At 46.0% G+C, this 122,952-nt stretch overlaps 1 long non-coding RNA gene across 1 annotated transcript; it reads left to right on the plus strand.

Annotated features, from left to right (window-relative positions):
• Positions 1-13,438: 13,438 nt before the first annotated feature.
• Positions 13,439-103,498, plus strand: LOC142284273 (uncharacterized). The gene is made up of 4 exons (XR_012745800.1): positions 13,439-13,517; positions 77,077-77,202; positions 77,277-77,375; positions 103,433-103,498. It is a non-coding gene; the product is annotated as an uncharacterized LOC142284273 (long non-coding RNA).
• Positions 103,499-122,952: the final 19,454 nt, after the last annotated feature.

Genomic DNA, 122,952 nt, shown 5'->3' on the forward strand with positions numbered 1-122,952 from the left:
TGACGCGATCACGTGACTCCCGATAGTTGTCATGGTAGCACAGGGTCATGTGATGACTCCTGTACTACACATGAATTGGTTTCACTTTCGCTGTGCCCGGGGCACAGCAAAAGAGAAAGACAGCGTATCTGCTGTTTACAGCCTTCCAGCTGTGATCAGCAGATACTGCAGAGCGATCGGAATGCTGATCGCAATAGCCCCCTAGGGGGACTAGTAAAATTAAAAAAAAAAGTAAAAAAATAAGTTTTAAAAAATTAAAAAAAAACAAAAAAACCTAAAAGTTCAAATCACCCCCCATTCGCCCCATTGAAAATTAAAGGGTTAAAAAAATAAAAAATATACACACATTTGGTATCGCCGCGTTCAGAAACGCCCGATCTATCAAAATATAAAATCAATTAATCTGATCAGTAAACGGCGTAGCGGCAAAAAAATTCCAAACGCCAAAACGACGTTTTTTTGTCGCCACAACTTTTGCGCAAAATGCAATAAGAGGCGATCAAAACGTAGCATCTGCGCAAAAATGGTACCGTTAAAAACGTCAGCTCGAGACGCAAAAAATAAGCCGTCATTGAGCCTAAGATCCCGAAAAATGAGAACGCTACGGGTCACGGAATATGGCGTAAAACGTGCGCCACTTTTTTCGGACAAACTTCCGATTTTTTTTTAACCCCTTATATAAAAGTAAACCTATACATGTTTGGTGTCTACGAACTCGCACTGACCTGAGGCATCACACCCACACATCAGTTTTACCATATAGTGAACACAGTGAATAAAATATCTCAAAAACCATAGTGCTATCGCACTTTTTTTGCAATTTTTCTGCATTTGGAATTTTTTTGCCATTTTCTAGTACACAATATGGTAAAACTGATGGTTTCATTTAAAAGTACAGCTCGTTCCGCAAACAATGAGCCCTCACATGACCATATTGACTGAAAAATAAAAAAGTTACGTCTCTCAGAAAAAGAATGGCGAAAAAAAAAAACGGAAAGCGAAAAATCGGCCGGTCGTGAAAGGGTTAAATATTATAAAACCACTATAATTTCATGAAATATAACTATTTTCTTTATTAATTCATAAAATCTATGTATTGGTTTTTTTTCTCTTTTTTCATTCTGTTTGACTATTTTATCTTTATTTAGCAGTGTCTTGTTGTTCATTCGCATCTGTCAAAACGCAAGGGAAAAAGCATGGAAATAGCACTGAAAACGCATCTAAAACGCGGTAAATACGCATGCGTTTTTAGCGCTACATTCATGAAAAAGGCAACTTTGGCTAAATCAATTAATTCCAAAACGTGCGTTTAGAATTGCAACTAGGACGACACAAAGTGCGGTCTTAAGGCTGCTTTAGGCCTGAAACACACATCCGTGAAAACCACGTCCGTGTAAAACGGGCCGTTTTTCGGGTCCGTTTTCCGTTTTTTAGGTCCGTTTTTATGGTATGTGTGGCCTGCGTGTGTATCCCATATGCTAGCCGTACGTGCGTGTGGAATGTCTGTGTGTGCGTGAGTGAAATAACTGACGTGTGTGTTGTCCGTGTGAAATGTACGTGTGTGATGCAAAATGTCGTTACTACATGTCGGAAGACAGAGTAGCGGGATGAGAATGAACTCGGGTGAACTTCACCCGACTTCATTGTCATGCCGCGGCTCTGTCTGTGTGCCGTGTACTGATTAGCGGTCACCTGTGAAGGATTCACCGGTGACCGCTAATCCCCGAGTGACTGAAGTGTCCCCCCCTCTCTCATACTCACCGATCCCCGATCACCGGCGCTGCACGGCGTTCACACTGCTCCGGCGGCATTTTCTAATTTGAAAAAGCCGGCCGCTCATTAAACAATCTCGTATTCCCTGCTTTCCCCGCCCACCGGCGCCTATGATTGGTTGCAGTGAGACACGCCCCCACGCTGAGTGACAGGTGTCTCACTGCACCCAATCACAGCAGCTGGTGGGCGTGTCTATACTGTGCAGTAAAATAAATAAATAAATAATTTAAAAAAACGGCGTGCGGTCCCCCCCCATTTTAATACCAGCCAGATAAAGCCATACGGCTGAAGGCTGGTATTCTCAGGATGGGGAGCTCCACGTTATGGGGAGCCCCCCAGCCTAACAATATCAGTCAGCAGCCGCCCAGAATTGCCGCATACATTATATGTGACAGTTCTGGGACTGTACCCGGCTCTTCCCGATTTGCCCTGGTGCGTTGGCAAATCGGGGTAATAAGGAGTTATTGGCAGCCCATAGCTACCAATAAGTCCTAGATTAATCATGTCAGGCGTCTCCTTGAGATACCTTCCATGATTAATCTGTAAGTGACAGTTAAAAAACACACACACCCGAAAAAAATCATCTACCTGTCACTTACAGATTAATCATGGAAGGTATCTCGAGGAGACGCCTGACATGATTAATCTAGGACTTATTGGTAGCTATGGGCTGCCAATAACTCCTTATTACCCCGATTTGCCAACGCACCAGGGCAAATCGGGGAGAGCCGAGTACAGCCCCAGAACTGTCGCATATAATGTATGCGGCAATTCTGGGCGGCTGCTGACTGATATTGTTAGGCTGGGGGGCTCCCCATAACGTGGAGCTCCCCATCCTGAGAATACCAGCCTTCAGCCGTATGGCTTTATCTGGCTGGTATTAAAATGGGGGGGGACCGCACGCCGGTTTTTTAAATTATTTATTTATTTATTTTACTGCACAGTATAGACACGCCCACTGGCTGCTGTGATTGGGTGCAGTGACACAGCTGTCACTCAGCGTGGTGGGCGTGTGTGACTGCAACCAATCACAGGCGCCGGTGGGCAGGTAAAGCAGGGAATACAAAATTGATTAATGGGCGGCCGGCTTTTTCAAAATAGTAAAAGCCGCCGAAGTTTTTATATCAGCCGTGCAGCGCCGCGCCGGAGATCGGGGAACGGTAAGTATGAGAGAGGGGGGGTACTGACCGACAGACAGCGAGAGGGACAGATAAGACATAGAGACCGACCGACGGACTGAGGGAGAGAACGAAACAGAAAAAGAAAAAAGACCGACACAAAACGTACAGGGAGCAAACAGAGATGCGTCCGTATCACTCGGACGTGCGCACAGACCCATTGACTTTCACTGGGTCCGTGCTGCGTGTTGTGTGCAGAAAACGGACATGCTTCCGTGCAAAACGCACACAGGTACGGATCACGGACACGGACAAACGGACATGCATGAAAAACGCACGTGGAGCTTTTATCATACAATAACATTGGTGCACGTTTGGCCGTGTCTCCAGTATACACGGAAACGGACCAAACACGCACGTGTTTCACGGATGTGTGTTTCAGGCCTTACACGGTACGACCGATTGTGCAATTTCACAGTCGATCGTACCCGCCCCCGTCCTTTTTGCGTCACGGGCAAATCGCTGCCCGTGGCGCACAAAGTCAGTAACCCCCCGTCACACGTACTTACCTCTCGTGCGACCACGCTGTGTGCGGCGAACGTCCACTTCCTGGAGTGGGATGGACGTTCGGCGTCACAGCGACGTCACACGGCCACCGGCAAATGGAAGCGGAGGGGCGGAGATGAGCGGGATGTGAACATCCCGCCCACCTCCTTCCTTCACATAGCCGGCGGCGGCCGCGTGACGCAGGTGAGCTGCTGTTCATCGTTCCCGGGGTGTCACACGGAGCAGCGTGTGTTACCCCGGAAACGATGAACAACTAAATTAAACGATATTATGGAACCTAGCGAGCAGTACACGACTCACGATTTGTGAGCGATACTGCATCGCTAGGAGGTGTCACACAGGCTGGCATCGCCAGCGATGCCGGATGTGTGTCACAAAAAACGTGACCCCGACGATCTATCGCACGATAGATTGTCTGGTGTAAAGCAGCCTTTAGCCTTAAGGCTCTGTCACACACACAGATAAATCTGTGGCATATCTGTGGCAGATCTGTGGCAGATCTGTGGCAGATCTGTGGCAGATCTGTGGCAGATCTGTGGCAGATCTGTGGCAGATCTGTGGCAGATCTGTGGCAGATCTGTGGCAGATCTGTGGCTGCAGTGAAATTGTGGACAATCAGTGCCAGGTTTGTGGCTGTGTACAAATGGAACAATATGTCCATGATTTCACTGCAACCACAGATCTGCCAAAGATTTATCTCTGTGCGTGACGGGGCCTTTAGAATGAATTCGGCAGCAATCTGTTGGCAAAAAAATTGTGCAAACACAACTTTTTTGTCCATTTTGAAAAAATTGGCTTTTGCAGGATGTTTTTTTTTAAACATTAGATCTAGTCCTGAGTGTGTGTATCTGACACGATTCAGAACTGTTTGGGATCATAATCTACAGTAAATCACCTCTCATGGCAGAGAAGATGAAATTCAGAAATATCTGCAGTACAATATAGCATCACATAGGTTCTAAAATCTTCAAATATTTTCAGAAACTGAGCTAGTAGACATTCAGATCAGAAGTATGGACGTGATCTTCATAGTCAGATCTGCCACAAGTGACTATTCCTGTATTTGGCCATGTTCACACCTTGCTGCATTTTCTCTGCATGTGTTTCACTGGTGTCTGCCAAAAAAGACATCTGTTTTTAGTTCATTTAGGGCAGAAACGTCTGTGACCCCAATTGTACCAGACAGGTCTCAGTTTTTTTCTGTGGAAAGAGTGGTCATGGACATGTGAAGAGCACCAAAAGAAATATTTGAGGGAGGCCTAGGAATCTAAAAATATAAATACAGTGGAACCTTGTATTAGGAGTAACTTGGTTTGAGAGCGTTTTGCAAGACAAAGAAAGATTTTTACAAATTTGTAACTTGGTTTAAGAGCAATTATTTGCAATAAGAGCAAATATTCCCGTGCACACTTCCAGTACTGTCCTTTCACCATGCCCTGACCCGCTCTGGAGGTATCTTCCTGTACATATGTACTGTATACTGTATATGTGACGCCCTGGACTAGCCAGGTAGTCACATACATACCAACACACACACCCCCACCCTAGGCAGTTACAACAGTCAATCAAAAACCCTTGTTGCCTCCCTCCAGGGTCTGATGTCCACACCAGGTGGGGCGGAGCCAGGCGGGTAGCCCCACCCACCGAGGAGTTCACAGGCCTGGAGGCGGGAAAAGTGTCAGATCAGTTTTGGAGGTGAAAGTGAGAGGAGTAAACACTTGAGGTGTCTGGGTAGGAGCCCAGGCACTGACAGCAAGGTTGGCAGACGGTGGTGGCCGTCTGCAGGAGTTGGTGGAACTCCGCAGAGCCGTAAGGACCGGGGTCGGGCGTCGGCCCGCCGGTACCGGACCGGGGAACGGAGTGAAGCTAAGCACAGAGGAAGGACCATCGGACCCCGACCAGGCTTGGAGCCGCGTCAATAGTCAAATCCGAATGTGACAGGAACCCCAGGGGTTTCCTAACAACCAAGTCCCGATTGAAGGCAACCGTCCACCCAGAGAGGATATACAGCCACCGCCACAGGCTAGAGATCCAAGGGCCAGCGCCTGCGGGCAAAAAGGGCTCCTACGGCACCTATACGCTGGGGAGCGGACTACCGGTGGGCAACCACAGGAGTGAGAACATTTCTAAAAGGTGCAGGGAAAGACAGCCACCATCAGCCGTCCGGGAGAGCACAACAACAACAACACTGCAGCCGGCTGCGGGACCCGTCCATCTGGCTGTTTTGGTTTACCAACGACTCTGTCAGTGATTGTCTGAGTGAGTACACAAGTGCCGTCCGGCACCGCGCCGCGCAGTCCCTGCACCCCAACCATCCGGCCTTCCCATTACACCACCGGGCCCCGGGATCACCAACCCATACCCACGGAGGGGACAACATCCTAGCTGCACCCTTCCATCTCTCCCGGGATCCCCGTTACCAGCAGCGGTGGTGCCATCATCACCACGTCCCGTGGGTGGCGTCACGAACAAGCTCCCTAACCAAACCATCCCTTTTCACTCACGGGCGAGGAGCGCTGCTCGAATCCCCATGTCCGGTCCACCACTCGAGCCACCGAGCAGCAGCAGCAGAAGCTCCAGACCCAAGCGTGGTGAGCGCGGCCCCTCCGTCCACGACAACTTGGTGTCTGCGAATAGGATAGAACCAATCTACCTACCGGTAGAAGTGCGCCTTGCAGTCTCCGCCGGCGGAGTCCGGCCGAAAAATTTGAAGCGCCGCCATCTTTGGTGCGAAGATTTCCCACTCGAGCGTCTTCCCCAAGCAGGAAAGGCGCGAAAAGTGAAGCCCCGCCCCCAAAGCGGAAGTGCTAGAAAGAACCAAGGGGGGGCGGGTGAAAGCCTGCTTAATGTAGCCGAGGGCATAAAAAGCGGGGACGCCAGGACTCTGCAACTTACCCGGTTCCTGGAAGCAGCTTGCAACATGTCTGCACCACCTGAGAGGCCAGAGTCTCCGGAGCCTGCCCCCGGGATGGCGGCGTGGCTGAAAACCCAAGTGATGCTGCTGTGCTGTCGTAACCGGGCCCAGGTACAGGACCTGCTGGATCACTGGACCGTTGAGATGGAGGAGCTGGCTGCGGTCGTGCGGGCGCATGAAATAGAGGCCATGCTGGAAGAGCTGGTGAGTGACCCACGCCCTTGTGTCCCTGAGGGACCGGCCGCTGCGGCTGAAGGACTTGGTCTACCTCTGGCCCCAGCAGAGCCTGCTCCATCGCCCGTGCTGGCCGCCCGTACGGCTCCGCTCAGGCCGCCGTCCCCGATGGAGGTGGCGGAGTCTGTGCTGCCCCGCCAGGGCCTGGAGGCCCGAGAGGACGCCAGCCAACCAATAGCTGGAGCGGTTGACTTAGAAGAACCGATGGCGGACCTCCGTACACCAACCGATGACGGATCACTTGCCACTGAAGAACCACAAGTCTGGGCTCAGCTAGAAACCGTTGCTGTCCTGCCGGGTCCCGCCATTAGCCCCCTGGAGTCAGATGACAGCGGCTCGGGGGCTGACATGGAGCCTGTCTCAGAGGAGGAGGGAATCTTCGGCTTCTATGACATGGAGGCCACTTACATCCCTCGGAGCGGAAATAATGGATGCCGGGCAGCCCTTTCCCGTCGCGCCTGCCGTACGCTGGACGGGCTGGAACCCGTGGTTCTTCACCTGGAGCCGGGTGAGGAGTACGAAAGTGAGCAATAGTGGCAGTGGTCCTCCGTTGCAACAAAGTTGTCCCCGTTGGGACCCTCAGCACAATGAATGAATACAAATCAACAGAGTTTTCACCTTATTATCTACTGTGATTACCCCGGCCGTTGCCGACAAGTTGTCACCGGAGGGACCCTATGTGTTTTACCGTCCGCATGAGGAACTGCTCATGGACATGGCCGAGAACTGGCAGGCCACCCACGAACTTGTGGGTTTGTAAATAGTTTGTTGGGCCGTTTTCTGTCCGTGCCACCTCCGGAGAGGCAGATTGGAGGAAGGGCCCGCAGCGGAGCAGGCTGGGGCCCGGCCACCACCAGGACCGTTGGCCATCCTCTGGGGGTCAGGGGTCCCCCTGGACGTGGGGTCCCCTGAAGTGACAGCCGGGTGCGAGACACCGTACCCGTTCCTGCTCGGGTAACCTGGACCTGGACTGGGGTAAAGGGGTGCTGCCCTTTTCTTAGGTGCAGCATCAAGGATCAGGTTATTTGGGTGGGAGAGCGGATGACCACGAACCCGTCCGTTTTAATAAAAATGTTTGAAACGTTAAAGTACCGTACCTCCCGTAAGGGAAGATTTCTAAAGATGCACATGTTGAATGTTTAAATGTTATTTATCTTTTGCAGTTTGAAAAATAAAACCGGTGATGGACGGGCAGCCCGCGGACGGTCTGCATTTTACCAAGGGGGAGTGTGACGCCCTAGACTAGCCAGGTAGTCACATACATACCAACATACACACCCCCACCCTAGGCAGTTACAGCAGTCAATCAAAAACCCTTGTTGCCTCCCTCCAGGGTCTGATGTCCACACCAGGTGGGGCAGAGCCAGGCGGTTGGCCCCACCCACTGAGGAGTTCACAGGCCTGGAGGCGGGAAAAGTGTCAGATCAGTTTTGGAGGTGAAAGTGAGAGGAGTAAACACTTGAGGTGTCTGGGTAGGAGCCCAGGCACTGACAGCAAGGTTGGCAGACGGTGGTGGCCGTCTGCAGGAGTTGGTGGAACTCCGCAGAGCCGTAAGGACCGGTGTCGGGCGTCGGCCCGCCGGTACCGGACCGCGGAACGGAGTGAAGCTAAGCACACAGGCAGGGACATCGGACCCCGACCAGGCTTGGAGCCGCCGTCAATAGTCAAATCCGAATGTGACAGGAACCCCAGGGGTTTCCTAACAACCAAGTCCCGGTTGAAGGCAACCGTCCACCCAGAGAGGATATACAGCCACCGCCACAGTCTAGAGATCCAAGGGCCAGCGCCTGCGGGCAAAAAGGGCTCCTACGGCACCTATACGCCGGGGAGCGGACTACCGGTGGGCAACCACAGGAGTCAGAACATTTCTAAAAGGTGCAGGGAAAGACAGCCACCATCAGCCGTCCGGGAGAGCACAACAACAACAACACTGCAGCCGGCTGCGGGACCCGTCCATCCGGCCATTTTGGTTTACCAACGACTCTGTTAGTGATTGTCTGAGTGAGTACACCAGTGCTGTCCGGCACCGTGCCGCGCAGTCCCTGCACCCCAGCCATCCGGCCTCCCCGTTACACCACCGGGCCCCAGGATCACCAACCCCCTACCCACGGAGGGGACAACATCCTAGCTGCACCCTACCATCTCTCCCGGGATCCCCGTTACCAGCAGCGGTGGTGCCATCATCACCACGTCCCGTGGGTGGCGCCACGAACAATCTCCCTAACCAAACCATCCCTTTTCACTCACGGGCGAGGAGCGCTGGTTGAGTCCCCGGGTCCGGTCCACCGCTCGAGCCACCGAGCAGCAGCAGCAGAAGTTCCGTACCCGAACGTGGTGAGTGCGGCCCCTCCGCCCGCGACATATACCATTGTACAGTATATAGTATATAGCATGTCTATCAATTTGCATTTGTGGATACAGTATTATACTTTATTTCTGCTGACCAGTATAGCACATTGCTTGTACTGTACCTCCCACACACCAACAATTCTATTGTAAGCTAACGCACAGTTTAATTTGTTTTTATGTTTTTTTACTGCACTGTACAGTATTTTGTATTAGTGTACTGTAATAATTGTATATGAATACAGTACATTATTTTGTATTAGACCATGTGCCCACGGGACAATGTACCTGCGGATTTTGCCGCGGAAAAGCTGCAGATTTATCTGGATTTTCTAGATAAATCCGCAGGTTTTAGCAAGTACAGACACTCCCCATGTTATCCTATGGGACATGGGGAGTGCTGCGTCCATGCTGCGGTATGTGCGGCTGCAGAATATGCTGTGGATGTCCCTCAGCCGCATGTAACTGCATGTCAATTATTCCTGTGGAATTACCTGTGGAAATCCCGGCCCTACACTATGGAGATAGAGGCCGGGACTTCCGCAGGTAAGTCACATGAATGTCGGCAGCTTTTCCGAAGCTATTTCGCTGGAATCCCGCAGCTATGTATAGCTGCGGATTCCAGGGAGCTGCTGCGGGAAACCTGCAGATATATCCGCAGGTGCGAGCTCCCGTGGGCACAAAGCCTTACTGTAATAAGTTTGTATTAATACAGCAAATATTTTGGGTTGTGGAACGAATTGTCTGCGTTTCAATTATTTCTTATGGAAAAATTTGCTTTGATATAAGAGTAACTTGGTTTAAGAGCACAGTCCTGGAATGAATTCTGCTCGTAATCCAAGGTTCCACTGTACATTTATATTTAAAATCTCAACCAAAAATCCATTTAAAAAGCAAAATAAAGAAATAGAGCAGCAATTTCAGTATCATATTTTGCTGTGGAAATCATGGAGTAAAACTGCAGCAATTCTGCATAAGGGAACTGGATAGAGGTAATATTTTAGAATGACTTGGGCACAGTAGGGTAGAATGTTGCATAGGTTTTGACAATACACTAAAGGGGGCTTTGCACGCTACGACATCGCTAATGTGAACTCGTTGGGGTCACGGAATTGGTGACGCACATCCGGCCGCATTAGCGATGTCGTTGCGTGTGACACCGATGAGCGATTTTGCATCGTTGCAAAAACGTGCAAAATCGCTCATCAGTGACATGGGGGTCCATTCTCAAATATCGTTACTGCAGCAGTAACAAGGTTATTCCTCGTTCCTGCGGCAGCACACATCGCTCCGTGTGACACCGCAGGAACGAGGAACCTCTCCTTACCTGCCTCCCCGCCACAATGAGGAAGGAAGGAGGTGGGCGGGATGTTACATCCCGCTCATCTCCGCCCCTCCACTTCTATTGGGCGGCCGCTCAGTGACGTCGCTGTGACGCCGCACGGACCGCCCCCTTAGAAAGGAGGCGGTTCGCCGGTCACAGCGACGTCGCCGAGCAGGTAAGTAGTGTGACGGGTCTGGGCGATGTTTTGCGGCACGGGCAGCGATTTGCCCGTGTCGCACAACGGATGGGGGCGGGTACCCACACTAGCGATATCGGGACCGATATCGCAGTGTGTAAAGCCCGCTTAACTCAAAGGCCGGAGTCACACTTGCGCGTATCTCGTGCAAGTCTCGCATCGCATCACCCAGCTCGGCCTGATGCTCTCTGGACAGGAGCATCTCAGCTGCATAGAAATACATGCAGGTGATCCGCTCCTGTCAGGAGAGTGCGGCCGTGCCAGGTGATGCAATGTGAGACTCGCACGAGATACGCGCAAGTGTGACTCCGGCCAAAGGGTTATTTTCAAGTCTATCTGCTGAATTGGGGATAACTTCCGTATTGCTGAGGATTTAACCTCTGGGACCACCACCCATCCAGAACCAGCCTCTTGTGACTGGGGCAGTGGTCGTCACAACTGCCAAAGAAAGTGTGCAGAATTCGGCAGATCTTTTGCACTCCCATTAGAATGAACAGAGCCCTAGTGCTCAAGATGGGTGTAGGTCCCAGTGGATGGCCCCTGGCGACTGGGAAGTTATCCCCTATCTCATGGATAGCAGATATTCCCAAAATTAAAGTTTTCCCACAAACAAAAATAATTTTAACCCCTTAACGACCGCGGGCCGTAAAATTACGTCCTAAATGACATAATCTTACTGCCCGCGGTCCTCCGGCGGCAGCATGCCGCGATCGGCACACATCTCAGCTGATTTTCACAGCTGAGATGTGTGCCTGCTAGGCACGAGCAGAATCGTTATCTGCTCGTGCCGATTAACCCCTTATAATGGCGCTGTCAATACATGACAGCGCCATTATAAGCGCAATCGCGGTAAAGTTTTACTTACCGCCGAAACCGGAAGTCACGTGACGCGATCACGTGACTCCCGATAGTTGTCATGGTAGTACAGGGTCATGTGATGACTCCTGTACTACACATGAATTGGTTTCACTTTCGCTGTGCCCGGGGCACAGCAAAAGAGAAAGACAGCGTATCTGCTGTTTACAGCCTTCCAGCTGTGATCAGCAGATACTGCAGAGCGATCGGAATGCTGATCGCAATAGCCCCCTAGGGGGACTAGTAAAATAAAAAAAAAAAGTAAAAAAATAAGTTTTAAAAAATTAAAAAAAAACAAAAAAACCTAAAAGTTCAAATCACCCCCCATTCGCCCCATTGAAAATTAAAGGGTTAAAAAAATAAAAAATATACACACATTTGGTATCGCCGCGTTCAGAAACGCCCGATCTATCAAAATATAAAATCAATTAATCTGATCAGTAAACGGCGTAGCGGCAAAAAAATTCCAAACGCCAAAATGACGTTTTTTTGTCGCCACAACTTTTGCGCAAAATGCAATAAGAGGCGATCAAAACGTAGCATCTGCGCAAAAATGGTACCGTTAAAAACGTCAGCTCGAGACGCAAAAAATAAGCCGTCATTGAGCCTAAGATCCCGAAAAATGAGAACGCTACGGGTCACGGAATATGGCGTAAAACGTGCGCCACTTTTTTCGGACAAACTTCCGATTTTTTTTTAACCCCTTATATAAAAGTAAACCTATACATGTTTGGTGTCTACGAACTCGCACTGACCTGAGGCATCACACCCACACATCAGTTTTACCATATAGTGAACACAGTGAATAAAATATCTCAAAAACTATAGTGCTATCGCACTTTTTTTGCAATTTTTCAGCATTTGGAATTTTTTTGCCATTTTCTAGTACACAATATGGTAAAACTGATGGTTTCATTTAAAAGTACAGCTCGTTCCGCAAAAAATGAGCCCTCACATGACCATATTGACTGAAAAATAAAAAAGTTACGTCTCTCAGAAAAAGAATGGCGAAAAAAAAAAACGGAAAGCGAAAAATCGGCCGGTCGTGAAAGGGTTAATCAATCGATCTTGGAATAATAATAATTTATAGAATTGGATATGTATAAAGAAATGTTCCTGTGCTGAGATAATCTTATATATGTGTCCCTGCTATGTGCTGTGTAATGGCCGTGTCTGACAGTACAGGGACAGAGTCTGATCATACCACATCTCCTGGGCCGGGAGGACACAAAAGAGAATATAAAAAGGCATTACAGCATGGCTCTAACGGACAATGACAGAGAAGGGCCCCTGTGCAAAGTCACTATATGGGCCTTTTGGAGTCCAAGAGCTCATCCAGATGCACAATTACACCTACTTTAGAGGTAGAAATGGGCCTCCCTAACCTCTTGGGCCCCTAGTGCTCAGGTTGCACCAATGATGTGGCCGCCCCTGCATCATGGGATCACAAATAATTATTTTTTTGAGGTAAAACCTTTTTTTTTAAAAAAAAAAAAAAAAAAGGCAGGGAAATGTTTTACCTCACAAAAAAGATCAGCTATGATCCTGTGCTGTAATGTCTTTATACTCTTTTACTTCCTCCCCTCCCCAGGCATTGTGGTATGATCAGACCATGTCCCTGTACGGTCAGACACGGCCAGCACACAGTAAATCGCAGGGACACATATATAAGATTATCTCTGCACAGGAATATTTTTTTAAACATCTAATTGTGGAAATTATTATTATTCCAAGATCTTGAGATTTCAATTAACTTTAAAATTAACTTTAAGGGAAAACTCCTATAAGAATACCTCTTTAACTGCAACCAATCACAGCGTAGCTTTCATTTTTGAAGCGCACAAAGAATAATGAAAGCTAAGCTTTGATTGGTTACTAAGGGAAACAAAGATAGCTTCCACTCAAAACCTGCAGTTGCACTGATGGAGATATATATATATATCTATAATATAATATACAATAGCGCCGTTGTTCCTCTCCGTGGTTGTATGTCAGTGGCTCTGCAGTGTGTCAGCCCCGAGCCTGGCCGCCAGGAGCTCCCTGCCCTCTACAGCTATGGAGGCTCCTGACACTACACACGTGTATGAGCCGGCGACGTCACTTCCGGTGTAGTGATTCTGGCCAGAGCCCGGCCCTGCACTGTGTAGTGGGGAATTATCCCGTCCAGGGCGGCACGGCGGAGGACTCCCGGTAAGTTACTGACAGCCGCACCCACCATCACTGCGGCCATCACCGCTGTGCAGCCGGCACCTCCTGCATCTGCAGCCGGCACCTCCTGCATCTGCAGCCGGCAGGGACCGGAGCAGCCCCACTGCATAGATTATAGACAGCCGTGATGTATGGGATGTATTCCAGTGTCACATCTGTGCTGCTGCAGCCACATCACCGCTGCTCTGCTGGATGGGGCAAGGTCATGATTAATAGCATCTGCAGAGATGGAGAACAGATCAGCCCCGTGCACCTGTCCCAGCTCCGCATCCGCAGTGCATGGTGCCATTCATCACTGACAGCGCATCTACACAGCCCTGCTCCAGAGCCCTGCTCCCATCACATCTACACAGCCCTGCTCCAGAGCCCTGCTCCCATCACATCTATACACAGCCCTGCTCCAGAGCCCTGCTCCCATCACATCTATACACAGCCCTGCTCCAGAGCCCTGCTCCCATCACATCTATACACAGCCCTGCTCCAGAGTCCTGCTCCCATCACATCTATACACAGCCCTGCTCCAGAGCCCTGCTCCCATCACATCTATACACAGCCTTGCTCCAGAGCCCTGCTCCCATCACATCTACACAGCCCTGCTCCAGAGCCCTGCTCCCATCACATCTATACACAGCCTTGCTCCAGAGCCCTGCTCCCATCACATCTACACAGCCCTGCTCCAGAGCCCTGCTCCCATCACATCTATACACAGCCCTGCTCCAGAGCCCTGCTCCCATCACATCTATACACAGCCCTGCTCCAGAGCCCTGCTCCCATCACATCTATACACAGCCCTGCTCCAGAGCCCTGCTCCCATCACATCTACACAGCCCTGCTCCAGAGCCCTGCTCCCATCACATCTACACAGCCCTGCTCCAGAGCCCTGCTCCCATCACATCTACACAGCCCTGCTCCAGAGCCCTGCTCCCATCACATCTACACAGCCCTGCTCCAGAGCCCTGCTCCCATCACATCTATACACAGCCCTGCTCCCATCACATCTACACAGCCCTGCTCCAGAGCCCTGCTCCCATCACATCTATACACAGCCCTGCTCCAGAGCCCTGCTCCCATCACATCTATACACAGCCCTGCTCCAGAGCCCTGCTCCCATCACATCTATACACAGCCCTGCTCCCATCACATCTATACACAGCCCTGCTCCAGAGCTCTGCTCCCATCACATCTATACACAGCCCTGCTCCAGAGCCCTGCTCCCATCACATCTACACAGCCCTGCTCCAGAGCCCTGCTCCCATCACATCTATACACAGCCCTGCTCCAGAGCCCTGCTCCCATCACATCTATACACAGCCCTGCTCCAGAGCCCTGCTCCCATCACATCTATACACAGCCCTGCTCCCATCACATCTATACACAGCCCTGCTCCAGAGCTCTGCTCCCATCACATCTATACACAGCCCTGCTCCAGAGCCCTGCTCCCATCACATCTATACACAGCCCTGCTCCAGAGCCCTGCTCCCATCACATCTATACACAGCCCTGCTCCAGAGCCCTGCTCCCATATATGTCCTGATAAAGGCAAAGATTGCACTTATACTGTTCCCCAGTGTTACAATAGGCACATTGTGTCCTAAAAAACACACACTTAATGATCACCGACCATCCTATAAACAGTGTTGAAAAGTGTGTGAACAATTCAGCATGTTTTCATGGTTTTGGTAGCATGCATGCAATGATTCATTACTGATGGTGACATACACTGGAGATCAAAATTAGAGAACACACAATTTCCTAAATGTTAAGGTCATTGTGTAGTCCTATGTGATTATGTCCTAACATAAATAAACCAGCAATATTTTAAGCTTATTTAATAAATTGAATATATTCTAAACCACATAATAAAAATGTAAATGAGATACATGAAAAAGAACATGGATCTAAATTAGAGAACACTTTCCGATACCTGCCAGTTATTGGTGTTAATCTTGCACCTGGTGCTAATTTCCTTTAATTATCTGACAAACCATATTTAACTGGCTGCCTAAGGCCATGCGCCCACAGCAAAAGTGTCCTGCAGGTATATCCGCAGGAGCTCCCAGAAAACCGCAGCACAACTTTTTGGTGCGGAGGTCCTGCGGATATGTTGCGGGCATTCTGCATTGAGGATACAGTACCATGGCTTGTGCACTGTATCCTCAATGCAGAACAAGTGCTGGAGTGATCGGTGAGTTCATACTTACCTGTATCGCACAGCAACTTGGTTTGCGGCCGACCTCCTGGATGAGCTCCGGATATCAGATGACCGCAGCTCGGGCGGTCACATGACCGCAGCTCTTGCAGCCCGCTCCTGGCTCCGTCCCACTCTTCTACACCGAAGAAGAGTCTTCGGTGTCTTCAATCAAGGCAGGTAAGTATAGAGATCGCGCGGAACAATCCGCAGGAATAATTGACATGCAGTTATGTGCGGCTGTGGGAAATCCGCAGCATTTTCCACAGCTGCAAATACCGCAGCATTGATAGAGCACTCCTCAAATCCTATAGGATAACATGGGGAGTGTCTGTACTTACATAAACCTGCGGATATGTCTTGAAAATGCCTAAAATCTACAGGTTTTCCGCGGCAAAATCCGCAGGTATTTTCTCCCGTGGGCACATAGCCAAAGGCTACATGCGCATGCTGCAGTTTTTTCAGCACACAAACTGCAACCAAAACTGCATCTTGTCATAGAGAGCCTGGAAATGTTAAAAAAAAAAACAAACGTTTGTAAGTTAGGTGCGTTTTTGTTAATGTGTGTTTTAAAGGAGAAACAAAATAGGATATGATAATTGATAGCAAGAATAGATGGATAGAAAAGAATAGAACAAACATATAGAATAGATAATATGAAAGAACGGAATAGAAAGAAATACCAGAATAGCTAAATAAAGCGATAGCTAGCTCGGCCAGCTGTGTTTTTTTTTTGTTTTGTTTTTTTACAAAAAAAAAGTGGGGTCCCCTCATTTTCATATGTAGCACAGGAACAGCAGCAGTTGTGGTCTGCAACTCTCAGCCTTCTGCTGTACCTTGGATGGTTATCAAAAAAGAGGGGATCCCACTTTTTTTTTAAATTTGGTTTGGGGGCTGATATTAGGGTGGAAAGGACCATGGTTATTTGGCCCCTTCCAGCCTAACAATAGCAGCCCACAGCCGCCCCAGAAGTGACGTATCCATAAGATGCTGCAATTCTGGCATTGGATCCAGCTCTTCTCGATTGCCCTGGTGCGGTGGTAAGTCAGGGTAATAAGGAGTTAATAGCTGCCACTAAGTCCTAGATTAGTGATGGCAGTCGTCTGAAACCCTGCCCCCATCACTAATTGGTAAGTGAAAGTAGATAAACACAAACACCCTAAAAATCCTTTATTTGGAATAAAATACAAAAAGTACCCTCTTTCACCACTTTATTAACCCCCCCCAAACACCCATGCGGGTCCCACGTTATCCACAAGAGGTCCCGCGGCAATTCAGCTCTTCTACAGCCCTGTCCTGTCACAGCGAGCACCATAGAACATGACTGCCAGCTGTGAGTGCAGACAGAGCCCCGTGATCAGAATGAACTCGGGTGAACCCACTTACATCACAGTTGTGGGACCCGCAATACTGAGTGTGTCGCGGCAGTTACGTCACGGGTTCACGGCTGCGTGGTTCAGGCCGTGACTGAAGTGAGCCACGTGATTAGCGGTGATGTCACTCAGGTGAGTCCTCCACCTGTGGCTCACTTCAGTTGCGACCTAATTTGTGATCACAGGTGGTGGACTCCAGCTGTGACCGCAAATCACCTGAGTGACTGCACCGCTGATCGCGCTGCTCACTTCAGTCACTCAGGTGATTTGCTGTCACAGGTGGAGACCTCCAGCTGTGGCTGCAGCTAACCTGAGTGATGTCACTGCAGATAGCGTGACTCACTTTCATTGCTGCTTGGAGCTCACAGCAGGCAGTCTTGTTCTATGATGCTCGCTGTGAACTTCAGATGTAGCAGAGCTAGAAACATCATGGGACCTCGTGTAGATTACGTCGAACCTGGAGGTGTGCTTGGGGTGTTAATAAAGTGGTGAAAGAGTGCTTTTTTTTTTTTTTTGTCTTTTATTTCAAATAAAGGATTATTTGGGTATTTGTGTTTACTTTCACTTACAGATTAGTAATGGGGGGGGTGGCGTCTCAGGTGCCTGCCATGACTAATCTAAGACTTAATAGCAGCTATGGGCTACCATTACCTCCTTATTACCCAGATTACCACCGCACCAGAGTAATCGGGAAGAGTCGGTAAAGTCCGGGACTGTTACATCAAATGGATGCGGCGATTCCAGGCGGCTGCTGGCTGATATTTTTAGGTTCCCAATAACGTGGGTCTCTTCAGCCTGACAATACCAGCCCTCAGCTGTAAGGCTTTATCTTGGATGGGTATCAAAATAGGGGGAACCGCACGCCGTTAATTTTTTTTTAATTATTGTACTGTACGATATAGACCCGCCCACCGGCGGCTGTGATTGGTTGCAGTCTGACAGCTGTCACTCAGCATGGGGCCGCATCTGACTGCAACCAATCACAGATGGTGGGGAGGAGTGAATATGTATGAGTCTAAAGAGCGGGTGCAGTGAATATGTAATGAGGCTAATGAGCGGGTCGGAATGAAGAATGAGAGGCTGCGGGAGCAGTGTGACAGCCGCGCACGTTGATGATCTGTGAGTATGAAGCGCTTAGAGAGAGACACAGACACTGACATGCCAAAATCATTCCAGCATTTACTTTGTCATTCTGGAACTAAATTGGTGAGTTGCGTTTTTGTTGACAAAACGTATGCAAAACGCAAACAATTTGTAACCATGAGTTTTGTCATGCGTCTTTCATCCCCTCATTGATTTCGCTGGGTGACAAATGTTGACAAAAACTCAAGAAAGAATGAACATGCTGCTTCTTTTTTGTCACAAGCTTTTGTCAAACTGCTGACAAACTGCAACGTGTGCACAGCAAATCTGACTTCTCAGACTTTGATGGGAAGTCAAAAGTGGGAAAGTTCAGACAACAAAACTGCGCCAGAAAACGCAACAAAAATGTGAGAAAAAACAGTGTGCGCATATAGCCTAACTTTCCAGTTTGCACTGACTTTGCAAAATTGGTGTGCCATTCCAAAGTGCCTGAAACACTCCGGAGCAGGTTGTCCAGATGAAGGCCAAAGGTGTGACCCTATCAAGAGAAGTTGGTCATTCCAAGTCTGAGATTTTGAGAATATTGCATCTTTACAGCATCACAAATTGTTTAAGTCCCCCAAGAAGGTTGGTCACCCTCAAAAGAAGACAGGAAAGAATAATGCGGAGAATCTCCATGGGTGATCGTTTCAACACTGCAGCTGGAATTGCTTGCCCCATTCAGCACTGAACAGTGTAAGGATTTGTCTCATCACACAGTGTCACGACGTTAAAGAGCATTTGGGCTGAAAGCTAGACTCATTTTTTGCTGAGGAGCATGTTGTGTGGACAGAGAAGAAGTGGTCCACAGTTCATTGTAGTGATGAAAGCAAGTTTAATTTATTTGGGTCTGATGGGAAACATTATAGTGGTCGACAAACTGGCGAAAGACTGAACCCAGTGTGTATCAGATCCTTCTTCAACAACACGTGGTTCCTTACTTGCGTTCATCACTCAATCAGCCAGCAATTTTCATGCAGGACAATGGCACCTGTCACACAGGAAAATGGGGAAAGCAGTTCCTTGAAATAGAAGATATTAAAACAATGAAATGCCCAGCCCAGAGTCCTGATCTAAATCCAATTAAAAATCCTTGGTGACAAAGTTATGGCCAAGAAATCCACAACAGTAAGTCTAGTTTCACACTTGCGTTGAACGGTATCCGTTGCATTGCGCTGTGTGATGGATGCAACGGATGTGTTACATATAGTGGCACAACGGATGCAATGGATCGTACAAAACAACGGAATCAGTTTTTGTTTTTTTTTTTATACACAGGTTCACTGGCGGCAGACTATTGTGAACGATCAGCTGATCGCTCCCAGCAGCCGGTCGCCGGGTGATCAGCTGATCGCTCAGCCGCCGGGAATGTGTGCGGGGGCGGAGTGCGGAGTGGGTGGAGCCAAGCGGGACCATCGCGCTGAGGACAGGTGTGTGTGTGTGTGTGTGTGTGTGTGTGTGTGTGTAATATATATATATATATATATATATATATATATATATATATATATATATATATATATATATATATATATATATATATATATATATATATATATATATATATATATATATATAAAATATAATATAATGTGTGAGTGGAGTGCGGGAGGAGGCGGAGCCGAGCGGGGAAGTGTTGGGCTCCCTGCACACGTGGCCAGGGTAAATATCAGGTAAAGCACTTTGCTTGGTTACCCAATATTTTCCTTGGTTACGGGTGCAGGGAGCCAGAGAGAGCATGCGCAGTGAAATCCTAAGGATTCCGTTGCTCAAAAAAACGTTACATGCTGCGTTCCTCTCGCTGGGCGGAAGCAACGCAGCGTCGCCCAGCGGAAGCAACGCAGGTCCTTTTGGCACAATTCGTTATCCATACAAGTCTATGGGAAACAGCGGAATCAGTTAACGGATTCCGTTGTTTTCCAAAAGGGCGGATTGTGACTGAAGGAAAACAACGCAAGTGTGAAAGTACCCTAAGACTATGTGCCCACGGGCGCTCGTACCTGCGGATGTATCCGTAGGTACGAGCTCATGTTTCCCGCAGCTGCCCGCTGGCGTCTGCAGCTATTTTTAGCTGCTAGATTACAGCGGAATAGCTTTGGGAAACATGCGGACATTCATGCGGCTTACCTGCGGACGTCCCGGCCTCCATCTCCATAGCGGAGGGCTGGGACATCCGCAGGTAATTCCGCATGAATGATTGACATGCAATTATACATGCGGATGCCTACATCCGCAGCATGTTCAGCAGCCGCGCTTTCCGCAGCGTGGACACAGCACTCCCCATGTCCCATAGGATAACATGGGGAGTGACTGTACTTGCTAAAACCTGCGGATTTATCTGGAAAATCCAGAAAAATCCGCAGGTTTTCCGCGGCAAAATCCGCAGAAACAAGCTCCCGTGGGCACATAGCCTAAAAGAACTGTGGAAGAGACTGGAAGAAGAGTGGATCAAAATCACATCAGAGCAGTGTGAGAGACTGGTGATGTGCTGTGGCCGCAGATGTGCTGAAGTTTTTCACAGCAATGGCCTATATACTTCCTACTGATTGGTGACTGTTACCTTCAGAAAATGTACTTATAATCTTTCTCTGTGCTACAGTCATTGCTGTTCTCTAATTATGATCATCACGTTTTGAGAAAAATAAAGGTTTTATGTTGATAAACTTTGGATGTTTTGTAAAACTCTCTGTTCTAGTGGCATGGTGTACCCCTTACAAAAAAAAAAAAAATTCAAATGTTGCTCAATGTAGATAACATTATTTCTGAAAAAAACAAGTGATCATACATGGTTCTCTAATTTTGATCTCCAGTGTACAGTAAGTATTTCTGGCTGTTGTATATCGGGTATATTCTGATCAGTATTTACTGCAGTGTCCATTGTCGAGAAAAGTCACAGAAAGCTTTTTTCTATCGTTTCTTATACTTGTGATATTGCTGTTTAGTACTGGGCTGTCATAGGTTGATATGCTTCTTCTTGGACAAACTCTGACCCGTTGGATCTCGTCTTATGGGATCAGAAATGATTTTATGAAAGGGATCCTGGCAGTACAATATAGAAGTAGTGGGAAAGGTGTTATAGGCGTTTGTCCACTAGTAAAATCGATTTCTTTTATTTTTATAGATTGAGTGTTGGAAATCTAGTATATAAGCCATATGCAAATCAGGCCAGAAGTGCTCTGGGGGTGTGGCAATGCACTAGATCTTCTTCTCTAGAGGCGCCACTGCTGCTGCCACACCAGCGTCCTGACACCGCCGCCCCCAGTGCGCACCTTCTTCCTGATTTGCTTATTGATACAACACTGAGGGCCTGATTCATCATTTGAGCTCATTTTAATCACATTGTGGCGCACACGGTTAATGAAATTTGCCCTAAATAAGAAATGCTCTTCATATTTTTTTTTTTTTTATATATATATGTTCCTGTTCAGGGACTTTTTAGTGCACAAATACGCACATTTTGCAAAATGGGGTACTAAAATACAGATTGTGCATAAAATCACTCCGAGAAGCGACTGGAGTAAATTTGTGCCAAATTTTAAAAAGTCACAATTAAGCAATCAATTGAAAACCCCTGGAAATCCTAAACCCTGCCCATAATGATGAACAGAAAATAAAAAACATTAAAAAAAAAAAAGTGAAAACCACCTCCAAAAATTAGAGAAACAAAAAGAAAATGTGGCTACGATATTCCAGATGGTATATGATAATTTTGAATGCAACTGCCTGATGCATTGTTGTAAACTACTCCTGGTGGTTTGTAACCCTCTAAAGGGGATTGGTAGTGTGTTGATCTGGGGTTTAGATTCTCTGAAAATTAAATTCCGCCATAGTCAACTGCTGTCACCCTGGTGGATCCAGAGCAGGTCGCTCCATAGTGTCTGCCAGCAATGGAAGTGATGACATCACAGGACCGATGCAGCCTTTGATTGGCTGCAGTGTTAAGCTATGTGCCCACGGGACAATGTACCCACGGATTTTGCCGCAAAAAACCTGTGTATTTATCTTGATTTTCTAGATAAATCCGCAGGTTTTAGCAAGTACAGACACTCCCTATGTTATCCTATGGGACATAGGGAGTGCTGTGTCCATGCTGAGGAATATGCTGCGAATGTCCCGCAGCTACACATAACTGCATGTCCGTTATTCCTGCGGAAATATCTGCGGTTGTCCCGCCTCTCCACTATGGAGATAGAGGCCAGGACTTCTGCAGGCAAGTCGCACGAATGTCCGCAGGTTTACCGCAGATATTTCGCTGGAATCCCGCAGCAATGGATAGCTGTGGATTTCAGGGAGCTGCTGCAGGAAACCTGCGGCCGTACCTGCGGATATATCCTCGGGTACATTGTCCCATGGGCACATAGCCTAAGGTGACTTCATCATGACTTCATGGATGGACCATATATGACCAGCTTTTCTCCCCCCATTCACATTTTGTGTCTCCCCTATTTCCTCATAGACTGTAAGCTTACGAGCAGGGCCCTCACTCCTCTTGGTATTTTAATTTTGTTATTTTGTATTGTCTCATTGTCTGTACATGTCCCCTCTGAATTGTAAAGCGCTGCGGAATATGTTGGCGCTATAGAAATAAAACTTATTATTATTATCAGTGTGTAATTGGATGTTTATTCGCCAGCCGGAGTATCGGTGATCTCTCCGGCTGGCGAACCATCCTTAGCAGATTAAAAAATAGAAAAAGTGCAGAAGTTGTGGACGAGGTGCCGGATGAGTCCATCTCAATTAGTAATGTTTAGACCTCAAATGCATCAGAAAAAGTTACTTTTACTGAAGCAATTGAGTATGATGATTACAGCTCTCCACAGTTGGGCTACTTTCACACATCCGGTTTGAGCACTGCGGCTCAATCCGGCTGTGAAACCTCTGCAACGGATGCGGCGAAAACACCGCATCCTTTGCATAAGTTTTTATATGCGGCCCGTCCGTTTTTTTCCGGTTGCGGCACGCTACTGACCATGCGCAGTGGAAAAAACCGTATGCGGCGACCGGATGCGTTTTTTCCGCATCGCGCCGCATCCGGCGTCCATAGGCATGCATTGAAAAATGCGCCGCAGCAGCCGGATGCGGGTTTTTTTGCCGGAGCAAAAAACGTTGCAGGGAACGTTCTATCCGGCTGCCGCATCGGCTAAATCTGCCGCATGCGGCAAAAACTGGACCGAACGCAAGCCCCTGCGGCACAATACGGCACTAACGTAAGTCTATGCAAAAAAAAAAACGCAACCGGCGTAAAAAAAAACGGTTGCGGTTTTTCTGCAGAACGCCGTATTGTGCCGCAGAGCAAAAATCCGGATGTGTGAAAGTAGCCTTATTCAGTACAGAGTCTACAGCCTCTCATGGTGTGATGAACCCGGCTATTTTCTGGCAATGTGTAGACTTTCTTACTCCCTCCGGTTATAGCCTTCAGCTTGATTTCGAGCCATGGCGACTTGATGGATGGATCTTGTGCAGCCTAGATAAGTCCACCAGGGTCTTCTCTGCCGTTATCTTGATAGCCATCACATTGCTGGTTTTCCTCTTCTGTGTTCCTTCTATTCTGCCAAACATGATGTCCTTCTCCAGTGATTGCTCTCTTCGTATGTGAACCAAAGACCGCAAAGCTTGGTGATCCTTGCACTGAATATGTCTAGCTTGATTTGTTACAAAAATGATTTGTTCTTCTTGCCATCCATAGTATTGATAACATCCTTATTCAGCACCAAATTTTGAATGCGGTGATTCTTCTTCTGTCTTGTTTCTTTGTCTGTTTCACATCCATATGTTACTACAGAAAAGACCAGACTATGTACGAGCCGTGTCTTCATCACCAGTCAAATGATCCTCGATTTGAAGACCTTGTTCTGTGACTTCATTGTTGATTTGCCCATGGCTATTCGCCTATTGACTTCTGGTGTCGTTGCATTGATCCGAGTAGCTTGCAGTCCTTTACAACTTCCATTTCGTTGCCATCCACCTCAAATGTGTCCCAGTTGTACCCAGCAGTAGTTAGTATCTTTGTATTGAGTAGAGACCCATGTTAAAGCTTTCCATCTTGACACTCCATAATAATCCTTCATTTCATCTACGCTTGTTGCTATCAACATTGTATCATCTGCGTATTTAAGATTGTTGATGATTCATCGAGAAATTTTGATTCCTTCTTTTTCGGCAAGTCCTTCCTGAAAACAATAGCTTCTCAATATACATTGAAGAGAAATGGTGACCGGACGCAGCCTTGTCTGATCCTCGCGCCCTACTCTGATCCTCGCGCCCTACTCTGATCCTCGCGCCCTACTCTGATCCTCGCGCCCTACTCTGATCCTCGCGCCCTACTCTGATCCTCGCGCCCTACTCTGATCCTCGCGCCCTACTCTGATCCTCGCGCCCTACTCTGATCCTCGCGCCCTACTCTGATCCTCGCGCCCTACTCTGATCCTCGCCGTCTCACCATGCTCTGTTTAGGTTGTTGCTTCTTGGTTGATGTAAAGGCTCCTGATGAGGCTGATCAGATGGTTCAGCACACCCATATCCTTCATGGTATTCGAAAGTTTCTGTAGTCAATGAAGCAAAAATGGAGCTCCTTATTATATTCTTTGGCCTTTTCCATTATCCATCTCATGTTAGGCTAAGTTCACATTTCCGCTAAAATGTATCAGTCACAATCCGCTGCTCTTGTAAACAACGGAATCCGTTTAGCGGATTCCGCTGCTCCCATAGACTTGTATGAGCAGCGGATTGTGACTGATGATGCTGCGTTGCACCCTCCGCCCGACTGATCAGTCGTGGAACGACTGACCGCCGGGCGGGAGGAACGCAGCATGTAACGTTTTTTGAGCAGCGAGATCCGTCTGATTTCGCTGCGCATGCTCTCTGGCTCCCTGCACACGTCACCAGCTTTGGTTGGTTACCCGATATTTACCCTGGTTACGGTGCAAGGAGCCAGCACTAAGCGGTGTAGGCCCGTAACCAAGGTAAATATCGGGTAACCAAGGTAAACATCGGGTGCTTTGCTGTTACCCGATATTTAGGCTGGTTACGTGTGCAGGGAGCCGACACTTCCCCGCTCGGCCCCGCCCCCTCCCGCACTCCGCACATGTATGTACACACAGACACACACACACACACACACACACACACACACACACCTGTCCCCAGCCATGCAGACAAGCACTGCCACTGACACCCTCGTCTGGCCCCGCCCCCCCGCTCTGCTCCGCCCCCTCCCACATTCAGCATGTGTGTATACACACACACACACACTCACCTGTCCTGCGGCACTGACGTCCTCAGTACCACGGCCCCGCTCGGCCCCCCCCCCAGAACTCCGCCCCCGCACACAACGGAATCCGACAAAGAATTCTGTTCTTTGTCATCCGTTGTACAGCGTTGAACAGCGCATCAGTCACATGCGTCAAGCGACGCATGTGACTGATACAAAACAACGGAAATGTGAACTTAGCCTTAGCAATTACATGTCTTGTTCCTCTGCCCTTTCTGAATCCTGCTTGTTCCTTTGACAGCTCTTTGTCAAAGTAAAGCTATGTTCAGATGTCCAGTAATAATCTGCTAGAACTGATCCAGCAGCAATATGTTGGCAAAAAAAGTTCTGCAAACACAACTTTTTTTGTCCATTTTGAAAATATTGATTTATGTAAGATACGTTTTTAATTTTTTTCATGTGAGTTTATGGAAAACAGATCCATTAACTATTTAGCCATCTGTTTTCTTACATTTGTAAAGGAATCGTTTTTTGCTTTATAGATCAGTTGCAAATGGAAGATAGTAATCAATAAACAGATCCATTTTCTATAGAGTCTAATGTTAAAGGGAACCTGTCAGGTCCAATAAGCCCCCAGAACAACGAGCAGTTCTGGGTGTATATTGCTAATCCCTGCCTAACTGTCCCTGTATACACTAGCATAGATAAAGAGATCTTTTTAGAGTCTTCTAAAGATCTTTTACCGTATGCTATTGAGCTGGGGACTAGTCCCCTGAGCGTTGCTTCCCCTGGCTAGTTGGCCCCATTAGCCTGTTAGTATGTCCCTGTGGGTGTGCTAACATTCTAATGAATGTGCAGCATCAGAGAATGATCGCACTCACCTCTCCGCTGCCATCGACGCCCGATGCTGGATTTCGGCTCGGTGCGCCTGACCCCAGAGTTTTGGACATCACGTGTTATCTTTAAAAAAAAAAAAAAAAAAAAAAAAGCCTTCAGAAATCAATTTTTTAAAAACGGGCAAAAAAGTTGTGCTGCTGTATCCTTTCAGTGATTACTGGACTGGGTATAAACGCAATAGTCCGATAGTTTCCACAGTCTGTAGCATCCCCCTTCTTCAGAATAGGAATAAACACCGATCTTGGTCCATTTACCAGTTACCCATACAGTGGAACCTTGATTAATGAGAACAGTCCGTTCTGGGACTGTGCTTGTTAACCAAGTTACTCGTTCAGCAAAGCAAGATTAACCATAGGAAATCATTGCAATGCAGACAATTCGTTCCACAACTTGTTAAATGTCCCATCCTGGTCCCCTATTGTGCCATTCCACACATGCACAAACACGAATGCACAAACACGCACATATTACGCTCACCTTACCTTCCGTTCCATCGCCGGTCTGCTGGGACTTGCTGTTCACCAGTATGGGCTGTGTATCGGCTTACCATAATGACAAGGGAGGAACCTCCGCTGCCAGAGCGCTGACGTCAAAGGCAGGAGCCGCTTGCCTCTGATTCGCCAGCGCGCTGCCTTTGAGTAACGTCTGACAGGGGAACTTCCTGCTTCGTCGCTATGGTTGCTGATGCACAACCTGGAGTGGAGCGGCGAACTACAGGACCCAGGAGGCCGGCGATGGAACTGAAGGTACACATATTAGGCTCACCTTACCTTTCGTTCCATCGCCGGCCTCCTGGGTCTTGTAGTTCGCCGCGAGGACGTTGCAATGAGCCGGCGGACTACAAGAACCATGAGGCCGGCGGTGGAACGGAAGGTAAGGTGAGCATAATTCTGTATGTGTGTATTTGTGCGTACATGTGTGTGTTTGTGTGGACTGCAAGTGCGGGTCAGAGCGCGGTGGATGTACGGAACCGGAAGTGTGTGCGGTGAGGATTTTGCTCGTGCAGCAAAGCTTTCTCGTAAAGCGGGTTACAAATTTACAGCAAGCTTTGCTTGTTAAGCGAAATTCTCGTTAAGTGGGTTACTCGTTAAGCGAGGTTCCACTGTATATATTTTGACACAGACTTGTGATGACATCAGCTGCTGCTTTGGAAGACTTTTTATTAGTTCTATCGGAATATTGTCACATCCAGGTGCTTTGTTTTTTTCACAGAAGCTTTATCACATCAATGGCTAGTCTTTTGAGATGTTCGGTTCACTATCATTTCCATTCTCCGTTTCTTCTTGTATCGGTTCGTTCTTGTACAGGCGTTCCGTGTATTCTTTCCATCTTTCCTTGATCTGTTCTCTCTCTCTTAGTTTGCTCCCATTGGCATCCTTCATATAATTCCCACTTTTGGTTGAAACTTTTTTCGTATCTCTTTGATCTTTTGGTATGCCCTTCAAATGTTCATAGAGTTCTTTATCTTCTCAAATGGCTCTCTTTAGTCTTTTACTGTACTAAAATATCTCTCAGCCTGGACCATGGCATCCACAGCACCTCAGGCTTACAGGAAAAGTATCTCAGCTCTCTTCCTACCACTGGTAACTTAGGCTGCGTGCCCACGATCAGTGTTTGCAGCGTTTTTGATGCAGCATGCTTCAGCACAGTACAAGCACAGTGTATGGGATTTCTAGAGATCCTGTGCCCATGGTGCTTGTATTTTCCGCAGCAAACACAGACCTGCGGCGCGGATTTCCAGACCGCTTTAAACCCTGATCGTGGGTACAAGCAGCTGAGGTCTCCTGCGGAGGAGACTTGCGGACCCGCAGGTCAGGACCCCCCCGCCGCATCCAGGACGCAGTGAGTCCTGATCGTGGGCACATACCCTTATCATCTTATGAAGACATCCCTATTCTGAATCCCTAATTTGCACCATCTGTTAATTGGGCCCTTCTTGGACCGTGCAGGACACTGTGCTCATTTGGCGGCACAAATTTTGCTGGAGTTACGACAGTGACCATAGCGAAGGCACTACCTGGCCTCCTTTATCTCCAACACCACTCAGTCCCAGGGGAGCAGGGACAAGGACCAGTGTCTGATTGTATTGGGCCTGTCTATGGAAAACTAAATATATAAAGGAGGACAGCCCAGGAGGTGGCCAAATGTACTGCGTATAAGGAATTAAAGATTGTGATGGCTTATGCCCTATGTTATTTACGTGTGTTGCTTCTGTTCACATTCTGCAGTGTGCCTGCTTGTTAATATTCTAGGTCTTGTTTGTTGATGACCCCAGCGTATATGTGCACCTGCATATGACATTTATACTGACCGGTGTGCCGCTCCTCACACAGCACCGCTGCGGCCTGTAATTGGCTGCAGTGGTCAGTTGATTAGAAGAGCATTCTCAGAGACTGCCTCTGTGAGCCCTGCAAGGGGAGTATGTCCCCATTTATTATTTTTAATCAATCCATTGATTAAAACACTTTTTTTGTGTTTGACAACCCCTTTAAGACAGTCTTTTAAAGTGTAACCTTTGTTTTAATTTTTCCTTCAGAAATCAATTGAACACATGAAAATAAGCAACTTTGTAAATTATCAAATAAATCTGCTTCTTTCTCTGCAAGAATTCATTAGTCATTATTAAAATTCTCAATTCTGAGGTAAAATCTGTATTCAGTGAAGACTTTCCCATTACTGAGATAGGAGATGTCAGCTGGTGATATTCTATGATGACAAGAAGAGCGGGTTGAACTGTTTCTAGCTCCTCCCTTTGCCTCTAGCTTCTGCCTCTGCCTCCTGCCTCTGCCTCCTGCCTCTGCCTCCTGCCTCTAGCTCCTGCCTCTAGCTCCTGCCTCTGCCTCCTGCCTCTAGCTCCTGCCTCCTGCCTCTGCCTCCTGCCTCTAGCTCCTGCCTCTGCCTCTAGCTTCTGCCTCTGCCTCCTGCCTCTAGCTCCTGCCTCTGCCTCCTGCCTCTAGCTCCTGCCTCTAGCTCCTGCCTCTGCCTCTAGCTTCTGCCTCTGCCTCCTGCCTCTAGCTCCTGCCTCTAGCTCCTGCCTCTGCCTCTAGCTTCTGCCTCTGCCTCCTGCCTCTAGCTCCTGCCTCTAGCTCCTCCCTTTGCCTCTAGCTTCTGCCTCTGCCTCCTGCCTCTAGCTCCTGCCTCTAGCTCCTGCCTCTGCCTCTAGCTTCTGCCTCTGCCTCCTGCCTCTAGCTCCTGCCTCTAGCTCCTGCCTCTGCCTCTAGCTTCTGCCTCTGCCTCCTGCCTCTGCCTCTAGCTCCTGCCTCTAGCCTCTGCCTCTAGCTCCTGCCTCTGCCTCTAGCTCCTGCCTCCTGCCTCTAGCCTCTGCCTCTAGCTCCTGCCTCCTGCCTCTAGCTCCTGCCTCCTGCCTCTCGCTCCTGCCTCGGCCTCTCGCTCCTGCCCCTGCCTCGGCCTCTCGCTCCTGCCCCTGCCTCGGCCTCTCGCTCCTGCCCCCGCCTCGGCCTCTAGCTCCTGCCTCCTGCCTCTCGCTCCTGCCTCGGCCTCTCGCTCCTGCCCCTGCCTCGGCCTCTCGCTCCTGCCCCTGCCTCGGCCTCTCGCTCCTGCCCCCGCCTCGGCCTCTCGCTCCTGCCCCTGCCTCGGCCTCTCGCTCCTGCCCCTGCCTCGGCCTCTCGCTCCTGCCTCGGCCATCTCTTATCTCAGTAATGGGAAAGTCTTCAATGAACACAGATTTTACCTCAGAATTGAGAGTTTTGATAATGACTGATCAATTCTGGTGGAGAAAGAAGAATATTTTTCTGATAAGATATATTAGAGTTGCTTATTTTCATCTGTGTTAGTGATTTATGAAATAAAAATGAAAACGACGGTTACTCTTTAAGTTGTATGAAAAAAACCCTTTTTTTGCCAAAAAAATAGAGCCAAAAACTAATTAACAGGAATTAAACAAAAGCCTATTTGTAGAGCAGAGAATGAAATGTGTGGCCTTGTGCACGTGGCTGCTGTCTCAGTGCCGGCTCTTGCCGCAGTCCAGGGGATGAATAAACATGACATACTCCTCTGTACTTATGAAAATCAGATTATGACGGGAAGGGTCCGGCGCTCTCCTGGCACCTTTCATTCAATAATCAGCTGTCAGGGCTGATAGATCTATAGCCGGGCGAGCGGCCGAGGTGGATGTGACGTCTGAGCTGAGCAGCCTACACTGTACAATGCTGGAGATGATCGCCGGGCACATTTCATCTCTGCTTCCTTTTATTTCAGCCTCTTTGATGTATTCTTTCTTATTGTAATATGGTAAAAATGAAACCCTACTACAAGGACAATACTGATACACAATTTAAAGGGGGTTTCCCCACGAACAAAGTTGAATTTAATCAATAATCTTAGAATAATAATTACCACAGTTGGGAGTGTTTTAAAAAAATAAATAAAAGTTCCTGTGCTGAGATAATGCTATATATGTTCCCCTGCTATATACTGTGTAATGGTTGTGTCTGACCATACAGGGACATGGTCTGATCATACCACAACACTTGGGCAGGGATAGGAAGCAAGAAAGTATACTTTAGAGCGTTGGATCGGAAATCATTATTTCTTTGATGTAAAACATTTTTTAGAAACAGGCAGGGAAATGTTTTACCTCACAAAAAGAATCCGATCTGATCCTATGCGGTAATGTCTTTATACACTTTTGTGTCCTCCCCAGCTCAGGAGATATGAAATGATCAGACCATGTCCCTGTACGGTCAGACACGGCCATTACACAGCACATAGCAGGGACACCTATATAAAATTATCTCTGCACAGGAACATTTTTTTTAAACACATCCAATTATATAATTTATTATAATTCCAAGATCTGTTGATTAAAATGAACTTTGTTCATGGGAAAACCCCTTAAAGAGGACGTGTCACTTGCCATAAATGTTTTTTAATCTTGTGGAATTACTGCTGTTCTCCAGAATTTGACCTTTCTTTCCTTTTGTTCCTGCACCTCTCCTTTCCGGAGATATAACCCCTCTTCTTTTTTTGTATGTAAATCTACTCTTGTTATACAAGCGGGCACGTTCACAACCATTCCAGTGGTGTCTTTTAACACTAGAAGTCCCAGAGAGGGGTCATTTAACATTTCTACCTTTGGAACCCAGAGACGGGTCGAATGACCTGAAGGATTTTAGCTAAAATCCTATAATCACTGTCTTTTGTTCTGTAATTAAGGCCATTACTGTCGCAGCACAGGAGGCTGTTGTTTTCCATTGAGTTTAGCCATTTAGTTTCTAGTTAGGTCATTTGAGCCTCTTTCGTTACTTCAGGGGGGAGCTTGAAATTTCTGGGACTTCTAGTGTTAAGGGGATCCCGCCCCCTTGGCTATCAAGACTATATTTAATTACAAGAAAGAGGTGGTCATATCTTAAAAACAGAGAGGTACAGGAACCAAAAAAAACTACAATAAATTCATAAGAACAGCGGCATTTACACAGATTTAAAGAATTAACAGATTAATTGCTAGGTCCTTGTTACATCTCTAGGAATTCTTTATCTGGGGTTATTTGATTCATTATATGCCTTGCAATTTTCTAAGGGTACTTTCACACTTGCGTTATTTTCCTTCCGTTACAATCCGCCCTTTTGGGAAACAGCGGAATCCGTTAACGGATTCCGCTGTTTCCCATAGACTTGTATGGGTGACGGATTGTACCAAAAGGAGCTGCGTTGCTTCCGCTGGGCGACGCTCCGTTGCTTCCGCCCAGCGGGAGGAACGCAGCATGTAACGTTATTTTGAGCAGCGGAATCCTCTGGATTTCACTGCGCATGCTCTTTTTTTTTTTTTTTAAATCAAACTTTATTTTGGCTTGCGCTGGCCGAACGTTCAGCTGAGCGCCCGGCCGTCGGCAAGCGACAGCGCTCAGCTGAATGACCGGCCACCAGCATGCCCGGCCGCCGGCAAGTCACAGCGCTCAGCTGAGCGCCCGCCCGCCGGCATGCCCGGGCGCCGGCAAGTGACAGCGATCAGCTGATCACCCGGCGGCCGGCTGCAGGGAGCGATCAGCTGATCACCCGGCGGCCGGGAGCGATCAGCTGATCACCCGGCGGCCGGCTGCAGGGAGCGATCAGCTGATCACCCGGCGGCCGGCTGCAGGGAGCGATCAGCTGATCACCCGGCGGCCGGCTGCAGGGAGCGATCAGCTGATCACCCGGCGGCCGGCTGCAGGGAGCGATCAGCTGATCACCCGGCGGCCGGGAGCGATCAGCTGATCACCCGGCAGCCGGCTGCAGGGAGCGATCAGCTGATCACCCGGCAGCCGGGAGCGATCAGCTGATCACCCGGCGGGCGGGAGCGATCAGCTGATCACCCGGCGGCCGGCTACTGGGAGCAATCAGCTGATCACCCAGCGGCCGGCTGCAGGGAACGATCAGCTGATCGTTCACTATAGTCTGCCGCTGGTAAAACCGGGAAAAAAAAAAAAAAAAAAATCAAAACGAATTGCGTTGTTTTGCAGCATCCGTTGCATCCGTTGTGTCACTATATGCAACACATCCGTTGCATCCGTTACACAACGCAATGCAACGGATACCGTTCAACGCAAGTGTGAAAGTAGCCTAATCTGTTTCTCATCATTTACTTGTGTTTTGTGATATCTTATTCTTTGCTGTACATGAAATCACTGATTATGCTTTTTCAAAGAAACCGGTGACAAGCAGAGCTGCAGTGTGAAGCATGGGGGACAGACAGAGCAGTAGTCTGATGGAAGACCATTTATTTATATTATTATAAGATAAACAGATGACAAAACCAACATACAGAAAAGTAATTCACTTGGCATCAGCATAGTGAAGTAACAGAATATCTTATGGTGAGACGTTATCGGAACTGAGCAAAGTATCAGGAACATTATAAAAAAAAAAAAATCCTTACTGTAGTTTATAAATTCATCCAGATTTTTAAATCTTAAGGCCCCGATACACGCAACGACGGATCTAACGATATATCGCCGGGGTCACGGATTCCGTGACGCACATCCGGCATCGTTAGCGACGTCGTTGCGTGTGACACCAACGAACGTCCGTTAACGATCAAAAAATACTCACCTTATCGTTGACACGTCGTTCATTTTCAAAAAATTGTTGATTGTTGAGGACGCAGGTTGTTCGGCGTTCCTGCGGCAGCGCACACATCGCTATGTGTGACACCTTGGGAACGACGAACTACAGCTTACCTGCGGCCGCCGGTAATGAAGGAGGTGGGCAGGATGTTGTGTCTGCCCCTCTGCTTCTATTGGGCGGCCGCTTAGTGATGCCGCACGAACCGCCCCCTTAGAAAGGAGGCGGTTCGCCGGCAACAGCAACGTCGCTAGGCAGGTAAGTCCGTGTGACGGCTCCTAACGATATTGTGTGCCACGGGCAAAAAATTTGCTTGTGACGCACAAACGATGGAGGCGGGTGCTTTCACCAGCGATATCGCTGCATGTAAAGCCCCCTTTAGAAGAACAGAGATGAGATGGAGCACCATTTAGGCTTAAAGGGGTATTCCCATCTCCAAGATCCTATCCCAATATGTAGTAAGTGTAATGATATTAGCAAATTCCTCCAATTAGAAATGCAGTATAGTTCTCCTGATATAGCCATGTCTCTCATCTCAAGTGAAGGGCATTGCAGGACCTAAGGCATTCATGGTTACGACCACACATGTAGTGACAGTTAGTTGCTAGTGGTCATAACCATGGATACCCCAGGTCCTGCAATGCCCTGCACATTAGGTAAAAGACATGGTGAATCAGGAGAACTAGAGGAATAGGAATATCCAGCAATCGCCGATTCCTTAAAAACAAATCTTTTGAAAAATTTCATTAACTTGCAACATCAAGACATAAGAACCATAAAATAATCCATGGTAGATAGCCTATGAACAACAAACATGTTTCAGACGCGGGTCCTTATTCATTATTCATACAATTTTGGATTTTATGTCTTGATGTTGCAATTTTTAATGACATTTCTGAAAAATAAAAGATTTGTTTTTAAGAAGTCGCCGATTGCTGGATATTCCTATTCCTCTAGTTCTGATTCACCATGTCTTTTACCTAATGTGCAGGGCATTGCAGGACCTGGGGTATCCATGGTTATTCTTCTGCTCTTGAGCTGACCCCTTTCCTCTTGAATCAGGGGAACTGACATTTCTGATTGGAGGCATTTGCTAATATTATTATTGAGATAGGATCTTGGAAATGGGAATAACCCTTTTAAGTGTTGTGCAGGATTAGTAAATCCATGGCTTCCTTCTCCCAAAAACTGTGCCGTGTCCAAAGGGTCGATTGAATTAGGCGACTTCATTGAGGTGTTAAAAATCCAAAATCAAATTCTCATGTTACAGATTTTGCTGCAAGTGCGACATAATTGTCTAAAATAATATTCAAAAGGCAAACCAGTGTACTCCTCCTTCCCAGTGTTCCGCCATTGTGGCAAGGGTCCCTTGCTGGTTTTAGTTTACAGCCCTCTTGTGGTGATGACATGTAGGACGTGTGGGTTGTCTCAGGTGTCAGTACGTGTTCGCTGAGGCTTACCCACGGGACAATGTACCCACGGATATATCCGCAGGTACGTCCACAGGTTTACCGCAGCAGCTCCCCGGAATCCACAGCTATCCAGTGCTGCGGGATTCCAGCAAAATATCTGCGGTAAACTTGCGGACATTCATGCGGCTTACCTGCGGAAGTCCCGGCCTCTATCTCCATAGTGGAGAGGCGGGACATCTGCAGGTATTTCCACAGGAATATTTGACATGCAGTTACGTGTGGCTGCGGGACATCCACAGCATATTCCGCAGCCGCACAAATCGCAGCATGGACACAGCACTCCCCATGTCCCTTAGGATAACATGGGGAGTGTCTGTACTTGCTAAAACCTGCGGATTTATCTAGAAAATCCAGATAAATCTGCAGGTTTTCTGCTGCAAAATCCGCGGGTACATTGTCCCGTGGGCACATAGCCTAAAGGCCGCTTTACACGCAACGACATTGGTAACACGAGATGTCATTGGGGTCACGGAATTCGTGACTCAAATCCGACCTAGTTAGCGACATCATTGCGGGTGAAACGTACAAACGACCGCTAACGATCAAAAATACTCACCATATCGTTGATCATTGATGCGTCGTTCTAATCTCAAATGTCGTTGCTGTTGCAGGACACAGGTTGGTTTTTCGTTCCTCCGGCAGCACACATCGCTATGTGTGACACCGCAGGAACGAGGAACAACATCGTACCTGTGCCCGCCGGCAATGATGAAGGAAGGAGATGGGGGGGGAATTTTCCGGCCGCTGATCTCCGCCCCTCTGCTTCTATTGGGCGGCTGCTTAGTGACACCGTACGAACCGCCCCCTTAGAAAGCAGGCAATTCGCCGGCCACAGCGACGTGTGACGGGGACTAACAATGTTGTGCGCCACGGGCAGCGACGCACAACCGTCGGGGGCGGGTGCTAGCGATGTCGCTGTGTATAAAATACCCTTTAGGGTGCCAGGACCCGTCTGTAGTTCAGCCTCTAATCTGCCTCCAAAATCAGAATGATGCAGATTTTCTTGCAGATTCTGTGTGGGTCTGACCTTGGAAAATACAGGATCACTTTTCACATATACCGTTGCCCGACTTTTAGTCCCCCAATCTCCGGCTTGGGGTCTGCTTGTACCTCCATATCTTTCTGACATGGCAGCTGCTTATTTTCTCCTCCCATGTGCCTCTCTCTGGGATTGTGCGGCTTTGTCTTTCCTTGTTACTAGTTTAATAATGAGCTCTTGATTTTTAGTTCATCTTCATAATTGTGAGCGGCCGACACTTTCCCCCAGTAGTAACGCAGATATAATTATAATGGGGGCGACTGCTCTCCCCGCACCAGTCCCGGTCACTTTCATCATGTGCTGTATCCTTCTGGGAGGGAGGTAAACCCGGCGTCATATAACAAGCTGAGAGACGCACACTTTTCAGTGTTGTCACCGCACAGCCGCCTGACCCTCGTTTTTCACAGTGTGTCGGTGACATGTCCATTAATTTGCAGCCTGTAGACAGTAATTTCACACTTTCTATTTTTATCATAGTACGTGCAAGCAAAAATCTATGATACAGCCATTTTTTAAATGTATTTTTTAGTTACAATCAGCATTATACAAGAATAGTCTGCATGGTATATATGGATATTGCTGCCTTCACAAAATTGTATTCAGGGAAACACTCATTGTTTTGTAGTTTGTTTTATTTCTTGCATAAGTATTTGATCCTACAAAAATTCCCATTTGGAAAGTTTTCTGTAGCTGAAGAATTCAGAAGATTTTTCCTTAAAGGGAACCGGTCACCATATTTGGGGCCTATAAGCTGCGGCCACCACCAGTGGGTCTTATATACAGCATTCTAATAACATGCTGTATATGAGCCCAGGCCGCTGTGTAGAACGTAAAAAGGACTTTATAATACTCACCTAAATGATCGCTGTAGTGGAGTTGGGTCATATGGGTGTCTCCGGTGCCGGCGCCTCCTCTTTCGGCCATCTTTGTCCTCCTTCTGAAGCTGTGGTGCATGACACGTCCTTCGTCATCCACACTCGCCGGCATTCAGGTCCTGAGCAGGGCAGATCAAAGTATTGTAGTGCGCCTGCGCGGGACCGGCGAGTGTGTATGACGTAGGACGCATTATGCACATGGGCTTCAGAAGGAGGATGAAGATGGCAGAAAGAGGAGTTGCTGGTACTGGAGAATGGAGACGCCCATATGACCCAACTCCACCACAGCGACCGTTTAGGTAAGTATTATAAAGTGATTTTTACGTTCTACACAGCAGCCTGGGTTTTCATATACAGCATGTTAGAATGTTGTATGTAAGAGCCCACTGGTGGTGGCCGCAGCTTATAGGCCCCAAATCTGCTGACAGATTCTCTTGAAAGGGGTGTTGTCTCCTTAGTAGCTCAGAGCTCTGCAGTTTCTTTACTTCCTAGTTGTTGGGGGGGGGGTTCTTTTCCTTGATTGACAGTTCTGGCGAGTAGCTTCATTCTGATGCTACACACTAAGGCGGGCTTTGCACGTTGCGACATCGCAAGCCGATGTTGCGATGTCGCACGCGATAGTCCCCGCCCCCGTCGCAGGTACAATATCTTGTGAAAGCTGGCGTAGCGAAAATTATCGCTACGCCAGCTTCACATGCACTCACCTGCCCTGCGACCGTCGCTCTGGCCGGCGACCCGCCTCCTTATTAAGGGGGCGGGTTGTGCGGCGTCACTGCGACGTCACACGGCAAGCGGCCAATAGGAGCGGAGGGGCGGAGATGAGCGGGATGTAAACATCCCGCCCACCTCCTTCCTTCCGCATATCCTACGGAAGCCGCGGTGACGCCGGTAGGAGATGTTCTTCGCTCCTGCGGCTTCACACACAGCGATGTGTGCTGCCACAGGAGCGAGGAACAACATCGGACCGTCGCGTCAGCGTAATTATGGATTACGCCGACGCTGCACCGATGATACGATTACGACGCTTTTGCGCTCGTTAATCGTATCATCTAGGCTTTACACACTGCGATGTCGCATGCGATGCCGGATGTGCGTCACTTTCAATTTGACCCCCACCGACATCGCACCTGCGATGTCGTAGTGTGCAAAGCCTGCCTAAGGCCGGCCATACACATGCTGCCAACCCAACGATTCTTTGACCGATCATTTAGACTACAGCTATCTCAGCCAACACTCCCATATACTCAGGAGCGCTCATTCCTGTGGTCTCTATGAGAAAGTTGGTATATCTGAGCGACAACAATGCGCTCGGCACTCTGAAATCAGACATGCGCAATTGACAATCTCTTCCTGACCATTAGTCAATCAAAATTAGTTGTTTACTGACCGCCATGATTTCTGGCATCCCCCCCTACATGTGCCTTCATGGCTTTTTAAGGGGAGCGGGAAATAAGCCGCTATCATATACCTCTGGTGGCTAATCCCGCAAGAGAACAGAGATCGGACATATTGACATCCATCACGTCCAATCTTTTTTTTTTTTTTCCCCACGTTGTCACCACAGGGAGTGTTGTGAAAGTCACTGAAATAAAAAAAGAGATGGTTGGCGTATCCAGGTGGGTTAATTCAATGCTACGACAAATTGGTCCGGTTTAAATTTTAGCCTACTTATCAATAGACTAGTTGGGTGATATTAGATGCATTGGAAAGGCCATGCTCAATTAATTGTCCACTAGAGTATGATGCACTGGATTAAAGAGAACCTGCCAGCAGGATTTAGCACTATAAAGTAAAGCCATGGTCATACTGGCGCTGTGATGCTGAGTAAATAGATACCCGCAGTGAAGGAATCAGATTTGTGGTCAGTGAATAATCTTTTACTAAAGTTTTCATCTGATGATGACTTCTGTGCATCGGGGTGGGACTTGGAGTAAGGTCTTCTTCTTCTCCGCCTGCCTTCTCTGTATCTTTTACTTAATCTTGATTATTCAGTGACTGGACTCCTTCTTGAAATTCCATCACGCTAACACCATATTTGCGTAGGGCGGCGCGTGCGCAGTGCAGTTCTGTGGACGGTCTGCACCGTAGGTGTTTGATATAATGGAGGCGGCGCATGCGCAAATCGATATTTCTGCTCAATGAGCACTTCATTAGGCCAAAATCTTGATCTGCTTGTGTGACACCCCTGTCTCCATTTTATCGAAGACAGCCTATAGAGTCACACTGCGAATGGTCTTCAATAAAAGTGTCTGGGCAGTGCATGCGCAGATCGAGATTTCGGCTTAATTTAGAGGTCATTGAGCTGAAATCTCGGTCTACACAGGCGCCATTTTATTGAAGACCTGTAGAACCACACTGCGCACACACCGCAATCATGCCGGCAGCGCGAAATTTCAAAAAGAAGGTAGGTCACTGAATAATCTGTGACCTGTGGAATAAATAGGAGGCAGGTGGAGCGGATGGAGAAGCAGAAGAAGACCCTACCCCAAGTCCCCGCACTGATGCACAGAAGACGTCTTCAGATGAACTTTAGAGGTAAATTATTTATCAACCACAAATCTGATTCCTTCACTGCAGATATCAATTTAATCAGCATTGCAGAGCCATTATGGTCATGGCTTTACTTTATAGTGCTAAACCCTGCTGACAGGTTCACTTTTAAATGAATCTTTCAGCAGATTTTTGCTATGTAAACTAAAGCCAGCATGCTGCAAGGGTTACACCCAAAAATTCAGGGATGACTGTGTTGTCCCAATCCGATATATTGTTTATTTGCTATGTTTAGTTAAGCAGCAGGGCCCTTATCATTACTCAGACTACACACTCACGTGCACGGCAGTCCGACACCCCCCTCCACTGACACCTCACTGTCAATATACAATCTCTATAGAGAGCCTGGTGTGGGCGGGGAAGCTCACTCAGCTCTACTAGATGCTAAATCTAAAAATTCTGATTGTGTCAGAACGGCTGCAGCCAGTAATCTAAGTGACACATCGCTGGATTCCGGATCTCTTTTCCTACATCATGCTGCTCTCGGATGAGGTAGCAAAATCCTGCCAATGAACTTGGTACCAGAGTCACAAATATACTACAGTCATGGACTGGACTGCTCTAATTTACACCCCTGAGGTATGATTTATAGTCAATCTGTAGGACATTACAACCCTCACCAGCTCATTTCTAAAAAATTGGTGAGTTAGGTCATAAAAATGTTAGTTTTTGGCCAAAAGGGCTTCATGAATTGACCCTTTTGAAATACCTTTCTCCCCTGGATCTCCCTATTTGAACGCCCACAGGTCTGTACAGAGCCCAAAATGCTATTGGGTGGTGATGTGACCCTTGTGAGTAATAGCCCCCCATCGCACTGCATGAGTACGTATCTACGGTGGGCGACAAGACCATATAGTTCACAATGCACAGTGACCACTAATATCCTACCCCATATGATGAGAGTGCGGTTCTCGATTGACCCTATCTGGTTTGGCGTGGGGCTATCGGGCTGCTTTACAGACTACTCTGCGAATTCATTCTCCCGAGCGGAGTTTTCTCTGCAGTGTGAAACAAAGACCATACCTTTCCGAGAGCATGAGAGCGATCTCAGACAGCCGCATGTTGTGAAGTTTTATTGCGCACTCCGGAGAAGTCAATAAATAATCACAATCTCTATTTAAGAGCTTACGTGTGGAACAGTTAGGAGGCGGCAGGGGAGCCCAGATCTCTAACTGCAGGAATTTAGAAAAGAAAACCTGCTATGCCAAACGCTTGTATTAATCTCCGACAACCCGGTAATGCTACTGTAGCTAAATATCAGCCAACTGCATGGTACAAGGAAAGGGCGAAGAAGTGATGTACCGGTGCCAGGACAAGGTTGCTCTAACTTGGCGCACCTTGGAGTCCTCCAACCACAGCAAAAATAGTGATTCTGCCATTGAAATGACATTTTAAAAGTAATTTATAAATGCGATCACCCCCCGACTCAAACCCCCCTTCCCCCCCCATACCCAAGCTGCTGAGGCCCCTTTCACACACCAGTTTTTTGCCATCAGTCACAATCCGTCGAATTTTGAAAAAAAACGAATCCAGCGACTGATGCCACTGGATTAGTTTTTTTTTTCTCATAGACTTGTATTGGCAACGCATGGCCCCACGTTTCATTTGTTTGTCGGATCCGTCGAAAATAGTCTGTCGGACGGAGACAACAGACAAAGTAACGTTTTTTGGCTACGCTGAAAAAATGGACAGCGGCGGATCTGCCGCCGTCCGTCATTTGGTATAATGGAAGCCTATGGGTGCAGGATCCAGCATAATCCGTCAAATGACGGAATCCGGCGACGGATTCCGTTTTTTTTTTTTTAGCAGAGTATGCTCAAATGGGGTTTAAAAACACTGTTACGCTGAGAAAACTGATTTAGACGGATCCGTTTTTTTGAAGGATCCGTTGCATCAGTTTTTTCACAATCTGCGACGGATCCGTCCAGCCAACGGATTATGACTACCGGCAAAAAACTGATGTGTGAAAGGGGCCTTATAGGGGCATGTAAGTTTTTCAAGCGTTAATCCATCGATTCCTTTTATATCTTCTGTCTGTTGCTGCATTCTCCAGTAATTAGCCTTTCATACTGATGAAAATACTATGTTCACCCAGGGCATTTTTACTGCATTTTTTTCTGCAGTATACTGTAGCAAAACCTCGTCTCTTAGCAGGAAATAACTTGCGGTTTTGGTGCAGTTTTTTTTTTTTTTTTGCTGCTTTTTTACAGCGTTTTTGCGCTTCCTTATTGCTTTGTATGGGTGAAAAAAATTCTGCAAGAATTTACTTGCTGCCTCTTTCAAAAACGCAGCAAAGAGCAAGCAGGTTGCCATTTCAGTCGGGGAAAAAATCTCATTGGCTTTGCTGGTGCTGTAGCCAATGAAAAAAATGCAATTATCCCAGTGTGAACATATCCTTAAAATTATTTAAGTGCTCTGAATATAACCGATTCGTGTGAGATCCGTGTGAGATCTCCCACAAAACCCCATACTTTGCAATGGGAAATCCACATTACCGTTCATATTGCAACTGAATTGAAGACTTTTTGAAGCTGTTTCTGTCTAGAAATCACAGAGGGGCCTCACACGGAATAGCCCCATTGTATAAGGATAACACGGGGGCCGACTCATGTTAGTCAAGTAGTCCTGTAATGATAAAATCACTGATTATTCAGCAGTAGATTATCAAAACTACACTAAGCAGCCCAGTAAGTGTCACACCACTGGAATCAGGGTCTCTGTCCCTACGTTTTACTGCTCCGATTAGGTTTTAAATACCTGGTGACAGATTCCCTTTAACATGTTGGTATTATCCAGGTGAAAGCTCCTCCATGGTAAGATACCTTTTAGAATACCCCAGCCATAAATCCAGTGTAGAATTGCAGCAGATAAGTGCATTGCAGGCCTGTAGCGTCATAATTTCCCTTTTTCTCATATAACATCTAGTTGCTGTGGTATGTATGCTTGTGTCCCCCCCTGCACCCCTTTTGTACGTGTTCCCCCTGCACCCCTTTTGTACGTGTTCCCCCTGCACCCCTTTTGTACGTGTCCCCCCTGAACCCCTTTTGTACGTGTCCCCCCTGCACCCCTTTTGTACGTGTCCCCCCTGCACCCCTTTTGTACGTGTCCCCCCTGCACCCCTTTTGTACGTGTCCCCCCTGCACCCCTTTTGTAAGTGTCCCTCCTCCTCCACCACCACCACCCCCCTTGTACGTGTCCCTCCTCCTCCACCACCACCACCCCCCTTGTACGTGTCCTCTTCCTCCACCACCTCCACCCCACTTGTACGTGTCCTCCACCACCACCACCCCCCTTGTACGTGTCCTCCTCCACCACCACCACCACCACCACCACCACCCCCCTTGTACTTGTCCTCCTCCTCCACCACCACCACCCCCCTTGTACGTGTCCTCCTCCTCCACCACCACCACCACCCCCCTTGTACGTGTCCTCCTCCTCCACCACCACCACCACCCCCCTTGTACGTGTCCACCTCCACCACCACCACCACCCCCCTTGTACGTGTCCACCTCCACCACCACCACCACCACCCCCCTTGTACGTGTCCTCCTCCACCACCCCCCTTGTACGTGTCCTCCTCCTCCACCACCACCACCCCCCTTGTACGTGTGCTGCTCCACCACCACCACCACCCCCCTTGTACGTGTCCTCCTCCTCCACCACCCCCACCTCCCTTGTACGTGTCCTCCTCCACCACCACCCCCTTGTACGTGTCCTCCTCACCCACCCTTATGTTTTACATGCTGATGAAACGTTGTCATTTTTGTTGTCCGCCTAGCTCGTAAACAGAAGTAGCGGGCGCCTTGTGCCAGCAGGACTTTGTCACCGACGTAGCTGCACAACTGCTTTTGACACGTAATTGCACCGAACTTTGTAATTGAGAGGCATTGTATTAAGTAACGTAATTATACATAGCAGTGGCGGAGTTATGAGCCAGCGGTCTGCAGTCATTACGAGCCCGGTGATCAATCATACTGTTTGTGCTGCATTGTGCCGTATTGTTATTGGCGCTGTGCTCTGTCATCCTATCATGCCTCGTACGATTCCGACATATACCATGTCAAGTCTCATACCGGAATAAATTAAACACTGATCCGTGCATTGCGCATTTTGTGTTTTGGAGCAGGAATAAGTTATCTTTAATGTGTAATTTTTACGTCCCTCTCAATGTAAAACTGTAAAATAAAGCAATGGGAGAAATACTGCCGCCATAATACGTTCAGAAGATAATGAAACAACACTCACAAACCGCCTGCTGTGCAGAAATGTAGCGCTGCTGCTTGGAGGCCACGTTCTGCTGGATTAGAACAATATATCTGCTTTCTTCTGTGAGCGGCGCCCCCCCTGTCCACAGGTCACATCTGAGATTGCAGCACAGCTATAATGATAGCTGCATAATTGCACACAACCTGTGGACAGGTACTGCACTGGTTAGAATTGGGGGTGGATTGGAATGTGCTGTGCCTCTCCGGAACGTAGCACTTTTGGCCATTGCCAGCATCGGTAGGAGCTGATTGGCGGGGTGCCTGGTGTGCCACCCCCACCGATCATTAATGAAGACCTCCCCTCCGCATATAGGCAATTAATAAATGTCCCATTCGGTTCTTACTCGAGCATCCCTTCTCATCAAGACTGGAATGGACACCGTAGATTTTGATGAATCGGGGCCTCAATGTGTCTTTCTGTAGGATGATGTTTTTGGGGTTTTTTTTTTTGCAGGTGAATTTTTACATATGTTGCAGTGGCATGGAAGGGGATAGAACATATGAGCACCCAAAATGATCTCTAGGGATCTTTGTAGATGTCTGATCAGAGATCCTTTTCATTGGCATCTATGTGTCTCAATTGATGAGATTGGAACTCTCGGATTAAAATGATGGCCTATCTCTAGGATTGCTGGTGACTTCCAACCCTTGTGCCTCCTCACCATTCGGGAGAGCTGTGGAGGAGAGAAGCGCAAAATAGTGTCTTATCTGGTAGACAAGGGGATATAGGTAGAGAGACAGGTACTCACCTGTCAGTTGTGATAGGCACAACTCCTTAAAGGCATCAAGCAAAGAGTGCATGTAGTGTCAGCCGCAGTCCCGATGGAACAGATGCAGATCACAGGGTGGGTGAAGAAAAACGGGTTTAATGCTGCGCTAAAAACCACAATTCCAGGAGGTGCGCTGAAATCCTTTCCTTTATTTTCACGAGTCAACACGTTTCGAAGGCATAACCGCCTTCATCAGGACAAAACAGAAGAAAGAACTGCTGTTGTTTCTTATTCTGTTTTGTCCTGATGAAGAAGGTGGTTATGCCTTCGAAACGCGTTGACTCGTGAAAATAAAGGAAAGGATTTCAGCGCACCTCCTGGAATTGTGGTTTTTAGCGCAGCACTAAACCCGTTTTTCTTCACCCACCCTGTGATCTCCTCACCATTCCTAAAAGATGTAGAGGGTTTAGCACCATGGCTGATTTACCGTATTATAAGACGCACTTTTCCTCCCAAAAATTTGGGAGAAAAATGAGGGGTGTGTCTTAAAATCCGAATATAGCCTACCGGTGGGGCTGTCTGTGCGGCGGTCGGGTGCGTGCGGGCAACCGGGTGTCTGCGGGCGACCGGGTGCCTGTGACTGAATGCGTGCGTGCGGCTGGGTGCCTGTGACTGCGTGCTAGCTGCCTCTCTGTCCCGGCAGCCAGCTGCTTCTCTGTGCGGGTGTCCGAGTGGCCTGCTGGCTGCCACCCTGTGCGTGTGTCTGTGTCGACTGCGGTGGCAGTGCGGCGGGTGTCCCAGTGTGTCCGCTGTCCCGGTTTCAAATGATGGTGCCGGGTGTCAGCGCGTGTGCAGATGGAGACCTTGGATAAGAGCTCCATCTGTGCATGCGCCGCTCCGGGCGCCATCACTTAAACCGGGACCGCAGACACACCGCACCAGCCTGCTCCACCACTGAGCCGTCACCGCTGCTGCCTGCCACCACTGAGCCGTCATCGCTGCTGCCTGCCAACACTGAGCTGTCACTAGTGACCCGCCACTGCCGCTGCCAGCACAACCTCTGCCTCGTGTGGCCCGCTTCACCACCACTACTGCCCCCCTCTGGTAAGACAACACCGGAGTATAAGACGGACCCCATTTTTTTTTTTCTTTACCTTTTTTTTTTTTATTTCTAAATTTGGGGTGTGTCTTATAATCCGGTGCGTCTTATAAAACGAAAAATACGGTAACTCTATAGTGTGACCCCATTATAGTGATAAGGGCCGACGGTTAGCACCATTGTGCAGGAAATCGTAAAGAGGGCGCAGCTCTGGGGGAGCTCTATGGGCTGGGAATTTCCCGGATCGGCGAGAGTCCCAGCAGTCAGACACCCAGCAATCAAGTGAAAATAGCCCTTTAAAATATACAGTAGGGTTAGGACTGGCAATATACTGTGATCTGATAAAGGTTTGGCATTAGATGTGCCCCACTGACCCATCCCTGTTTGACAATGAGAAATTTTATTGTTTGAGCATGTGTGGTGGCACATGGAAAAGGCGGTGCTACGGGGTGCTATTGATTACTAGTACCATGTCAGGCCATATATTTTGAATGGAGTGGCTCAATGCAAGCTCCTTGTTGAATTTGTACAGCATGGAGGTCTAGTGATCAGTGGGGCCCAGCTGTTTGACCCCAATAAAAATTTAATATTTACCATTTATTGATTGTTTTGCCTGGACTCTCCCTTTATGTTAATGTGAAATGGCTGACTGTAACCAACTGTTTCCTTCATTTTTATGAAAAAAAAAAGTCTGACCCCCTTGTTCTCTATAATTATTCATATACAGTTGATGCCAGAAGTTTACATAAACTATCAAAAAAGACACATCTGCAGGTTTTTCTCACTATCTGACATGAAATCAGAATAAATCTTTCCCGGTTTAGGTCAATTAGGAACCAACATTATTTATATTTGCCAAATGCCAGAATTATGAGAGAGAGAATATTTTATGGTATTTTTATTACTTTCTGCAAAGCTTCTCCCTTTTTCCTGCAAACGTAACGATGGTCATTTTGGCCAAACAGTTCAATTCTACTTTTGTCAGACCAACATTAATCTGGCATTTTATGTTTCTTTTGGAGTAATGGCTTCTTCTTGGCACAGTGGCCTTTGAGCCCATGTTGATACAGTACTGGTTTCACTGTGGATAATTACACAATCTTACCAGCTTCCGCCAGCATCTTCACAAGGTCTTTTGTTCTTGGGTGATACACATATGTCTTACCAAATCAGGTTCTTCACTGGTACACAGAACCAGTCTCCTTCCTGAGCATTATGATGGCTGGACATTCCCATCTTGTTTGTACTTGCGTATAATTCTTTGTACAGATGATCGAGGTACATTCATGTATCTGGAAATTGCACTCAAGGATGAACATGACTTGTGAGATCTTGGCCAATTTCTTTTGACTTTCCCATGATGCTGCCCAAAGAAGCAGTGTGTTTCAGGTGTGCATTAAAATACATCCACGAATGTCTCTCTAATTTAACTCAAATGTTGCCAATAAACCTATCAAAAGCTTCCAAAGATATGACATCATCATATGGGCTGTCCCTCATTGTTTAAAGGCATAGTACTCTTAGTGTGTGTAAACTTTTGCAGAAAATAATAAAAATGCCTTAAAACATTCTCTCTCTCGTTCTCATTATTCTGCCATTTGGCAAATATAAATAATTTTGGTTCCTAATTGACCTAAAACTGTAAAGGTTTATTCTGATTTAATGTCAGGTAGAAAAAGATGCAGATGTCTTTTTACAGTGCTTTGCGAAAGTATTTGGCCCCCTTGAATTTTTCAACCTTTTCCCACATTTCAGGCTTCAAACATAAAGATTAAAAAATTTAATTTTTATGGTAAAGAATCAACAAGTGGGACAGAATTGTGAAGGTGAACGACATTTATTGCTTATTTTAAATTTTTGTAAATAATAAACTGAAAATTGGGGCGTGCAATATTATTCATCCCCTTTACTTTCAGTGCAGCAAACTCACTCCAGAAGTTCATTAAGGATCTCTGAATGATCCAATGTTGTCCTAAATGACTGATGATGATAAATATAATCCACCTGTGTGTAATCAAGTCTCCGTATAAATGCACCTGCTCTGTGATAGTCTCAGTGTTCTGTTTAAAGTGCAGATAGCATCATGAAGACCAAGGAACACAACAGGCAGGTCCGTGATACTGTTGTGGAGAAGTTTAAAGCCAGATTTGGTTGCAAAAAGATTTCCAAAACATCCCAAGAAGCACTGTGCAAGCGATCATATTGAAATGGAAGGAATATCATACCACTGCAAATATACCAAAACCCGGCCGTCCATCAAAAATTTCATGTCCGACAAGAAGACTGATCAGAGATGAGGCCAAGAGGATGGATGAACTGCAGAGATCTACAGCTGAGGTGGGAGAGTCTGTCCATAGGACAACAATCAGTCGTACACTGCACAAATCTGGCCTTTATGGAAGAGTGGCAAGAAGAAAGCCCTTTCTCAAAGATATCCATAAAAAGTGTTGTTTAAAGTTTGCCAAAAGCCACCTGGGAGACACACCAAACATGTGGAAGAAGGTGCTCTGGTCAGATGAAACCAAAATTGAACTTTTTGGGCACCATGCCATACGATATGGAATGGTTCACAAATAAACGTATCCAGGTGTTAGAATGGCCAAGTCACAGTCCAGACCTGAATCCAATCGAGAATCTGTGGAAAGAGCTGAAAACTGCTGTTCACAAACACTCTCCATCCAACCTCACTCAGCTCCAGCTGTTTGCAAAGGAAGAATGGGCAAGAATTTCAGTCTCTCGATGTGCCAAACTGATAGACACATACCCCAAGCGACTTGCAGCTGTAATCGCAGCAAAAGGTGTCGCTACAAAAGTAGTAACTTAAAGGGGCCAAATAATATTGCACACACCAATGTTCAGTTATTTATTTTTTTAAAAAGTTTAAAATAAGCAATAAATTTCGCTCAACTTCACAATTGTCTCACTTGTTGATTCTTCACCATAACATTAACATTTTTATCTTTGTTTGAAGCCTGAAATGTGGGAAAACGTTGAAAAATTCAAGGGGGCTGAATACTTTTGCAAGGCACTGTAGATAGTGTATGTAAACTTCTGGTTTCAACTGTATGACCTGTCTACCTCATTTATATGTGTGGGATGCAGATTGTTGTAGGATTCATTGTGAATTTCTCCGCAGAATCTGCGTCACCTGGGTCAATGCTCAATATATTCCAACCGTGGTTTTCTACATTATATTTCTGTACGTCCTGTCCTTCATTGATGACCCTGAGATTGCAAGAACCTGGATTTATAGCGGAATTGTCTATTCAGGGCATTCTACACGTTCTGTAATTACTGCAGTCCTATGAACTTGGCTGCTGTCACATAGCAGCCGGAGCCTGGAATGCTGCGAGATGGAGCACACAATGGCGGTAATATGGATGAAGGTTGTTCTGCATTCTTCTGCCAGGTCAGCCTGCATTGTGTTGTCATCGTCTAACCCGAGGGAAATAAACATTATTCTCCTGATTGCTAAAAACACGACAAGAAGCTTTGTATTGTGGAGAACTGGGAATGGATGAATAAAAGGGACGTGGAGTATGTTATTCCAGCTCAAGGGCATAACTGCAGTTCTAGCTGAACATGCCAGTAGTATGGGGCCCTGATGCATTATCATAGTATCATAGTATCATAGTTTTTAAGGTTGAAGGGAGACTCTAAGTCCATCTAGTTCAACCTGTAGCCTAACATGTTGATCCAGAGGAAGGCAAAAAAAAACCCCAATGTGGCAAACAGGTTCCAATGGGGAAAAATTTCCTTCCTGACTCCACATCCGGCAATCAGACTAGTTCCCTGGATCAATACCCTGTCATAAAATCTAATATACATAACTGGTAATATTAAATTTTTCAAGAAAGGCATCCAGGCTCTGCTTAAATGTTAGTAGTGAATCACTCATTATAACATCATGCGGCAGAGAGTTCCATAGTCTCACTGCTCGTACAGTAAAGAATCCTCGTCTGTGATTATGATTAAACCTTCTTTCCTCAAGACGTAGCGGATGCCCCCGTGTTCCAGTCGCAGGCCTAGGTGTAAAAAGATCTTTGGAAAGGTCTCTGTACTGTCCCCTCATATATTTATACATTGTGATTAGATCCCCCCTAAGCCTTCGTTTTTCCAAACTAAATAACCCCAAGTTTAATAACCTGTCTTGGTATTGCAGCCCACCCATTCCTCTAATAATCTTGGTCGCTCTTCTCTGCACCCTCTCCAGTTCAGCTATGTCCTTCTTATATATCGGTGACCAGAATTGTACACAGTATTCTACATGCGGTCGCACTAGTGACTTGTACAGAGGTAGAACTATATTTTTTTCATGAACACTTATACCTCTTTTAATACATCCCATTATTTTATTAGCCCTGGCAGCAGCTGCCTGACACTGTCCACTAAAGTGAAGTTTACCATCCACCCATACACCCAAGTCTTTTTCTGTGTCTGTTTTACCCAGTGTTCTACAATTAAGTACATAATCATAAATGTTATTTGCTCTACCCAAGTGCATGACCTTACATTTATCTACATTAAACTTCAATTGCCACTTCTCAGCCCAATCCTCCAATTTACATAAATCTCCCTGTAATATAAAATTATCCTCCTCTGTATTGATTACTCTGCAGAGTTTAGTATCATCTGCAAATATTAAAATTCTACTCCGCATGCCCCCAACAAGGTCATTTATAAATATGTTGAAAAGAAGCGGGCCCAATACTGACCCCTGTGGTACCCCACTATGAACTGAGACCCAGTCCGAGTACGTACCATTAATAACCACCCTTTGTTTCCTATCACTGAGCCAGTTTTTAACCCAGTTACACATATTTTCCCCTATCCCCATTATTCTCATTTTATGTACCAACCTTTTGTGTGGCACCGTATCAAAAGCTTTTGAAAAGTCCATATACACAACATCCACTGCATTTCCCTGGTCCAGGCTTGAACTTACCTCTTCATAGAAGCTGATCAAATTAGTTTGACAGGATCGATCCCTCATAAACCCATGTTGATACTCTGTCATAAGGTTATTTTTCTTGAGATACTCCAGTATAGCATCTCTCAAGAAACCCTCAAGGATTTTACCAACCGTAGAGGTTAAACTTACCGGCCTATAATTTCCCGGCTCAGTTTTTGTCCCCTTTTTGAATATTGGCACCACATTTGCTATGCGCCAGTCCTGCGGTACCGACCCTGTTATTAAGGAATCTGAGAAGATTAAAAATAATGGTCTATCTATCACAGAACTCAATTCCTGTAGTACTCTGGGGTGTATGCCATCCGGGCCCGGAGATTTGTCAACCTTAGTGATTTCGAGGCGGCGGCGTACTTCCTGCTGGGTTAAGCAGGTAATATTCAAGGGTGAATTTATGGTATCACTGGTCATGTCATCTGCCATGGCATTTTCTTGTATAAAAACCGTAGAAAAAAAGTCATTCAGCAGGTTGGCTTTACCCTCATCCCCTTCCACCATTTCACCAAGACTATTTTTAAGGGGGCCAACACTATCGCTTTTCAGTTTTTTACTGTTTATGCGGTAGTATCCAGCATATATAGGTTATTCGTATCTGATTACACACCGCTATAATCTATGGAGCATTATAGCTATACTGATAGTCTAAAACCCGCTACATGGCCCATCAGAGACTCACATTTGCTGCTATGTGCCTCTCTTCCATGCTTTACACTGCGGCTATGCATGTACACATTTGCTGCTATATCTGACGAAGGCAGGGAACAATATGTGAACAGATCGTTGGCGAGCTTGTGTAAGGCTGCTTTCACACATCCGGTTTTTGCCGTGTGGCACAATACGGCGCTCTGCAAAAAAAACGTAACCGTTTTTTTTTTTTTTTGCCGCCGGTTGCATTTTTTCCCGCATAGACTTGCATTAGCGCCGTATTTGTGCCGCACGGCCTTGCGTTGCATCTGGTTTCTGCCGGATGTGGCATATTTAGCCCATGCGGCGGCCGGATGGAATGTTGCCTGGCACGTTTTTTTGTGCGGCGAAAAAACGCAGCGCATCGGATCCGGCGCGATTCACAATGCAAGCCTATGGACGCCGGATGAGGCGTCCTGCGGCAAAAACCGCATCCGGCCGCCGGATGCGTTTTTTTTTGTACTGCGCATGCTCAGTATCAAGCCGCATCCGTCAAAAACCGGACGGGCCGCATGGAAAAACTTATGCAACGGATCCTTTTTTTTCGCCGCATCCGTTGCATAGATTTTTGAGCCGGATTGAGTCGCACTGCAAAAACCGGATGTGTGAAAGCAGCCTAAGCTCACCAAGAATCTGTTCACATATTGTTTCCTGCCTTCGTCAGATGTGTATGTCAGATTTAATAATTGGTTTTAAAGTTATTCTGTCACTAGGTATTAATCACTTAATCTGAGAGCAGCATAATATAGGGGCAAACCCCCTGATGCCAACGGTGTTTTGCTTGCTGCAATTTTACTAAAATCACTGCCTTATCAGCAGGAGATTATCATTAGGGACTAGTAATCTTGCTGTCATGTAGTCCAGCCACGCCCATTACCACTGATTGGTAGTTTTCTGCCTATGCACAGTGTTCACAGAAAGTGGGAGTTATATAGAGATCAGCATTCAGACAACTGGTAAATCTGAGCAGATAAGACAGTGATGTTACTGGGCTGATTTTTGCTATTGTAAGTACTACATTGCTGTAATCAGGGTCTCTGCCCCTACATCACACTGCTCAAATACAGCACCAATAAAATCTGATGACTGCTTCCCTTTAGGCTACGTCCATACGGCAACATTTTGGTCAGTATTTTACCTCAGTATTGTAGCCAAAATCAGGAGTGCAAGAATCAGAGGTAAAGTGTAATAGACACATGGGCATCACTGCTGGATATATTACCCACTCCTGTTTTTTTAGCTTATAAATACTAAGGTAAAAAACTCACCATAATATCGCCTTGTGAACATGGCCTTAAATTTGAGTTGTTTAGTGATTATTTATTCCAAGCTCCTGCGTTATTGGATGGAGCTAATTTCTATTGGTCTCAGAATCAAAAGCCTTAGGAGGAATCAGTGAAGACTCCTCAGGAACGCTGCCTAAGGCTATGTGCCCACGGGAGCTCGCACCTGCGGATATATCCGCAGGTACAGCCGCAGGTTTCCCGCAGCTGCCCGCTGGAATCCGCAGCTATTTTTAGCTGCGGTAGTACAGCGAAATAGCTGCGGAAAACCTGCGGACATTCATGCGGATTATATGCGGAAGTCCCGGCCTCTATCTCCATAGTGGAGAGCCGGGATTTCCGAAGGTAATTCTGCTGAAAGAATTGACATGCAATTACGTGCGGCTGTGGGACATCTGCAGCATATTCCGCAGCCGCACGTATCCGCAGCATGGACACAGCACTCCCCATGTCCCATAGGATAAGATGGGGAGTTTCTGTACATGCTGAAACCTGCGGATTTATCTGGAAAATCCAGAAAATCTGCGTATTTTCCGCAGATAAATCCACAGGTTTAATGTCATGTGGGCACATAGCCTAATAGTGATGGCTGAGCATGCTGACCACTGCTCAATACTCGATCAAGTATTCTCGGATTTGGCAGCCATGCTCGAGTTCATGTTTTGCATGTTTCGTGGCAGTTTTTCAGCCACTAAACATTAGGGGATTGCCTGTTACTCACAGTAATGCTGTAGCCATGTTGGCTGCTTGCATTACTGTGATTGCCCGGCCGCATTGCGTGATCAGGTCTATATAACACCCTGTGGGGAGATAAGGTATGCACACCAGTGACTATGTAAGGGGAATACATGTAATAGCAGAAACTGCTGTGTGAGTACTGACTTGAAAAATCCAATAGCTATATGTAAAGTGAAAATGTGAAAAATGGAATCTGCATTACTGCCATGAACCTATGAATCAAGAGAAATTTAGTATTTCTCTACGTTGGGGTCCCTAGCTTGTGTGTGTCTTTGGCGTAGTGTTGGGGCTCTATTGCATTGATCAATTCAGTAGCTAAATTTCTCTTGATTCATATGTTCATGGCAGCAATGCAGATTCCATTTTTCACATTTTCACTTTACATATAGCTATTGGATTTTTCAAGTCAGTATTCACACAGCAGTTTCTGCTATTCCATGTATTCCCCTTCCATAGTCACTGGTGTGCATACCTTATCTCCCCATAGTGATGTTTTTTTAGGTTTTTGCACCCAGTTTAGACTTGGAATGGTGTTCCAAACGTTATTCCTATTTGTTAGTATTTTTTCGTTTGTGAACCCTCCCCATACACACCTATTGCCAATCCATATCATACGCATATCTAGCCTGGGTCTCAGCTTCCCATACACGGTATGTTTTTTAACTGCATGAGAGGACACACACAAGCTAGGGACCCCAACGTAGAGAAATACTTTGGCGTAGTGTTGGGGCTCTGTTGCATTGATCAATTCAGTAGCTAAATTTCTCTTGATTCATATGTTCATGGCAGTAATGCAGATTCCATTTTTCACATTTTCACTTTACATATAGCTATTGGATTTTTCAAGTCAGTATTCACACAGCAGTTTCTGCTATTTCATGTATTCCCCTTCCATAGTCACTGGTGTGCATACCTTATCTCCCCATAGTGATGTTTTTTTAGGTTTTTGCACCCAGTTTAGACTTGGAATGGTGTTCCAAACGTTATATAACACCCTGTGACACGCTGCTCGGCTCACTCTACCCCACAAACAGTGTAGGGAGAGCTGCTGGAGAAGGGATAGTGTATTAGAGGCATATAGGCAGGGTTTATTACCTTACAGTCCTTGCTGCTGTAACGTAAAGCCAAAAGTGCTTTTCAGGCCTACATCTATTCTTTTCTAGTCTCTATTAATACCGCTCTTGGCTGCATACCTAATATAAAATGTACAAGACGTGCGATAAGGGACTGGGAACTGGAAATCCCGCTGATGGTGGTGCACACACAGGCCGTGGGCCAGGTCAAACTGTACCTGCTGCGGGAGCACAACTAACACACTCCTTATCTAGACCTAGCTTCATGGCCTACTTTAAAGAGGAAGGCAGCACACCACTTATGTAGCCAGAACAATGCGCACAGGTGGTGAGTTGGATGGAGAATTCTTTGTGTTTTATGCAGTGTTTTTTTCCAACATTTAAAGCCATAAGTGCAAAATCACTACATGTGAACATAGCCTAAGGGCTGAATAAGGCATTTTTTCCCTCTTTTTTTAATTTGCATTATATACAAGTCATTCTACAGGAAAGAATGTTTCCTAACATTTGTTCCTTTTTAAAATCAATTTTATTTTCAGCTTCCTATGTTTTATTGTCACTCGCTAAAATTGGCGTACTACTCTGACCACATTGTTCCCAACAGTGACCTGGGAATTAGATGCTTCAAGGCGTCTTCCCCATGCTGTTCCCTTTCCATATGAGGGCTGTCTCCATCGATTTCAGCGATGATTTTTTTTCCCCCTCCTCCTAAAAGAGGTTTTTTTTAAAAAATGGTTGTCTGACTTAATTATACTTGTTACTCGAGTTGAGCCTATCCGAGCGTCCGACCTGCTTGAGTCGAGTAACAAACACTCATCACTACTGCCTGAAGCTGGTGTCTGGCTCTTCATCACGTTTTCAGCAGGTTATAACGACCATAGATGCTCTACAGATGTGTTTCCCCAAAAATAAGCCCTACCCCGAAAATAAGCCCTAGTCAACAGTTCAATAATGAAGTGTCCATGCAGCTAAAAAAAGATACGTATTGCAGGACACATCATTATAAAAAGCAGAGACCCCCAGAAGATAGAAGAAAGAAGACCCCCAATCATACTCACCAGACGCCAAACGGGAGGACCTGCAATGGAATGCATGAAGGACCTGTGGTGGAACGCACACTCACACACCTCCAGATGATTGCACGTCCACACACCTCAGATTTCAGCCAGCGGAAATATTTAGGGCATCTCCGCAGAATATACCATCAACATCTGATCTCTATGGATAAAAAAATAATAAACATTTTAGAAAAATAATAGGTTGTCCTGGGTATTTAAAAATGTTCTCAATGCCAGGAATAATTGTCAAAGAAGAGCAATAACTGGCCACTCTTGACTGGGTGACAGCTCTTCTTTGATAAGTGTTGATCGGATGGAGAATTCTGTGAACAGCAATTTTGAATTCTTTCCACTGATTCTCAATGGGATTTCGGTCCAGAATGTGACTGGGCCATTTACACACAGGAATATGCTTTGATCTAAACCGTCCATTGTAGCTACTGCAAGATGTTTAGGGTTGTTGTGCTCTAACGGGAACCTTTGCCCCAGTCTCGTCTATTGCAGCCTCTAACCGTTTTTCCCTCCAGGAGTGGCTTGTTTTTAGCCTAATCCATCTTCCCATCAACTCTGACCAGCTTCCCTGTCCCTGTTGAAGAAAAGCATCCCCACAGCATAATGCTGCCACCACCATGTGTCACGGTGGGGATGGTGTTTTCAGGGTGATGTGCAGTGGTAGTTTCCACCACACATAGAGTTTTGTATTTAGCACAAGAAGTTCTACTTTGGTCTCAATTGACCACGGCACCTTCTTCCACATGCTGTGTTCCTACATGAATTTTTACAACTGGGACGTTTTATGGCTTGCTTTTAAAAATCACTTTCTCCTTGTTACTCTTCCATAAAGGCCAGATTTGCGGCGTATATGACATATTTACTGTTTTGTAGACAGTTTATCCTACCTGAGCTGTGGATCTCTGCAGCTCCAACAGAGTGACCATTAGACTCTTGGCTGCTTTTCTAAGTAGTACTCTCCTTGTTTGGGTGGTCAGTTTAGATGGTTTGCCATGATTTGGTAGGTTTGCAGTTGTGCCATACTTTTTTCCATTTTTGGATAATGGATTTTTTTTTTTTCTCAATAACCTAACCCAGCTTTATTTTTTTCCACAACTTTATCGCTGACCTGTCTGTTTTGTTCCTTGGTTTTCGTGATGCTGTTCGTTCCCTAATGTTCTCATACAAACCTCTGAGGCCTTCACAGAACAGCAGTAGTTTTACTTAGAGTAAATTACACACTGGTGGGCCTAATTTACTAATTAGGTGACTTTTGAAAGCAAATGGTCACTCAGGATTTTATTTGGGGATGTCCGAATACAGGGGGCTGAATACAAATGCACATCACAATTTTCAGATTTATATTTTTAAGATATGTAGAAAACCATCTATCATTTTCTTTACAAACTACAAATATTTGCTACGTTATGTTGGTATATTAAATAAAATACCAATAAAATTAAATTTGTGGGTGTAATGGGGAAAAACAAGAAGTTCCCAGGGTATGAATACTTTTTTTTTTTTTTTAAGCACTGTACATGATTTGTAACCCAAAATGGACTAACTAAAAAAAAAAAAAAATTGCAACTACTTATCTAACAGGTCTGTAATCATTATGGACCTGTCATGTTGCCGCTTACAGGAGCCTTGTTCTAAATAAGACACTGTTACTTGATGACAGGTTGTCTTTAAATTGACGTCTCCCATATATACTGAGACGGTGGAGACAGTGGTATTCAGTTTTGCTTCTTCTTCCTTTTCCTTGACCCATAAGCTGTACGGGCATTAATACTAGGGAATTCACAAAGACTTTTGTTGAGTTGGGCTATAATTCATTTCTACATTTGCTTACGTTACCTCGGCAGCACTTCTGTCTCCGGCATTATTTTACTGTATGCTTAACTTGCATTATTTGTCTTTTTAGCTTACAGTGCTTAGTGACAAATGTGCCCCCCCCACCTCCCTCCCTCCGCTGCTCACATTCTTCTCCGGATTGTCTGCTATTGATTTAGTCTGGCATCTGATACTAAAAGGTAGTGGGGCAAATTCTAACAAAGCGTTGTATGAGGATAGAGTGCCAGCTCCTCGGTGCCCGTTATAGTAGGAGTTTCTGAATTGGTAGAAGCAGGTCATTCTCATTCAGAGCTTATTTTATGGAAATCTCTCAGTCAGCAATAAGAGGGCAGCAGTTATAACCTGCCCAGGCCAAATGATCTAATGCACTGATAGGATGCAGCAAAGCCCCCCAATAAAGATGCAGGCAACACAGGTGCAAAGCACTAATAAAGCAACTACTCACAAACTACCGATGCATGGAGGTGGTGATTGCTTGGTGATAAAATTGCACACAAAATAGACTTGTATGGGGTGTCGTTCACACTTGTAGGTGCACAGTGTATGACTAGCAGCCTATTAGTTACGCCCTTAGGCCTAAGCAACATGGCATGAAAATTGGAGCGAGTGGAATGCGATAAAACATCGCATTCCATTCGGACCAATATTAGCCTGTGTGTCGGCACCCATGAGCGATTATTTTCTCAGCCCTAATCAGACCGAGCAAACAATCGCAGCATGCTGCGCCTGTAATGCGAGTCTTGTTTCTCTCGCACCCACATAAGTTTATGGGGCGAGAGAAAAATCGCACTGCACTCGCAGGACACACGTGTAACGCGAGTGCAGAGCGAGAATGGCAATAGCCGGCTACGGAGGAGAGAGGGAGATAAATCCCTCCCGCCCCTCCTCAGTGCCGGCCTGTCCCCGCAGCTGAGGTCCGATCGCATGATCGGACCTCAGTCGCGCAGTGACACTCGCATGACGCTCGGCTCCCGCTGTGTTGCCAGTGTGAACCGAGTGTCATGCGAGGATCGCAGTAGTGCCCCGTGGGGCCCCAGCCATACTACTAGACTAGGCAGGCTATCTAGCACTATACAGCTCTGGCAAAAATTAAGAGACCACTTCCAAATTTTCAGTTTTTCTGATTTTTCTCTTTATAGGTATAATTTTGAGTAAAATGTAAATTGTTCTTTAATTTTATAAACTACTGATAACATGTCTCTGACTTTCCAGCAAAAAATGTTGTATTTATTTTCTGAAAATGAGAAATGGTCAAAATAACAAAAAATGCATTGCTTTGATACCTCAAATAATACAAAGTTCATCATCATTTATAAACAACAACACTAATAATGTTTTAACTCAGAAAAAGTTCTGAAATATTTTGTGGAATAACAATGATTTTTAATCACAGCTTTCATGCGGCTTGGCTGCTTTCTACCAGTCTTTTGCACTGCTTTTGAGTGATCTTATGCCACTCCTGGCGCAAAAATGTAAGCAGTTCTTCTTTGTTTGATGGCTTGTGACTATCCATCTTCCTCTTGATTTTTATTCCAGAGGTTTTCAATGGGGTTCAGGTCTGGAGATTGGGCATACAGCCCTGAATGCTGCTGGGTTGGAGGGTATAGGGAAACTGACAGGTTCCCTTTAAATGCAGTCCTAGTTTACGTGTTTGTACAATTAGCTGGGAAAAGCCTCCAGTGTATACGTTCCTATAGACCCGCAGTTTTGACGCTGCGGTCAATTGTCCTTTTGCCCTCCATCTGGCTGATATGTCAATAATATCCATCACAGCCCTACATAGGATCCATACATACTTTATGGTGGTACTGATTGATTTGCTCTATTGACTAGGCCTGCAGTCCAAAGAAATACTTGCAAGACAAAACAATCGCTGATCTCGGGGAGACCAGCCAGAGAAAACACTGCTGGCAGCCAACGAGGACGCTCAACACAGTGAAATCCTGAGTGCATTGCCCCCTGGGAAATATGCAAATCAAAAAAGTCCGTGGGACCTCTGTTAGGAGTCTCGACACAGAAACTAGCCAGATATAGCTCCGGGAAGGACCTAGCCAAGTAGTGACTCTTTTTAGGAGACCACCATAACCACCATATTAAGTGGCCCTTTTAGTCAATATCCAACTCTTTGACAAGTTTAAAGATATACCAAGTCCAGGTATCCATCCACAGACAGCTGTTTTGAGGTGTTGCCCCTCATCAGTGTGGAGTAGGATTCTGGCCCGGTGGGAGCAATGCCTAGTAGACCAATAAGACAAAACAATCGTTGATCTCGGGGAGACCAGCCAGAGAAAACACTGCCGGCAGCCAACGATGGAGCTCAACACAGTGAAATACTAGGTGCATTGCCCCCTGGGAAATATGAAAGAAAAAAAGTCCGTGGAGCCTCTGTGATTTCACTGTGTTGAGCGCCCTCGTTAGCTGCCAGCAGTGTTTTCTCTGGCTGGTCTCCCTGAGATCAGTGATTGTTTTGTCTTGTTGGTCTACTAGGCATTGCTCCCACCTGGCCAGAATCCTACTCCACACTGATGAGGGGCAATACCCCGAAACAGCTGTCTGTGGATGGATAGCTGGCCTTGGTATTTCCCTTGTCATATCTTTAAACTTGTCAAAGAATTGGATATTGACTAAAAGGGCCACTTACTATGGTGGTTATAGTGGTTTCCTAAAAAGAGCCACTCCTTGGCTAGGTCCTTCCCGGAGGGATATCTGGCTAGTTTCTGTGTCGAGACTCCTAACAGAGAGTCCACGGACTTTTTTGATTTGCAAAGAAATACTTGGACAGATTTAGGCTATGTTCACATACGGCATCTTATTTTTTTTTTCACTACAAAGATGCAGCGTTTTTATCCCAAAAAAATGCACCAAAACACACCGTGGCAAAAACGCATAAAAACCGCAACGCGTTTTTACCGCGTTTTGCCAAATTAGTTTAAATCAAATCTGTTGACTGGAAGGGCTCAAAAATGCTGGGAAAATGCAAAAAGAATTGACATGCTGCATCTTCAAAAACGCAGCCAACAAAAGATGTACAATGTGGACAGCAAAATCTAAATCTCATAGACTTTGCTGGGAGAAGGAAATGCATGCATTTGGTGCATCTTTGTGACCTCAAAAACGCAGCAAAAGATGCCCTGTGTGAACTTAGCCTAATGGGCCTACACCTCCCCTATACACAGTATAATGGGCCCACACCTCCCCTATACACAGTATAATGGGCCCATACCTCCCCTATACAGAGTATAATGGGCCCACACCTCCCCTATACACAGTATAATGGGCCGATACCTCCCCTATACACAGTATAATGGGCCCATACCTCCCCTATACACAGTATAATGGGCCCACACCTCCCCTATACACAGTATAATGGGCCCACACCTCCCCTATACACAGTATAATGGGCCCATACCTCCCCTATACACAGTATAATGGGCCCATACCTCCCCTATACACAGTATAATGGGCCCATACCTCCCCTATACACAGTATAATGGGCCCATACCTCCCCTATACACAGTATAATGGGCCCATACCTCCCCTATTCACAGTATAATGGGCCCATACCTCCCCTATTCACAGTATAATGGGCCCATACTTCCCCTATACACAGTATAATGGGCCCATACTTCCCCTATACACAGTATAATGGGCCCATACCTCCCCTATACACAGTATAATGGGCCCATACCTCCCCTATACACAGTATAATGGGCCCATACCTCCCCTATACACAGTATAATGGACCCACACCTCCCCTATTCACAGTATAATGGGCCCACACCTCCCCTATACACAGTATAATGGGCCCATACCTCCCCTATACACACTATAATGGGCCCACACCTCCCCTATACACAGTATAATGGGCCCACACCTCCCCTATACACAGTATAATGGGCCCATACCTCCCCTATACACAGTATAATGGGCCCACACCTCCCCTATACACAGTATAATGGGCTCATACCTCCCCTATACACAGTATAATGGGCCCATATCTCCCCTATAAACAATATAATGGGCTCATACCTCCCCTATACACAGTATAATGGGCCCATACCTCCCCTATAAACAATATAATGGGCTCATACCTCCCCTATACACAGTATAATGGGCCCACACCTCCCCTATACACAGTATAATGGGCCCACACCTCCCCTATACACAGTATAATGGGCCCATACCTCCCCTATACACAGTATAATGGGCCTTTCTACTAGTTTTTAGTGAAGACTTCTAGACAATATGAATATGCACGTTTACCACACTGTCTTGCGTTGGATGAGAAATTTCGTGTATCTTTTATATAACTTGATGCCAATTGGTTGCCTTAATTTATTTTACGCAAAATGATGGCGCAGTTTTGAGGCGCACTGTTGCATTTAGAGCCACCGCCTTCCACTAAACCCCACCCATTTCTGTACCCACTTGTTAGGGAAGTTGCTCAAAGTTTGGAAAACCTTTAAAGGGAATCTGTCTGCAGAATTTCATACACCAAACTATTTATATGCATATGTAGCTCTTTGAAAGATAAGTCCAGCAATACCTTTTACATAGCCTGTCCGTTTCTCCATTATTGAGAAATTGGTGTTTGAATTAATATGTAAGTGAGGTTGAAGATCTATTGGTACATCTGAAGCCTTAAGCGGGCTTTACACACTGCGATATCTGTCCCGATATCGCTAGTGTGGGTACCCGCCCCATCTGTTGCGCGACACGGGCAAATCGCTGCCCGTGGCGCACAACATCGCCCAGACCCGTCACACATACTTACCTGCCCGGCGACGTCGCTGTGACCGGCGAACCGCCTCCTTTCTAAGGGGGCGGTCCATGCGGCGTCACAGCGACGTCACTGAGCGACCGCCCAATAGAAGGGGAGGGGCGGAGAAGAGCGGGACGTAACATCCCGCCCACCTCCTCCGCATAGCGGCCGGGAGGCAGGTAAGGAGAGCTTCCTCGTTCCTGCGGTGTCACACGGAGCGATGTGTGCTGCCGCTGGAACGATGAACAACCTCGTTACTGCTGCAGTAACGATTTTTGAGAATGGACCCCCATGTCACCGATGCAAAATCGCAACGATGCAAAATAGCTCATCGGTGTCACACGCAACGGCATCGCTAATGAGGTCGGATGTGCGTCACCAAATCCGTGACCCCAACGAGTTCGCATTAGCGATGTTGTAGCGTGTAAAGCCCCCTTTAGTCACTCCATTTCTATTCCCTGCTTAGCGGTGTCTCCTCCTGCTTTGCTGACACACTATTATGCTGTTTGACTTCAGACAGAGGAGCCATCACTCATCAGGCGGAGGCGGCGCTGGAGAAGGAATAGAGCTGGAGTGACGGAGGCTTCTGTTCTACAATAGTCCTTCAGCCTCATTTGATAGTTTAGTTTGTGAAATCATGCTCATAGATTCTTGTAAAGTGGTCTGTTTTCTTGTTTTTGTTTTGTTTTTGTTTTTTTTTATCAAAAAGGTTGTTGGGAATCGAAGCAGAATATGTGGGACTGGTTAACCATTTAAAGGGAACCTGTCAGGTGCAATATGCACTCAGAACCGTGAGCAGCAAGGGCCGACTAGCAAGGGAAGCAACGCATACAATAAAAGAGTTTTAGAAATACTTTTTCTAAAGGTCCAGTCACACTAAACAACTTACCAGCGATCCCAACAACGATAGGGATCGCTGGTAAGTTGCAAGGAGGTTGCTGGTGAGATGTCACACTGCGACGCTCCAGCGATCCCACCAGCAACCTGACCTGGCAGGGATCGCTGGAGCGTGGCTACACGAGTTGCTGGTGAGCTCACCAGCAACCAGTGACCAGCCCCCAGCGCCGCGTGGAAGATGCTGCGCTTGGTAACTAAGGTAAATATCGGGTAACCAACCCGATATTTACCTTGGTTACCAGCGCACACAGCTACACGTGCAGAGAGCAGGGAGCAGCGCACACTGAGCGCTGGCTCCCTGCTCTCCTAGTTACAGCACACATCGGGTTAATTACCCGATGTGTACTGCAGCTACACGTGCAGAGAGCAGGGAGCAGCGCACACCGCTTAGCGCTGGCTCCCTGCTTGCCTAGTTACAGCACACATTGGGTTAATTAACCCGATTTGTGCTGCAGCTAAATGTGCACAGAGCAGGGAGCAGCACACACTGAGCGCTGGCTCCCTGCTCTCCTAGTTACAGCACACATCGGGTTAATTACCTGATGTGTACTGCAGCTACATGTGCACAGAGCAGGAGCCGGCAGCACAGGCAGTGAGAGCGGCGGAGGCTGGTAACGAAGGTAAATATCGGGTAACCAAGGACAGGGCTTCTTGGTTACCCGATGTTTACTGTGGTTACCAGCCTCCGCAGAAGCCGGCTCCTGCTGCCTGCACATTTAGTTGTTGCACTATCACTGTCACACACAGCGATCTGTGCTTCACAGCAGGACAGCAACAACTAAAAAATGGCCCAGGACATTCAGCAACAACCAACGACCTCACAGCAAGGGCCAGGTTGTTGCTGGATGTCACACACAGCAACATCGCTAGCAACGTTACAAAAGTTGTTCGTTACCAGCGATGTTGCTAGCGATGTTGCTTAGTGTGACGGGGCCTTAAAGATCTCCTTTATCTATGCTATACAGGGACAATTAGGCAGGGATTAGCAGTATGCACCCAGAACTGCTCGTGGTTCTGGCTGCATATTGCACCTGAAAGGTTCCCTTTAATGTGTATGGGGGGCCTTCTGATTTTTTTTCTAGACAAATGATGTTTCAGGAAAGAATGATTGGGCACATTGAATTTAAAGGGAATCTGTCACCAGGTTTTTGCCATCTAATCTGAGAGCAGCATAAGGTAGGGGCAGAGATCCTGATTCCAGCAATGTGTCACTTACTGAGCTGCTTAGTGTAGTTTTGATAAAATCACTGTTTAATCAGCAGTAGATTATCATTAGAGGACTACTTGGCGTGCTGCCAGGTAGTCCAGCATATTCATGAGCTCTGTATAACTGCTAGATCTGCAGCAGAGAAATCATTGATTGCTGTCATTTTGATACAAACAGCTCAGTAAGTGACACATTGCTGGAATCAGGGTCTCTGTCTCTACATTGTGCAGCTCTCAGATGGGGGAGCAAAAACCTCATGACAGATTCCCATTAAATGTACAATTCTTTTTGTTTCCCCAGTAGACTGAACCAGAGATGGCGGCTTATTGTATGGGGCGATTGGTAGAGTTAGCTGTCAGATAAACGGACATTCAGCCAATTTCTACAGTGTACATCCAGCTCCAGGAGTATACAGGAAACCTATTCCCCCATGAAATTCTCTGGAAAGACGTCCATCACTATATTGTGTTTGATTTGTGCCTTTCTCATGGGAGTGTAATATTATGTCAAGCTTATTTGCTTTCTTTTGGCTGAACAGATGTTTCCACTGCCAAGATATGCAGAAAAAACCCGAAGCAATATGGTCAAAGCGGTGTGCTCTGCTGAGAGGGCGGCTTTTATAAGCATCTGTCACCAGGTCAAAAGTGGCCAGTTGTGTTTTATTTTTTTTATGCACTTTAGAACATCTGAACCTTTTTACTTATTACTAATTTTAATGTTTTCTTCTTCTTTTTTTTTTTTGAGGGGTTATGATTCCACGGGGTAATTATGCAGAGCAGCCTAAAGATGTACCTCTAGAGAATCCTGGGAGCTACACCCCATTGTAAAGACCATAAGAATAAAGGTACCGTCACACTAAGCGACGCTCTAACGATCCCACCAGCAACCTGACCTGGCAGGGATCGCTCGAGCGTCGCTACAACGGGTTGCTGGTGAGCTGTCACACAGGCAGATCTCACCAGCGACCAGTGACCAGCCCCCAGCGACGCGTGGAAGCGATGCTGCGCTTGGTAACTAAGGTAAATATCGGGTAACCAACCCGATATTTACCTTGGTTACCAGCGCACACCGCTTAGCGCTGGCTCCCTGCACTCCTAGCCAGAGTACACATCGGGTTAATTACCCGATGTGTACTCCGGCGACGTGTGCAGGGAGCCGGCACTGGCAGCGTGAGAGCGGCGGACACTGGTAACGAAGGATTAATATCGGGTAACCAAGGAAAGGGCTTCTTGTTTACCCGATATTTACATTGGTTACCAGCGTCCGCAAAAGCCGTCTCCCTGCTCACTGCACATTCAGTTGTTGCTGTCACACACAGCGATCTGTGCTTCACAGCGGGGGAGCAACAACTAAAAAATGGTCCAGGACATTCAGCAACAACCAACGACCTCACAGCAGGGGCCAGGGTGTTGCTGGATGTCACACACAGCAACATCGCTAGCAACGTCGCTGTTACGTCACAAACGTCGTGCCTCAGCAGCGATGTTGCTAGCGAGACGTGGCCTTAACACAAAATAAAAAGGCACATATTGCTGGAACTGTATGGCAAATTAGAAAAAAAAAAGTGGAATAATCAACAAATCAGTGGGAATAAAATAAGGAAAATCCTTGGTCACTTTTGATCTGGTGATAGGTTTGTAAGCAAATAGACCATAGCTATTATTTAAAGTTTTTTCTTTTGAATTTTTTTTTTCTCCATTTCACAATCTATATTAAAAATAAGAACAAAAAATATTCTTCAGATCCCACACTTGCCAAACTCTAACTTCCTGTTGCATCAGGAAACAACACCTGTACACAGCCACAATGGTCAGACCCTGACGGAATGTTTTGTATTAGGGTACCGTCTCACTAAACGACGTACCAGCAATTCCGACCACGATATGACCTGGTCAGGATTGCTGGTGCGTAGCTACATGGTCGCTGGTGAGCTGTCATTCAGGCAGATCTCACCAGTGATCAGCCACCAGCCCGCAGCGACTCATGGAAACGATGCTGCGCTTAGTAACAAAGGATAAATTTCAGGTAACTAAGCAAAATGCTTTGCTTGGTTACCCGATATTTACCCTGGTTTCCAGCGCACACCGCTTAGCGCTGGCTCCCTGCACTCGTAGCCAGGGTACACATCGGGTTACTAAGCAAAGCGTTTCACTTTAATAGCCGATGTGTACTCTGGCTACGTGTGCAGGGAGCCTGCACTGGCAGCCTGAGAGTGGCGTACGCAAGTAACCAAGGTAAATATCGGGTAACCAAGCAAAGCACTTCGCTTGGTTACCCACTGTGTGCCTTGGTTACCAGCGTCCGCAGCTGTCAGACGCCGGCTCCCTGCACATTCAGATTGTTGGTCTCTCGCTGTCAAACACAGAGATGTGCGCTTCACAGCGGGAGAGCAACGAGCAAAAAATGAACCAGCACTGTGTGTAACAAGCAGCAATCTCACAGCAGGGGCCAGATCGCTGCTTAGTGTCACACACAGCGAGATCGCTAATGAGGTCACTGGTGCGTCACAAAAACTGTGACTCAGCAGCGATCTCGCTATGTGAGAAGTACCCCTAAGGCTATGTGCCCACGCTAGAATGTCCCTGCGGATTTTTTTGCCTGAAAATCCGCGACTTTCGCGGCAAATCCGCACCCGCGGATTTGCCGCGGATTTTGATGCGGATTTTTTTTTTTTTTTTTTCCCCATTCAAAGCCAAAAATCCGCACCAAATCTGCACCAAACAATTGACATGCTGCAGATTTTTCCGGATCAAAATCCGCGGCAAATCCGCCGCGGAAAAATCCGCAGCATGGGCACAGCATTTCCAAAATGCCATTGAAATGGCTTGGAAGTGCTGCTGCTGCAGATTTTCGGCAAATCCGTGGTAAATCCGCGGCAAAATCCGCAGTAAATCCGCGGTAAATCCTGTAGCGTGGGCACATAGCCTTAAAGTGTGAAATAAGCTTGTGCAGAGGTCAAAGTAAAGGGAAGGAGAGAAGGGTCAGCTGTTATATCGCCTATTGTGAATGGTAGATCCAGTGTTAACCTGCTGTGTACAGAGCTGCTATCTGTCATTGTAATCTGCCTCTGATAAGGTAGTTCCTGTAAACGCTTCCTGAATTAGGTCTAAAAAAAAAAGTCCATTGGCTGGTGCAAAATTTTCAGGATTACTAATTTTATTTATTTTTTTAAAATTAAGATTGTGATATTTGGAAAAAAAATGTCATTTTTATTAAAAATACATGACACACATCTGATTAAGGCCCCTGTGCACACTAGAAAAAGGATTTTTTTCAAGAAATTTCTTGAGTCTGAAAGATTAGCGCACTTGCGTTCAAAAAAACGCATCAATAACGCATCGAAAAACGCATGCCTTTTTTACCGCGTTTTTGATGCGTTTTTTTCCGCAGGTTGAGCCCTGTTTTTTTTTACCACTATCTATGGCAAAAACCTTAGGTACCTGCAGAAAAGAAGTGACATGCTCATTCTTTTTCTCAAGAAATTCTGCAGAAAGAATGTTCTTGAGAAAAAAAAAGCAGTTTGCGCACAACTATTTTTTTTCCCATAGGATTTGCTGGGGAATGTCTGCAGAAAGGTTACAACCATTTTCTCAAGAAATTTGAGCAGCAAAAACACAAAAAAAAGCAGGTAAAAACGCAGTGTGCGCACAGGGCCAAAAACAAATAGATGATTTTCTGATGATTGCGTCTACGCTGTCCTTTCTGTGATATCCATTAATTACGTACAAATGAAGAATATCTTAGTAATAGAGAAATGCCGCACACTATGAACACACGTCCATATTTTCCTCAAATAAACATTATCCCCCTTTTCCTTCGTCGATTCCTCTAATCACTTTCTGCTGATTTCGCAGCGTTCCTATTGTTATGTACACATAACAGGATGTTTTCGGCAGTATAAGGACGCTGATATCTCCATCAGGGTGGTGCCTCGCTGTGAATTTCCTCTAAATATTTACTGTGAAATAATTCTGCTTATACAGAATAAAAGGGAATGAGCCGGTCCGCGCTGCCGGGATGTTTCACATCATCCACATGGCTTGGACTTCAACAATACAAACCTTTTTTTTTTCTTTTGATTTTTATTTTTTTATGGACATGCCCGACTTCCCATGACAGTTTACAGATGGAGTGTTCCTGGCATGGAGGATATCAACTTTCTTTGCCCAGATTTCAATGTATGAAGCCATTAAAGGGGTTGGTCACCCATATTCATTATTTGCCAGAACGATGTTCTGTTGAGAAACAATGTTTCTCTCACATACCTTGTGTTGCCAATAGTGCCTGTGGGCGGCGCTACTGCGATCCGTTCTTCCCCATTGCCTGACAGTCTCCGTGATCTTTGGGATCCAGTGATGTCACGTCAACTTCCTGCTCACCTGTAATGACTGTGACCGGCCCCCGGTCTCCGTGAGTGACTGGGCTGTAGGCAGAGTTTCACCGCTCATCACAGCCCAGCACCTCTCTGCTCCCTCCTCTCTGCTCCCTCCTCTCTGCTCCCTCCTCTCTGCTCCCTCCTACCTGCTTTCCTCCTCCCACCTCCCTGCCTCCCTCCTCCCTGCTTCCCTCCTCCCTGCTTCCCTCCTCCCTGCTTCCCTCCTCCCTGCTTCCCTCCTCCCTGCTTCCCTCCTCCCTGCCTCCCTCCTCCCTGCCTCCCTCCTCCCTGCCTCCCTTCTCCCTGCCTCCCCCCTCCCTGCTCCCTGCCTCCCTTCTCCCTGCTTCCCTCCTCCCTGCCTCCCTCCTCCCTCCTCCCTCCTCCCTGCCTCCCTCCTCCCTGCTCCCTGCCTCCCTCCTCCCTGCCTCCCTCCTCCCTGCCTCCCTCCTCCCTGCCTCCCTCCTCCCTGCCTCCCTCCTCCCTCCTCCCTCCTCTCTGCTCCCTCCTTCACTGTAGAGCGTGTAAGCAGGAGCGATGCTGGGCTGTGATGAGCGGGGAAACTCTGCCCACAGCCCAGTGACTCATGGAGACCGGGGCTGCCTCGGTGATGTGAGGTGAGCAGGAAGTTGACGTGACATCACAGGATCCCAAAGGTCACGGAGACTGGGTGTCAGGCAATGGGGAAGAGCGGACCGCAGTAGCGCCGCCCACAGGCACTATTGGCAACACAAGGTAATTGAGAGAAACATTGTTTCCCAACATAATATCGTTGTGGCAAATAATGAATATGGGTGAACCACTTCTTTAACAATGCTAGCTTCATTGCCCCCATAAAGACTACTGTGATAGCGCTGCCATGTCCTTGTAAGATGAGCAGCCATGGTACATACTTGGCTTTTCTAGCACGTTATCGTTGCACTTTGGCAGTTGTTTCGTTCTCTTGTGCCTCGTGACATTTACTTTGGCAGATTCTTTAGACTTGTTATCTGGACCCATCTCCCATCAAAGAGATGAAGATTCCTGTAGGAGAACTAATTTTCATAGCCTTTTTTTTCCCCAGGGAGCAGTGCCTGCCTTATAAGTCTCCTGACACTGCCATCCATAACTCCAGCAGGAGATTCTCTGGGGTTTAGATTTACAAATCTCTAGGACATCACAAATAAAATATTCTGGCAGTAGAACCACAAGTAAAATATACACCACTAAATCGGGATAAGAAGTGTTGCCAACTTTCTGTAAACTAAACACTCAGGATGCCAGCAGAAGTAATTCACAGGACCCTGATCCAGCTGCCATGTGGTACCGATGTGTGCCGGTCCAGGGGTCTGGAAATCTTTTTGCTGAACTCTAAATAATGGGCATTAGAAGCTGGAGGTGCTTCTGCCGATCCATTCACAATGGGCTGGATATGGAGAAGATTCTACCTGCTCTATCCTTATCATCTTCCTTAGGCCCCCTTCACACGTCTTCTCCGGTACACAAGGCATCCGTTTTCACATGAACCGAAGACACTTTGATAGGACTCCTTGTTGAAAATGCAGAGGTTCGAAGGTCACCATGGATTTTAAATGGTCCGTGTGTTTGTGTGATCCACAATGAGACATGTCCGTTTTTAACTGGTAGCCCATAGAAGTCAATGGATCTGTGAAAAACATGTACATCGCACGGATGACAGAATACAATCTGTGTTGTACGTTTAACATTGCAAAATATGGGAGAAGCTTTGTCATTTCATTCTAACTTTAATCCCTTCACCACTCGGCAAAAATTTAGAAGTATCTCATAAGAATTTCGCGTTTGTGGCCATTTTCTGAGACCTGTAGCGTTTTTATTTTTCGGAACCTGGGGCTGTGTGACGGCTTATATTTTTTGCATACTGATCGATTTTTATGATTATATCGTTTTTGAGTAGATGCGATGTTTTTCCGCCATTTTTTGCAATTGTGCGGCAAATAAAACACCGTAATTCTGGCTTTTTTTTTTTCCCCTCTCTTTACACCCCTTACCGATCAGATGAACTTGTTATATTTTGACCCAAAGTGCACTTCTAAATGTGGCTAAACCATATATGTAATTTTTTTTTAATTTTTTTTACATTTTTATTTTCAATGAGGCAAAAGGTGAATAATTTATTTAATTTTTATTTCATTTTTTTTTTAAAAACCTTTTTTTTATACACTTTTTTTATTGTTGTTACTAGTCCTCTTAGGGGACTTGAAGCTGTGATCTTCTGATTTCTTGTGCTGTACAGAGCAGGGCATCCGCACCAGCACCAGTCTGTGCAGCAGAAATGCTGATCTCCTGTGAAGGAACAACATCATGACAGCGATAGGGGTTATAGGCTGACCCCAGGCTGTTACCATGATCAAAGACAACCCATCGGCACACCGTGATCACATCACTGGGCCGCCGATGCGGGTGAGGAATGACGCTTGAGATTGACAGCGTGATTTAACTTGTTAACAGGGGTGTGTGGATCTCCGATACACCCGCGCCTGTTAGAGGCACATGTCGGCTGATCAGATCAGCCAATGTTTTCCTGGGAAGAGCAGCATCAAAGGGAGCGACACAACCTTGGACGTTTTGGTGCGTCCAAGGTCGCGAGTGGGCTAACCATACCAGAAAAACATGGATGGCCACACAAATGGACAAAATGGAACATGCGACATGTGGTTTTTTAAATGGAAGTGGTCTCCTTACTCTTGAAGGTGTGCTAGTTTTCATTATTTGTAAATACAACAATTCCATTTAGACGAAAATGTAAAAGTATTAGCCATGGGATATTAGTACTTTAAAGCCATGTATGGTTATATTGCATATGTCTACACATCAGAATGTATTTAAAAGGTCGGGTAAAGGGGACAATTATGCCATAAAGATTCCAAATTTGCAGCAGCCAATGGGGCAAACCAAGACCATACGTAAGTTCAGACTAGGAATGCAGATACAAATTCAACTCATGTAGGGTACTCGTATAATACAAGCACTGCATTACCTAAGGTAAATGTAGTTCGATATTGGTGGTGCAAAGGAAGCCCTACAGAAACGCCCCAACGCTTGTTTCACGTGTTTGTTTGCTTGGTTTATCAAGGGGAGTGATAAAGCAAGCAAACACGTGAAACGCACGTTGGGGTGTTTCACGTTACTATATTTATCTCAGGTAATGCAGTGCTCGTATTATACAAATTTGTTGAATTCCCCTTGATAAAGTGAGCAAACAAACACATGAAACGCGTGTTGGGGCGTTTCTTTAGGGCTTCCTTTGAACCATCAGTATCTTACTACATTTACCTCAGGTAATGCAGTGCTCGTATTATACGAGTTCCCTACATGGGTTGAATTTGTATCTGCATTCCTAGTCTGTACTTACGTTTGGTCTTGGTTTGCCCCATTGGCTGCTGCAGCAGCTACTTTGTAGAATAATGTTTTCTCTATGCATTGTACTGTCATGACATAATTTTTGTGCATTTTATTGATTATTTATACATTACCTTGATTTATTTTGTTCATTAGTGTGGTCTTGGACCACGGTCCCCACACATACTGTTTGTCTGTCTTTTTGTGTGCTTTTTAATGTATTTCATAAAATTTTTAATTTTTATGGTATAATTGTCCACTTTGCCCTCCTTTTTAAATATATAATTTACATTATTTGCTTGGGTACTCGTAACAAGCAGTCTGATGCTCAGATGGACGCAACTCGAGTACCGAGTATAATGAAAGCCATTGAGAAACTAAAGCATTTTACCGGAAGTCTTCCATTGACTTCCATTATACTCCGTACTCTAGTTAAGCCCAACCGAGCGTTCGACCTGCTCATTACGAGTACTGAGCACCTGAGCATGGTAGAGCTCGCTCATCACTACTCGCAGCATTTCTGAGTAAGATATATGTGGATGCAAACTGCGCAGTTAGTGCCTAAGGTCTAAGCCACACGGCGAGAAAATCGGAGCGAGTGGAATGCAATAAACCATCGCATTCCACTCGAATCAATATTGGCCTATGTCCCAGCACCCATGACCGATTATTTTCTTAGCCCTAATCGGACTGAGAAAATAGGTGCAGCATGCTGCGGGTGCAATGCGATCCTTGTTTCTCTCGCACCCATTCAAGTCTATGGAGCGAGAGAAAAATCTCACTGCACTCGCATTACAATGCGAGTGCAGAGCGAGAATGGCAATAGCCGGCTACAGAGGAGAGAGGGAGATAAATCCCTCCCTCCCCTCCTCAGCACCGGCCCGCCCCCCGCAGCTGTGGTCGGATCGCACGACTTTTCAATGACACTCGCATGACACACTCTGCTCCCGCTGTGCTGCCAGCGTGAGCAGAGTGTCATGCGAGGATCGCAGTAGTCCCTGTGTGGCCCCAGCCTTATTCTTGCTTCCCGGAGTTTGGGCACCATGCATCTAATTACTATTCCCCTGTAATAAAAAGGAGACAGTTGCACTCTGTAATGCTAATATATGTGTAACAATGAATATGGGAATATAGAAATACGTTCCTGCTATGAAAAACATGTACAACCTGAGATACTTAGCACAGACAAAATGGCCAGTTTTATGTGAGCCCAAGTGCCAACAGCAAGGTGACCTCTTTTTCTTAATCCTCTGTAATCACATTGCCGTCCTGCCCACAGCGGATTACTGGCACAATAAACACTATGGACAATACATTAATGGCCAGTATAGAATAGGTAGATTTTTTTTTTTATTTTCGGAATTATTATAGTTTTCTATAATTTGTCACTATAATATACTGTACAATTTTATACTCCTATATGTGATTTTCTGAGGTTCATTGACTTCGGTGGATTGTGATTTTATTTGTATAGATTTTCCTTTTGTTTCCAAATTATCGTCACCTACATCACACATGGATTTCAGCACATTGAACTACGCACCCATTCACACACATGGGAGGCAGTTTTGCAGCAGCATGTGCAGGGTTAAACAGTGCGTGGAGCATGTTCCCTTCTTTCAGCGGCCGGTGCCCTTCTCTTGTTTGACAATCATGGCGGCTTCTGTGAATGTCAGAGATCTGGGATAAGTCCGTGTTTGTTTCCTGGCTGTGATATTAGGGGATGTATCCTGACCTTTCATGTGTCTGGCGGACGGGGCTGGGAATTGTATGGTGTCATTAGCGTAAATATTATATCGCTCTAGAACATTATAGGCCGCACAGACGTCCATGTGATTTATGGTCTCGATCTCGTGCATGCAGGAAACGCTCCTATGCTATAGATCTTTTATAATTTATTACTCTATATATTCTGTACTATAACTTTTCTTATAATCGTCTGAAAATAAAGCTTTAGACTTCCTGAATTTGGGCCAATCTTGAAAAATGCATTAAGACTGTCCAAGATAAAGCCCGTGACCATGAAATGTGCGTATAATGACAAGGAAGCCATTTGCATTCTGTAAATGGGAAAAATGTTTTGTATTGTTCTCATTTTCTTGAGAAATCTTTGTCTTGGAGATTCTGGTACTTTCTGTAAGTGTGGTGTCTGGTCTGTATAGTCTGTGTACATAGGGTGGATGGCAGCCATGATTGCTCATTGTCCACAGCTGCTTCCATCAGAATATGGTCCTTTATGTGACTTGTTTATTAGGGCATGTTCACACATGGTGCATTAGTTTTTCAGGGCAGAAAACCTTCTCACAGTAGCAGCATTGTGTCTGACATTGTACCATAACGCCCCTGGATTATACGCCCTTGCAGTGTATAATGTGAGTTTTGCTCTGAATCCATGCCGATCGTGCATGTGACTCCTGTGGATTTTGTTGCTGATTTGGTAATGATATATTTTTGTTCTCCATATAATACATCCTATGTGGATGGCACACTAGGCGTGACCAGGAGAGGACAACTCTAGAAGACTGCCACGATGGTCATGACTTGGTTCCACTGAATGATTCCAGTCATACAGAGTTTTTGGAAACCGCCTCAGGAAATACTCTTCTTTTGGGGAATTTTTTGGAGGTGCTCTTCAGACCAGAAGTTAGTGCCTCATGTGTCTAGAGCTGTAAGAACTGGTCGGGAGACATGTGGGAGTCCGGGCCCTGTGGACTTGCGGCGAGTCCGGGCTCTGTGGACTTGCGGCGAGTCCGGGCCCTGTGGACTTGCGGCGAGTCCGGGCCCTGTGGACGTGCGGCGAGTCCGGGCCCTGTGGACTTGCGGCGAGTCCGGGCCCTGTGGACTTGCGGCGAGTCCGGGCCCTGTGGACTTGCGGCGAGTCCGGGCCCTGTGGACTTGCGGCGAGTCCGGGCCCTGTGGACTTGCGGCGAGTCCGGGCCCTGTGGACTTGCGGCGAGTCCGGGCCCTGTGGACTTGCGGCGAGTCCGGGCCCTGTGGACTTGCGGCGAGTCCGGGCCCTGTGGACTTGCGGCGAGTCCGGGCCCTGTGGACTTGCGGCGAGTCCGGGCCCTGTGGACTTGCGGCGAGTCCGGGCCCTGTGGACTTGCGGCGAGTCCGGGCCCTGTGGACTTGCGGCGAGTCCGGGCCCTGTGGACTTGCGGCGAGTCCGGGCCCTGTGGACTTGCGGCGAGTCCGGGCCCTGTGGACTTGCGGCGAGTCCGGGCCCTGTGGACTTGCGGCGAGTCCGGGCCCTGTGGACTTGCGGCGAGTCCGGGCCCTGTGGACTTGCGGCGAGTCCGGGCCCTGTGGACTTGCGGCGAGTCCGGGCCCTGTGGACTTGCGGCGAGTCCGGGCCCTGTGGACTTGCGGCGAGTCCGGGCCCTGTGGACTTGCGGCGAGTCCGGGCCCTGTGGACTTGCGGCGAGCCCGGGCCCTGTGGACTTGCGGCGAGCCCGGGCCCTGTGGACTTGCGGCGAGCCCGGGCCCTGTGGACTTGCGGCGAGCCCGGGCCCTGTGGACTTGCGGCGAGCCCGGGCCCTGTGGACTTGCGGCGAGCCCGGGCCCTGTGGACTTGCGGCGAGCCCGGGCCCTGTGGACTTGCGGGAGTGTTGCTATTATATTTGGTAACTGGTTGCAGTGTGGCATTACTGACGGGAAGGCCAAAAAAAAGGGGCCGAACTCCACATTAGCTCATACCCAGAAGTGAACAGTTTAGGATGATCCTGGAGCGCTGTTTGGGTTTGATTTTTGTGTTGTACAGTGCCTACAAGTAGTATTCAACCCCCTGAAGATTTGGCAGGTTTACACATTCGGAATTAACTTGGCATTGTGACATTTGGACTGTAGATCAGCCTGGAAGTGTGAAATGCACTGCAGCAAAAAAGAATGTTATTTCTTTTTTTTTTTTTTTTAAATTGTGAAAAGTTTATTCAGAGGGTCATTTATTATTCAACCCCTGAAACCACCAGAATTCTGTTTGGTTCCCCTAAAGTATTAAGAAGTATTTCAGGCACAAAGAACAATGAGCTTCACATGTTTGGATTAATTATCTTTTTCCAGCCTTTTCTGACTAATTAAGACCCTCCCCAAACTTGTGAACAGCACTCATACTTGGTCAACATGGGAAAGACAAAGGATTATTCCAAGGCCATCAGAGACAAGATCGTGGAGGGTCACAAGTCTGGCATGGGGTACAAAACCCTTTCCAAGGAGTTGGGCCTACCTGTCTCCACTGTTGGGAGCATCATCCGGAAGTGAAAGGCTTATGGAACTACTGTTAGCCTTCCACGGCCTGGACAGCCTTTGAAAGTTTCCACCCGTGCCGAGGCCAGGCTTTTCCGAAGAGTCAAGGCTAACCCAAGGACAACAAGGAAGGAGCTCCGGGAAGATTTCATGGCAGTGGGGACATTGGTTTCAGTCAATACCATAAGTAACGTACTCCACCGCAATGGTCTCCGTTCCAGACGAGCCCGTAAGGTACCTTTACTTTCAAAGCGTCATGTCAAGGCTCGTCTACAGTTTGCTCATGATCACTTGGAGGACTCTGAGACAGACTGGTTCAAGGTTCTCTGGTCTGATGAGACCAAGATCGAGATCTTTGGTGCCAACCACACACGTGACGTTTGGAGACTGGATGGCACTGCATACGACCCCAAGAATACCATCCCTACAGTCAAGCATGGTGGTGGCAGCATCATGCTGTGGGGCTGTTTCTCAGCCAAGGGGGCCTGGCCATCTGGTCCGCATCCATGGGAAGATGGATAGCACGGCCTACCTGGAGATGTTGGCCAAGAACCTCCGCTCCTCCATCAAGGATCTTAAGATGGGTCGTCATTTCATCTTCCAACAAGACAACGACCCAAAGCACACAGCCAAGAAAACCAAGGCCTGGTTAAAGAGGGAAAAAAATCAAGGTGTTGCAGTGGCCTAGTCAGTCTCCTGACCTTAACCCAAATGAAAACTTGTGGAAGGAGCTCAAGATTAAAGTCCACATGAGACACCCAAAGAACCTAGATAACTTGGAGAAGATCTGCATGGAGGAGTGGGCCAAGATAACTCCAGAGACCTGTGCCGGCCTGATCAGGTCTTATAAACGACGATTATTAGCTGTAATTGCAAACAAGGGTTATTCCACAAAATATTAAACCTAGGGGTTGAATAATAATTGACCCACACTTTTATGTTGAAAATTTATTAAAATTTAACTGAGCAACATAACTTGTTGGTTTGTAAGATTTATGCATCTGTAATAAATCCTGCTCTTGTTTGAAGTTTGCAGGCTCTAACTTATTTGCATCCTATCAAACCTGCTAAATCTGCAGGGGGTTGAAGACTAATTGTAGGCACTGTATATATGGTCTTGATGACTTCTTTTGTGATTAATTAGTAGAAATAAATATTATATTGTAATAAAGATTTTTGTATTATTTCATAGATCATCAATTCGAGACACATTGGACTTTTTATTAGGGAAAGATCCAAGACTTCTCCACTATGCGTCCCTAAGAAGGGTTAAGGATGCTCCCCTCCACCTCTTCAAAAGCACTGTGAAAATGAGGCAGTAAGTAGAGAGAGAATATCAAGCTTTAGTTCTATATATTTGTGCTTGTTCTGTTTTTTTCGTGTTTGTTTCAGATTCTACGAAAATTGACCGTCGCCTCCTGCTGATCTGAAAAGCCTCATATGATCTGTGGTCGCACCGTCTTCTCTGCCGGAGCCATCACTCATTGAGAGGTAAACTACAAAATGGCAGTCCAGAGACGGAAAATATCCCTTTAAAAATAATTCTTCCTCCATTAGAATTTCTTAGCTTAAAGCGGTTGTCTTAGGTCAAACATTTATGCCTTATTCACAGGATATTCATTAAATGCCTTAAAGCACCACTCCAGTGTTCGTTTTTTTTATATATTGTACCGCTGGAGTGGTGCTTTAAAGGGGTATTCCCATCTCCAAGATCCTATCCCTATATGTAGTAGGTGTAATAATAGGAAATACCTCCAATTAGAAATGTAGTATAATTCTCCTGATATAACCATGTCTTACCTCATGTGCAGGGCATTGCAGGACCTTAGTTAGTTGCTAGTGGTGATAACCATGGATACTTAATTGTGACTATGTGTAGTCTTGACCATGGATACCTAAGGTACTGCAACACCCTGCACATGAGGTGAGCGACATAATAAATCAGGAGAACTATATTAAATTTCTGATTGGAGGGATTTGCTATTATTTTTATTATTATTATTATTATTATTACTACTACTACTACTACTACATATTATGATAGGATCTTGGAGATGGGAATAACCCTTTAAATATAAGTCCCCTGCTTATACTCGCCTGCTGCCATCTCCATCTGTTTCCACTGCTACTCCAGTTGATCGCCTGTAATTTGTGACCTTCCCGCAGCTCCAGTGTTTCTTAAAGGCATTGGAGCTCAGAACTCAATACAAGTCTTTGGGAGCCTTATTCTGGCTCTCATAGACTTGCATTAGGAGCTTGTGACATAACTTGTGACTTCTGGCCAGTCAAACGTTACAGGCACAAGATGAAGCCGTGTGACTGGAGCAGCACCGAAAAAGGATGAAACTGATGGATGGTGAGTATAAGGCAGTGGGCCAGGGACTTAAATTTAAAGTGCCACTCCAGCACTGAAAAATAAAACATTGGAGTGGTAATAGATAATGGTTTCACAAAATGGGACCTGCATCTATCTTCAGTGGGGAGTGACGAGGGAGTTGGCAGCTCGTGTCCAGGATTTGTTTTGGACAAAGACCACCATTGCCATAGAGATTGTATGTTACCCAATATTCGCACAATGCTCCAATTTCTGCCCATGCGAGAAACGTATGGCACATTCAGAATCGCCCTGGGGTGCCTAGAGCCCACCAGTACAACTGCCTGTATGGGCCACTCTAAATTTCAGTGCACGGGCTGGAGTATTTGTTAAAAGGCGGCACGTTGGCTCAGTGGTTAGCACTGCAGTCTTGTGGTGGCTCAGTGGTTAGCACTGCAGTCTTGCAGCGCTGGGGTCCTGGGTTCAAATACCACCAAGGACACCATCTGCAAGGAGTTTGTATGTTCTCACAGTGTTTGCTTGGGTTTCCTCCGGGTTCTCCGGTTTCCTCCCACACTCCAAAGACATACAGATAGGGACTCTAGATTGTGAGCCCCAATGGGGACAGTGTTGCCAATGTATGTAAAGTGCTGTGGAATTAAAAGCGCTATATAAATGAATAAATTATTATTATTATTATTATTATTATTATGCTGGCATTCTGACACAATTTGAATCTTTAGGTTTAGTCATGTATCCCACACCAGGCTCTCTATAGAGATTGGACAATGACAGTGAGGTGTCAGTCAGAGGAGGGGGTGTGCCGGACTGCTTGTGAGTTTTTAGTCCTGTAATAAGGGTCCTGCTGCTTAGAGAAACCTAGCAAATAAACAAAAGATTGGACTGTGACAAACAGGCAATGCTTGAAATTTGTGTTAACCCTTATGTGACGCCCTGGACAAGCCAGGTAGTCACAGATAGAGCCCCGCACAACACCAGTCCCCTCACTAGGTAACACCAGCCAACAACCACATTAAACCCTAGTCACCTCCCTCAGGGCTAGATGGACGCACCAGGGGCGGAGCCAGGCGGTTGGCCACGCCCACCAAGGGGTTCAGAGAGCCTGAGGCAGGAAAAGTAGTCAGATGAGTGAGGAGTGCAATTTGAGAGTTCAGTGGAGGAGGTCAGGCCTGTGTGTCAGGTCTGCAACTGTCTGACAGGTGCCAGGGTAGGAGCCCTGGTACCTCTGGCTAGGAGGCATACGGAGGCCTCTGTCTGCAGGAGTCGGGAATACGGCTCGGTGGAACCGACTCGGAAACCGGAGCACAAGAGGGGGTACTCAGACCCTGAAACGAGTTCTAGAAACTACTGGACTGAGTTAATTAACTGATTGCGGTCTGGACTTGAGGTCCTTTCCCACCCAAAGTCCCTCATAGAAGACAACAGCCCAACGAGGGGGATAAGCAGCCACGGCTCATAGATCCCACGGGCAGCGTCTGTGAGCAAACGGGCTCTTCCGACATCCACAAGCTGGGGATCGGACTCCTGACGCTGCAAGCGCAGGTAGTCCAACGTCTCAAACAGGTGCAGGAGAAAGGCAGAGACCACCAACCGGGTGGGGAAGCTGAACTGCAGCCGGCTGCGGGCACCAACCACCATCATCTTGGTTTACCAGAGACTCGAGTGTTTCATTCTAATAGTGAGTACACCAGTGCCCTCCGGCCGCCCATCTCCCTGCACCGCCAAAACACCCCCCAACGGGTCCCGGGGCCACCATCCCTGCCCATGGAGGGGTTAACAACTTGCTGCATACCATCTCCCCCGGGTGCCCCGTAACTGCAGCGTTGGTGTCCACCTTCACCACATCCCGTGAGTGGCGTCACGAACTCAAAACACGGCTCCGGCCATACACCTACGTCCCCATACCACAAATCCCCCTTTTTCAGTTGGAGTGACTGCAGGACCCCCGGGTCCGGAGACCCTTGAGCCACCCACAGAAGGTCCGGATCTGAGCGGCTCGGCTGCCGCCGAGCACGGGGCGGTACACTTACAGCATGCTGGCTTCAGCTTACATAGCAAAAACATGCTGACAGACTCTTTAATGATTTACTTTTATTAAAGTGGTGGTCCAAAGTCAAACTAAATTTTCATTTAAACCCTTATCTATTTAGTACCGTAATCTAAGCGATTTTCTGATATACCTGTATTAAAAATTCCCTACTGTTCCTTAACTATATTATCTAAGTGCTATTCTATTTTTTCCAAATTTCCTTTGTGATGACGTTTTGTTTAAGAATACCAGTGCATGCTGGGACACTCAAACATCATCAGAGCAGGGGGCAAATTCTGTGGTCACGGTCACAGCCCCCCTGCTCCCTCCCTGAAATGAAGCATCATGATTGCTGTTCGTTTCAGGGGTTGCTCTGTCCCTGATGTTTCCCTGCTGTGTCCATCCCTGCGCTGTGCTCTGTGCGATCTGCACAGTGACAGTCCATTCTGTTGTCAGCTCAGATCTGCAATAATCAGGCGGCAACAGTGTGTTGTCAGGGCCCACCAGAGAATCCACCGATTTACCAGTCGGCAGTCTGATCCTGGGCACATTTGGTTATGATTAAGGGCGTTAAGCCAGAAACGCGTTAACAACGTCTTGATGCATTGTCTGAACTGCACTGAATAAATCACCTGATCACTCAGCTGGATCACCTTCTTCATTTATCACATTTAGAGAAGCCAATAATCAGGAACAAGCATTCGTAGAATTTCCCGATCAGCTCGTTTGAACAGATGGGCGATAACCCAAATAGCGCACAAAGCAGTCATTGGGTAAGCGAGCTTGAAAGAAATAATTGTTCTCAGCAGCACATTGCAATGTGTAAACAGGTTATATGCTGCCGAGAATGTTTTAACTGCTCAGAACAATCGTGTTATCGATCATTCTAGGTATGTGGATGTGCGGGCGGCTTGTTTACACAGGCCATTAAAATGGCCGTCGATTGGCTAGCATGTGGTCATGGTTGGCTTGTCCAAGGCTGGTCTCCGGTGGCTTCTAGCTGCTCTTTGACCTCATCTGTGACGCGTAGCCCCCGGCCGGCTTTTCAAAGTATGTTTTGTCTGAAATGCAGTAATTTTCAGAGCAAAACATACCTGGCTGCAAATGCACAGCCGGACTAGAGATTTGTGCTGCATGCTGTTCTTTTAGCATCAATCACATGACAGGTTTTCTTGAATGGAAATAATATAATAATAATACAAAAAAGTTCCCGCTATTTGGACATCTATTTTATTTAGTATTAATTATAGGTAATGGTTGATCTAGAAGACATTTTTTTCCCCCGGTCTTGTTGCCTTGTCACATTTCATCTTGTCAGAGCACGATCAATAAATATGAGAGTCGCGAGCAGGACCGGCGCACACGGTTTAGTCTGTAAATCTGTAAGGCTCGGTGTTCACATGTCACAGAACTGCCTATGGCAAATCCCGCGAGTATTTTATTACTGGATCCTGCGGCAGAAATCCGAGGCTGACCCCCTGCTTTCTGCCTCGGATGTGCACAGGGATTGGACCCTTGTCAGTCATTGGGGCTAATCCGGAGAAATGGCTTTCCTACAGAATCAGAGCCTAGAAAACCAAAGATCCCTGATCCTGAATGCCATCACCCTCCAACATACACCAGACAGAGACACTTTAATTATAAGAGTTGTCAGGATTGTTTTGTCTGTTTATTATTTTATTAGGTTTTATTGCATTACTTAAAAACGCGCTAAATGCATTTGTGAGGATATTTATATGGTGCATGACGAGGTGAAAGCTGTAATAAGCCGGCTATGGGCAATACTTTACCAATATACAATTTATTTTAATAAATGCCTTACCTTATTAATAAATGTTTTGGGGAAGATACAAAATGAGACAAAACGCCTTATATTCCTAGAACGCTCTAAAATCTTTTAGTTCTGAACCTTTTTTTCTTTTAAAGGGAACCTATCGGGTGCATTATGTACCCAGAGCCACGAGCAGTTCTCGGTGCATATTGGTAAACCCTGACTAACCGTCCCTGTATCTAGTAAAGGGATCTTTAGAAAAGGTATTTCTAAAGATCTTTTATCATATGCTAATGAGGGCAGCAACTAGTCGCAAGGGTGTTAGTTCCCTTGGCTAGTCGGCCCCCTTAGCATGTAAGGACGCCCCATCCTCTGACGCTGCGCTGGCTGTGTGGACATAGTGGGCAGGTTATGGGTACATTACAAGAGGGTGGTGGTTATGGGGACATTAGAAGAAGGGGCTGGCTGTGGGAGCATAAGGGGAAGGCTTTGGGAACATTACAAGAGGAGCTGGCTATGGGGACATTACAATAGGGGCTGGCTGTGGGGACATAGCAAGAGGTGGACCATACTGTATTGGGTGCTGTTGAGGTCTGTTAACCATACTGTATACTGTGCAGGACATTATACTGTATATTGCGGAATGTGGTGGATATCTTACTGCGTGCGGTGCTGTGAGGGATATACTGTATATAAGGCATTGTGGGGCTATTATACTGTATTAGTGGCTAGGGGGGCTATCACATCAAATGGAGGGATGTAGTGAACCTATACTACATGAGGGAGCTGTGGTTGATATAGTGTATAGAAGGGATTGTTGTGGATATTATAGTGTATGGGCAGCTATGATGGTTCTCATACTGTGTAGGAGTACAGTGTGAGTTGGGGTACAGTTTGTAGAGGACAATGTGGTGGGAGGATGAGGACATAGTGTGAAAAAAGGGCACAGTATAAATCTGGAGAGGGGGCAGCTTGAAATGGGGACACGGTATGGAGAGCGTTTAGCATGGTGGGGGGATACTGTGGATCTATCATCTATGGTCCAGATAGCGGATAACTTTAGATCTTAATCAAAACCCTTTAAAAAGCTTTTTCGGCCTACAGCCTGGACTTTCTGTGCACATATAAAGCATTGAGTTCTCAATTTTTCCATGATTTTCTGGTATTAGATGCATCTGTAAAATAGCGATTCTGATCACATCTGTACAATCAGCTGACGCTCTGCTTTTACTATGCCAAGAGCCAGGAGGACCAGCATGTAAGCCCTTGGCAGGGTTGGTATGGCTGTTTGAAGGCTTGATTTCCATAGTCTGTTACATGCTCTGAATGTTCCAGCCCGGGCAGAGACTGATTGATGTGTAAAAGGTGCAAATGGTTTTTCTTTTGGAAGCTCTCAGTGGGAAGATGTCTGTGCCTGGGGACCGGTGCCCATGAGTCAGCTAGCATATTGATGAAACGATCTTATCTCTGGGGTTTTTCCGCACAGTTAAGCTTGGCCTACCATGAGGCCTAATCACGGAGTGAACAAAGATAAAATTAATTAGCTCCTGTACTGAATATACCGCCATGGAAGCTACTCTGCGTGCAATATGTTCTGTAAACTTCATTTCCACAATGCAGCGAGGAGAAATATACAACCAGATGCAGACGTGAGACGAGACGGAGAAAATGCAATTTTCTGTATGGAAGGTGTAGCTGACTCCCAATAATCTAAATCCCTAAACATTTACCAAATTACTTTTTGTAATCTTACTTGAGGTTTAAGCTTTGCAACAACATTGCACAATGGAAAATTAACAAGCCTGTTAGAAGTGCCATCTGCAGCTTTAGCCCTCCACGGATCTCAGGTTGGATTTATCAGATTTTTACATTCACTAGATAGCAACATGATTGAAGTACGACCTACAATATATTAGATCCTTTTTTGTGAATACCAACAAGTGTTTTTTTCTTTTATTAATTCTGCAATGTTTGGTGCATTTAAAAATAAGGTGAATAGGTCAATGTGCCAAAGGCTCTGCAGGTCAAAAATAATCCACTTTGCCATATGGATGGAAGGTCATGTTACTTGGTTATATAATAATGTGGTTATTCAGCTTGGTTGGAGTGTTGTAAGCGATATGAAGCTGGGCCTACCATGATGTTCTATTGTTCAAACTGGTCATTTTAAAGGGAACCAACCAGCCGGATTTTCATCCACAGTCCTCATTCCAGCCCTAACCCATCTCTTCAACCTATCACTAACAAGTGGTGTATTCCCTTCATGCTTTAAACATGCCTCCATTACATCCATCCTCAAAAAGCACACCCTTGACCAATCCTCTGTGTCAACTATCGCTCCATATCCCTCTCTCTGCAGCTCTCGAATCAGCTGCCCCCTCACACACACCAAAACCCGCACAATCAACATGTAACCCTGGCACACGAGTCAGACTAAACAACTGAGACAGGCTTCCAGAATTGCTGAGCGCAGATGGAAGAAGTCTCATTCCACTGAGCACTTTATTCAAAATTGAGTCCCTCACCACCTTAAAGTCCACACTCACTGCTAAAAAACAAACCTACTTCTCATCCCTCTTATCTTCTCTCTCTCACAACCCTAAACAGCTATTCAACACTTTCAATTCTCTCCTCCGTCCTCCAGCACCACCTCCCTCTCCTCTCATCTCAGCTGAAGACTTTGCCTCTTTCTTCAAGCAAAAGATTGACATCATCAGAGCAAGCTTTGGCCCACAATCGCCACAGCCCCTTATCATAGCTACTCAGCCTTCTTCCTCCAAATTCAGCTTCTCAACCATGACAGAAAACAATCTTTCCAGTCTACTCTCAAGATCACATCTAACCACCTGTGCACTTGACCCGCTCCCATCGCATCTCATCCTAGCCCTAACCCATCTCTTCAGCCTATCACTAACAAGTGGTGTATTTCCCTCATGCTTTAAACATGCCTCAATTACACCCATCCTCAAAAAGCCCTCCCTTGACCCATCCTCTGTGTCAAACTATCGCCCCATATCCCTTCTCCCCTATGCCTCAAAACTACTAGAACAGCATGTCCATCTTGAATTGTCCTCATACTTCTCCTGCACCCTATTTGACCGGCTACAATCTGGCTTCCGACCGCATCACTCTACAGAAACTGCCCTAACCAAAGTCACCAATGATCTACTAACCGCCAAAGCCAAGCGACACTACTCTGTCCTCCTCCTCCTGGACCTGTCCTCTGCCTTCGACACAGTAGACCATTCCCTCCTACTACAGATTCTCTCATCTCTGGGCATCACAGACTTGACCCTATCTTGGATATCCTCATACCTAACCGACCGAACTTTCAGCGTCTCCCATTCTCACACCACTTCCTCATCTCACCCCCTATCTGTCGGTGTCCACCAAGGCTCAGTTCTTGGACCCTTGCTGTTCTCCATCTACACCTTCGGCCTGGGACAGCTCATAGAGTTCCACGGCTTTCAGTATCATCTCTATGCCGATGACACACAGATCTACCTCTCTGGACCTGACATTACCCCTCTACTAACCAAAATTCCACAATGTCTGTCTGCTATTTCATCCTTCTCTGCACGATTCCTAAAGCTTAACATGGACAAAACAGAGTTCATTATCTTTCCTCCTCCTCACTCATCTCCTCCAACAAGCCTTTCCATCAAACTTGATGGTTGCTCACTCTCCCTAGTCTCACAAGCTCGTTGCCTTGGAGTAACCCTCGACTCTGCTCTATCCTTCAAGCCACACATCCAAGCCCTCTTCACCTCATGCAGACAACAACTCAAAAATATCTCCTGGATCCGTGCTTTCCTTAACCAAGAACCAGCAAAAACATTAGTGCATGCCCTCATCATCTCCCGCCTCGACTACTGCAACCTCCTGCTCTCTGGCCTCCCCTCCAACACTCTTGCACCCCGCCAATTTATCCTAAACTCTGCGGCCCGCTTAATCCACCTCTCCCCTCGCTATTCCCTAGCCTCGCCACTCTGCCAATCCCTTCACTGGCTTCCCATCGCCCAACGACTCCAGTTCAAAACATTAACCATGACATACGAAGCCATCCACAACCTGTCTCCTCCTTACATCTGTGACTTAGTCTCCCGGTACCTACCTGCACGCAACCTCAGATCCTCACAAGATCTCCTTATTTACTCCTCTCTTATCTCCTCTTCCCAAAATCGCGTATAAGATTTCTCCCGTGCCTCCCCCATACTCTGGAACGCTCTACCTTAGCATATCAGACTCTCCCCTACCATGGAAAGCTTGAGTAGAGATACTATTCTACATGGACTCCGCTCTTTCTGCGCTCTTTTTTGCGCTCCGCTCTTTTGAGCACATGATTCTCATCGAATTTTTGAGCAATGGGTGAAGGATTCTCATTACTCAGACATTAAAATATCAGCTAAATTACCAGACATGTAGCTACTCTTTAAAGAGAATCTGTGACCAGATTTTTGCCACTTAATCTGAGAGCAGCATAACATAGAGGCAGAGATCCTGATTCCAGCGATGTCACTTACTGAGCTGCTTAGTGTAGTTTTGATATAATCACTGTTTAATCAACAGGAGATTATAATTAGAGGACTACTTGGCCAGCTGCTAGGTAGTCCAGCATATTCATGAGCTCTGTATAACTGCTAGATCTGCAGCAGAGAAAACATGTATTTTATCAAAATGACATCAAACAGCTCAGTAAGTGACACATCGCTGGAATCGGGGTCTCTGCACCTTTGTTATGGTGCTCTCAGATGAGGTAGAAAAAACCTACTGACAGATTCCCTTTAATAATTTTTCTATTTCCTTTAACAATATACGTGTAATTTAAAGGTTAAAAAGCGTTCTGAACTACTCAGTCATTTTAAAATCATTGCAGTGCAAAAGAAGAAGACACATTATTCTACAAGACCCTCACAACTCCTCCATATTGCAGGCGATGTCTGGCTTCTTGTTCTGGTTGGGAATTTCAGGTGACCACTGCAGCCAATCAGTGGCCACTGATTGGCTGCAGCAGTCACCTGATATCTTCAAATCAGGAAACTCGGAGCCTGCTGGGGGACCCCACAGCAGTACAGGGGCGCTGTAGGGGATCTGTTTTGCAAATGTGTTTTTTATTTTTATTTTTTCCAGCTCTGCCCTGGACCAATTTTTAAGCTTCTCATAGGTAGTGGACAACCCCTTTTAAGAAAAAAAAATAGTTGCTCTTCCATAAACGATCCAACTGTATAGCGTAACTAGAAGCACTTTAGCACCATCCCTCAGCATCTACAAAGTGCTACAGCGTATACACTAAGAAAATGTAACTAGAGATGGCAATATCTCCGGTACCAATAATTAATCTTAGGGCGAATATATGCACGAGCTGAACGACCAACAAAAAGGAGCAGCGGCTGAAATTCACAATATACTGCATAAAAGCCCCGCGCATGTTCGTTATAAGCCAATCTAGATATCGACCACTATTTTAAGAAAGAATAAACATTTGTTCATCCGCGGCACCAGGTATTTGTGATCGGTGAGGATGCTGGTTATTGGAGCCCCCACTGATCAGTATCTTGGTCCCAGAAAAGTCCACTTGGCAATGTCTCGTAACAAGGGAGTGAAGTATCCAAAAAGGTGAATGACTGTTTTGGTCACTTTTCTTGCAATGCTGGATACAACTTGATAAAAAAAAAAAAACTTAAAGGGTATCTGTCACCAGGTTTTTGCTATCTCATCTGACAGCCGCATAATGTAGAGCAGTGGTCCCCAACCTTGAGAGCCACGTTCAGCTCTGAGACAGCTCATAATAGTGAAACCCTAGACCATGTGGAGTCTAAAATGGCCGAACTTGCTCAGTCACACAATGATCTGATTGATGCTAACACAGCACTAGAGGAGGAGGTGGGAATACTGAAAAACAAGCTTGGGGATCTGGAAGACAGATCCAGAAGGAACAATCTTAAAATTAGGGGCATTCCTGTGTCAGTAGCTGATAAAGAGCTGCCAGATTTCTTTCACAAGTTTCTACAACTACTGCTCCCAGAACACACAGAAAGAGATCTCATAGTGGATAGAATCCCTAAACCTAAAGGTATCGACCCCACTCTGCCCAGGGACACGCTGGCACGACTGCATTTTTATAAAACAAAGGAAGCAGTGCTCCAGATACTGAGGGATAACCCTATCCTCCCAGATGAATTTAATGATTTAAAGGTGTTCCCGGACCTGTCTGCTGCAACTCTGGCAAAAAGAAGAGAATTTTCCCAGTTCTCCAGAATCCTGAGGGAGCATGACATACACTATAAATGGGGATTCCCGGTGAAATTGATTATCTTCAGGGATTCTAAAACACATGTATGCCAGTCCCCTCCTCAACTGAGCAAACTACTTGAGTCCTGGGGATTACCCCTTACAATGCACTTAGACTCACGCCGGGAGCAGGGGGATGCTCAGAAGAAAAAGATCAATCCTGAGTGGGAACCAGCTTGAGGGAGTCTCGCCAGCCGCAGGCGTGTGTAGCTCTCATGTGACCTGTGATGTCACTTAAGCCCTCTGTTGTTCTCGCCTATGGCGAGCAAGTACTTCCCAGCTGTCCGGAAAGGATGAAGCCGAAGTGTTCTTTTTTTTTTTTTGTTGTTTTTTCCCTCCACCTGTGCACCATCCCTAACTGGTCCTCCTTGCCTGCCTCTGCCTGCCCTATGCCTCTCAGTCGGCCTGCCTGGAAACATCGTCCTTTATGGGATCCACCATGAGTATTAAGTTTCTGTCTCTCAATGTGAAGGGTCTCAATTCTCCTGCAAAAAGATCCATGCTGTGGAGAGAAGTTATAGCATCCAAATGTGATATAGCATGTATTCAAGAAACTCACCTTCTTACTGATGACAATAAAAGGCTACTACATCCAAGATTTCCACATATGTTCTTTGCAAATGACTCTAAAAAAAAAAAAAAGGAGGAGTGGCTATCCTGATTAAAAACTCTGTGGCTTTCAAAATGATTGATGTAACCTATGGTGCAGACAGGAGATATATTATTCTAAAGTGCCTCCTGAATGGGCTTTTGTATGCCTTGGCATCGATTTACGCTCCAAACTCATCTCAACTAACATTTGCCCGGAAATTTTTCCAGATGTTTAGGAGCACCGCACAGGGGTCAGAGATAATCTGCGGTGACTTTAACACTCCAGTTTTCCGATCTATGGACTGCTCGGCGGGGTCCGCTAAGTCAGGAAAGGAACTGAAACAGTTGGTCGCGGAGTTTCATCTACATGACATATGGAGATACCTTCATGCATCGGAAAGGGACTATACTTTCTTTTCCCCAAGGCATCGGTCGTACAGCAGGATCGACTTCTTCCTGACGGATAGTAAGACTGTTCACAAGTGTACGGGTGCTGAAGTGGGTCTGATAACATGGTCGGATCATGCTCCGATAACTTTGGTTGTACAGGACTCTACTAGTGGATTTATGGTGCCTCAGTGGAGACTTAATACTAGTTTACTGAACCAAAAGAACGTTCAGGAGGAGGTTGTGGCAGGCCTGTTGGAATACTTTGGACATAATGACAATGGGGAGGTCTCTGACGAGACCTTATGGGCTGCACACATCAGTTATTAGAGGGCAGTTTTTAAAAACTGCATCATTCTTGAAAAAGCAAAGAGAAGCAGAAATTAAAGAAATTATAGCCCATATTCAACACTTAGAAACTATTAACAAGGCCTCCCCGTCGTCTACACTGTCCAAGGAAATTCTTACTTGCAGGTTTCAACTGCGATCCCTCCTGTTGTATAGATATGAACATAATCTTAAAAAGAGTAAATCAATTTTTTATGCGATGGGGGATAGAGCCAGCACCTTACTAGCTAGAAGAACAAAAAAACGGGAAATTAAATCTAAAATTGAATTTTTGAAGGGCCCCGACGGATCACTTATAAGTCACCCTAATGGGATAGCAGACGCCTTTGCCAAGTATTATGCTGCCCTGTACAATTTAAGGGATGACCCGCAAACCCCTCAGCCAACACCGGAAAAAATTCAGGAGTTTTTGGACGGTCTGGAATTGCCTCGGGTCTCAGACCGGCAATTAGAATCTTTAAATCTTCCCTTTACCTATACAGGAAATTTTGGACACCATTAGAGCTTCTAAACGAAACTCAGCCCCAGGCCCGGATGGGCTTCCCTATGAATATTATCAGCAATTTGCCTCTATTCTAGCCCCTTTTTTACTAAAGACCTTTAATTTGTGGCAAATGGCCGGGACTATTTCCTCAGAGAACCTAGAAGCAGTTATCACTACACTACCCAAACCGGGGAAAACGGCAGATACCCCTGGGAATTTCAGACCAATTTCATTGCTCAACTGTGATTTAAAAATTTACTCAAAAATGGTAGCCACCAGACTCCATAAAATAATCCCCTCCTTGGTAGCCCCGGATCAGGTGGGTTTTGTGGCGGGCAGGCAATCCAAAGATGGCACCAGGCGGATGCTGGATTTAATTGGGTTGATGGAGAAGTCAGGTGTCCCTGGTGTATTCTTGTCACTCGACGCCGAAAAGGCCTTTGATAGGGTGCACTGGGGATATCTGGAAAGAGTGCTTATGAAATTTGGTTTTGAAGGAAGAATTAAGTCATCTGTTTTGGCCTTGTACTCTCACCCAAATGCTTCAGTTCTAGCCTCGGGTTTTCGCTCATTAAAATTTTCTATAACCAATGGCACCCGCCAGGGGTGCCCGCTGTCCCCTATTGTTTTTGCTCTGGTGGTGGAACCTCTGGCGGAGGCAATTAGGGTGAACCCGAACATAACTGGTATAAGGGTAGGGGAGCATGAACATAAATTGGGTCTATATGCGGATGATGTAATAATATCATGTACTAACCTTGAATATTCCTTTCCAGCAGTGATGTCCACCCTGTTGACCTTTTCTGAGGTGTCTTATTACAAATTGAATGCCACTAAGTCCTTAGTACTACCATTTAATATACCCGCAAGGTCCAGAAGGATTTTGGAGGCAGCTTTTCCTTTCCAGTGGTGCGAAGACAGTATCCCTTATCTAGGTATCCGTTTGACACCAACCCATTCCCTCATCAGATCCAATCTCGATCACCTACTCAAAAACTTGGGTCAGGCTCTAGGCAGGTATGAGAAGTTGTCGCTATCTTGGATGGCGAGAATTCAATCCTTTAAGATGACGTTCCTTCCTAAGCTGCTGTATATGTTTAGGTGTCTCCCTCTTAAAATTCCATATAGATATTTGATAAAACTGCAGTCGATGACCAATAAGTTTATTTGGGGTAATAAAAGAGCTAGAGTTGCTAGTAAGATTATGCATCTGCCATATGGAATGGGAGGTCTGGGTACGCCTAATGTGATGGCCTATTATAAAGCTTCTCTTATAGAATCACTCAAAGAATGGTGGAACACGGAGAGCTCCCATAGGTGGGTTCAACTTGAGAACTCTCTGACAGACCAGGGTTCGACGAGGAAACTGATGGAGGTGGAATATCTAAAACGTACTAGGTCCACCCTGTGTCTCCCTACTATGACAGCATCGATAGCCATATGGCGCAGTGAGATGATCCCTAAGATCCAGGTCCCGCTGTCAGAAATTTCACTCAGAGCAATAGAATCTCACATTCCATATACAAATTTGAGTAGATGGGAAGCAGCGGGTTTTGGAGTTTTGGCAGACTTTTACGATGGTGCAGAGATTAGGCCATTCAACGATATACTTCGGGAGCACCCCTCCCTAAAGGGGTGTTTTTATCAACACCTGCAGATTCGCCATTTTCTAAGCACAAAATTCCCCCCGGGATCAAACCCGACCTTACCCACTGTTAAGGCACTATTGTTTAAAAAACTAATGAGGCAACCGGGAATCTCTTTAACCTACAAATGGTTGAACAACCCCTCTGACGAGCAAAAGCTCCCATACATGACTAAATGGGAATCAGATTTAGGCATTAACACCTCCCCCTCGGCGTGGCATACTGCGACGCAGTGGGTGCAAAGATCCTCAAAATGCATTAACCATTTGGAACAGCTGAAAAAGGTGCATCTACGTTGGTACCATACGCCGGCAAAATTGGTGCATTACATTCCCAACTACTCACCGCTCTGTTGGAAGGGCTGCCTCCAGAGGGGATCACTGGGACACTGTTGGTGGCACTGTCCGAGGGTCCAACCTTTTTGGATAGCAGTTTTCAGACTCATTAGTGAAATAACAGGTGTGCACACCAACCCCAACCCAGGGCTGGCAGTTCTGAATTTGGGCATAGACTCGTACCCGCAGAATTTTAGGGGACTGATTGTGCAAATTCTAATAGCTGCCAGACAGTGTCTGAGCCATTCGTGGAAGGCCACTGAAGCTCCCTCTGGAGCCGAGTTATATAGTAGGATCGACCAACAATGCCAATATGAATACTGCCTTGCCCACTCCCTAAAACAAAAAACTAGAATTCTTACAATATGGGAACCCTGGCTGTCATCCAGCCATGCAACACCTATTACACGACTATTCCCCGGGCAAAGAGCACCTAGTTGAGATAGAGCCGATGGAATTATAGCCCTGGCTCGGCTAGCCAGGGGGCTAAAGCATTGAGACCCTGACTGAGGCAGCAGTTTATGAGAGAAATCTAGGAGGAGTTGATGGCCCCGGCTGGTGGACTGGGGTTGGTAATGCAGGCAGGCATCTAACCCTGTACCCCTACTAACCCCCCCCCCTCCACTTCCCCCCCAACCCTACCTTCTTCCCCTCCCCCTTTGTTCTTGTTCCCCCTTACTTGAATGAAGTCCCCATCTTTCCTCCCCTCTCCTCCCTCCCCATGTTGTTGTGTGGTTAAAGTGTAAGGCAGAGGAATTGTAACTGGATTGTCTCGGAGTATATTAATGTATGGAGCCCTCATGTGCGGGCAGTTGACAATTGTTCTCTTAAATTACCATGTATGATTTTGTATCTGCCGTGTTTTCAATAAAAACTAATTGGATTAAAAAAAATAATAATAATAGTGAAACCCAGAGCCCCCATTACAGGTATAATGACAACTAAAGCTTTTCTACTGAAATGACAATGAGAAACTACACCAAGATCCAGGGGCTCTAACAATACCCCTATTCAGTGTTCTCACATAAAGCACCACCTCTGACAGGTAGTATCATCCGATCTCCAGCTTACGATATTTAAAGGGAACTTGTCACCGGATGTTTATAATACTCACCTAACGGCCGGTGCAGAGCAGACTGGTCGGTGGGTGTCATTGAGGTCCTGCGCAGGCTCACTTTGATCTGCCCTCAGTAGGGCAGATTAAAGTATTGTAGTGCGCCTGCGCGGGACCTCAATGCCGGCTAGTGTAGATGACGTAGAAGATGTGATCCACAGAAGGAGGGCAAAGATGGCTGAAAGAGGAGGTGTGGATCCGGAGAAAGGAGACACCAATCCTACCAGTTTGCTCTGCACCAACCGTTAGGTGAGTATTCTAAACATCCGCTGACAGGTTCCCTTTAAATGATCCCTAAAGGCCAGCATATCCACATCTAGATTTGTTTTTCTCTGCGAGGCTACTGTCATATTTCATGATCTGGAGATCTGCTCTTCATATCTGTTTGTGAGACCCGGTACTAATGCACTAAACTGGCAGACAGCCGCGAGCCACATATCACAGGCCCGCAAGCCACATGTAGCTCCCCAGCCACAGGTTGAGGGCCCCTGATTCCAGTGATGTGTCACTTTGTTTACTGGATGCAGCAGTTGTGTTTAAAATTCATAGGAATATGATGGCGCTATATAAGCAAGTAAAATAAACAAACTATATGGCAGATTTAAAACAAGAACAACAAGAAAATAAAATACCAGGAAAGCAGGCAGGATATGAGTAAGGGTAAGGTTCCACTTGTGTACCGCTTCCAATGCGAGAGCATGGGAAGTGATATGCTAATGACCCTCTGCTGCGAGCGTCAGCCGAGGGTCATGCGACTGTGATGCGATCTTGCGATCAGGGAAGGAGCACTTTCTCCAGATCTCCTTCACTGCCTGTCTCTGCGTACATTGCACTACGGTCGGATGATATGCGAGTGCAGTGCGATGTTTCACACACAGCCATAGACTTGTATGGGGGTGTGTGAGCCAAGACTCACTGCCAAACGCAGCATGCTGTGATTCATTGATCATGCCATTATGGCATGAGAAATCAATCGCAGATGGACACTGCCCCATAGTTTTGCACTGGTGCAAGTACAATCTGATGTTTTATCAGATTGCACTCGTCCATGCAAAACTGAAGTGGAACCAAACCCTAAAGAAAAAACTGGCCACTTTTGACCTGGTGATAGCTCCTCTTAAGGCTAGGTTCACACACTGCGTTTTTTTGACGCTGCGTTTTTGTGCGTTTTTTTACGGCAAAAAACTCGCAAAAACGCATGCGTTTTTACTGCGTTTTGGCTGCGTTTTGCTGCGTTTTTGCTCACACTGCGTTTTTATGCTTTTTTTTTTATCATTGAACAATGCCATTAAAGATTGTTGAAAAAAAAAAGGAAAAAAGGACTGATGTAATTTCCTTCTTCAAAATGTTCTTCATTCTCCACTAGTGTATGCAGGAGAGCAGACAGCTGCAGAACTACAAGGCTCAGCATGCTCCATCCAGGACTGTATGCTGGAGGGAGAGGCAGGGGGAGCAGAACTACAAGGCTCAGCATCCTCTATCCAATAGTGTATGCAGGAGAGCAGACAGCTGCAGAACTACAAGGCTCAGCATGCTCCATAAACGACTGTATGCTGGAGGGAGAGGCAGGGGGAGCAGAACTACAAGGCTCAGCATCCTCCATCCAATAGTGTATGCAGGAGAGCAGACAGCAGCTGCAGAACTACAAGGCTCAGCATACTCCATCCAGGACTGTATACAGGAGTTTTTTGCCCCCCAAAAAAATGACGTGGGCTTCGCCCTATTTTTGTATGCTAGCCAGGTTCAGCAGGCAGGTACTGACAGCCCCCAACCCCCAGCTGCCTATTTGTACCCGGCTGGGAACCAAAAATATAGGGAAGCCCTTTTTTTTTTTTTTTTCATGAATTTCATGAAATAATTAAAAAAAAAAAAAATGACGTGGGCTTCCAATTTTTGAGTCCAGCCAGGTACAACTAGGCAGCTGGGGATTGGAATCCGCAGTTCAGAGTGCCCAAGCTTTCTGGGCACCCCTGCTCGGATTGCAGTCCGCAGCCGCCCCAGAAAATGGCGCTTTCATAGAAGCGCCATCTTCTGGCGCTGTATTCAACACTTCCAGCTGCCCTGGTGACGGGTGGCTCGCTGGGTAATAATGGGGTTAAGGCTAGTTGTATATTATCAGCTGGCCCTAAGCCCAAAATTCATGATGTCACGCCAATATTAAACATGGCCACCATGAATTTCTAGTACAGATAAAAAAAAACACAACACACAGAAAAATATTTTTATTAGAAATCAAACACAACACAATTAGTGACTCCATCTTTATTGAAATAAAGCACCCCCCTCCGCAGTAATCCTTGAAGAGTTCCGCGCCGTCCAATCCGGATCCAATATCATCTGATCGGTTTGCTGGAAGGCAAAGCGATCAGATGATGTCAGGTTAAATGACATGAATCACATCACACATCAGCTGATTGTCTAAAAGCTGTTTATACAATCAGCTGATGCATCAGTGCAAAAAAAAATAAAATAAAAAAAAAAATTGCTCACCTATGTGCTAATTACCGGCAGCTCCTGGAGCGGAGTCTGATCCCGTCCAATCGCTGCAGGAGCTGCCGGTAATCAGTTGATGAAGTCTCCTGACGGCAAGATCAGCTGATAGGTTAAGCCGGCCGGGAGCTAAAAAGCCGGCGTCACCGCGAGACTTACGATCAGCTGATACGTCAGGTGACCGCATTAGGTGATCCACCGCCAGGTCCTGCAGCCATCGGACGTGCCCGGGATTATGCACACAGGCCGGAGCGGGAGTGGCGGTATCTGGAGAGGAGCAGGGAGCGGACATGGTACTGGGAGTCTGCAGACAGGTGAGTATGACTTTTTTTTTCTACTGTTCACTTTTGATTTTGCAGCTGCTTCTATCTCCCGTCCGGACATGGCGCTGCACGGAGATTGAAGCAGCTGTGGCGGTACTGGGAGGATTCACGCTTCTGTGTTTACTGACAGAAGGAATCCTCTTCCTGTACATGTCACTTTACTGCCCACCTCCTGCGTTTATAGCTGCGTTTTTAGTCATAGAAACGCACTAAAATGCAGCTATATTTGCAATTTTGCGTTTTTCATTGCGTTTTTGAACATCTCATTGAACTCAATGGGTGGAAAGCGCAGTGAAAAACGCAAAAATAATTGACATGCTGCATTTTTGTGGGCACCACTAAAACACAGCTAAAAAAACCCCGCTGTGTGCAGACAGCAAAAATGAAAACTCATAGACTTTGCTGGGGAAGCAAATTCATGCAGTTTTCTGAGCAAATACGCACCCGAAAAACGCACTGTGTGAACTTACCCTAAAGATCTAGTTTTCATTCAACATTTTTATATAGATTTTGAAACTTTTTTTTTTTTTTTTTTTTTGTATATTTATATAATCACCATGGTTTTGTGATATTGTTTTAGGCAGCATGGTTTCACAGGTGAGGTTTTTTGTGTGTGGTGTTTTGACTCTGGAGATTTGCAATGCCAAAAAGTGACAATTTTCATGTTTTTTTTTCCTTCTAATTTATGTACCAAAAAAAATTAGATAAAGGCCCCTTTACACACTGAGACTTTCTAGCGATCCCACCAGCGATCTCGACCTGGCCGGGATCGTTGGAATGTCTCTAACAGTCGCTGCTGAGCTGTCAAACAGGCAGATCTGGCCAGCGACGCAGCAGCGATACGGACCTGCAGAACGACCTCTAGCACGCCTGTGGGCTGGGTCGCTAACGATGTCGGTGTAACACACCGATACATGCTGCGCAGCGGGAAATAAAGGACCAAAGAATGGTCCTGAAGAACCTGTAGCGATCAGCGACCTCACAGCAGGGGCCAGGTCGCTGATGCGTGTCACACACTGCAATGTCGCTGGGGAGGTCGCTATTACGTCACAAAACCGGTGATGTTACAGCGATATCGCTAGCGATGTTGCAGTGTGTAAAGGGGCCTTATGTGTTAAAATCATAATAAAATTGCCTGGTTAATAGTTTATAATTTATGTGGATCTATAGTTTTTGTAAACGTTGGGTGTGGGGTGATGGGAGGTGTCAATCTTTCAGTCTTTTTCTATAACAACTTTTTAAATTTACGAAGCATTTACTAAGCTGTAATTCCGGAGTTTTGCAAACAAGGGTCATCAACATCATTTCATAAATTAAGGAAAAAAAAAACTAATTAGCTTTTAAACATAAAGATCTAAAATTGGCATCTCCCAGCCAGCTGGTGCATGCATGCTAATTGGATTGCCATGATTTCTAAAAGTTACAGCAAGTGGGCATTTGTAAGTAGATGTGAGGAGCAAGTTTATCTTCCGGTGATTAGCAAACAGCATGACTAATTCTCAGCGCGAGATGCAGTCAGTCTGAATGTCAATTACTGGGAGACCTTTTGCAAAACATTAAAAGGAATTTTAAGGTTCTTCAGGCAAGTCAAATGCACCTCTCAGAGGTCGTTGTAACTGGAGGCTAATTACGGGTATGAAATCAATATTCTGGCGCAGCATCCCATTCTGTTCTGGTGTCACCTGCGCTGTCGTGGGGCATAATTTAAGTTGTATTTTGTAATGATTGGTGCAGATTTCTGTCATCCCACTATGTTTTTAGGCTTTTATATTTTATTTTAAGCTTCTGTTTTAGTGTTTATGGCCGATCGATTGTGAACCTTTTGAGAAATATCTAATTCATAAGGTTTGTAATATATTTTATTGGAGAAATGTACGTTTTTTACTTCTAGAGTGATCTTTCATTCTTAAAATTCTCAGTTCATGAGTATGCTAGCTTTCTCATGAGCCAGATCAGACACCCCCATACTTTGCACTGACGAGGGGCAAGCACCCCGAAACACCGTGTCTGCAAATTGGGATTCTGATCTGGCTTATATATCCTGAGTCATATTGCAATGGATTGTTGAAAATCCACTTGTGACTTTTAGGATCGCTACTTCCAATAGGTGGCGCTGTGCTAGAGTTTGTCTCCTTTACTGGAGAGACAATTTGAACAGTTCATGAGTGACATACAGTGAATTCAGATTTTTCCATTACTCAAACAGTTGGTGCTTATAATGTTCTATGGAGAACTCGATCGGGAGAATCTTTTTCTGCCTCTAGTTCCTCCCTTTTCCATAGATTTTTAGAAGCACTAATTGGCATCTTACTAATGTGATGGTCTGTCTCAACTGAATATAGATTATTTTTTTTATACATGAATTGAGACTCAAAATCAATCAAGGAAGTTAAAGAAGCAAATGTCTCCGAAAAGATGGATTACAAAGTTGCTTATTTTAGAATCATAGAATGGTAGAGTTAGAAGGGACCTCAAGGGCCATCGGGTCCAACCTCCTGTGAGTGCAGGTTTTCCTAAATCATGATGATTAAGGGCGTTAAGCCAGAAACGCGTTAACCACGACCATATGCCTTGTCTGAACTGCACTGAATAAATCACCTGGTCACTCAGCTGGATCGTTTCTTCATTTTCTTTCCTAAATCATCCCAGCTATATGTTTATCCAGCTTCCACTTGAAGATTATGGAATGGTAGAGTTGGAAGGGATCTCAAGGGCCATCGGGTTTCGGGTATCAGACCTCAATTGGTCATTTTGATATGTACTGTTTAATTTATAAAATTATTAAAACAATGGTTACTCTTTTTAAATGACTGATGTGCACCCTTGAGCACTTTTTTTTTTTTTTTGTTTTTTTTACTTTTCTAACTCAGTCTTTTGGAACAGCAATAGTTGATAAAAAGTAGAGATGAGCGAACCTGAGCTTTAAAGTTTGTGGTTTGTGCCGAACACAGAATTAACAAAAAAAAAAAAAAATCAGAGTTCGGATGCTTTAACGTATGCAAACCAAACCACTTGAGCGGGAAACCTCGTCCTCCCTCCTGCCGGTAGTAATCTGTTATGGCGGGCTGCATGTGGGAGATGAGACAAACTGCCAATCAGTGACTTCAGTGAATTTCGGGAACAGAACCTTGTATAAAGTCCGGCTGAACCCGCAGAACGTGAACTTCCACGTCTGCTCATCTCTATTTGTAATCGAATATATTGTTAGAAAAAAACTTGTTGGAAAGATTTTCTGTTTGAGCAGATATCTAAAAAAACAATTGAAAGGCCAAAGGATTGGATACCAAGCAAAGTATTACTGTTCTATTACCCTTGTTTTTATTAAACTGTTCAAAAAGATCTTTTTAGATATGTTCCTTATAGGATTATATAAACTTTATACAGTCATGGACGGAAGTGTTGGCACCCATGAAATTGTTCCAGAAAATCAGTATTTCTCACAGAAATTATTGCAGCTAAACATGTTTTGTTATACACACGTTTTTTTCCTTTTGGGTGTATTGGAACAACACAAAAGAACTGAGGGAAAAAAAGGCAAATTGGACATATCACACAAAACCCCCAAAAAATGGGTCGGACAAAATTGTTGGCACCCTCAACTTAATAGTTAGTTGCACACCCTTTGGAATAAATACGGCAATCAATCGCTTCCTATAACAATCAACAAGCTTCTTACACTTCTCACCTTGAATTTTGGACTCTTTCTTCTGCAAACTGCTCCAGGTCTCTCATATTTGGAAGCGCCTTCTCCCAGCAGCAATTTTAACATCTCTCCTCAGGTGTTCAATGGGACTTAGGGGTACTTTGCACGTTGCGACATCACTACTGCGATATCGTCGGGCTCAAATAGAAAGTGACGCACATCCGGCGCTAGTAACGACGTCGCAACGTGTAAAGCCTAGATGCGCCGATAAACGATCGCAAAAGCGTCGTAAATCGGGGATCTGTGTAGTGTCGGACATTTTCATAATGTCGCACCAATAGGAGATACGATGTTGTTCCTCGTTCCTGCGGCAGCACACATCGCTGTGTGAAGCCGCAGGAGCGAGGATCATCTCCTTACCTGCCTCCACCGGCTATGCGGAAGGAAGGAGGTGGGCGGGATGTTTACGTCCCGCTCATCTCCGCCCCTCCGCTTCTATTGGCCACCTGCCGTGTGACGCCGCACGACCCGCCCCCTTAGGAAGGAGGCGGGTCGCCGGCCAGAGCGACGTCGCAGAGCAGGTAAGTGCGTGTGAAGCTGCCGTAGCGATAATGTTCGCTATGGCAGCTATCACAAGATATCGCATGTGCGACGGGGGCGGGTACTATCGCGCTCGGCATCGCTATCATCAGCTATTCATTGCTTCCACTTCAGAACTCTCCAGCCCTTTGTTTCCATCCTTTTCTGGAGGCTTCTTGAAGTATTTTTGGGTTCACTTTCCAGCTGGGCTGGAATACCCATGATCTACGATGCAAACCCAGCTTTCTGACACTGGGCACTACATTGCAACCCAAAATCCTTTTGGTTTTCTTCAGATATCAATATGTTTTGCACACAATCAGGGAACCTAGTGCTAGAGGCAGCAAAACAACCCAAAAACATATATGAACCGCCACCATATTTTACTATAGGTACTGTGTTCTTTTCTTTGTAGGCCTCACTCTATTTTAAGTAAACAGTAGATTGATGTGCTTTACCAAAAAGCTCTACCTTTGATCTCCTTTGTCTACAAGACTGTTTCCCAGAAGGATTTTTGCTTTCTCATGTACATTTTGGCAAACTGCAGTCTAGCTTTTTTATGTCTGTGTTAGCAGTGGGGTCCTCCTGGGTCTTCTGTCGTAGCATAGCAGTTCATTTCATTCAAATGTGGATGGATAGTTCGCGCTGACACTAATGCACCCTGAGCCTGCAGGAAGGCTTGAAATTCTTTTTTTTTTTTTTGTTTCAGGTGTGATTTTCATATTGCTCACGTCTGTTACTTGAGTTTGAGTAAACATCACATGTTTTGAAACAAAATTATGTACCCACAATTTTAGAAAGGTGTCAACAGTTTTGACCTGCCCATTTTTTGGGCTTTTCTATAAAATTGTCCAGTTTGCCTTTTTTTTTTCTCTGTGTATTGGAAGTTGGAACAACAAAAAACCAAACAAACAAAGGAAATAAACTTGTATTACAAAACTTTTGTAACTGCAAAACATTTCTGGGAGAAATACTTCATTTTTTACAAGAATTTCAGGGGGTGCCAACACTTTCCGCCATGACTGTATATACTTTTATTTTCCAAGGTGCCCCTTCTGAAGATGGCTGCGGTTCCAGGTTTTGGTTTGTGCTTGACAGAAAAGCATGTCATCTGTGCTGAGTGTGAAGAGATGGGGACTGGATAAGCTATGTAAATGTCAGCCAGCCCCCTTCACCCACAGCACTGGTCACTACAGACACCACAAACTTTTTCTTGTGTCAAGCACAGGGCTGGCAGTGATGCTAATGATCTTTTCAAGTAGTAATGATAATAATAATTTTATTCATTTATATAGCGCTATTAATTCCACAGCGCTTTACATACATTGGCAACACTGTCCCCATTGGGGTTCACAATCTAAAGTCCCTTTCTTTTCTTCTTTTCTTGTCTTTCGAGTGTGGGAGGAAACCGGAGTACCCAGAGGAAACCCACGCAAACACGGGGAGAACATATAAACTCCTTGCAGATGGTGCCCTTGGTGGGATTTGAACCCAGGACCCCAGCACTGCAAGACTGCAATGCTAACCACTGAGCCACAGTGCCGCCAGTGTAGGGACCTCTTTGGAAACAAAAGTATATTTGGAAATTTCTATGGTCATGGAAGGAGCATATCTAAAATAGAGGTCAGCAAAAAGTTTTGCAGGACCTAGGTCCAGTGGCCATGTTGGTAGTCCATTGATGCTTCACCCTAAAAGTCGCCTCTTGGCTTCCCCAGCACCTCTTATAATTGTTAGGGTTGCGTTACTTGCACGATGTGGTGCCAGTCCTACTAATCGGAAAAGGCTCTGGGGTGGCAGCAGGTAGAAGATTCGCAGGGCTCTGGTCCAGCGGCTACAGACTACCAGGCCAGGGTCCTGCAAAACTTTTTGCTTAACTCCGCAGCGCCTTTTTATATATATTATGGAGGACTTCTGTAACATCAGCGTTTGATAAGTGAAGTATCTGATAAGATTACATGTTTATTCGAAACCATCCGGTTGATGTTTTCAATCATTTCTATAAAATACAAATGTTCACCACTGACTCTTATCTAGGTTGTCCAGAGGGCCAGTCCTTTAGGGGTACTTCTCACATAGCGAGATCACTAGCGAGATCGCTGCTGAGTAGTGTTGAGCGGATCCGAACTTTAAAAATCCGGATCCGCACGGTTTCAGCGTTCGATCCGGGTCCAACACGGACCCGGGTATCCGGCTGCACAATCCAGATTCGGGAATTTTTTTTTTTGTGTCTCTATCTCTATCTCTATCTCTCTCATTCCCGGACCGTTCCCCCATTGACTTATATAGATCCGGATCGGATCCGGACTTCTTTGGCAACCCGCGGCTAATGCGCCGGACCAGGATTATTGACAATCCGCTCAACTCTACTGCTGAGTCACAGTTTTTGTGATGTACCAGTGATCTCATCAGCGATCTCGCTGTGTGTGACACTAAGCAGTGGCCTAGCCCCTGCTGTGAAATCGCTGATCGTTACACACAGTGCTGGTTCATTTTTTGCTCGTTGCTCTCCCGCTGTGAAGCATACATCGCTGTGTTTGACAGCGAGAGAGCAACGATCTAAATGTGCAGGGAGCCGGCTTCTGCGGACGCTGGTAACCAAGGTACACATCGGTTAACCAAGCGTAGCGCTTTGCTTGGTTACCCGATATTTACCTTGGTTACTAGCGTACGCCACTCTCAGGATGCCAGTGCTGGCTCCCTGCTCCCTGCACACATATCCAGAGTACACATCGGGTAACTAAGCAAAGCGCTTTGCCTAATAACCCGATGTGTACCCTGGCTACGAGTGCAGGGAGCCAGCGCTAAGCGGTGTGAGCTGGTAACCAGGGTAAATATCGGGTAACCAAGCAAAGCATTTTGCTCAGTTACCCGATATTTACCTTGGTTACCAAGCGCAGCATCGTTTCCACAGTCGCTGCTGGCTGGTCACTGGTCGCTGGTGAGATCTGCCTGATTAACAGCTCACCAGCGACCATGTAGCGACGCACCAGCGATCCTGACCAGGTCAGATCGCTGGTGGTATCGCTGGAGCGTCGCTAAAGTGTGACGGTACCCTTAGTCCAAAATCTAAAACATCATTGTTTTTACCTTTTTTTTTTTTTTTTTTTTTATTTTAAATTTTATTTTATATTTATTGTTTGTGTTTTTTGTGATTTGTCATTTTTTTTCCCTTTTAATTTCAGAGAAATTAAAATTTGCCGGTTGAGAGAGCTCCTAGATGTAGAATCACTTGGGGCGGAACCAATTCTGCTGTGGTAAGTATCTATAGTAGATCTTTTGGTATGGCTTGTAATCTTATATTGTTTGCCCATGTTATACAGCAAGTAGTATCTTAATAAAGCAGTCCAGAAATAAAGGTGTCTCTCTTAAGATGTACATGGGACGATATATTGAGACATTGATTTACGCTGGGATATTTTTGTGTGGCGACGGTGTTGGTCGGCATTCAGACATTCCTATTTGAATGAGAAATAAGACTGCACTGGAACTTCCCAACTATTTGGAAACCTGAAAGCTCTCCTGTTGACATACTTAGTATTCCCCCCTCATTTTTACCATACTATTGGGCAACTAACATTTATTTTAAAAATTTAAATCTAATTTAGCTTCATAGAAATGGTCAGAAATGCAAATAAAATTGTTTAAAGACTTAGACTAGATAGAGTACAGCAGAATAGAAGAACATTTAGGTTAAAGGGAACCACTCGGTAATGAAAAAAAATGTATTTGGTTGTAAACTGCAGGTAAATATGGTTTTAAGCATATATGGCTTTTTAATTGTGAGTGATGTTCTCCCTGCAGCCGCTTGTTTCACCTCAGTGGGGGTGGTACAAGGGGCGGTGAGCAGTCAGCGCTCGGTAATCACTCCACCTGCTACATGACGGATTTCCTGCACCACATGGAGGCCACACAGCGGGATGTCCGTCCTTGAGGAGGAGGAGGGGATTATAGTGCCTCGATCGTTAACATCCTCCTGTGCCGCCCCGATGACTTGAATCAAGCGGCTGCAGGGAGAATATAATTTCCAAATAAACCTTCACACATGTTTAAAATATTAATAATCTGCAATTTACCCCTACAGTGGCAGATATATACCATTTTCACTTTTTTGGCTACCAGGTTCTCTTTACAATAGAAAATTTGCGTTGAAAGGACACAAATATACATGTAAATCTACATTTTATTAACAAACACTGGAACTATCATTGTGGCATTTAATCATCTATATTTTCTGTATATATGTTGTCCACTGTGTGTATGTATTAGTTTTCTCCAGTTCTTATCGCTATCCATAGAATTTGTCAATAGATGAAGGTCCCTCTTCTAGTTCTCTCGAAAATGGGGTTTCCCTGACACTCATCATGCTGGGTGCTGTGGCCGCTGTCTGCAGCTGCAGGTCTCTTTTTTTTTTTCCATTCTCTTCTATGGGAAGTTCTGGATGCAACGGCGCATGTGCAATAGTCTGTTTCTGGAACTCCAATAGAAGTCGATGGAGAAGGCGCTCATAAAGGCCACTTTCCACTGACAGCGGCCAAGACACCAGGCAGGATGTAAAGTGAAGGCACCCAAGTTCTCAAGAGGTGCCAGGACCTCCTCTATCAGTCAATTATGGTATATTCTGTGGATGAGATTACAAAGTGCCCGATTCAACTTTCCCCCACAATCTAGGGGCAGCTGGAGCCCCCTCACAGTTATTAGATTGTGTTTTTGTGATGTGCATGAGGAGTAAATTGTTAACGGTGAACTCTCCACCACCGCTAAGGTCTCCTAAAAATGAAAATTGAAATTTCCCAAATGCAGCGAGGTCTGATATTCTCCGCAATGAAATAAGGGGACTCTGGAGCTCCGTTACGGCAGCTCATAAATGCAAATACAGGTTTACACATCTGGAAGATATAAAATGAGGACAAGACACAAGCGGAGAGGTCAGCAGTTGAGGTGTTTTGCTCCTCACCAGGCGGATCCTCATGTTTTGCAGGATGACTGCCACTGAAGGTGAAGGAGCCGGTTATCTCTCCGGCAGGCGGATAGGGAGGCGCACTGGATTGCTGGCCGATTTCTGAACCTTGCCTAATGAATGGTTGCTAGGCAAATTGCATCTCAATCAGTTTAATCCTCTGTGTGTCATGTACAGGTCCGCACTTGGAAAACTAAAGCAGCAGCGGTCACAAAACCACCAAGGGTCAGAAAACCTGACGAGGGCTTGAATACTTCACTATATGTTTCGCTACAGAGCTAAATTATGCATTGTGATTACTAATACAAAACAACTTGAAGGGGTTGTCCACCACTGGGGATCAGGGTTTTTTTTTCTTTTTAAATTAAATGCAAGTATTTGGAGCTAAAAATATTTTTTGCCATTTGGTTTCATTAAAAAAAAATTGCACGGTTTTGTTTTCCTGAAATAGCAACGGTAAACCTGCGGACATTCGTGCGACTTACCTGCGGACATTCGTGCGACTTACCTGCGGACATTCGTGCGACTTACCTGCGGACATTCGTGCGACTTGCCTGCGGACATTCGTGCGACTTGCCTGCGGACATTCGTGCGACTTGCCTGCGGACATTCGTGCGACTTGCCTGCGGACATTCGTGCGACTTGCCTGCGGACATTCGTGCGACTTGCCTGCGGACATTCGTGCGACTTGCCTGCGGACATTCGTGCGACTTGCCTGCGGACATTCGTGCGACTTGCCTGCGGACATTCGTGCGACTTGCCTGCGGACATTCGTGCGACTTGCCTGCGGACATTCGTGCGACTTGCCTGCGGACATTCGTGCGACTTGCCTGCGGACATTCGTGCGACTTGCCTGCGGACATTCGTGCGACTTGCCTGCGGACATTCGTGCGACTTGCCTGCGGACATTCGTGCGACTTGCCTGCGGAAGTCCTGGCCTCTATCTCCATAGTGGAGGGCCGGGATTTCCGCAGGTATTTCCACAGGAATAATTGACATGCAGTTATGTGCGGCTGCGGGACATCCGCAGCATGTTCTGCAGCTGCACGTACCGCAGCATGGACACAGCACTCCCCATGTCCCATAGGATAACATGGGGAGTGTCTGTGCTTGTTAAAACCTGCGGATTTATTTGGAAAATCCAGATAAATCCGCAGGTTTTCCGCGGTTACAGAGTCCTGTGGGCACATAGCCTAAAGGCCGCTTTACACGCTGCGATATTGGTACCGATATCGCCATCGTGCGTACCCGCCCCCATGGGTTGTGCGACATGGGCAAATCTCTGCCCGGGTCGCACAACATCGCCCGGACCCGTCACACTACTTACCTTCCCTGCAACGTCGCTGTGACCGGCGAACCGCCTCCTTTCTAAGGGGGCGGTTCGTTCAGCATCACAGCAACGTCACAGCAGCGTCACTGAACCGCCGCCCAATAAAAGCAGAGGGGTGGAGATGAGCGGGACGAACATCCCGCCCACCACCTTCCTTGCTCATTGTGGCCGGCAGGCAGGTAAGGAGAGGTTCCTCGTTCCTGCAGTGTCACACGGAGCGATGTGTGTTGCCGCAGGAACGAGGAACAACTTCGTTATTGCTGCAGTAACGATATTTGAGAATGGACCCCCATGTTGCCGATGAGCGATTTTGGGACGATGCAAAATCGCTCATAGGTGTTACAAGAAACGGCACCGCTACAGCGGCCAGATGTGCGTTACAAAATCCGTGACCCCCAACGAGATCGCTGTAGCGATCTCGTAGCGTGTAAAGCCCGCTTAAGAGTGCTCCCGTTGGGCAGTCAGAATGAGCTCACTAACATTGTAGCCAGCAATGGACGGGTCACCACGGCTATAAGCTCCAGAAGGCAAACTGTGCTACATTTAATGAAACAAATAAATAGAGCTGTGGAAAGAGAAGCGCAGATAGGGTATTACCCCAATAATATGGGATGAGGGGAGGGGAGTAATACTCACCAGATATAGTTGTGCAAGTCACAACTCCTTTACTCGCATGTAAAAATATGATCCAGGCTGCAGCCCCCCGAAGGCAGATAACAGAGAAAAGTGGAGAGGGGTGATATGCCGCGCCAAAAGATAACTTTTAATGTCAGATTAATGTGTCTTTATTATTGGCATAGGTCTACGCGTTTCAGGAGCTCTGCTCCCTTCTTCAGGACCGACAAGCATCAAGGAAACATCACAATCAAATCATGAAAAGCACAGCGCCGCCCATAATCTCGCGCATGCGCAACACGTCACCAGCGGTCACACTGTGCACATTGCACAGTCCCGCGAGAGTGGCACGGCGCATGCGCGAGATTATGGGTGGCGCTGTGCTTTTCATCAGCAAGTACCCGCCCATAATCGCGTGCTCGTGCTTTCACCGCCGCCTCCACCGTTCTGCGCAAGTGCCGGCCAGCTTACCTCACGTCACCTCTTTGAAATTGCGCGATGGGGGACGGCCTAAAGCGACAGGAGGCAGACTAACGGACACCAGAGAGCCCGCCCCCATTTACCATTATCAAGACCTGAATACAAAAAGGTACCACTTTACAAAGTCTTTATTTTGGTCAGAAAGGGGGCACAAGAACAACAGGAACATTGCTAGAATGCAGCCCAGGAGCTGCAGAGGGGGGAATCTTTTAGGTTTAATGCCATATTTCTGATGACAGGTTCCCTTTAACAATTATTTATCACCTATCTTTAGTATTGGTTGGTGATAATACTACTGGGACCACTCTGTTTCACAGAAATCTTGGTCACATATGAAGGGATTGTTACATTTTTCCATTTATGTCGTGCCGATAATTTGGTTTGTTCGACGCTGGCTCCAGACATTAATCTTTTTGAGTAACTTGCAGTGATTAGAATTGAGCAGAATAATTCACAGGACCCTGATCTAGCAACAACATTGGTAGGCAATGGCTGCCGGACTAGGGGACTATTTACCTCTTACTTGTGACATCCCCAGTGCCTCTTCCAATTAGTAGCCCCTCCGATGTCATTTCAATTGCGGCATGACGTTGTGGGTGCTATTAATCAGAAGAGGCGCCAGGGATGCCACAGGGAGTGCGAGGTTTACAGGGCTTTGGTCTGATGTACATGGGCTACCAATGTGATCACTAGACTAGGGTATGAGAACCGCAAATTTCTTTGCTCAACTATATCAGTTATGTTCCTTTACATATGGTTTCTGGACAAAGTACATGGTCTGTGTCTTGTATCTGAACTGACCTTCTCTAGAACAAGGTGGGTGCTTGATAGATTAACATAAGGAACAAAGACAACATTGACACTGCTAAAGGCCGACAGATGATAACGATCTTCAGCAGCCACTAGGAAGCCTTCCTCTTCATCATTTATGCTGCTGCCCGTATCGCAAAGAATTATCATGGTCCGTGTTAAGCTGGGTTCACACACAACGACAACGACGTCGCTGTTACGTCACCATTTCCTGTGACGTAACAGCGACCATAGATGATCTCTAGTAAGCTGTCAAACATGTAATTTTAAGCAGTGATGGAGCAGCGATCATAGTGACCTCGACGGTCGTTGTGCGGTGTCACACACGTCGCTATGCGACGACTCAGACCTTGATAGAGGTGTGGTGTTTACCCCTAGACATGTTTTGCGTTGCCTCTTTTCACGCCCCTCTGTTCCGATTGGTGATCGCTACAGCGCCTTTCTGTTGCCTTTTTTCACGCCCCTCTATTCCGATTGGTGATTTGCTACAGCGCCTTTCTGTTGCCTTTTTTCACGCCCCTCTGTTCCGATTGGTGATCGCTACAGCGCCTTTCTGTTGCCTTTTTTCACACCCCTCTATTCCGATTGGTGATCGCTACAGCGCCTTTCTGTTGCCTTTTTTCACGCCCCTCTATTCCGATTGGTGATCGCTACAGCGGCGCCTGATTGGGTGATCATGCCAAACAAAGGAAGACGCAGTAGTGCTTTCATTCATTCTATTTCATTTCATTCAGATCCACAAAGAATGACACACTGGTGACACCAGACAGAGAATCTACTACGTGGAACAAAGAATGGAACTTAAAGAATGAAATCACTGTAACGCCTTCGGCAAGGTACCCAATCGGAACGCTGTTGTTACCACCAATCGGAGTCATAGGGGCGTTGCAAAATACACCGCAAAAACACGCCCTTGTCCTGCCTTCAGTCCTACGTCACTGCCTTCAGCGTCGTCGCGACCGTCGCTGCTGCGGTGTCAAACACAAGGATGCTGAGCTTATCATCATGGCACAGCGGGATAGCAGCGATCAAAAAATGATTTGGAACATTCAGGAGCGAGCAGCGATTTCGCAGCAGGGGTCTGATCGTTGTTATGTGTCACACACAGCGACGTCGCTGTTGAGGTCGTTGCTACGTCACAGAAAATGGCGACTTAGCAGCGATGTCATTGTTGTCGCTGTGTGTGACACCACCTTTAGATGTTGTAAAATCACAAGATCTCACTGGCAGGTTATGGGCTGCCTTGTAAGTCCTTGTTAGTATATTGAACTACAAGACCTCTTGGGAAGTGAGGAGACCGTGAAGAGAGACAGGCAAATGATTAATGCGTGGAGAGGCAGAGTATTAATGAAGGAACAGGTGGATCAACTGGACAGCAGAGTAGAGGATGCATTGGAAAGACGGAAGACTATGATAGGAGGATGTTATAGTAGTCTAGGCAGGAGATGATGGTATTCACGAAAGGTTTTTTGAAGTTGAGGAAAGAACAGATTTCAGGCATGTTTTTTGAGTCAAAGATCGGAAAAGTTAGTAAGGGTTTTGATATGCTGAATAATGGAAAGGCTTACCAGGTAAAGGGATTGACCAAATTACCCCAGCATGGCAGATCAAATTTCTCACTTGGCATTTCCATCTATACTGCTCTTTGGGTCCCAAGTTTACCAACCCTATCTTCTAGTAGAGACATCATGGTAACGTTGTTATGTCTTTGTCTGCGATTTGCTGCAGCGGTCATGTCTGTATAACCAAAAATGGATCATTTCTGGGGGAAAAAAAAAAACCATGCTACTGGACAACCCATTTTAGCGGGATAGTGGACACATAATAAATTTGGTTTTCTTCATAGACAAAATTAGAGAATTATTCACATTTTAGAAAGTGGGAAGTGAAAAGGGAGGATGTATCTGATAGATAATCTAGAATTCAGGATAGCAGAGAGGTGACCTCTGAACCACAGAGGTAAGAAAGCTGTGGTATTCGATCTTTTCAGCCATTGTAGAGAGAGAGTAGGATTCCAAAGTGGTATGGTTTTTTACATGTGTAATGGTTGCATGTATAAAGGAAGGGGGGAACAAGCCAGTGGTTAGTGATTGGTGTAAACATTTGGGCAAACAGTAGTAAGGTTGAGGATGAGGTGAAAAGGGATAGAGTGAGGTGTACAGGTGGGGAAGAGTAATTTGTGGATCAGAATCAATTGGTATTGAGCCTATGGGGGAGAGGACTGTGCGGTTGTATTGCAGGGACTGTATGGGGATGAAGCGTTTTCGGAACTTGTCTCCTTTGTGTTTATCAACGTGTGGTGAAGCCCTCAGCTGAGATTAGGAATGTGGGAGGGTGCACCCGGGGGCAGAGAGGACAGTATGGAGCCATAAATAATTTTTTGGGATTAGAGGGAAGATGCGACAGCAGAGGGCTCCCGTCTAGTAGAAATGAGCGAGGGGTCGAGCACCGCTTGTTAGTTAATAATATGATTTTCCCTGAAGTTCGTTTTTTTCCAGCGCTGCTGTGAATCCTTGGAAAATTGCCTGTGTTTCCTCGCCAGGTTGGTGTGCCAGGGCTGCTTATTGATTTCTATTGTGTGTGAGAGGAGCGAGAGCGAAGGTAATTGTGGTGTTATGGAAATAATTATGGCGGTGTTATTCTGTAATTGTGGCGTTTAAGTTTCATTTTATAGGAAGAATAGACTAGTAAAATGTTTAAAGGAGCTGGCCACTTTATCTTTATTGCAATAAATGTGTGGAGGACATGATTTTGTGGCACTTACTAATATAAAGGTATAAAGGTGTTCCGTGTCCTACTGCATTTGTTAGTGCCACTCTCTTGTTCACACAACGTCCGCTGGTGGAGGATCATGTGACCAGACCTGTCCACGGCCTCCTCCAATTAAAAAATGGCTTTCCCGTTTGCAATGGTTTTCAATTTTTATGAGTCCGTGGTCAGGTCTGGTCACATGATCCTCCGCCAGAAGACGTTGTGTGAACAGGGTAGCAGTTTGAGGGGAAAGCAGCACTAAAAAGGAGGAGACCCTGTAATACTTGTATGTTAGAAAATGCCAGAAAATTAGTTTTATCTTAGCAAATATGTAGGAGGCCATAAAGGACCAACACCCTCTAAGGAGAATGAAAAAAATACAGATCAGCCCAGTGTTCACTCCGGACCCTGAGATGAATTACACAATGTGAGAGAGGGCCTGTGGCTTTCATCTCCTGCTCTCCTCTCGCAAAACAGATTGGTCTTTTAGTTCAGAGCAGACAAGTTTTTGGACAATGGGGAGACTGGAAAGTATGAGAAAAAAAAAAAAAAGATACAGCACCTATAGCACTGGCAGAATGCTGATGAAGAGGAACGAACTACCCTCTTAAAAAGAGTGGATGACATGTTAGTGTGAATTAGGACTGTCCAGAGACACATTCTATGCACCAAAAGCATTTTTGAGTTGAGTGAAATGAGGGCAGCATGACCAAGCTTTTTATAGATTTTGGCTGAAAGAACAGGTACGCTTTAAAGTACCGGTAAATTATGTATTTTATATTGCCCATACAGTGAGGAACAGTATTTGATCCAAAGCCGTTTTTAAAGTTTTCGCACCTACAAAGAATGGAAAGGTCTATAATCTTTATCTTCGGTTCACTTCAACTTTGACAGACAGAATACCCCCATAATCCAGAAAATCACATTGTATGATGTACAATATATATACTATATATATATTTTTTTTTTAAATAATTTGCATTTTATTGCATGAAATAAGTATTTGATACAATAGAAAAACAGAAATTAATATTTGGAACAGAAGCCTTTGTTTGAAATTACAGAGGTCAGACGTTTCCTGTAGTTTTTGACCAAGATTACATACCGTGCAGCAGGAATTTTGGCCCACTCCTCCATACAGATCTTTCAGGTTTCTGGGCTGTCACTGAGCAACATTGAGTTTCAGCTCCCTCCAAAAGATTTTCTATTGGGTTCAGGTCTGGATACTGGCTTGGCCACTACACGACCTTAAAATGCTTCTTATAGAGCCACTCCTTAGTTGCCCTGGCTGTGTGTTTCGGGTCATTGTCATGCTGGAAGACCCATTCATTACCCATCTTCAATGCTCTTTCTGTGGGCAGGAGGGTGTTGTCCAAATTCTTGCGATATATAACCCCATCCATCCTACCTTCAATACGGTGCAGTCATCCAATGCCCTTTGCAGAACAGCACCCCCATTTTATGATTTTTTTTTTCAGTTCTATGCTTCACGTTTGGGACTGTGTTCTTGAGGTTGTACTCATCTTTCTTCTTCCTCCAAACACAGCGAGTCGAGTTGATATGAAAAAGTTCTATTTTGGTCTCATCTAACCACATGACCTTCTCCCATGCCTCCTCTGGGTCATCCAGATGGTCATTAGCAAACTTCAAAGGGGCCTGGACATGTGTTGGTGTGAACAAGGGAACCTTGCGTACCCTGCAGGATTTTAATCCATAATGGCGTAGTGTGTTATTAACGGTAATCTTTGAGACTTTGGTCCTAGCTCTAGTCAAGCCATTGACCAGGTCCTGCCGTGAAGTTCCGGGCTGACTCCTGATCCATCTCAAAAAAAATCATCATTAGCCCACGAGGCGAAATCTTCCGTGGAGCCCCAGACCAAGTAAGAGTGGCAATCATCTTGTGTTTCTTCTAATTTCTAATAATTGTTAAAATAGTTGTTGCCTTCTCACCAAGCTGCTTGCCTATTATCCTGTAGCCCAGCCCAGCCATGTGCAGGTCTACAATTTTGTCCCTATTGTCCTTAAACAGCTCTTTGGTCTTGGCCTTGGTGTAGAGGTTGGAGTGTGATTGATTCAGTGTGTGGACAGGTGTCTTTTATACAGATAACGAGTTCAAACAGGTGCAATTAATTCAGGTAATGAGTGCAGAGTAGAAGCTTCTTATATAAAAAAAAATAACAGGTCTTTGCGAATGTGTTGTGTCGCATAGATTTTGGTTTCACATTGTCCGTTATAATATGGATTCATGTTCCTTTAATGTATTCTTTAAAACTCAATAAAACTTTAAATTGGAAAAAAAAATAACAGGTTTGTGAGAGCGAGAATTCTTGCTGGGTGGAAGGTGATCAAATATGTACCGTATTTTTCGGACCATAAGACACACCCTGGTTTTAGAGGAGGAAAATAGGAAAATAAAATTTTAAGCAAAAATTGTGGTCATGACACACTGTTATGGGGCGAGGATCTGCTGCTGACACTGTTATGGGGGTAATGTCCCCAAATTCTCTACTAAGGTACCCCATCCTGGTAATGATCCTCCTGCCTTGTATATACAGTATATGTCCCTCATCCTGGTATAGCCCCCATCCTGCTATATACCGTCATCCTGGCATATGGCCGCATCCTGCTCTATACTGCATATAAATGCAAATTAATTATTTAAAAATCATAGAATGTAATTTTCTGGATTTTATGGGGGGGATTCTGTCTCACAGTTGAAGTGTACCTACAATGAAAATGATAAACCTCTCCATCTTTTGTAGGTAAAAAAACTTGCAAAATTAGCAGTGTATAATACTTATTTTCCCCCACCGTTGTACTGTGCTAGGTTTTTTTTGCTCATTAACAATTTCACCAGCCCATATCATGAAAAAAAATGTGACAAAAGCGAATCTTGGAAATTATTTGACAAATCAAAGATCAGTTTCTTCTGAATTGATGAAGATCAACATTTTAATCTAAAAAATGCCTTACAATTAGAAAGGCTTGGGTCACTAAGAAAAACCCAACTAATCTCCACTGCTCTCCTCTTTATTATAATAGCAGCGTTCAGAAATGTGCGAGTATATTTTCATCCAAAGAAAAGTCAGGCCCTGAAACAAGATCCCGTGATCCACAGACACGCAGTGATATATTCACTTTTGACACCGGTTTATTATAGTTGGGTTTATTGCTTAGAAGGCAGAGGTCAGAAACTACATCATGGACTATATAAATCCAGCTCAACACAAGTCATAATGGCTGTACTTGGCCAGTATAATACCGAAAGGTGAACAGGGGGGGACATTAACATTTGGAATACTTGACAGCAGGTTTCCATCACCTCCAATATCAGCAATCTACTCCATGAGACTTGTGTAATAGAAGTGCGTGTGTTTGTGTGTGTGTGTGTGTGTGTATATATAATATATATATATATATATATATATATACACACACACACATATATATAATATATGAATATATATGTGTGCATGTATGTATACAGTATATATTTTTTTTCATCTTATAGTGCACACAGGCGATAACTTGTAATGGCATATATACCAGGATAAGCCCGTGATTGGGGATATATTAACCATGGATGAGGGACATATAAGCCAAGACGGTGAACATATAGACCAAAAATGGGCCCATTATGGAATAAATATACACCAGGATGGAGCACATATACATGGATGGTAGAATGTGAGCGCACACACACACACACACACACACACACACACACACAATATCACTATTTTGGTGTATGTGTACCCTGTCCTGTTGTATATTTATCCCATACTGGGTCACTTCCTAGTCTATATGTTCACCATCCATGGTAAACCCATCCCCATCATGGGTCCATCCTGGTATATATGCCTCCCGTTATGTTACACAAAAAAACATTAACAATTCTACTCCCCTGCCCTCTGCTCCCCAGGCGTGCGGCATCCTCTTTTGATGTTGGCAAGTGACTTCTGCATGTAAGTGATGGGCAGCGCATGATGTCACTGCTATGTGCTCTTAGGCAGAGGTGTGCCGGTTGCAGGAGTAGGGTCGCCATTGCTGGAAGCCGGCTGCAGCAGGATCAGTGAATATGAATTTCTTCATACAAGGGAAATAAATATTCACTGCTCCCCATGGCCAAATCCTGTCCACCTCTTGACATAGGTGTCAGTGATAGAATATGACTGAGAAAATTATTACTATCACTGACCCATGTGCCTACAGGAGTGTGTGATCATGGGGGTAAGGATCAATTAATATTACTTTCCCATCTATGAAGAAATGAATATTCACTGCATCTGCCGCTGCCGGCTTCCTGCAGCTGCGACCCTACCTCCTGTGGCCCCGCTCCACTGTCGCTGACCCCCACCACAGTGAGCCAGGTACAATCGAACTATTAAGACGCACCCCTGTTTTTCTTCCGGATTTGGCTGAAATAAGTGCATCTTGTAGTTTGAAAAATATGGTGTGTGTATATATATAACTCTATACACACTCACACTCTCCTCAACATTGAAATTGCGACACCAAGAAGTAAAAGTCGTTGACTTATGGAAATTACAGGATGGACAAACATCTTACTGATTATACAAAGGATTTTAAAATGGAAACAAAATATTCGAAACCTCTCAATTTATTCATTATCTACTATCAGCGTCAGGTGCAGAAATCCCCGCACTTACTCATCTTATCAGCTATAAATGTGGTTATTAATGGTTGTTTAAGGGCACAAAAATCATCAAGATCCACTGTTGGCAGCTCCCCTTACAATTGCAGATCAATGACGTCCCAGATGTACTCGATGGGAGACAAGACGCTGCAGGTCATGATGGCACGTTTTGGCTACCCTGACTGCTCACAGTATCACGTGTGACATTTGTCCATTTTTTTCCCCCATAATTTTCACATCATTAACATTTCTATCGATTCTAGTATTTTCCTAATTCCACGACTTTCCATCCATGGTGTTACACTTTCAATGTTGAAGGTTACAATGCTGTATAGCTGTCAGATGTACACTACATTAACGACCTGTGGACAGCTTGGTGACCACGTCTATGAGCTGTACAATGGCTGTGTTGTCACTATAGCTTATCCAAAAGGACGTTCTCAAGCTACAATGTATCATCCGTTCCTATCTGTCAATCTTTGTGGCTGTAGGATGCTTCCATTTGTGTGCGCTTGAGAGGTGCAGCCTTTCGTTCCCTTGGTGCTGCATCCTGGAACAGTATTGCAAATAGGATATTCTAAAAATAATGAGGCCACGTAGCTCTATTATCTATATCTAAAATCCACAGCATGCAGGACATTACAGGGTGAGCCGCAAAAACTAGACCCCTGTTTTCCTTGTGTGCTTTGTTCAAGAATCTCAGGCTGCATTCATCTTACATGAAAACTGTATTTGATGCCCATAGAGGTCAATCAGACTTGGGTAAGAAATGACTGCGGGCTATCGTATCCTACCCAGCTAGTCGAGTGGCATCTTTGTGGAGGGCAGCAGTATTGTGTGTGTCCAACATGGGGTATCCTATTCAACAATAAATTGTGATAGTGGGCTCCTATGTATGCACAGGCTCATAGAAAGCCTCAATAGTATATCCACACATATTGGCATCACTTCATCTTACGCCATACTGAGTGTCAGCTGTCCAGGAGTTTAAAGGGGAAAAAGCAAAGGTTTTTGGTTCATTGCTAGATACAATTAAGTTTCGAAATATTTGGACAGTGACACAAATTTTGGCATTTTACCGGTTACCAAAACATATTCAGTATACAGTTATGAAATCGATATGCATTTTTAATTGCATATTCTCAGCTTTGAGGGTATTCACATCCTAATTGGCGTAAGGATTTAGGATTATAGCTCTTTAATATGTAGCTGCCTCTTTTTCAAGGGACCAAAAGTAGTTGTACAATTATCTCAAAAGCTCTTTAATGGGCTGCATAGGCTATTCCCTCATTAATCCATCATCTATTAAGCAGTTAAAAGGTCTGTAGCTGATTCCAGGTGTGACATTTGCTTTTGGAAGCTGCTGCTGTGAAAGCACAACATGCGGTCAAAGGAGCTCTCAATGTAGGAAAAACAGACCATCATTGGGCTGAAATAAAAGAAAATCCATTTGAGAGATGGCAGTAATGTTAGGGGTGGCCAAATCAAGAGTTTGCTATATTCTGGGGAAAAAATGAGCACACTGGAGAGTCGGGAACTCAAAGCGGCCTGGATGTCCAAGGAAGATAATAGTTGTGGATGTTTACAGAATCCTTTTCCTTAGTGAAGGAAAACTCCTTCACAACAGCTACCCAAGGATGTGAGTGTTTCAGTATCTAAGTCTACCATAAAGAGAAGACTTCACAAGACCAAATACAGAGGGTTCACCACAAGGTGCAAATCATTAATCAGCCTTAAAAATAGAAAGCCCAGATTAGACTTTGTCAAAAAGCATCTAAGGAAGCCACCCAGTTCTGGAAAAGCATTGCATGGACAGATAAAACTAAGATCAACTTGTACCAGAATGATGGGAAACAGATATTATGGGGAAGGCTTGGAGCGTCTCATGATCCAAAGCACACCACATCCTTTGTAAAACTTAATGGAGGCAGTGTGATGGCCGGGCCTGCATGGCTACCAATGGCCCTGGATCACTAGTGTTTTATTGATGGTGACTGAAGACAAAAGCAGCAGGATGAATTCTGAAGTCTGCAGGGCTATACTTTCCGATCAGATTCTACGAAACGCAGCAAGGTTGATTGGATGGTGCTTCACCATACAGATGGACAATGACCCAAAACATTCTGCAAACGCAACCCAGGAGTTTTTAAGGCAAAGAAGTGGAATATTCTTCAATGGCTGAGTCAATCATCAGATCTGAACCCCCATCAAGCTGCATTTCACATGATAAAGACCCACAAACAAGGAACAACTGAAGCCAGCTGCAGTAAAGGCCGGTAAAGCATCTCAAAGGAGGAAACCCAACGTTTAGTGATGTCCAAGGCTTCCAGACTTCAGGCAGTGATTGCCTGCAAAGGATTCTCTACGAAGAATTACAAATGAACATTTTATTGATGGTAAAGTAAATTTGTCCAATTACTTTTGAGCTCCTGAAATGAGGAGCCTTTGTAGAAAAAATTGTTCTAATTTCTAAACGTTTCACAGGATATTTTTGGTCAACCCCTTTAATTAATCCTGACAGTCTGCACTTCAATTGCATCTCAGTTGTTTCATTTTAAATAAAAAATAGGGACATATAGAGGCCAAATCACGAAGATTCGATCTCTGGCCAAATATTTCTGGACCTTGCTGTTTATAAATGGCCAGTGCATCATGTCCGATGAGACTTGGTTCCATGCTATAACCGGTTGTGGTAATTTATAGAACATTATGTGACGGAAGACCGAAATTCTCATGAGCTGCACCCGCAGTGACCTCAACATCCAAGTACCAGAGCTTGGTACGCAGCTACTCTATAAATCAATGTTCAACCCTTTAATAATTGAATTTTACTTCTAAAGCGCCAACATATATTGCAGCACGTTACAGTTCAGAGGGGACATATATAGACAATATCAGACATTACCGCATACCATGAGAGGAGTGAGGGCCCTGCTTATAATCTACATCTATATAATAAAGAGGGGTATTCAGATAACCCTGCATGAATTTGTCATCAGCCAGTATCTATACATCCGGATACAATGTGAGTTCAAGGAGGGTTGTGGAAAGAGAGGATACAAGTACAAATATCTAAGAAAACATCTAGGAAGGGTGAACCGGTAACAAATGTAGGTGGTGATAGGTTTGGCTAAAGATATTTTTTGAGTACACTTGAAACTATGAAGATTGTGAATTAACCAGGATGCCTGGGGTAGTGCTTTCCAGAGTACTCCGCTTAAGGGAAGGCTTGGAGATGGGCAATGTGAGATTTGGTTTATAGAGGATTGTTAGTTTTGGGCCCCTTTTCACATTGCGTCTGACCGGAGTTCAGTGGTCCTGTCGGGGCTTCCATCTGAATACCCCGGAAAACTGGATTCAAATGCATGCGTCGACGGGGCCGCCAACTACAGTGGTGCAGACGGAGTCAGCGTGTGCACTGTCGTGCACCATTTTTAGGCGTATACACTTAGTAGACTGCGTCTGGATGTCAGTCTCCAGTATGTCTGGGTGTCCGTCGCCAAAAAGCGTATACGCATGAAAGTAGTGCATGACAGAGCACACGATGACTCCGTCTGCACCATTATAGTCAGTGGCTCCATCGACGCATGCATTTGAGACCCGTTTTGTGGGGGATTCAGACGGAAGCCCCGAGAGGACCACTGAAGTCAGGTTAGAATCCAATGTGAAAGCAGCCTTCGATCATTAGTGGTATGGAGAGCATAGAAAGGGTCTTAGATGGAGATTGGGGAGGAGATTGCAAGGATCTTTGTTGGTGAGAGTAATATGCTCATATTGGACTCTGTAGGGCATGGGCAACCAGTACAATGACTGGCACAGGATGGAGGCATTTGTGTATCTGCTGTACAAAAATATGATCTTGGATGCTGCATTCAGGATAGATTGTAGAGGGCAGTTATAAGATAATCAGGCAGATAAGCGGGACACCAAATAGTAGTAGTTCTGATGAGAATGAACAGAGCAATAGTAAGAGCATTTTGCAGACTGGTAAGAGAAAGGTCTCATTCTGGAGATGTTTTGAGGTGCAGGTGACATGACCAAACGATTGGATATAGAGAGCGAAGGAAAGATTTGGGATTCTATTTAACTCTCAACATTGAATGTGCTTCTTGGGAGTCGTGGTAGAACCGCACACAGAAATGTCAGGATACTAGAGGTAGAAAACACATGAAATTCAGTTGTTGAAAGATTAAGTTTCTGACTGAAAGAGGATATGATATTAGAGACATCAGAAAGTCACTGTTTTTTTTGTAGGATTGCCGGGGGTGATGTTAGGAGAAGGTGTATAATTGGGTGTCATCAGCTGATACTGGAAACCAAATCTGCGGAGTTTGTCCAATAAGGACAATGAATAGAGAAAAGAGGTAGGTAGGGGGTCTAGGACTGAAGAGAAAAGAGGTAGGTAGGGGGTCTAGGACTGAAGAGAAAAGCGGTAGGTAGGGGGTCTAGGACTGAACCAGAGCAGTTAATCTTTAGTCATCTTGCAAGACTTGTGAAAATGTCAAACAATTACCTATTTTCTATCATGTTTATGTGGCAATAAAAAGCTAGCAACAATACTGGGGCAGAGCTAATTTCTATAGGTAAGGCCTTTGTTCCACTTGTGCATAGCTTAAGACACAAGAGCAACGGAAGCGATATGCTAATGACCCTCAACTGCGGGTGTGAGCCGAGGGTCATCTGACTGTGATACGATCTTGTGATTGGGTCACAGCTGCAGAGAAGAGGGATGGAACACTTTCTCCCCATCTCCTCCGGATTGTCTCTGCGTACATCGCGCTGCAGATGGATGACACGTTAGTGCAGTGCGATGTTTCACACGCACCCATATACTTGTATGGGGGTGTGTGAGCCGAGACTCTGCCAAACACAGCGTGCTACGATTCATTTCTCATGCCGATATGATATGCGCAAGACAAGTCACGTCTATGCCTATGTTCCCTGGCCTGATCTTCATGCTATCCTTTCTATGAAAAAACGGCGCATTCTAGAGAAAAATATACCTGGCTGCACTTGTGCAACCAGGCTCTGATTCATGCTGCCCGTGGTATGATTTAACAGCCATGTTTCCTTTGAGGCACCTCTACAGCATTTTTTTTTTTTTACCCCTTTATTGGTGCTTCTAATCTAAGTTCCCTGCCCCCTGTCTTCTTCTCACCCTCAGCCATCTTCATCTTCTACCTCTGCCATCTTCATCTTCTATCACCACCGTTTCTGTTGATCTTCAGCAGTTTGTGAGTTTTCCGGCAGCTCCAGTGTTTCATGGCGCATGCTGGAAGTCACTCATTAATGCAAGTCTATGAGAGCCTCGTTCTGACTCTCATAGATATGTATTGGGAGCTTGTAAGGTAACTTCTGACTTCCGGGCAGTCAGATGTTGCTTCACACGATGGTATTGAGGGACCAGAGCGACACTGATAAAAGGTGGAAAACAAGGAAGGGGAGTATCAGAGTGGGTGCAGGATCATTACATTAAAAGCACCACTCCAGCACTGAAAATAAACACGCTGGAGTGGTCCTTCATAAATACCTCCAATATCCGATACTGCAGTGAAGTGAATAAAAATGACAATAAATCTGCAAATTAATTTGAAAAGCTAAAACTCTAGTGAATAATATTAATGCAAATATATACAAGCGGGACACCATAAATACTGTGAGATGGCGGGAGATGCCATTACACAAGCCGTTTATCATTTCTGTTATGAGTCATTTTCTGCCATTGTGGCCTTGAGTAACATCAGTGTAGTTGTACAGCGCAGCGCTGAGGTCACTGCTGACTATGTGCTGCGCTGGACCTGGAGCCCTGGAAGAACAACCGAATTAGGAGAAGGGTAAAGAACGTAACCTGCGTTCAGCGGGAGCCAGGTGCTCCACCCATAGGAAAGCAATGTGCACTGTATGACAAGATTATGATTGTCAGTAAACACTAGTGTGGCCGAGTGCCAGTGTGGACGCTTGTGCTGCTGCTTTATGCACCAAGTGTGAATCCAACCATCCTATTGTTCAGCAAATGGTTTGTCTCCAAGCACAGACAGCATGTACAGTGCCCTAAAACTATGTGCCCTCATTTACTCTATTTTTAAAGCTTTTAAATACTCAGAAAATGTAATCTCGTTTTATAAATAATATGATAAACAATCTGGAAATCACTTTAATTTAAAATATTGTTTCACACCTGAAAAAGCACTTTGCCGGCCACCAGGTATCTCTACAGGCTGGCAGGCAGGGACTAAATCATTGGCAAAGGTGGACATAGATTAAAACGTAACCTTTATTCAATATTTATAAACAAATAATTCAAGAAATTTAGGCGGGGAGTCGGACCGGGAGGCTGGGGAAGTGTGGCCGGGCCGGGAAGCTGGGGAAGTGTGGCCGGGCCGGGAGGCTGGGGAAGTGTGGCCGGGCCGGGAGGCTGGGGTAGTCTGGCCGGGCCGGGAGGCTGGGGAAGTCTGGCCGGGCCGGGAGGCTGGGGAAGTCTGGCCGGGCCGGGAGGCTGGGGAAGTCTGGCCGGGCCGGGAGGCTGGGGAAGTGTGGCCGGGCCGGGAGGCTGGGGAAGTGTGGCCGGGCCGGGAGGCTGGGGAAGTGTGGCCGGGCCGGGAGGCTGGGGAAGTGTGGCCGGGCCGGGAGGCTGGGGAAGTCTGGCCGGGCCGGGAGGCTGGGGAAGTCTGGCCGGGCCGGGAGGCTGGGGAAGTGTGGCCGGACCGGGAGGCTGGGGAAGTGTGGCCGGGCCGGGGGGCTGGGGAAGTGTGGCCGGGCCGGGGGGCTGGGGAAGTGTGGCCGGGCCGGGGGGCTGGGGAAGTGTGGCCGGGCCGGGGGGCTGGGGAAGTGTGGCCGGGCCGGGGGGCTGGGGAAGTGTGGCCGGGCCGGGGGGCTGGGGAAGTGTGGCCGGGCCGGGGGGCTGGGGAAGTGTGGCCGGGCCGGGGGGCTGGGGAAGTGTGGCCGGGCCATGGGGCTGGGGAAGTGTGGCCGGGCCGGGGGGCTGGGGAGGTCTGGCCGGGAGGCTGGGGAAGTCTGGCCTTTCCAGGAGGCTGGGGAGTAAGAGAGGAAGGGGTGTTGGCGAGGGAAAGGCGGGGAGTGAGGGAGGGAGTCTTTGTCTCTC

This window comes from Anomaloglossus baeobatrachus, chromosome 2 (assembly GCF_048569485.1).
Source record: "Anomaloglossus baeobatrachus isolate aAnoBae1 chromosome 2, aAnoBae1.hap1, whole genome shotgun sequence".
Taxonomy (NCBI): Eukaryota; Metazoa; Chordata; class Amphibia; order Anura; family Aromobatidae; genus Anomaloglossus; species Anomaloglossus baeobatrachus.